Source organism: Falco peregrinus, chromosome 9, assembly GCF_023634155.1.
Source record: "Falco peregrinus isolate bFalPer1 chromosome 9, bFalPer1.pri, whole genome shotgun sequence".
In the NCBI taxonomy this organism is placed as follows: domain Eukaryota; kingdom Metazoa; phylum Chordata; class Aves; order Falconiformes; family Falconidae; genus Falco; species Falco peregrinus.
The window spans coordinates 15,126,853-15,271,031 of record NC_073729.1 but is presented as its reverse complement, the minus strand read 5'-3'; the positions used below and the strand labels follow the sequence as shown (position 1 = coordinate 15,271,031).

At 43.9% G+C, this 144,179-nt stretch overlaps 2 protein-coding genes and 3 long non-coding RNA genes across 7 annotated transcripts; 4 read left to right on the top strand and 1 right to left on the bottom strand.

The window, feature by feature from the left end:
* The first annotated feature begins 62,785 nt into the window (after positions 1-62,785).
* Positions 62,786-64,481, top strand: FIBIN (fin bud initiation factor homolog). Its single transcript, XM_005235662.3, has one exon. The coding sequence runs from the start codon at positions 62,944-62,946 to the stop codon at positions 63,568-63,570; it is 627 nt and encodes a 208-aa protein (XP_005235719.2). The 5' UTR covers positions 62,786-62,943; the 3' UTR covers positions 63,571-64,481.
* An 8,619-nt stretch (positions 64,482-73,100) lies between these two features.
* On the top strand, positions 73,101-115,149 carry BBOX1 (gamma-butyrobetaine hydroxylase 1). Of its 2 annotated transcripts, none has more exons than XM_055814032.1 (9): positions 73,101-73,235; positions 78,461-78,532; positions 79,869-80,281; positions 81,867-81,981; positions 100,522-100,720; positions 108,073-108,178; positions 110,476-110,672; positions 111,346-111,512; positions 114,399-115,149. In XM_055814032.1, exons 3-9 carry the CDS (start codon positions 79,919-79,921, stop codon positions 114,449-114,451), a joined length of 1,200 nt encoding a protein of 399 aa, XP_055670007.1. In that variant the 5' UTR covers positions 73,101-73,235; positions 78,461-78,532; positions 79,869-79,918; the 3' UTR covers positions 114,452-115,149. The 2 variants fall into 2 exon arrangements, with proteins under 2 accessions (XP_055670007.1, XP_055670006.1); XM_055814031.1 differs by having other exon boundaries at positions 73,103-73,235; positions 113,108-115,149.
* Positions 85,113-94,904, top strand: LOC114011638 (uncharacterized). Its single transcript, XR_003553628.2, has 2 exons — positions 85,113-89,293; positions 94,655-94,904. It is a non-coding gene; the product is annotated as an uncharacterized LOC114011638 (long non-coding RNA).
* On the bottom strand, positions 99,413-141,194 carry LOC114011636 (uncharacterized). 2 transcript variants are annotated; one of them, XR_003553626.2, is made up of 4 exons: positions 141,098-141,194; positions 139,173-139,247; positions 136,033-136,163; positions 99,413-100,161 (listed from the first exon to the last, which is right to left on the bottom strand). It is a non-coding gene; the product is annotated as an uncharacterized LOC114011636 (long non-coding RNA). The 2 variants fall into 2 exon arrangements; XR_003553625.2 differs by lacking the exon at positions 99,413-100,161 and adding an exon at positions 100,719-100,797.
* LOC114011637 (uncharacterized) lies at positions 124,776-141,099 on the top strand. The gene is made up of 3 exons (XR_003553627.2): positions 124,776-124,903; positions 130,084-130,267; positions 139,657-141,099. It is a non-coding gene; the product is annotated as an uncharacterized LOC114011637 (long non-coding RNA).
* Positions 141,195-144,179: the final 2,985 nt, after the last annotated feature.

The following is a 144,179-nucleotide window of genomic DNA, read 5'->3' as shown; positions in this document are numbered from 1 at the left end:
CGGAGGCACAGTGTATCCCAGCTAAGTGTTTATTGTAGAAATTACAGTTCGCCTTCTCTGATGCAAACTCCTAGAGCCTTTGACAGAGCTAATGGGAAAACATTTCTCTCGAATGTTGTCAGATGGAGTACTTTCCAGCGTGTCTGAGCTTTGATTTCCCCAAGGTAAACAAAAGCAAAGCCGATTTTGGGCTCTGAAAGAGTTTAGATTGATGGTGGCGTTTGGAAATGAAGTGGTGGGGGGCAGAGGGGGTCCCATGTGCCTTTCCACTTCCCACTGCAGCGACAGCTGCTTTGGCAATGAATAATCTGGGGATCTGGTTTCCAGGCAAATGAGATGTTGATGACTAAAGCAACCTGGAAGTTTATAGAGGGTCTATAATAAGGAACATAGTGAGGAATATATTCATAACATTGAAGAAACTGTCTTAAATTGCGTAATGGTAGAGAATCCATTTCAGTTGGACAGGTTTTTTGGCACTCGTCTGGAGTTCTGCAATCAGTCTTGAGAACACACTTAAAGCATTTTTTGGAAATATGATCATAACTAGTGCAAGCTAGTGAAGGATTTTGTCTGGAGGAGCCTCGTTCACGGAGCAGGTTGCCTTAGTAGTTTCACGCTGTTGATCTACGTGAGAACTGATTCAAAGATTCTTGGTGCTGGAGATAGTATCTAAATGTCTTGCCATCAGGTCAAGTTAAATAAAAGTAATAGAGAGACGCCTGTGACAGCAGCCATGTGTGCTGTATGTGCTGCGCCGGAGCACTGTGTATTTGCCCGCAGGGGCAGGGACGCAGATGGGGTGCTTGAGCAGCATGTGCCATCAGACAGAGACATGTCCACCTCCAAGCAGGATAACCCATGGTGACTGCTGCTGCCCTAAACCTGAAGCCTTCCTGCTTCCCAGGGGGGGAAGGATGCTCTATGTGCTGGTGGAGAGGAGAAGGTGGAAGAGGGGCAGTGAGTGATGATGGAGCAGAAAGCAGCAGCACCCCCCTTTCCTAGGGCTGGTCCTGACCCTCAGCACCCCCCTTTCCTAGGGCTGGTCCTGACCCTCAGCACCCCCCTTTCCTAGGGCTGGTCCTGACCCTCAGCACCCCCCTTTCCTAGGGCTGGTCCTGACCCTCTGCATCCCCCTTACCTAGGGCTGGTCTTGACCCTCAGCGTCCCTCTTTCCTAGGGCTGGCCCAAAACCCCAGCTGCTTGCTTCAGCAGTTACCTCCATGCCCTCCCGTCCAGAGACTGTCTTTCCCATCCCCAGAGTTTTCTTTTAAGTCAGGATTCAGACCCACTTATAAGAAAATACAGAACATGTCTCATCTATTTCCCTACTTGCTGTGCTGGTCCTTGGATAGATCAGGTTTCTAATTACCTGTTCTGTCAAGCTGGTGTATTTATTTATGATACACAGTCGTGGGCTCTCGTGCTGTAACGTGTTCCACTTTCTTGGAAATAATATTTTACAAAACCAAACCCTAATCAACCAGAACACCCCAGCTGCTTCAATGAACTATTTAACAGCTCTCAATGCAGAGCAGCCCGAGGTCTGGCGTGCTTTGCATGTACGGGTGCTCCCTTCAGAAGCGACAAGTAATATGAATATTGAACCTGAACAGCCAGAGGAGCCAGGCAAATGCTCGCAGTGCCCCCTTCCATGTTATTTGACTCACAATAGATATTTTTAGATGCTCATTTGTATGGGGTTGGAGGAGCTTTTGTTTTCTTTAATCTCGTAACTAATGTTCCTGGCTCAATGCACCCTGTTCTTATACCCCTCTCGCAGTCTAGCAAACCAGTAGCCAGCTCCACTATTTTTCATCTGCGAAATGGAATAAACAATTTGATCAGCAGAAATATTTTTCATTTCCAGTTTCAAAGCCACAGATTTTTCCCAAGATGATAAGAAGCTCAGCGGGTTCAGCACATTATTAGGGATTCAAATGCTTATTAGGGTTCAAAAATTGGTTGCATTGCTACATCGGGAAGTAAGGACAGCATGATCTGTGCTTCCTTACTCCATTTCTGCTGTTTAAGGGATTTGATAGAATATGTGCTTTTATTTTAGCTCCTGCCCATAATGCCAACCAATGAGTTAACAGCTGAATTCAACACTTAGCCTTCTGGCTGCGGTCCTCTGAAGGAAGGAACAGAATTCCTCACAGTTCATTGGAGATGATCTTAAAGTAGAATTTCTTCCCGGTGAGGTCAAAGTTAAAAAAAAAAACCAAACAACCAAAACACACACAACAAAAAAACCCAACAAATTATGGTATCGGTTTTTGAGGCTCATTTTACCTAGGCTGTTTTTGTGGCCACTGTTTGCTCTGGCATTTGTTTGCTCCTGTGATAGTATCTTCCAATATACTTTTGCTTGTCTCTGGCCCTTTGGGAAAAGCCCCTGTTGGCGGAGTTGTCGTGCGTAGGTTTCTGTAGATATCTCAGTCCCTGAGCTCAGGGAGCTTCTGAGCACTTATCTAGCAACAGACAAATGGCTTTATTAGTAAGTGTGACACATCACTAAAGATAACAGTCCTTGAGGGTGGTGAAACACCGGATCAGTTTGCCCAGAGAGGCCATAGATGCCCCTGCCCTGGAAGAATTCAAGGTCAGGTTGGACGGGGCTCTGAGCAAGCAGATCCAGTTGCAGAGGGCCCTGCTAATGGCAGAGGGGTTGGACTGGGTGACCTGTCAAGGTCCCTTCCAACCCAACACATTCTATGGTTCTATTCTAAATAAACCCAAGTAAATAATAGCTTAAACAAACAAAAAACCTCACGGACACTGTATGTGTTGGTTTCCAAAGGCAGGCCCCAACATACTGTTCTGTCAGATCTAGCAAGACTGATGACAGTCACTGATCCCTGCTTTTGTGGATGCCACGTTAATCGCTTCGTCACCCTGTGCTACGGCTCTAATTCCTGGTAATGACACTCAGCCTAAGAGAACACCAAATACCTCCCAGTATATGTCTGCAGGTAGGTCGGGAGGAGACTTTATGATCTTGATATGAATGTAAAGTTCATCTTAAATTTTTGTCCAGGTGGTATTAAAGCACTGAACTCGATGGTGATGCTGTTCTTGCAGAAGTGTAAACCTTGCAGAACTGGATCCTGAGTGAAAGCCGAGCCCTGCGTCTGCTCAGATGTACTGCTTCCATGGAGTGGAATTTAAACATTTCTCAATAGATCTCTCTAAATTGTAAGGTGACTTTCCTTTTTCAGATTGATTGGGCCACATACTAATTTTGGTTGATTGCAGATGAGTGGAATATTAGGTCTTAAATAGCTGAGTCATTTGAAATGAAATGTGGTGACTCCTTCCCTGTGGTCACAGAAACCTAAGTGTACATTTAAATTCCACATCTGTGAAAGGCCCTTTTGAAAGCTTTGTTAGGCAGCTTTCAGTAAATAATGGCAGACTTTTCTCCCACAGTCTTCAAACCTCTGTAATTTAGTTGTATGTACGTAACCTCTAAAATGTATTGTGTGTAAACATAAATGCTCATGTACACTTTGCAGTTTCTTGGCAGTATTAGAAAAGCTTTGATCAGTGTAGTCGACTTTATTTCTGATTTCTTGAATATTCTTATTTTCTACTGTTCCATCTGAGAGATCCTATCAGGCTTCTCTTTCCTTGGCTGGTAGGATGCAACATGCGTATCCTCTCACTGTCAGGGCTGCTTGGACACCAGTTCAGAGCAGCCAAGAAACAGCTGGAGGGGGCAAGTGGAAGCATGTGAGTTTCTCATGTTTATCTTGGCATTTTAGAGCAGTCTGAGCTTTTCCAAACTTGAGTATTTATTAATACCAAAAAAAGGAAATAAGTCATTTATGTTAAAATAAAATAGAGTATGAATGCAGAAATATTTTCGGCTAACTGTAAATTTAGCAGAGCCAGGAGACTTGTATGGATTGAACAGAAGACTAGTAACAGAAACGAGATAGTGCTTTTAGTTTAGGGATATAACACTGACGTTAACATAAGGGAAATTTCTACACATTATGCTGTCTACCAAGTCTTTGAAAGTGAAATGTAACTAGAAAAAAACCAAGATGAGCAGTCGCTTCATTTATAAATTCTTACCCTTTTCAGTCTGTTTCTGCCAACTTATTAGAAAAGGTTTCACAAAATAGATCTACAAAAAAAATATTTGCAAAAAAAATTAGATCTGTGAATGTTTTCCCCCTCCTTCCACCACTGGAGGTGGAACAGAACAGACCACCAGGCTGTTTTCTGTTTCTCGTTTATGACGGTTGGCATGAATGTGCCATAGGATTGGGTTCAGAAGGCATGTACAGCCTTGAGTATCTCACGGGAAAAATTTCTTCTGTCATCGTGTTGGCAGGGAAGTGGCTTTGGCCAAGTGCTGCCCTGACAGCTGTTACCAAGTGGTCCCCTCTTGCTTGTGGGGAAGGTTGGGGAGTATGGGACAAGGGAGTTCAACCAGAGGCAGGACTGGCCCCTCCAAGGAGGCAGTGGAGGGGTTTTCTGAACTCTGAATTTCTGAATGGAAAGGTCTGTAATTGCTGGTCTTCAGACAGAAAACACAGCTGAGCTGCCCCGGCTGGTGTGTGACCACTGTGCCTGCCCTGTTCAGACCTAGACCGGCTCGCAGAATAAAAAGAGCAAGTGTCCTTCAGTTTTGCATCTCAGCCCTTTGCTATTCCTGTCTAGTCCATGTCAGCCGCCTTCTTCAGTGATGCCAGAACATGTTCTTGAGGCTATTCGTTCCTGAGGTAGGGGAAAGCTGCCACATGAGGTTAGAATGCTCCCAAACATACCAATGTCTGGCTGGTAGCCGCCTGCTGCAGACCAAGGCATCTGCACCTGTGGAGGGGCAGTGGAGGGCTCCTTCTGGGGACATAAATCCCTTTCTTGGTCAAATTTGGCAGCCTGACTGCAGCCAGTTATGCTGCAGGGCTTTCAGGTGCATTGGGGTGCTTGCTGCAGTAGCGCTGGTGAGTTCAATCCATGTTCAAGCCCGGAGCAGCCTGGCATTCAGAGCTAGCGTGGGGTTTGGCGCAGGTCTGGTAAGATGCCAAATTGTGGCATTGTCGAGTGCAAACTGATTCCCTGTTTAACCCAAAAAGAGACAGACATTTCAGGACTCGGGAGATGGTTACTGGTTTGGAGTGAGAGACACAGCCCAGCTCAGCCCTGCTGGGGCTTGCAGCCTCTGTGGCAGCACGGTACGTTGGGCTGAGTGAGGTTGGGGGATTCCCTGGCCGGCAGCAGTATGGACTCACACAATTGGTTATTGCTGCCTTGGTCCCATTACTTTGTCTGGCTGATTGCTCCATGCAAGCTGTAGCCCCTCTTTTTATCTTAGTTAAATATTTGTGACTCTTGGGGTGGTTTTTTGAGGTTACACTTTAATTCTAGTTTTATCAACACATAAAATTAGAGGGCTTTGTTCCAGCAAACGTACACTGATAGCTGTAAAAGAAGTCTCTGAGAAAGGACCATGTAAAGAAAGAGCAAGGAGCAGTTTCTAAAACCTCACATTTAATATTACTGTTTCTCTTTTGGATTGCCTGTTATTGTAACAGATTGATTCCTGCGGAGTTTTAGTTTACAAGGTGGCTTGAAAAATCATAAGTAGTCCACGCTATCAGAACACACTCAAACAGTATCTCCTAGTTTTGTACGTCTGAAAGACTTGCAATTTCAACAGTCCAAAAATATTTAATTTACTATAATTTAAAAGCAGCTTCAAGTTACAAATAACTACATCCATATGTTTTTGCATGCTAGGGTGGTGAATATATGGGCTAGCAATAACATCTCAGTTGCTGAATACATCAATCCCAAAAAGGTCACCTGGAGATTTTTTTTTAATGAACAACGATTTCTATTGTTTCTCATTTTATGATTCAAGTTATTAGCATTTTAAACATATGAGGTGGAGTTCATGAACCTTAAGATTTTATTTTTAAAAATAAATATTTTAATTGGTTTTAAAATATTTGACATGTAAAAAAATAATTACTCTTTAAGCTGCCATCTCCACAGTCAGAAGGGTAGTTAGACATAAATGGCTCCAGTTTCCAGAGTTTGAGAACGCAACCTGAGTGCCACAGTGCCTGTAGTCAAAATGTGTTGGTACTGACATTGGTTTTGAAATGCCTAGTTTAATTGATTGCTAAATGTCTGAGAAGAATGGAGACAGGGGGTAGATCTTTTCTCTTAGCTGTTCCAGTGATGCCTCAAAAAAATCGGTGCCTAGCTCTGTCTGTCTGTGTCCTTGCCCAGGGCAGGGGTGTCCCTTGCCCAAGGAGGGGCTGGGGGACTTGGGGACCAGTCATAGCCTTTTGCTTGCTAGGAGACCCTGGGGCTGCTATTACAAGGAGGAGTGGGGCATACTTACCTCTAAGTACAGAATGAATATTTCCTGTTTCTAATACTCATTTCTTCAAGGCTTGTATTTAATACAGAGATATGATAGCAGGGCACTACCCTAAAACCTCTTCCAGACAAGACAAACTATTGTGTTGGAATGCTATTAGCATGTTAGGCCACATTTAAATCGCAAATGTCACAATAAATAAAACCAGAGCATGATAAGCTTGATAAAAATCAAAGCTTTCTGTTATGTCCCAAGTTAGTTTCAGTAGCAGAAAGATGCCGGTTCATTTACCACTTTCAGCAAATGCCAATAAACTGGCTAGCCAGCCTATAGCACTGAATATCATAATGCACGAATCAAAATTCACTTAAACGTAATCCTTAATGAGCTCAGTATACCATAAAATTCTGGATTGTTCCTCTGCTAGGTACAGGAGACAACACAAAAAACTTCACATATTTTTCATATTCAGGTGAGGGCTTCTGTCAGGCTGATTAATTTAAAATGGGCAGAAAGCCATGATCTTGCATTTAATATCCCTGAACGTGTTTAAAAGACATGCTGATGTGGCATTTGGGGACACGGTTTAGCAGTGGACTTAGCAATGCTGGGTTAATGGTTGGACTTGATGGTCTTAAAGGTCTTTTCCAACTTAAATGATTCCACCATCTTCGGTCATTTTCTTATCAGCTTGTGCAAAGCTTCCACAGGCTCCCTTAACAAAAGGAACTGCAAGATCTCTGTCGACCTTCCTGAAAAGCATCTGTTGCTTTTTAGATACCCCAAACCACTGAGTTCACAACTTTTGAACCTTTCTGGAGGGACAGCCTAGCCCAGACGCTGTGCTGTTTCTGATATTCAGGTTCATCCCACCACATGACACTGTAGTTATGGGCTTGTTCAGCGAGCTTGGGTTTCTCCATGTGGTAATAATTTGTTGTACTGATTTTTCTAATTCTTCCAAAAGAGTTCAAGCAAGAATCTCTTTTCTCCAGAAGAAAGTCAAAATTAAATTGATGTTCACTTTCTTGCCGCTTTTCCGGTAATTGCCCAGAGCCCAAATGATTGTCGATTTGTTGTTCTCAATGCCAAGTCCAATTGAATCCTGCTGGGAGTTTATATAAACTCTGAAGGACAAAGATGAACATTTGGCATATGTAATTACACTTTTAAAAACACATTATAAGCCTAAATGGAAATCATCAATCTTTTTTTTTCCTTCAGAAGGAGGTAATTATCCACTGAAAATGGAAATATAATCTTGCCAGGGTTTCCAATCCTGAAAAAATTTCAGGATTCTGTTAAAAACTCTTCCATTTTGTATAACACCTTTATTTTTCTACATATTCAGCTTCTGGTAAAGTTCAAATTACTGAGTCTTGAAAGGCCCCTGCTAAACAAGTGATTCCTACCCATAGTATTATCTGACAACAACATCAGTGGTGAAGTTGGCCAAATCAATGTTTACCAGATGTTCGTTGCATTGACGCTTGCCAAAATATGTCCTGTAACTGAGACTTCTCCCTCCGCTTACAGCTTTTCCTGCTGTTCCCAGATTGCTTCCAACAGTCAAAAGGGGGATGCTACGGAAAAGCTAGCAGGACCGTTACTTACGCAGGAGCTTGATAAACTAGAAAGTAGATACCAGAGTAGGTTTCTTAACAGGAATAGAGATGCAAATAATATAAAAACATTTAGCTATTAGGGAAACAAGCAAAAGAAAACTTTAATTTATTTCTCTTTTACTTGTGATCAATTTTTTTGCAATTGCTTTCCTGTATTTGGAAGAAATGAGAATCTTAAAGGGATTTGGAAAGCAATGTGAGCTCATCATATGAAAAATACTGTTTGATTTCCAGTGTGACCTGGAGTGAGATCTGGTATGTTTTCTCTGCAGTTTATTCATCCTTTCTACAGAGTTTTCTTCTCCCTTTAAAGAAGAAAGTGAAGACACAAGCCCATGCAGTAATGCATGTACAATAACAGGTGAAGGCAGCCTGGTAGACCAGAGAAACTTATTTTTTAGACAGGATCTTTGTGAAATTGGCTTGACTGAACAAGGAGACACCAAAACATGGCAGAAATAAGGGGGAGGCGAAAAAAAACTTTGGGGAAAACAAGGCAAACTGTAGCACAAGGAAGCCCTCCTTTTTGTTAAAAAATTACATGACTAGCTAAGTGGGGATTTAGAAACTGAGGCTGGGTCAGTTTTCATTTGACCTGCAAAGGGGAACCTAGAGAACCAGCCCATGGTGCTGGGTGAGGAAGGGGGACCAGCCCCTGGCCTGGGCCCAAGTCCTGGTGTGATGCCCTCTGCAATGAAGTACGGGAGGGCGGTAGCCATGGTCTAGCTTTGATCACTGGTAAAAGGACAGTGCTGGGTGTATTGAAGCATCTCTGGAAAAGACTTGTTTTCCCCTGAAATACTATGTTGATTTTTTGTGGGTTTTATTTTGTTTTTTTTAAAAAAGGGGGAGGGGGGCAAAAAAATACAAAAAAAAAAAAAAAAAAAAGAAAGAGGAAAAAATATAAAGGCCAAAAAAACAACAAAACCCCAGACCTCTTTAGTTATATGGTACTTGCGTAGCTCTAAATATAAAACATTTGTGCTATAAAATTTCCTTGTACTTGTTTTGCAAGGTCATCTGATGCACAATGCCTCTTTCAAGAATATGATGTGTTTTGCTCTCCATCTTTTTGTAAGGAGAGGAGGGAAAAAACTTACAGTTTTATAACTGCAAGAAAACTAGATTTATCCTCATCCTTCTTCACAACATGGGATCAGAATTCACTCAACCAGAGGTTAGCTGAAAAGGCATAAATTAAAGCTAAATTGCTCCGCATAGACTAATAAATAAAATAAATGGCTATCATCCCAGATGAAATAGATAAGTATTTTGAAAAGTGTATCTACTTGGCATTAGCTGGTGTGCTGCAGCTCCAAAGGAGATTCATTAGGTTGGAAACAGTGCTCAGTGTCTCTTTTAACTTCTTATTTTCATGATCATAGATTAATCATGTTCAGAATGCAGAATTTCTTTTTTCTGAGATGTGCTGGTGTTGCCCCTAGCCAGGAAGGAAAGTTGCACCATTATGATTTTTTGTAAAGGGTAACACTGAAAATTTTGGGTTTCCAAAAGCCTGAGTGAGCTCCATAGTGTTTTCTCAGAGCTGCAATTAGCTGTGCTTCTGATGTCCACATCTATAATGATGTTCAAGACTTTCTGAACAAGATATGTTTGTCATGGGTCTTGCAAGAGACAAAACCTATAGAAAAGATTTCCCTCGTGAGGAATATATTCTCATGAGATTCAGTGGGCAAGAGATAATTCCTGCTAAAATTGCCCTGTGAGTAAAAGCAAGTAAAGTAACAGAAAAACAACTATTTCTCTCAGCCATCTGTACAGACGACTATAAATAGCACAGCTACCAATGTGCTACGCATAAAGGCTGTGTGTTCAAATGCACAGGTGTGGGGGTTTGGCTCAGGGAACAAGTGGTTTTGTTGTTGTGCCTACAGTTACTTGTACATGGCTTTTTATCTGGAATCCTCGTAACAGTCATAGGTCCTGTCTGCATTAATTGTTCCAAAAGAAAAGCAAAAGCCCACAAGCTTTTTCCTCGCCTCTGAAAGCTGGCAGCGCCTGACGTGAAGCAGCATCCACCCCCAGGAGGTGAGAACACGCTGGAGGTGTTGAAAAACAGATGAACTGAGTTAAGGTGTGCTCTGAAACTGGGAGCAAAATCTTTTTAAATAAGTGGGGAAGAAGCCTGCAAACAGTAGGATTAAATTTAGTTCAGTACCAGCTTTAATTAATTACCAGTGAGCTGTAGACAGGGTTAATGAAGGCTGTATAGTCTTTCAGAATTAGGATGGAAGTACTCAAGTGAAGATTTATCATCATTATTGTTGTCATTATTATTATTGTTATTATTAATAGTATTATTATTTTGGTAGAAACTGAAATAAGAATTGATATTTTATTTGTCAACTATATGTTTTTCATAGGAAACTAAATAATTTATGAGAGCTAATCATTTTAAGTGCCTAGACTTAACTATCTGATCAGATAAGTGATGAAAAATCTAAATGTATCACATCAGAAGGAATATAAGCCCTGAGCTCTGAGTGATAATAATAAATTTTTTCCTAGCTGTCCCATCTAAGTACATACTGGCCATCACTCTTCTAGGTTATTCTTGTCTCCTTTTTGTTTAGCTGAGTAATATGAAATGTATCCTTCCACTGGAAATTCAACTTGGTTGCCTGAATTCAGTGGGATGTTTGAGCTGGACACATAGGTGCCTCTCATCCAGGGGCATAGATTTCCAGTGGCAAATATCCTACAAGCAAATTTATCTTTAAACAGACTCCAAAGTGCTGCCAGATCTATGCACTAGCTTAAATCTGTGCTGAAGGAATAGAAAATAAAAGCAATAGGGAGACTCACTATGAATATACTACCGAAAAATTCAAGATTAAACTAAATACTGTTTTACCTTGCCCCTCTGAAAATTATTCTTCAGGAAAGGGAAGTGAACCTTCCGTACAGCATGTTCTCTGTGCAATTCTGACAGTGATTTCATGTCACTGATAGAAAACTGGTGTTTCCTCTCCAAATTTATGCCCCACTTTGCCCAGTACGTTGCCCAGACCTCGCAATGGCAAGTCCTGGTGAAGTTCCACAGTGATGGGCAGCGAATGGGTGATGGACTGCTGCTGCCTAACGTTTCTCCTGCTAAAGGTTCTCACTAGGCCAAACCACTTACCTTCAAATCTTTTATTCTAGGGAGGCCTTATGATGAATGTCACAAGAATTCAAAGTTTTCTTTCCTTTATCAATTCTTTAACTATTTCTCCTCCTTCCTCTTTTATACTTTCTGTCTGTAACTTCAGCTTATTCCTTTTCAAATTACAGCAACGCTCTCCTTGGTGAAGTTAGATCATGCCCAAAAGAAGAAATTCCTGACCTTATTTAAAAAAAAAAAAAACAAAACCAAAAACAACCAACACAAAAACCAAAACCAAACAATAAACACCCACACAAACCAAAATAAACAAACAAACAAAAAAGCAAATGAAACACTAATGAAAACTTTCCCCACCCTTTCCTGTTTCTTTGGAGCTCTGTTGTATCCGGTGGCTGAACATTTTTATTTCTGTTGAGTAACTGCTTGATTGCATCACATTGCATCCTCAGAGAAGAAAATTAGGATCTTGGTCAATGTCTCCCTTTGAAGCTGTTCCAAGCCATTTCAGTTACATAAGTTCTTTCTACCACCCCTCAGGCCAAGTGATGATCAAAGCCAAGGCAGAATATCCCAAGAATTAATTTTTACTTTAAAATACAAAAGAACAGGAAAATCCAAAGTATGACAGAACAAAATCAGTCGACAATGCTTGTTTCAGACGGATTCTCTTCGGGAATGCCTATGGAAGGTCAGCTGTGCCTTCAGTATGTTAATGTATCCGTCCCCCAGCAACCTGCAGGGCCAGTTTCGCATATAGACCCATTATAAAGTTGGGCGAGGGAAATTTTATTTTCTTCTAATTAGCCTTTTGTAATAAGAATAACCATTGAGTAAGAATACAAATGAGAAGATAAGAAATACTCATTTATTGCTATATGAGCAAGCCAGTATTTGTCAACTACTTAGAAAAGCTGCAGTGGGGGACACAATGATCAAATTAATTCCCTGTGCGCCCCTCTGCTCTCCGAATGTGAACTCAAGCTTTATCTCCTGTGGAACATTCTGAGTGTTTCAGCATTTCACCGGAGGAACTACTAGCATTTCTCTATGGAGCAGAATTTCTATTCCCTAGAATTCACTGCTGGGAGAGGGTGAGTGTAATTTCTCCGGCCAGGCTGCACGGTCCTGTCTCACCACCGCGGGAGGGGAGGTTTGGTGAGGAGCCTGGGGCTCGCGTGGGTCACGTCTTCTGTTCTCTGTTGGTTTTCTCGGCTGGGGACTGCAGTGGACAGGATGTTCCCTGCGGAACAGTAGGAGCAGGAGGATGAGGATCGCTTGGGTTGGAGATCTCTACATCTGCACGAAATGGAAACATTTCCCGCCCCCCCCCCCCCCCCCAACCCCAACTGGGCTCTAACCATGCTGGTTAACTAGTCAGTGGGGCAGTTTCATAACAGGCTGATCTTGGAAATAGCTCAAGGGTCGGTTAAACATGTAGTAAGCATATTTGCGTGCTCCTGTGTTGTTATGACAGTAATAGTATTTTGTCTTTAATGTTTTAATTTTAACACAGCTACCGTTTTTTTTAATAACCTGTTTTCTGACCTTAACTTCCTAAGTTAAAACTACATTTAAATGAATCCATGCAGACTTGTATTTTATATGCCTCTATTTCCAACTATAAAGTCACAAAAAGTTTTTATGAGTATTTAATCTTTTCAAAGCATCTTTTAAACTTAACAGCTGTTCAAGAAGTCATTATAATTTCCCTTTTTAAAATACTTGGGTGGAAAACTCAGTTTATTAATTTCAGTGATGAATGTGCTTATAAATTTCCAAAAAGACTTTTAATAAATGTAAGAAAAAAATTTGACTTAGCTGCATAAAGCAATATAAAAGTGAAGCATCGAGTATTTTCCCCTATTAATTTCACAATTTACCTAAGAAAGCATCAGGTTATTTCATACAGTTTGTATGTAATACTTGCAAATATACGTCTCCAAGAGAAACCACTGAAGTCAGTGTGACAATAGGAGTTAACAAGAAGCAATATGCTTAGTGTGATGTTTTCTAGTTGTTAGAGCTATTCTTCAGGTTTGAATAGTTTACAGTGCTTATAAAAGAATCTACTTCTGATAAGACAAATTCTGGATTTGAAGTAGCTGCGTTTGGTTGAAAAGGTGACGTGAAAAATGTCTGAAAATAAATGTAGTTTTGTGAGACACAAAGTATCTGATAAAGTATCTCTGCTGCTTTTTTTTTTTTTTGCCGCCATTACTGCGGATACATATGGATAATATAGATGATAGAATATTCTTGTATATCTAAGAAGCGAGGACTCAGCCAGCCTGAAGTTTCATTTCAGTGATGCATATTCCCTCTCCACTTACTTGCATCCTGTTTAAAAGGATCTTATATTTTGAAGATAGGGTTTCAGTGTTGATCAAACCATGATTTTCCCACCTATGGAAGAATACGTGCTACTTGTAAATAGAAGAAGGGGAATTAAAAAAAAAACTGTATACAAGTCAAGGTTCTAATAGCCAGTTTTAGCATATACACTTCCAAAAAAAACAAATAAGAGAACAGCAAGCAAAACTGAAGGAAATAGAAGTAATGAAATCCTGCTTTTCAAAGACGTCACAAACACAGTAGGAGATTACCGACAACAGTGGTTTATATTTTCTCTTTTTTCATTCTTTTGGATGCTTTAGAGTCTTCCTGTGGTGTAAACAAAAAAGGAAAATATTCCTGGAATATTTTCTATTTGTCTGGATATCTAATTTAACTAAAAAACAGCATTAAATATAAAAATTGTAGTTAAGTTCTTCAAAGATCAAAAACACATGCAGTGGTCTATTAGAGCAATAAGTTATATGAATTTCATTATTAAATATGTTGTTACTATAGCTACTGGACTCAGGATCATTTCTGGAACAGAAAACAAGCACGTTGACACTTTCTGAAAATTATATATCTTGCTTTTGAGGTATATTTTTTTTGAATTTTTTTTTAAATTTTAATTGAAATGACATAAAACTATTTATTGCTCTGTCACCATGTTGATCCCTAACAACAGCGTTTTATTTCAGTTGAAAATTGTGATATGCAATATATTCTACTGGATTTAAATCTGACTGCCACACTTTAATGATGGCTAGAGAGCTTTTACTCTTGCTGATGAATCGGAGCAGTTCGCCGAGCAGCGAGACGGCTCGTCTGCGCTCAGGCATTACCTACGGTAACTTAGCATGGAGTTTGGTAATTCTGGCTGAAAGGGAGCCGGAGGTATGCGACGTTTATTTTATGTCACCTTTACATTCCTGTAGGGAGGTAAAGCAGGTAGCGATTTAATGACTTGTGTTGAAAAATGTCTTGGATAAATACTATTCCATGCAACGATAGTCTTTTTGTACATATGTCATCAATAATTTTGTCGTCCAGTCATTCGATAGTAGAACTCTGCCAAGTGGCTCATTTACACTCACCCTGCAGTCTTACACGTTTCTGTATGCATATATATGGATGTACATGTATTATGTCTGTATGTGTACATAGGGATGTACATATTATGTATAGGATGCATCTGTTGTCTCTTCACACAGGTTTTTGTTTTGGCTTGGTTGTTTTTTTTGTCCAGTAACAACTATTTTAAGACTGCAATGTAATCAGATGTAAGTTTTAAAACTCCAATAAATCAGGAACTAAGAAAGGTAGATTTTGCACAGCTTCAGATTTTGGACTGATTTATCCCCTAAACAACCAATTTATGGATAAGCCAGGGAAGGACTTAGCATGTGAAAAAAGGAAGTTTGGAAATAAAAGGTTTCTTTGCTGTGAAATGGACGGTACTGAAGTATACAAATATTACCTGTATCTGCATCATTCTTTTCACATCTTCTGTGGTTTCTGCTCATCAAGGAATCAAAGCCTGTGAGGCAAACAGAGTGATAGCTCTTGGTTATCGGGAGACTCTTGGTAGAAGCAATGACCTTTGTTCCTTCACCTCATGCCATGGGGTGCACTGATGCTGTGAGGAAAGCAAAGCATCTTCCAGCCTCGGGGCACTGACCTGGCTGCCAGATAGTGTATATGCTAACGCAAGGCTGGGGAAAGGTCTTCTAGTTTGTTTCTTTTTCATGTAGGAATAGTGTTTTCTGAAGCACAGCAGGCGCAAGAACCTCTCAGCTTTGCCATGCGGTGCTGTTTGGGGTTGCTATTGCTGCCTTTTCTCCAACAGCCCTGCATCCAGCTCTACAAATATAAATGAGCTAGGTTAGGATATTGCATTTGAGTTCATAAATAAAGATAATGCCATATTAAAGTTGTATAAAACAAAACCTACACGAAGACCTCTGCTTTAGATCTAGTCAGTAGAGAAAAAAAGTAATTCCCTATGGAGTAAATGATGCCAATGCAGGGTGTAAGAGATCAGAAGCAGAAGATGCAGGAGGAGTACCCCAAGCACAAAATATTACTTCAGCTATACAAAATTTGATACCAATAACTAGCTAAAATTAGCTTAACTCATGTCCTAATAAAGCTAGCTACTTGAATAACAATTTATGATTAGCTCAAGCAGACTATATAACAGACATCTTTTCCCCCCCCCATTTGTTACACCTTATTTTTATAACTGTTATATACTACTTGCCTCAGGCTTCTGAAATAGCTTTTCCATTACTGGAATCTGATAAAGCCATTTAAAAATTGCTTTAGTAAACATTAAAGACATGTTCTGTTAAGAGCATTGAAATGAAGGAAAAGTCATGTGCTTACTGGAAGGGCTGGCTGAAGAGGAATCTGTTGCCGATATCCACACAGTCATTTATTGTTTTTTGTTCATGGTGTGGAGATATCACGTGGAATTCAGAGTGCTTGGGGACCTCCTCGTGTAACACCACACCCCTCTGCTATCTTGAGTTTGCATAGCGTTCATCTCTGTCTGAAGGTTTAATCACCTGTCCCATAGGGATGCTACCATATGCATGGGTCTCTGTAGTGGTTCACATAGTTTTCGAGATCTGGAAAATTCATCTTCCACCTCACTGTATGCTTTAGCAGACTGGTGTGACAATGAAAATACCGTGTGTGTGCAGGGAGATGTGAAGTCAGGTTTCAGAATGTGACTCTGTGTCAGGGATTTTGCTGGCTGAGCAGCAACTGAGTTTTATTTTTCTATGTAGAGATTGATTTTTGGGGGTGTCCCATCAGGCAACAGATCAGCACGTGGTACAAGCAACTTAGCATGTTAAGAGGTTTACTGATTCCTCAAAAAGAGATGTTAATATATTTATACAAGGGGCTAGGAGGATCGTAGGAATGGAAAGACGGATGAAACACAACCCCTATGTATCTGGACATTTATTCAGTATTGTTGGTCTAACTATTGTTACTAAGAAAACCCTGCAGGAATGGTCCTAAATAATCTGGTAGATCATTTATTGCAAAGATGTTTTCTCGGTAACACTTTGGTAGATATATAGCTCGCACTGAAGGGTCTTTGAGAGATTTCCTTAGGCACTGGGATAATATGGAAGAAAAGTGAATGCCAGGAAAAATTAATTCTTCTTGAAATGCTATACATTCTAGTGCTGTATCCCAGTGTTGAAACCTGCATTTTTACTTAGCACGCTGGAGCTAACTAACCAGACAGCTGAATAGGTGGCTTGTCTTTGGCTTAGGCGCAGCTCGAGCACCCTGGCTGGGCTGCTGGATAAAGCCAAGTGAAACATCTTTTGCCTTTGACTGTGCCAAGTACTATTTGCGCCCACGGGCACGTGGGACAGTGGCGCACAATTCACCACTGTAGTAATGACCTCTGAGAGCTTGGGTTGCCTCAGATTCTGGTGAAGTAAGCGATAATGAAATGTGATTTGACTGAGGTGTTGCTTGTTTGCTAGTTTGAATCTAAAAACGCTCAGAAAGGCAGTACCAAGAACATGTTTGCCTTGTGGATTCTAACTCCTCTTACAAATGTCTTCAGAAAGATTTAAGCAACATATGAAGAATTCCAAATATTTAAACGTAAACTCTACACAAGATTCTTTTTTTGAGTAATGCAGGGAGGGAATTGCACATGTCCTTTGTGCATCCCTGTAAAGAGACTGTACCAGGAAATCAGCAGCAAGGGGACTGTAGGCTGCTGACTTGCCCCGGCATTGAAAAACACACATGCAACCACCGCAATTCACTGCACATCAAGCATGGGAGGGCTTTCTTTTAAAGTATAGAGATGTGTAAATATTTTTGTAGATTTCAATGGCAAAATGAAAGAAATCGTGGAAGTGGGAGAATTATAGATGCAAGCCATTTCTCAGCATGCCCTCTTTTACTTGGAAACACAGAGGTTAATAACTCACGTTTCTGGTCGCTTTTTTGTTGTTCTAATTGGGATCCTTTCTGTGAGTGTCATGATGTCATTTCTTCTGGAAGGTTTGTTCCGGCTTTGTGAGCCTGCCTACGGGTTTCAGAGGTTCAAATTACTGTGAAAATATGTACTAGTGTATGCCAATGTAACTTTAAAGAAGCCCATAATACAAGTATTAGTCACCAGTGTTGCTCATCGGAGGAAAATAAGCTCTTGTGGACACCTCTCCACAAGGACGCCAAGCCATTTGGGAAGGCAGTTGCATGAACCGACCAGAGTCATCAGTAGTTTTCTCAGTAATTGAATTCATTGGTGCTGAAAGGAAAAAAAAAAAAATCATATAAAAGTTTGAGTTTGTTTACTGGTTCCTAATGTATTTGCTGGAGAGTCCCTTTGGGTGTCTTTCAATATCTCTCTCAGTGCAATACACACAACGCCTTCATTTTGTGGCTCATCTGAGTATCCTGAACCCTTTTCCATCACAAATTTCATTTCCTGTCTAGCTTACAAAGAAAGACCACTGTCTTTTCCCACCACGTCCAGTTGGTAACTATGGTGTCAAGAATCCCTCTACAGCCAGGCGTTCTCCTTCCTCTAGTGAGGCTCTACCACAGCCAGGCATTTTGGAGTTCTTTGTCTGCCAGGCTCGTGTGTCACAGCTCCTTTGCGTTCTCACAATTATATTCTTTCCCCTTTGTGGCACTTGTGTGCTATTCTTTAATATAAGCACTGTTTACATGCTGCAAAAATTTTATCTTCTCTGTGGAAGAGCTCTTCAGCATCTGGCAGTTGTTTTTTAGAACCAAATTGATTTCTTACTCATGTTCTGTGCTGACAGTCCAGTTCCTCTTTGCCTAGGGCAAAGCCAGGTAACGCAGTGAGGCTTCCCATTTGATTTTCAGCTGAACCCTCCTACTTTTTGCGTTTTCTCCTTTGAAAATACACTAAAGGTCTTTACTATTTTTGTGTGTGTGTGTGTTAGTTGGCATCAGGTGTGTAACTTTAAACAATATAGAAAAGGTTTATAGCAGATCTACATCTATTCCTTTTTCCTAGTGATCTACGTTTAGCATTCAAACTCACTTTATTACAGCTCCGTGCATCATAATTCAGAATATTTATCATGACTACAGGCTTTCTTCCACAGCTTCACTAGAAGCTTATCTTACAGTTGAATCCATTACTTGTATGCACTGTTCAAAAACTGCGCGGAGACTTGCATGACAGTCATTTAATTAGTTGTTGGACTGTTACTAACTCATTCTGCTTATGTGCTTGCATAACAGTGTCTGAGTTTCATAAAATACCTCTGAAAATTTAAGAGCTATAAAAATAACTGGTCCCTAGGGCAGCTTTGTGAATGCTTTTTCCTAGCCTGTTATTTTAGATGTATCAAATCCAATTGGGAACCCAAGTTTCACCACCAGCATTTGGAAATGGTGTGTTTAAAACATGGTGACGCCGCTGCTGAGGTAGAAGAGAAGCAGGTTTGTAGAGTGAGAGTAGGCACTGCGGGCACGGTGTCAGAAACAGTATGTACTTGGGCGGGGATTTACTCTAGTCTGCCTCTGAGTTCTGCTGTGGAGCTTGCCATACTGTTAATTTACTCATTTAGATAAGTCCCTCGTTAAGATCCCCAGGGACTAATCAGGCATTCGTGCTGCCGCAGAGCAGCGTTGCACGGTGGGGCTGGGGCGTGGGGGGATGCCCCACACCTGGGGCCAGGGCGGAGGAGAGTGCACGCAGGGCTGCGGGCTCCCCAAATCCTCGTATCCTGGGCAGCTGGAGGGAGGCAGCGAGTCCGGCTGGAGCATTGATGGGTCTCCACGAGTCTGAGAGCTTTGCTGATACTTCAGCTTGTTGCAGAGTGTCTGGGTGTGCATCATCCCATGCAGCAGCCTGCAGCTGCAATTTCTCTGGCTGTTCCCAAACCCACCGAGACAGGCACGTGGCTGCTTGGGCTGCACACAGCTCCTAGGTGGGAGGCAGCTGCACGGCCTCCCAAAAGATTATAGCCTTTCTTGGTTTTCTTTCTTATTATTTTCTAACCAGCAATAACTACATAGTTTCATCTTCTCAGTGCTGTCCTGATAACGAATAGCCCCCCCTGTTCTTGCCATGCACAATGCTGTTCTCCACCCCACCCCCCTACTGCACTGCCTGCACACCCAAGTGTCTTCCTAAGCATAATATTTACTCGAGATTCCCACCAGCCAAAAAGCCTTTACAGCTGCTATTGCGAAGGAGCAATGACCTTGGTGTAGCAGTCAGTTTATCCTGATGGGTTGTACTAATTAAAGCTCATATTTTGTTTTTCACAAGGAAAAAATGAACACATTTTATATTAAAGATACAAATTAAATGACATGCCAAGTGTTACCTCCTGTCATAAAGCGTAAACGTGCACGTTCAGCAGTTTTTCCATGCCTGTGCTGGAATTTCTTCACCTAAGGCAAATTGTTTCCACATACATCCGTGTCAGTTTAACATTCATTCAGCCAGAAAAGTTTAGGTAATGAATTTTACAATATGTAGGTGAAAGGTAACACTGAAAATATCTGGAGCAAATTATTTTTTTAGGACACACTGATGTGAATCTGGAGTTATCTTCGTGTCGTAAACATTCATCTTATATTAAATATTGCAATGAATTAAGTAGATGAAACTTACTCCAGCTTTTCCTACTCTTACTTTAAAACAGCAGTGTTCATAAATAAGTTAAAATTCCACAGACTAGATTTTTATCCCCTGTGCTGCCCCCCACCCCCCCAAAGCATGGATTTCCCTTCTTCATTTTACGCAGAGTTTAGAACCAGATATTTTTCCTTTCAGCTTACCAAGGGATTAATAATATAAAACTTGGCAAGGAAATTGCCGTCTGCAAATTGGAGTGAATATTGCTTGATGTAATCCAGATATAACGGCTCCTTGTGCAAGCTGTACCTTCTGCAGCATAAAGAACACAGGCATGGTTTAGTGCAAATACAGAGGAAGCAACTTGAATTTGTAGGCATGGAGGACGGGTATTTTTTCCCCCTGATTTAGGCAAGGTATATTTAACAGTCAGAAAATAGAATTTAAAAATAGTTGTAGTTCGGGGGAAATCCATTTGAAAGTATATAATATTGGGGGTTCTTTGGGTTTTGGAGTTTCTTGGGGGTGGGTTTTGGTGGGGGTTTTTGGTGGGTTCGGTTTTGTTATTTTTTTGGCTGGTGCCTTCCAAATTTGTTTGCTCTGGACTGAGACGTTTCAGACCTCAGTGGCCTTTTTGAATGAAAATGAAGTTAGCAGTTTCAGGCTGTGCCTGCAGGGAAAGCACAGCAGTAGCAGCTGGAATCTGGAGGCAGACGAGATCTAGAAGGATCCATTGCATCCTTGCTTATAAGTACACTTCAGAGGGGAGCAGGGAGGGAAGCTGTCACCATGCTTTATAGCAAAACGTTGTCGGTGTGAAGTGTGAGGTCAGAGCACAAGTCTGAGCTTCATTGCCCTGTTTCCCTGGAAATGCAGGCCTAGAATGGGAACGTTGCTCTCTGCCACCACACGCTGCTCAAAAGAAATATGTTTCTGCTTGCTCTGTGCTCCGAATGCTTCCTCAGCTGGGGTATGAAGGGGGGGTGCCTGTTACACCATTGTGCATCTACCATAATTTTAATCTAAACCTTGAAGTTGTTTTCCCTATACGTACTAAATCACCTTTCTGAGGTTGTTTTCTTATTCTGCATATACCAAAGTATCCATACTTTCCTGTCTATATAGCAGTGATGTGCACAATCATTTGAATTTGACCCAAGGAGCTCCAGCTCTGGTTTATATATCATTCATTTGTACAATCCAATATCTGCAGAATATCTTTCTTTGCCCTCAAGGGGAAGGAAATGGGTCAGGTACTTAGCTCTGGATAAAGTCTTGGACTGACATTTTTCTGGTGCTTAGGATTCATGAATACGGGTGTATAAATTCACCTCGTCACAGAAAACCGCTTGTCTCAGAATGCTTGAGTTGCGGGTATGAGCTGCTGCATGCTGCAGTTGGGATCTCACGTCCAAAAGCTGGTGTGACATCGCTGCCTCCACACCAAAGGTGAGACTCGTGTCACGATGGTTGGATGCCTTTCTGTGAGCAGGTTGCTCTGACACCTTGGAACAGAAGCTGCCAGCCGGGGTTTTACTAATAGAAACCAATTCTCTGAAACACATTAACTTGCTTGCCCAGCTAAGGACAATCTCCTTCATTCATGTGCACAACATAAATAAAAAAGGAGCAGCATGAGGTAGTAAAATCAGCCAGACGGAAAAAAAAAAAAAAGGAAAAAAAAAAAAAAAGGAAAAAAAAAAAAAAAGAGGCATGTTCCAGTTCTATCACTTCATAAAGCACAGCTATCCCAAAATGAAGAAAAGGGGTGCGCAAGGATTTTTTACAGGCTTTGGAGAATTTTGCTGTAATTTGCCAACAGTTTTTATGTTCACAAACACTCATTTGTTCACCAAAACATGTATGCGCTTTGGCAATGGGTGCAGCACGTGATACGTGCCTTCTGCTGAGGTTTTTGGGTGCTGTCTTTAATAAACACTAACAGCAGCTGCACTGCCTAAAAATTATAAATGTTATGTTATACTGTTATATATTTTAGTTACCTTTTTTTCTACAAATTAAGTCAAATACATGCTTAATATTGTAATAAAACAGAAACAAAAACCAGTCCTTGATAACATTCTTAGAGAAATAAATGGGAGCATATTATTCAAGATCATGCCCATAGATAACATTATGGGGATGTCATTCATTGCTAAATACTTCCAAAATTTCTTTAAAATTTTGAAATTTCTATAATTCTTATCGATTATTATATGTTATACTTTACTGGAACTCACAGTATACATAAATTCTTGATACCTCTACCATTAAATACTACAACAAAAAACATACTTCTTAAATTAGATTTCCTTTCCTTTCACCAATCTGGTAAAAAGTTAACCTGCTTAACAGGATTAAATGTAGTTTTCTGTTTTATATATATACATATATAAACAAAAATACAGTATATCTAGTATATACACTATTATAGTATATATATACTATTATATATAGTATGTATCGTTTTAGCATGCGTAGATATGTGTATTTATATAGTTACTGCAAAAAATTTGAGTTTTGAGAGACAAGGGGATCTTTTCTGTAGCTGTTTTTAACCATTTATACAGGAAAACTTTATAGTCTGGAAATCTCTTGAAGAGGATATCAAGAGGAGACTTTTTATTAAATTTCCTAGGCTTTTTCTGGAACCTATTTGAACTATTGGGATTTTTTTGTTGTTTTCTTAAGGAAAAACAGCAGTGTTGATTTTGGGCTAAACTTCCTTCAAATGCTATGTATAGTCGCAAATTCAACTAAGTATTTTAGCACATGCCTATGCCTATTTCCAAAACCGTTTCAATCAGTGTTTCACTTGGACCCTATATATCCCTTATACAATTAGTATACTCTGGCACCACAGTCGCACGCGTTCTTGCATACATTTTGCCCAGCTATCCCTCTCCAAAAGGGAGTGCTCCACACTGTAGGAAACAGTGAACTGAATACAAATTTTTTATGTCCACAGCATGATGGAGGGGGAAAAAAAGAATGTTTCTACCAGCATGGGGGCCTAACTTTCTGTTGGAGGGAGTGCTGTCCTCTGTAAAATTAAACATGCATCTGGCTTTGTAACACGTTTAAAATGCAGTTGTATTGAAAGTTTTTGCAGAGGGGTTGACCTGAAAGGCTGAGGAGAAGGACTTTACCCAAACGCGTTCTGCAGCCATTCCACCTCACAATTCATTCAAGCAGCTGCTTTTCCTCCTAAAGCCTCTGGATATCACTTACTGTTTTCTTTCTTTGGCACATATGCTTGGTATTTGATTTGTTCATCATCGTTATTTGCAAAAGTACCCACTTAAACTTAGATTGTATTATCATCATAAGCAAAACATATCACATATTTTTCCATAAGTTAAAACCGCTGTGCTTAATGCTTACTTTTCACTCATCGTCTGTTTAGTTTTTGTTGGCATTTTGCATGCTCAAGCTTTTTTTGAACAAGTAGGGTGGTAAAGGTCCTGTGCACTCGGGGCAGTGGCTGCCTGAAAGTAACTTGGCAATAACCGTGGAGTTGTGACTTTGGTTTAAATAACGTACAAGCACTCTTTGTCACCCTTCTGTTACATTTCTTTAAACGCAGCAGCAGTAATACCGGGACTTGCAGTCAGTTCTGGCACGATGGGCAGTTGTCACTGCGCTTTTAACGCTGGCACCGTTAGAGGCACATCAGTGACCGCTGGCCATAGTGTGACTCTGCAAAGCTTTCCATGACAAAGGAACACTCCAGGGTTGAAACCCTTTACGTTACTTTGAATCTGGGTTTTCACTCAGTTATTTTTGCTGTAATAAATAGAGATGCTTTTCAGTGGTGGTTGAACTTTTCGGGACCAACCACACTGAAATCAAAGGTGATGTCTTAAACCACTCGTGCAAAGCTCAGGATCATGTTTTGGCAAGACTGTGAGGCTGTTGGTGTCCTTAGAAAAATTACGGTTGTGTAGCTGAAGGAGGATAACTGCAAATATAAATTTGCTTATACACATGAAAATCGTTTTGTGTTCATGGCTATAACCCTTCCTCTGGCATGAAACACCGCATGCTCTTTCATACAGATATGGCTCTAGAAGCAGAGGGTTTTGCCATGCTGATGCAAAGTTTGTGCTTCATAATTAAAATATATATTAAACCCCATTTCATTTTCCTTTGGTAAATTAACTTTAAGTCCCTTTTCATGAGGTTATGTCACTATTTTTAATGGAATGACAAGTGTAAGACTTCACCATGCCTTACAATGAGTAAGACGAGTATTAGCCTTTCCTGATCATCACTTTTTCGTCCTTCCCTTCAGTCTGTTAAAAATTGACGCCAGTTACATCTCTCTTACTGCTGCATACACCATGTCCCATAGCACTACATATTTTGTCTTTATTAATATACACATTTAAATTCATCGTTTTCCTGTCAGCTTAGTACCACTGGTTTCTGACCTTCCGGACCCTTGGCAGGTTTCTCAGCTGTGCCATTGCAGTAAGCGTGCTGCAAATACCTCCAAACCACCTCTCACGTTCCCGTCTTTGGGACAGCAGCAGTTGCCTTTGGACATAGGTGTTTGCTCGGCACCCAGAAGAGCTTCAGCTCCTGCTTTACAGCAGGTCAGTGCCAAAGGGACAGAGTGGGACTGGGCATCGTCACCTCCTCGTACCACAGCTTGTGCAAAGTGGTACTGAAGTCTCTGGACACAGAACATGCTGTAGTCTTATTATTTTTAATTTAAAGTCCTTTATGTCTTTCATGGCAGAGTAAGGATACCCTTTTGTCTTCTTCTGAAGCCTTCTTTTAAAAGCATTTTTTTGCCCGAGAGCAGCCCCAGGCGAGCCAGAGGAATGCGCTCTGTAAAGCCCAGCAGTTGCCCAACGAGTTGCCACCGCACAGCAATAACAAGACATCAAGCTCAGAAACCCAGAAGTGAGCGTTTCCAGTTGTGAAATATCACAGTCCTGGCACTTGGCCATCAGCCTGTGCTTGGGCTGGTTCCATTCGTGCTGAATGTCAAAAGAATATGAGGATGTTTATTCCAGGGTCATTGTGTTTTTTTATAAGCGAGCAAGTCCTGCCTGTGGGGCTGCACTGAGGTTAAGTACAGCTTTAGGTTTTTATTCTATAATTAGTGGAGTAGGGATCTGGTAATAGAAGAGGGGAAAGAAGAAAGGACTGAGCAGCGCAGTGTTCATATAGATTAAAAGTTTACTTTGGCAAAGTTCATGAGCATGACGTGTACTTGCATCACAGGTGTTTTCCCAAAGCATCCCGGCTGCCTAGACAAGATGTAATGGCAGCAACTCATCCGTGTGCTCCCTCTTGCTGGAGCAGGGCCAACATTTTGCTTCACCAGAAAATAACTCATTCAGGAAAAAAAAAATACCAAAAAATATCCACCATGCCGTACGCTCAATTGTTTTCAATTACGAGAGTGATTCTTGGGGCCAGGATTATTCTGATTTAGGCTGTCAGGGTTCATTCCATCATCACAGAAAACATAATCCTGAAGCTCAAGTCCAAGGCCGAGGGAGAAGATCCAGGGTCTGCTCTGAGCCTTGAGTGAGTGGGTTTTAGCTTTTTGCCTTGAAGAATGACAGCTGAGCTCCTGCTTTTCTCTTCTTTTTTGGCTCAGATCTGCTGGAAGCATGACGTTCTGGACCAGGGGACGCCTGACAGAGACTGCTGTTGGCCAGTTCATGCTGTTTGGGTCTGACTGACCACTGCAATAGCAGTGATAAATAGCAGGATTAACATACAATGCGTAAAACTGAGGACAGTAATGGGAACTGTTGCTGAGGCTCATCATGTTGCTGTAAACACCTCTAAAATCCTTGAATACAAATTTGTGTGGAAACTTGCATTATGTTGGGAATACTATCTCTGATCTGTGGAAGGAGTACGAACATGCTGAGATAGCGCAGTGTAATAAGGTTGCCGTGGTTTAGCTGAAACTAGCACTTTTTGGTTTGCTTGTTGCTCTGGAAGCTGGAAACAGTGTCAAGCACTCTCCTCTGCTGTTGAATAGGAGGATTTGTAAATGCCTGACATGTTCGTTTTCTGAATCTGTTCCAAGGATTACATCAATCAACAGTACATGCTTATGCACAAGAGTTTAATTTGATTAGTGTTGATGACCTGGTTTAGTCATGATGGCACGGTTTATCAATTATTTGCAACTCCTAATCTGATGTTGAAAAAATCTTGCATGACTACCAGGGTGGTTATTTTCTGTGAAATTTTCACAGCTTAATATCTTTAATTAATGCGTGTTTGCTGCCAAGTGAGATGTGGTTTGGGGCATAACCTTTTATGAAACAACGCAGAAAGTCACAACAGCTGTTAATAACCAAGAGTGACAGACAAGGCTTTTGTAAAGTCAATATTAATATTTTCAAGAGTTTGGATTTTTTTTTAATTGTTATTGTTATGCTGTGATCTCGAAGAGGATATTAGACAATGAAATGAAAGGGAATTGCTATCACCATCTTTGCTGTTTAGCATGCATTCATGTATAATAAACCACGCAAATCATATAGAAAGCAAAGGCATGATTTAGCAGGCATTTACTTTAATGCAAGCATTTATGGCACTTTATACAGGGCTGGTAGGAAGTTTCTGATGTTGGATGGAAGGTTTGATTTGCCCCATAGAAGCAATTGTTGCAGGTTGGCTATGCAATGCCAGCTCTGCCACCAGCTACGTGCCTCATCCCATCAAGGGTCGAGGAGACCCTGGTCGGGGGTAGTTCTGCAGAGCTGCTCTACCCAGGGCTCCCACACACAGCAGAGCTGGGATGAATCCAGCCAAGCAGCACCAGCAGATCCTGACCACGGTCTGTGGTCTATAAAGAGTCATTGGGAGTTCCCTTCTTCTGTTTTTAATGAACTTAGAAATCTGTACACTTAGTTAGGCCCTGCAACTGCAAATGTATGCGAAATTTTACCCTGTGAAGTTGCCCTTCTGGCTGCCCGGGGAGGGTTTCATTAGGAAAGATGATAGCAGTGCACATGGTTATGTTATTAGGACCTTTGGCCTTTAATGAATAATGTATGGCAGCCCTGTAGTGATATTAAATTTCATGTCATTACTTGTTCAGTGCATCATGGATAACACACAGTTGCAGTGTCAAGGGGAAACGGTGGTTTGAGATTAGTTTCAGCCATTTGAATTCAGCCTTGCAACCCTAAAAAGGTGAGATTTACATGTAAGCAGAAGAATAAACGACAGACTAAAAACTCTTTTGCTTACACGTTACAATGATGGTTTGTGTGTTCCTGGGGAACTGGCAGTTGGGTCAGTAACGTTCGCATGCCATATCATCCAGAACTGAGATGATGCCGGTCAAAGTGCTGCTTGTGCAAGAGGAGTCCAAAGGAGGGGACATACAGATGGAAGGGATCTGTAGGGGTGATCAGGCAGCACAGCTTTGTCTTGAAGTTGAAAGAGAAAAGAAAAAGGATAGATGGCACGTAAGCATGTGTTTCACTTTAAAGTGACAAAGAGCAGCAACTCTGTACCGGGAGACTGTAATAAATTCTCCTGCAATATTACAGAGTGTCAGTCAAAAGCATCTAGGAGGACAAGGCAGCTATGGAAGCTCTTCTTGCTAGACATGAAACAACTGAAGAGCTGGCAATGTCAGGTCTATGTGCAGTCATCAGCTTAGCTGCTGCTGAGGAAATATCCTCTACGCTTTGGCGTCTGGCCCCCGAGGTTGCTGGCCAAGTGTAAGACGATTTACCACTGGAGTGAGGCTGTTTGCCAGAGGGATAAGCCCCTCCAAACCGAGCTCAGACTTTCTGACGTCTCCTGCTTCTGCCTATGCTTAGCTAAGAGCTGCAGCTGGGACGTTGTTGAAGGGCCTGGTAATGGGAAGTGAAATACGGAGAGCGTAGCTGGTACCCACGGAGATACATGCAATGCCCAAGCATCCTCCCCACCTGACTTCTGCGCAGGATTGCAACACGGTACATGCAGTACCTGCAACGCCTGCTGTACTCCTAGGTACTTAACCCCAAACTAATTGCTGTCTAAATCTGCAAGGGTGTTGAAGCCACAATATAGGCTCTATAATATTGGGAACGACATATTATTCTCATGGAGTGATAATACAGTATCATGCGTGCACATATATGTGTATATACATATACATATACATATAGATATATATAGTTTGGGGAATTACTACATGTTTTCACAATTACTTTTTAGGATCATTTTGTGGAACAATGAGGAAAGGGAAAATGAAAGCAACCACTCTCCCTTTTAAAGAAAATGCTTTGGAATCAGACACATAATCATACTCGTAATTTTTTAAAGTTCTATCTTGTTTGAAGTACATATGCAAAACCAGCTGCATAAAGCTCATTTTCTTTTTCCAGAGTGGAGAGTTGACACTCCCGGGATTTCAGCCTGTGGTAAGGCTATTTTAACCCTGAGGCTTAAATTACAAAGCCACTACTATACTTCAATCTTGCTCTGCAGCTTTACCATCCCCCTGGATGGCTAGCAGTTTGCAACTGAGAATTAACACGATATGGCTTCTTCTGTTACTCCCAACATTTCTGTATGGCTTCCTGTATGTATAGTCCTGTCGCATGTTAAAGCAGCAGGTATTGCTCTTCCTGTCAGGAGCTTGGATTTGGATCTGGGCACGCATTTTAATTCTAAGCACTCCTAGAAGCTTGCAAAGCGTGTTTCTGTAAACCCTTGCTTGCTTTGGACCATACCTCCAGTGGCATCTCTCCTGTGTTACTGTGTACTGCAGGCTTGTAATAGACACATGCCAGTGGTTCTTGCTCCTGGTGTTTTTCTGTCCTGAGAGGAGGAAGGGACAGGTTTCAGGAGCTGAGCTGTTGAAGAGAAGTGGTTCTCCTGCTCCCCTGAAACAGCTGGGGAGGGAACAGCCCTGTCCCAGGGTCCAGGGCTGCCATCGACCGACACTGTTCCTCCTTCTGCCAGGGGCTCCTTTGCTAGCACCGCTCTGACCACGGCAGGGCAACGGGCTGAGACCAGGAATGCAGCCTCCTTTCTTTGCTTCTGGCTGGTTGCTAAACTGGATCACTGGTGCTCTGAGTGCAAGTGAAACAGGTGAACAAGCGTTTCAGTACTCAGCACTCCTGTTCTACCTTGAGCTGCAAGTTTTCACAGTTCATGTGTAATTAACTCGCTTCACAATTCTCAAGTGAAATTGATTTTCATGGGAGGGAAACTTGCAACAGGCACTGAGGTTTCTGTGCATCCAATCTCTGAGATTGTTCCTTTGCCATGAGGAATAAATTATCTCTAAAAGCTAACAGCAAATGCGGGGCTCTGCTGGCATATTTCTTCTCGTATTCAAAACAGAGAAAAGTGCTAGAGCTATTTTTTAAATTGTACTTGTCTTTTGCTGTAAGGAAAAGCAAATACCCATCACCACGACACCAAAAGCTATAGAACCAAGGGGGATTGTCAGGGCTTTCTACCTGAAGCATTCAGTCTGTAACTGCATGAGAAAACAGGACACTTGTGTTTTTAGGATAAAAACCTAATGTTTTGGAACCTTATCTTGACATACCTACAGGTTATTGTTTTGATTATTTTATAAGGAATCACGGAACTAAGTTCAATTAAAATTTGAGCAAAATACTAAGTTGGTCTGTATGCTTAGCCAATTAGATATTTAAAGAAAGCAACACACCTCACACCAGGCATTTGATCTCCAAATACTGTGGAGTTGTGCAACAGAAGGAAACAGTCTCTAAAGACTGAAGCTTGATGGAGAGGAACAAAACAAAATAATTAAAACTTTTCCATCCAGTTCCTTTACAACAAACTGTGAAATGCCATTGCTCTCACTGCCAGTCATGGTTTTCTTCTAAAGCTCCCGTAGGTTGAGATAAGTTATTTTAGGCAAAAATTTAAGTTTGGCAACTAATACTCAACTACAGGTGCATAGAGAAGAGCTTCAAGCATGTTGATATTTCACGCCTACTGCTGCACCTGACTACCACAACCAGCACTGCTTAGAAATGTCAATACAGAGATGTTTAGCTTCCTAACTATTCCACGATAAGGGTTAATAACTTTAAAATGCAGAGCTGTTCTTTGGATTTGGGGTTGGGGTTTTTCACATGAACATAAAGCAAAGACAGTCTGAAATATTACCATGGCTAAAGAGGTACAGCAGAGAGGGAACGTTGCACCAAATTCTGTCTTCTAACTCATGTCAGGAGAGCAGTAATTATGGCAAAGTGAGTGGGATTTGTGAAAACAAATTCAGTCTTCCTCGCAGCCACCATAAAAAGCTCTTGAAGGGTGATGAAATAAATTAAGAATAAAGAGTATCCTTGGCAACTTTAACTGTAGAGCCAAAAGGCTGAAACTCATTACTGTTACTATGAAGTTTTTGCCCATACAGCTACCGTGGGCTTATCTGAGACCCATCAAGTAAGCATCAGCTGAAGTGCCTGTTGCTAAATTTAACCTAAGGTATGCAACCACAAATGAAACCATCCACAGGTCAGACCATGGTGGGACTCCGTGGGGTGCTGGCAGTGCCGTAGGTCTCACTGCAAGAGCAAAGTTCACAGGGACAGCCTTTCCCTCAGAGCCTTTGAAGCAAAGACAGCTGCCATTGCAAAGGAGTGGAGAGAACATAAGTGAGAAATCGGAGAAATGTAGGGCCAAGTGAATACTTATCACGTGCAGCTTTGTATCACAAGCAAACAGTGAAAAGAAGCACAAGCACTGCTGACTGCCTGGAGTTGCTCAAAAGAATACACAAGGGGGTTTTGTGGGGGTTTTTTTGTTGTTTTGTTTTTGGTTTCGTTTTTTTGTAATTTGTGTTTGGGTTTTGTTTTGATTTAAAATAATTAAGAAAGGTCTCCAGGAGAATGTTGAGTTTTAGGCTTTATTTCTGTCTTGTGTGGATAGAGGTTTGGGTTTTAATCGAGTGATCCCAGGGTGGCGGCTGGATGGGAGATGGTGCAGTGCAGTGCAGCGTGAGAGGGCAGGTGGTCCTGAGCACCGCTGACCTCCCCCCTGCCTTCTCTAGACACTCGAGTTTGCATTTCAGCACATAATTTCCGTAGGCATCCTTTGGCATCCCGGTGTAGGTGAGTGAACCTTACTGCTCAGTAGATGCAGGCGATACTTTATCCTGTCTGGATTTTAGATGTCCAATTCTAAATCCACAATTATTACAGAAAACAACATTTTAAAAATACCATTTTTAAGTCATTGCATTTTCTGCAAGGTATTTTTTGTTTGTTTTATGTAGGTGGCTGTATCTGACGTGCTAGAAGAATAAACAGAAACTTTCTCATTCCTGAAACCTGTCTTCAGGCTTGAAGGCATGCCAAGAAACGAAGGAGCTCCAGTTTCTGTGACAGTCAAATATATCTGTAAATCCCTGTTTATAAGCCTGTTAACTCTGGATATGTCTTTTTTATCTTTTCTACCAAAAAGCTGGTAACTCCAGAATGGTCCTAGATAAGAGTCTGTAGAGGGCTTAAAAATAAATGAGGAACTGTGGAAATAAGAAATTTGCTAATAGTGTAGCCCTTGGGTTTAGCTGGAGCTCCGTCGAGAGGGGAGACATCTCCCCTTGTCGCTGTGTGCATTGGGACGAGCTGTGTGCTAGAGGGACGGCAGGGAAACTGCCTCCACCTGGAGCCAAAGGAACAGGTTACCACTGAACCCCAGGAAAATAAAGGACACTCTTGTTCTGACCTACCTTCACTGCCAGAACTACCTCCTTCCCAGAAGAGGAAGGTTTCGTGGCTAGCCTGGAGGGATATTGCTGTGGATCTCTGTAGGGAGGGAGATGCTGGAGGGTGGGTGGCTGCCAGAGAAGGACCCGCACGTGCCTGCATGCTACACATCAGTAGCATGGGGGTTAGCACTTGAAGCGATCTGTAGTATAAGCTTTTTGTCTTGAGATTTTGTCAAGCATTCACACCGATGTAATCGTAGTGAGCTAATCTGAGTTACATTATCTCAGTCTCTGACTGAGCCTGACCCCAGCGTGTTTTGCTTCCAAGTAGGAAAGGCATAGGAATGATTAAGTACCCAAGAGTTCTTGTGAATTATGTTTAAAATTAAAGATACTGCTTCTACATAATGACTTACGTGCCTCGCTTTGCAGACATATGGCTCATTCTCTATGTGTTATATCATGAAAAATGTGGCTTGTAACTGTGCTGTGAAGCAAGATGTTTATGATTATAAACGCAAATTACTTCGTTACATCATCTTTTATTTTTAAAAAAATAGAGTGAATGGGAGCTATCAGAGTATCTTCTCATTAGGGATGGTAACAAGGCTATGTTTTACATTACATACATGAATGCATGTGTGCATGTGTACGTGTATATCTGTGTGTATATACGTACACAGCGTTCTCAGGCAGCAGGATGCAGGTGGTTCTTTCTGAATCCCAAGAGCTGGGTGTATACCCTGAAGGCAAGCAGATTTGAGGAGGAGACGAATGGTACGTGGGCTTTGTAAGGCTGGAAAACAGCAGTGCAATCAGTAAAGAAATATTCATAAGAAACAGGTTGTCTAAACCACGGCAACAGCTCTGTAGCTGTCCTAGTGACAGGTATGATTTCATGGATTTTCCACATGTCACTCGAAAACCCAAAGGAGCCCAGAGGGCTGTTAATGAAACAGATCCCTTTTTCCTGGGAAAGCCTGTTCTGGGAGCACTTGGCACTGCAGACATTGGTGTCAGGAGGTTTGTGAAGGAGGACATATGTATTTGTAAGCATAACTGGGTCTCCTGTGCTGCAGGAGGGCTGCTGTGGGGCTGGGAGGGTGCTAGGGACACGGTCCTCTCTCAGGTCAGCAAAAGTGGGCTAGTGGGACCCAGACCTCCAGAGTTTGCAAAAAGACACCACATCTCACAGGAAAGATATCTGCTGTATGTCATCATCTCGAGCTGCTTGAGAAACCCCAGAGGAGCTTCAGAGATTTGGCAGAAAAGGTAGAGAAGATGCAGCCAGGCATGTTAGGACTGGAATTCTGTGCTTGGCCCTGGAGATGGGGGAAGGGGTCAGAAAGCAGATATATCATTTCTTCAGATATACTTCACCTCTGTCTCTCTGCATGATGCCTCAGCAAGTATTCACGAGGCTGGAAACTGTCAGTGTCTTGAGGGTTAGTGGACTTTCTCCTTTTTTTGCTGGTGAAACATGCAGCCAAGTGAAAGGTTGGTTGGTCGGATCACACGGATAACAAGAAGTGCTACAACTCACACTAATGAACTTCAGTGTGAACCATTGTTTTCCAAAGAGCCCTGCCTACATGAGCTACAGGTGGATCCTAAATAAATATAGGCACCAACAGGACTCACATCCTCTCTTCGAGGTCTGCAACCCCACCATTAGATGTACTATGTCCATCTGAACAAGTGGCTAAGAAACGTGTTAAGACCAAGCCCTAAGACTAAAGTAATTTGCTATCTTTTTCAGCCATATTTTTGATAAAAGCTTTTGTATATTTTGGACATGAAGTGTTGTTCCCGCGCTGTTTAAGTGGGCCCAGGAGCCTGAAATAACCCAGGTGAAATCTGAAGAAACCCAGGTGAAGCATGAAGCTGCAGGCTGAAGCAAATCCAGGGTAGTAGTTCTGTTCAATTCCACAAAGCCAATCAGTTTAATACCGAACAAAACATTTTCATAGGTTTCAATTTCTTTCTCCAAATGAGGGCAAAATCTACAAGTGAGATGACATTAAAGATTAGACTTACATTAACATCAATATTTTATTTTAAGATAATTTTCTTAACTATTTAAAATAACTTTTCTTTTAAGCCTGGTTGATTTGGGCAGTTCATTTAGAACTCTCTGTGCAGAAATACTTGACCCAGAGATTCATCTTATGTTCCTTATATTCAGACATAATTTTATTATGTCTCAACAGCCAGGAATCTCTTTGCAAGAAATGTAAAGAAAGTAAGGAACTACTGAGAAGTGAAATAGGTTTGTTGTAGCACCAAGATATAGCTAGACAACTAAATTGCATTTAATTGTAATTAAACAACAAAAAAAAAAAAAACAACAAAAAAACCCCAGTTCCTTTACAGGAATTAGAACAATAAAAAGAAATATCTGATGATTTTGTTAGACTTCCAATTAACAAAATGAAAAAAATTTGTCTAGCAAATTTGTGCTTCATTCCTATTGTTTGTAGTAATAAGGGAATCGGTGTTAGAAACATGGCTTGACTGATCAAACAAGAACGACTGGAAAAGTTTTTTGGCAGAGATCAGTCTACACAGGAACTTGGCCTGTGTACAGTGAAAATACACTGCAGATGTATAAATTACACAGGTTGGGACAGTGCTGGTCAAATCCTTCTATAATGGAGTCATGTGGGAAAGAAAGTCTAGACATTGTAGATTAACTCACCTTCACCTAAAGTCATGCAATCTAGAAATTGCCTAAAGCCGCATCTGTGCAAATACACACACAGAACCTTCTAAGCAGTTACGTTAAGTAGATGTTCGCACAGAGAACCACCGAAGGATTTAGCCAGATGGCTCTGTTGGTAAAGCTTATGTATAAATTTCATTATAGTTACCACTTATTAAGCAACCAGTGATTTAAGTCAACCAGACAGGCAAAACCAGCCTACATTTTATTACAAAAAGTGGCTTGCAATCAAGTGTCAGTTGTTACACCCCTGCATTTTCATAGCTGCAAAGAAAATTCATCAAACAAGAATCCAAATTCCAAACTATTGGCTCCCAAGGCCACATCACAATAATTTGATTGATTTAATACTTTTAGCCAAAGGCATCGGCTTTTCTGCCAGGGAGACAAAGCCAGAGTGGGAAAGGAGTAATGTAGGATTGTCATTCTTGGGAAAGGCAGGGGACTGTGTGGGAGGCAGGAAAAAGTGGAGAGCTGATAGTGAGATGGGTTTTGAATACTACCTGTTGCATATAAATCCCTGATTTATATATTTTTCTAAGAGATTGGGAATTAGATTTTCTTAGCTGTGCCCCTTTTGGTGGTTGTGGATAGGGAGTCTGCAGGGTTACACAGTGTCCGTGCCCATTGCGGCCAGTGAGGTCATGAGTGCTCTTCTGGACCTACAGGCTCGGTCTCAAGCGGAGATGTCAAGGCATCTAAAGACATCGCCAAGGAATAAAGCTGTTCGAGCAACACAGAGTACAGGGACAACATAATGAGAACTCCCAGATCTGCTGAAAACTCTCCCCCGGGTCTGTCTGTGCTCTGTGTCTGCCCAAGAAAAGGCACCTGGACAGCCAGGCACCAGCTGGGATTTGGACATTGTCAGAGAGCCACGTATGGACAAGGCTGAAATGGCTTGGGCAGCCGCCAGCGCACAAGCCCTATAGATGGGAGCTCGGCCAGCATTACTTGTGTTACAAGGCAGCTATTTAGGAAGATGACAACTTTTCCAGGTGTCATCTCTTTGTTTCCTTCTGGGTCAAGCTGTCTCCCCTTGCCCTCGGCAGGCAAGTTTGCACCCCGGCATGCCCAGCACAGCAGGCGTGTTCAGGCGGCACGCTCAGAGCTTCCTTTGTGGTCTCAGCTCTTGTCACCAGCAGTGATGTAAGCCACTGCTGTGTCCCCTCTTTTCAAAGCTCCCCTGGTCCCTTCCTTCCTTTCCAGGCAGCGTGTCTCAGCCATGCCTTGTGTGCCACCACCCCCACCTGGCACAGGGACCCGGCATCCAGCAAGGGATGCGCAGTTACCTGCCCAGCCACAGCATCTTCTAAACCGGGCATCTGAGATTAATAACAATACTATATTAATAATATTACTAATAATATTGGTTTCTTGTTTGGATAATTATTTAACTAATAATGTTGAAAATTAATAAGTAATAATCTCACTTCTAATAATCATAACTATAGTTACCCTCTGTTTGCCAGGCTAATGTCTTTATCTGGTTTACTCGATGCTCAACTGCTCAGGCCGCAGCATGCAGCTTCTCTTGAGGGGGTCGGGGAGGGGTGTCTGTACTTGCCAGCTTCAGCAGATCCCTCAGGGTAGCTGTTCAGACCAGAAGAGAGCACTGATACCATTCTTCCAAACGTTTCAGCCACTAAATGATTTGGGGCGTTAGGTACCCTATGCTGTAACACCTTTCTAATCATGCTCCTTATGCCTTTCAGCAATGTCCCCCCGGGCGCTGGCAGTGGTCACAGCACACACCAAACCCGAGGCACTGGACGTGGCTTGGATCAAGTCGTTGCAGACTATGCCCAGCCCTGGACCCTGCTCCTGTTGCACTGCAAACACAAGATCTCTCCCAGGTATGCGTTCGACTTTCAAAAAACAACATGGTACCTGATAAATAATTTCTTTCACCTTAAACTATGGTGGGGAAGGTGTTTGCCAGGCTCTGCTTGACCTGTTTCCAGCTAATCTGGCCTCCACAAATACAAATATGAAACTGTTTACATGTCTAGACTAAAGTTACATTTTTAATTGAGAGGTTTTACTAGCAGTTGTAGTGGATGTACCAAACTTTGACCAAACGTCTGGAAAAGAACTATACTGATGTCTGTCCTGGGTGGTAGATGAACTTAGAAAGAAAAAAAGTAGAAAAGGGAAGGAGGTATGTATATCCAAGGGATGGCACAGTCTTTCAGAAGGCAGCAGAAAAACAGAGCCCTCCAGTATCTTTCTATGTTAAAAAATAAATAAACAAACGACAGGATTTTCCTGAAAAGAAGTGACTTATCTCACTATACTGACCATGCAAGAATAACAGGCCATTACTCCCATCAGAGAAATGAGATGGTTTATGTTTGTGGTATAACTACTTCAGCTATCATAAGGGATGCTGAGGCTCAGTATGGTTTCCTGCAAAGTCAGCCTAGGAAAAAAATACACTTAAGGATATAAGGTCTGTTTTATCTGGAAAATAGTTCAAATGTTGTGAAGCTTTAGTGTCGGGATTGTTAATGTACCCTTAAACGAAACGTTCTTTCAACTGCAAACAGTTGTGAGAGGGTTTTCAATAGAAGATGCTGGGGTTTTTTCATCGAAGAAACTGTGGTTACAGTTTGATTTTAATTCAATGGAAGAACCCAACTTACAGAATACCTTGACCTGTCCAGTGTGAGAAAACGTAGTTCTCATTTTTTGAGTGCATGTATTTCTAAGATGAAGTCCAGGTTTTCCAGTCAAGCAGTTGGAAAATAAGAAATGCACATGTGACACACCCCATTTTCCAGCTGGTTTTCTGCCTAACTAGCAACCTCCTCCAGGGTCCTCCCGCCCCCCTCCCCCGTGGGTGCCAGTCAGTGTGCACCATCCTCCCAGCAATATTAGGCATTCAGCAGTGTGAAGGGTTACCGTTCAACCCCCGTGCAGTGCCAGTTTCTCCATGTGCCCTGCTGGCGACCGCTCCTCCAATGAGTGCCCACCATGAGTCATCCAGAGTCACTACGTTGTACTGGTCCATTCCTGAGCTTTTCCTCCACTCATCAAAATGAGCTGGATGGGCTTGGCAAGGACCTGGACCACACTCTCCGTCAGCCCTCTGGCTCTTGGAAACCAGCTCCGTATTAAGAGGGGTAATTGTGGCACATAACCCTTTTCACAAGTTGCTCAGACTTCATTTTGGAATTGTTTCAGTCCTTGGCCCGCAGTGTTTTACTGGGAGGATGTTCAAGAACCTTTCTTCTGTAATGGCTCATTTCCATCCAGTTTATGTCTCGTTACTATGTTTGTGTGTATATGTAGTAATTTAACTTAAATGGGTCTCACGTTCCTAATGTTTAGCTCATAGCGTATTTACAGAAAGTTGCTATATTGCTTCTCAGACTTTATTTTAGAAGGCTTAATACAGCTAGTGTCTTCCAGTTTCTATCATAAAGCAGATTATTCTGTACTTCTGCTTTTTTATTATTATTATTTATTTGGAATAATCTTGCTTCAATAGGAAATTTGTTAACTTACTTCAAGATACAATCCAACTATTACTTTAACGACCACGGTAATATTTCTTTCTGTCCAAAATATCTTGGTTGAAGTACAGTAGGCTTCACTCAGATTCTTCTACAGCTGCATTAGAGTGGTTTAGTTATCCTGTGATCAACTAATATCCAAAGCTTTTTCTCCCCTTCTGCCATTTAATTTGCTGAGTTCCAAGCTCAAGGCAGAAATTCTTGCTTTCAGTTCCAGTGTATGTGTTTTGCCAGATTGCATCCTTTTTCTATTTCCATGTGCAATTTATAGCTTTTCTTTATCCTCCTTATATTAATTATGCCTCCTAGTTTTAGGGCACCATCATATTTTGTTAATATCCTCTAGGTCTTTGTGCCAAAATCACTAATGAAAATATTAAATTATGTTAGTTCCAAGAACACTTCTGGAAGGATTTGATAAGTTCTCTGGTTCAAGTTGGATATTCTGATGTTATTACAATCCAAGCGCTTGTGGACCTGCTACTGGCCCTTAGCAACAGAAGTATTTCTGGAGAGACTTACTGTGAGTTTTATAAGTTTTGTTGATGACTTTAGGGGTAAGATTTTACTCCTGGAATCATAAATAAGCATTTCCTGAAAATAAGAAATTATGAAATCCAAACAGTACAATGGGGAGGGGTGGTGAGATAGCTGAGACAGGATGACTATTTTGGAGGCATAAACAGACCAAGAGAAACGTCATCAACAAAAACGTTGTTTGTAGTTGAAAACAGCCCTCCTCGTAAGTTCATTTAGATCCTGCAGTACTTTATCTTTCCATCCCAAATCTCAACTTTTCCAGTTTTCCAGCTCTGCTTAGTGCATGCAATATTGCAGGATTGTCACGGATCATGAAAACTGGAAATCTTCTGATAATGTCATTGGGTTTGAATTTAGGTTTTCAGATCAATCGAGACTCCTAACAGCTTGAAATTTAAAGAGAATGAATTAATGAGAACTTCAGTTTCTTGTCTGACAATGACAGTGTGCTCTTCTCCTTCCCCTTTTGTTGTGAACCAAAATGCACAGTAAAAGGACAGAGTTTTGACATTTCTTTACACATTTAGTAAGTTAGTGGTCATGCTACCTTCTGCTGAAATGAAGGAGTCACAGCAACAGACTCTGCAAAAACAGCTGCATCACCTTATGGGGGAGGGGGGTGGGGGGCTACCTATTTAGTGCATGAAGCACATCAGTGATATATCTTTTATCTTTACAGGCAACAAATAAACCATGAAAAAATAGGAATTGCTTTAGTTTTTATCAGAAAAGCATTATTGTACTTTAGAGTATTAAAGACATATGTCAGTATAGCTAAATGGGTCAGTAAAGACCCAGCTCATATCTGAATCCTTACGTCTAACTTGAAAGAACACAATAATGTGAGCTTCGTATTCCATCTATTTCTAAAGCTTGAGCTCTCCTTTGCAATCCTTCTCATTCCAATTCACTATTTAAATCCTAGTTATAATTTTTTTTTTTTGCTGGCAAGTTACTATTAGATAAAGATTTGCACAAACTGTGTTGTGTAAATTCAAAGATGTGTACACAAACCAGTGTGTTCTGATTTCTGTACATTGCTTTGATGGCAACTGGCAACCATTACCATAACGTGTTTGGGATTGTGGAATTGTCATTATTGGCACCAAAAGTTGCATTTGTAAACGACAAGACCTTCGTATTATAGTTTCTCTAACTCATTTTTAGTGTTCTAGACGGCTATTAGAACAGCTGTAATTAAAGAGTGAAATTTAGTGTAGCAGTTTTAGATGAGATGTAAAGCTACTCGGTAGTTAAGTAGATGGATCTGGCTGCTGTATTCATCAGTTTGTAGCACACTGGGTTTAATTTTCATTTGTTTATAAGACAATTGGTGGTTTCTTATATATAATATTATATATTTATTTATATATTTATCTATAAATGTATTTATCTATTTATCTATCTATTTATTTATTTATTTTTACCTGCATGGTATAAAGAAAACTAACAAACAAAATGGCCCAGTCAGAAACTGGAATCATCAGAATTTCACAAGCAGAATTTTCCAGGTGTTCTGTGGAATAGCACAAAAACTGTAAGCAAGGCCTAGTTCTCCTCACATTAGAAATACTGGAGATCGAGAATTGTTGTAGTTCCACTCTAATCCTAACTCTCCGTTAACTAATGATATCATTACCTCTAATCCAAAGGCTTTTACATTATGTATGGGTATCATCTGATACTCAAGCAACAACTTTTTTCATATGAATATTGGATTCTTAGGATGAAGCTGGCCCTGTGAAGAGCAGCATCAGCATCAGGCAAGCTTACGTGCCGTTTCGGCCGCTGACGTGGAAATGCAGTTGGTGCCTGGTCCCCAGGTACTCAGGGAGGCATCTGGGCAGTGGGGACAGAGCCAGCATCTGGCAGTCCCTTTAATTCTGGGAACTGAACAAAAACCAGGTTGCCATTGCAGGGTGGTCTTTGAGTAGATCTTGATGATTTCTTACCATAAGAGACGAATTAGATACATTTTGATCTCCTGTAAAGTTGTTCATAAGACATTTTGAGCTGTCAGTCTTTGCAAAAGAAGGTACACAGTCAGGTTATGGAAAGGATTACATGTCCCGACCCCTCCAGAGGCCAAGGGCCAGCCCCAGGGATCTGAAATCCCCTTCTGGAGCTCCCCGAGAAGCCAGTTTCAAGCCTGCAGGGAATTATGTTCTCCTCAAAGTTTAGCTTCAGTTAAATCAAAACAAATCCAGTTCTTTTTTTAGCAGAGCAGCTCTTCCAGCTGCTGACTGGAGCAGTCATTCTTATGCTATTTTGTTGGTAATGAGTAAAGTTTGTTTGTAATGTCTGCATCTCAACTGGAAATTAATTGCCATGGCAGTGGGGAGCTGCTCTTCTGAGGAGCCATGAACCCTTGTCTTGGTTTTAGTGAAAAGATGCTGAAAATGAGACACTCCAACAAAGCATTTTAGGCCCAGGCTTTTATTAGATATTTTATGCCAGATTCTGTTCCTGTGTTCACATTTGTGTTTGAATTCCCATCTGAATTACCTTATGGATAGTATAGCACAATATAGTTTTAACTATTATTCTTTATTTGAATTCTGGTTATATCCAGAAGAATCAACTATGTCCATGAGCTAAGACAGCACTAGAGATGGTCTCTATCCCAGAAACTGGATTCCGTAAGGTGAGACCCCTGTAGTATCTGATCAAGATGTATTTCATCCCATGGTCTCCTCACACCTGGATACTTATAATCAAATTTTTCACATGAGGACATGCGTTCCAAAGGCATGAGATAAGCTGCGTTCCTACAAAGACTTGTCCTATAAGGTGCTAAGAAGAACCTGTGAGCTCTCAAAATATAAACAGTACGCAAAGTTCAGTGGCTTTTACACAGGTGGAGCGCAATTCAATGGCAGAGCCAGGAAAATGTGAAGTTAGGGAGAAGTGAGGGCTGCCTAGCGCAGGCTGTTTCCACCACTTGCCCTAAGCAAGCACAACAGGCGCACAAGCTTTTCCACCTGCGAGGTCAAGCGAGGGAAACAGCCACTCGGTAAATGATGAGTTAATATACATGTAAAGGAAGATAAACAACCGATTGTCCTATGTAATACAGTTTGGCAGTCTGGGAGAGAGCATCGTCTTTCAGCACCAATTCCAGTATGTGTTTGTGGCAGCACACAGACACATAAAGCTATGGGAATGGAAGAATTTAATTCCTGAAATAAGGAAGACAACCATCTCTTTGCAAGGAGGGGGAAAAACTGATGCACATGGCTGGAATCTGGGGAAATATGTCACTGTAATCTAAATTAGGACTGATTTAAAAACAATACCACAAGAGAAAGAAAAAACAAAACCAAGAGAAACTGCATCTGTTATACTAGCACCTTTTTTCTTCTGGTTTGGAGTTTGGGGTTTTTTTGTTGATTTTTTTTTTTTTACTTTGTTTTCCTCTTTTTTGCATTTTATTATTATTTTTTTTAGTACAATTTGGCAGCTGTGTACCAGTCTGTTGCTGTGGCATATGACACAGTGATACATGCCTGTGACTGCTCAGGGTCCTAACAGAGCTGTAAGAGCCCAGGCCATCTTCACCCCCAGGCATCATGGAGGTGCTGCCCCCTCAATCCCAGCCCAGCTGAGGTGGGCTTTCAGCAGCAGCCCCTCTCCCTTGGGCTCTCAGCCAAGACAGTCAGTCTAAGGACACTGGAGGCGATTAATCCCGTTCTTATGTCAGAGAAGGAGGATGAGGAAGTTCAGCAGCACAGCCTTTGTGCACGTGATGCTTGGTGAACCCAGCTGGGAATGTGGTATAGGTAGAAGAGAGAGCACCATGATTTTCCAGTTCTTTTTAACTTGCAGTTAATAAATTTTTAATATTAATAATATTTAATATTGCTAAATACCTGAGCAATAGGTATTTAGGCAGGCCTACACTCCAGCTAAGCACTGCCACAAAATCACTCATCTACATTAAAAGCTGCTGCCATCTTCGAGATAATGTTTTCTTTCTGTCTGATTTTTTCATCAGGCAGAAAGCTTAGCCATGGCACATTAGAAATACAATACATGCACTTTAATTTAGACCCTGTGGTTAAAGTTAATTTGCTTCAGAAGAAGCTGCTTACGCTGGTTAATTGCTCCAATCTGAAAAGAGAATCAATACCTCCTGGCTGAGGCTAGCAAGAGCAAATCTCATGGTGAGTCTGAGGAAGAACAGAAAAAAGGTTATGAACTTCATCACACCTCAGATGTGATTGCACAGGCATGTGTGACTTTTTAACATTTAACATACTTTTTAAATCGTACAGTAATTTTTAATATGCTTTTGTAGAAAATTCAGAAATTCAAAAGGATTTTCTTATTTTGCAAAAGAAATCAATGTATTTGTGCAGCACTCGAAAAAAAGACCCCAAGAAAAATAATAGCAACACAGTTGTTCTTCTTAAATAACATAAAGAAGTTTGTGCCTAACTTAGAGCACTTTCTTGGAGTTAAATCCTCAGGTAACCGACTTCCTGAAGGATGGGCCAACTCCATAAAGAAAGAGATCATTTACAGACTCCTGAAATTCTATTCCATTAGCAACAGCTGGTAAACACAAATGTAAAAAAAAAAAAAAAAAATTTTTTTTGCAAGCATACTCGATCCTGCCTCTTTAACTTTTTACAGAGCTGCTTCACATGTCAGACTTTCCAAAGGAAAGAGCTAGGCTAGATCAGCAAGTTTGCTAGACAGCCGTTCCGTAACTATATATGGCTTCAAAAAGAAACTTCAGCCACAGGAGGCTTGAATAGTAGTATTTTGCAGCCATGAATTAACAAGAACTAATTGAGCTTCTTTCTATGAATTACTGTGACCCAGAGATTCGAGGCAGAGTTGTTTTATTAGAGAGGAAACTGAACTTGAGGTGGGATACTGGGCTGCCCCGCGGTGGGGTGCTAGGGTCCTCCCCGCCTTCCCACCATTCGGCTCGGAGTCCCCAGCCCCACCAAGCTCAGACCTGCTTAGGAACGGTGGGTTTTGCTGATCAGCTCTGCCAAGCACAAAAAATACGTTTTAAAAGAGCTCTGGAAGAGATGGGTTGCTTTCTGCAAATGCGGTGGACTGTTTAGACATGTAATTAATTAGTCTCGCACTTATGGAAACTTGGCCCTTCTGCTCGGGATGGTTTTTGGCTAAGGGTGTATTCTTGGTTTTGGTTTTTTTTTTTTAGGGAAGGAATGGCTTGTTATTTATTGCTGAGCAAAACGGCAAGCGCTATTAATATTGTAGTGCTGACAGAAGACAGCATTTTCCCAGTTTGCTGTGCTCTTTTCTCTTTCCCTTGAAATGCTTGTTCTCTTTCCATAAACAGATGCAAACAGGCCAAACGTTTCCTGCAAAATAAGGCAGTGAGTACAAAGTAGCAACAGTAGAGTTATCTTGTTGATGAAAAGACATATTTTATTGTATGTCTGCACATGTCAAAGCATAAAAATTTCACCAATATGACAAGTATCTATGTAAAGGTGCTCGCCTGCAGCCAATTTTATGCCGTGCTGTACAAAGATATCAGGTATTCAGGCGTGAAGGGATGAAGTAGAAAGGTTTTTGACCGCTGTCTCCCCAGCTATATGATATAATGCAAGTTTTTTGCCTTGAGGCTTGCAGCCACAAAGCCCTTTTGTGATTATCAGTTGCAGTGGTGCTGCCCTGCCCTCAGAGCACCAGAGCTCTGCAGGAGATGGGGATGCTGCTTGGTGGCCTGAGCAAGATCACTGAGCCCGCACGCCCCAAAATGGCTATAATTTGTCAAGCTTAAGAAAGAAATAAGAGTGTGGGGATATATGCCTTTGAAGGTTCTTTTAGCCAAATGGCTGATGTTGGGCAGACTCGCCCTTCCCCCAGCGTACTAAATTTCAGGGCAAGCTGAGTTCAGGCCCCTGGAACAGCTGACCTTTACAGCAAAAATGCTTTGCAATCCCTGACTAGTCGAAGCTGCCACAACTGAGTCAGAGAGACATGCTGGGAAAACCAAACACGAGTGTTTCTCACTGCTATTGAGAAGAATGATATGATCTCAACCTGGTATTTTTTATTCTTTTTCTGTGTGTGTGTTTGTGTGCTGAATGTTTACTGAAGCTCTGTCCTTCCTAGCTGATGCTTTAAACACAGGATTCTGTTACCTAGAGGGGATTTTTTCCCCCGGTATAAAGAGTATGGCAAATAGTCTAGTTGTCCTTCAGTTCACCCTTGCTTCCTATCCCAGGAGCACTAGAACCGTGAAACTGCTGGCAGCTACCTGGAGTTGGACAAATACAGGTGTGACAGTAACTGCAAGAAAGGACGGGGACTGGGCTGTTACACGAAGATACTACCGTTCCAGTAAGCTTGTGAACCCATAGTGATTTACATTGTGCAACCAGAGCTCTACAGTTTTATTTCCTGGTCATATGAGCTTGAAGCCCAGTATGGTAATTCAGAACGTTGATTAGAGGCAAGAAATGTAAGAATCATTGAAATATAGTATTTTAGACTAAACTATTAAACAAGATAAAGTAGCAGTTTCCTAAAACTAACCATCAACCCAAACAACAACAGAAAAACCCCAATCCCCTAAATACTCTAGAAAACCACAAGAAGCAGAGCATTTCTTATTCACTGGAGAAATAAACAAAAGCAGTCTTCATCTTTAGCCTTGAGAAAAAGAATTAAAGCTGTCTGAAGTCTATCTAGAAAAAGCGCTCGTTTAGAGTTTATCATTTAGTGTATAAGTTCTGGTGGAGACTGTAATTTATCTGTTGTTTGTTCAGAACTTATTGTTGCAGGGTATTCCTCTTAAGCAGAGCTTGTTGGTGAAAAGTGCATAAGAAATGGCTTCAGGAGATATAGGAAGACTGGTAACCAGCAGCCCAACTGTACATAAGTCTGTTTTCTCACACGTCACATTCCCAGCACTTCAGCCTACACAGGGTTTAAACTGGTTTGGACTTCGTGCTTTCTTTTGGACTGGGTAAGGCTGTGGTTATGCCAACAAAAAAATCCATGAGGAGAGAGGGTTGCACACCCAGTTAGTAGATGACTGCAATATCAGAAGCTCGGTGAAAAGACAAGCAGCATAGGTAAAGCAGAAACAGCTAGCTCCTAACGGAGCTACATCCTAGCCAGTCGTACGTACAGGTTTCCCAGGCACCATTCCTTCCAAATCCAGCAAATCCACTATGAACGATTCACCTTATTCCAATGCACAGGATCACGCTAAACCAAAGACCTATTGTATTCATAAGACTTAATGATTTTCTTCTCATTTTTCCCTACATACAGACAAATGGAAGGTACCAGAGAGGTTCAGCCTCTGCAGTGCATCAGCAAAAGCACACGTGCCTGTGTTTAGAAATGATCTTGGCCAGTTTGAAGCAGAGAGATGGTTTTTAAGTTCTTACCTGCTAGATCTGCTGTTAACAACTGCCTTGTTCCTCTCAGGTATTTTGTTTTAAAGACTTTAAAAGCCAAAAGCACTAAGGGTTTAACTGAAAATGTTTGCAGGGGGGGAATGTTCAGGTTTTCAGTAGCATGATCCTGGCTCAGTGAGTTATGTGGGGATTTAATTTTCCCCTGGGTTCCTTGGAAACCTTCTATAAATGGTTTAAACTTATCAGGCTGGTTTCTTTAGTCTGCCTGGCTCCTCGGTGTGTGCTCTCCATAAAGGCTGCCTTGGGTTTTTATCACCTCATCATTGCTCCTGGTTCACTGATAACAGCTGGTGATAAAGGAAATCTCCATGTAGGCTAAAATTCCCCTGAAAAAAAGAACAGATGGAAGGCTTAACCTTGCCCTTGTTCTCATCCCCACAGGGTATTTCCAGGGAGGATGCCTTCAGCAATCCCAGGCTCATACTTTTTTGCCCCATGTTAGGACAGAACTTTGTTTTAAGTTTGAAAAGGCATTTCTAGTCACATTAATATAAACTCTGCTGCGGTAGCTGGTGCAGCTGCAGGAGCTAGCTGTGGACCAGCCAGCTCGGTACCTGTTTGCTAGTAGTGTAGCTTTTGCAGTCCAGAACTCACTGCAATCTGCAGTGTCAGGAGTGGAGGTAGGTAAATACCTGGACATTTATCTTGAGCTGAGATCTGGCCACAAAGAGCTGCTATCGGTACTCGAGATAACACAAATCTGGAAGCTGTGCCTGTACATGGCAACCCAATACATTACGGCTGCTGGAAAAAAGTGGTAATCCCACGGATTTCCCTAGCAAGGAGCCTGAACCTCTGATTTATCAGCTAATGGCTTTCAGTATCCAACGTTATCATTCTGGTAACACTCCTGAGGACTAGGATTTATACCTTCAGCAAGCAATAAGGTAGAAGGGCATGTCTAGCTGAACTCTTGATGGCAGTATTATTTTTTTTTCTGTAAACCGATGTGTTTTTTCCCTGACGCCCTTCTGGTTTTCAGAAATCACTGGATTCATGCCACTACGTCCATCGTTTCAAATTTCAATTGTATTTCATTTCAGGCAGCACTTAAGAGAAATTTGCCATATTTACAGCATGTATAAGCAATTTCAAGGCAGCTTCACAATGCTCTAGGAAGAGCAAGTGTCCAAGAAAAATACAGCAAGAATAGTATAGCTTGATCTTCGTTAACTCATATGTTAAAAGAGTCACACGGTTGATGTGCAGCATGCAGCTGCACCTAAATAACAATGAGACCCAACAGACAGTGGTCCTTTCTGCTTCTAGAGGCATATGCTAACTGTCCGGGAACAGATATTGTTAATAAGGAGAATCACAAAATGATCATTTAAGGAAGATCAGCAAGTGGATTTCCACTCTGAGGCAACATCTGTGCCTTGTGTGTTAAATGTAGTTCAGGGAGAAAAGGACCTCGCAATCCTGAGAAAATATTAGATGGCAACAATAGTGAATCATCCCATTCTTGATTAGAAGTTACTGTGTTTTTTGTTTGGATAAACGGAAAGAGGAAAGAACTGTTCAGCTTATTTCTCCATGGCCTGTAGCAGCAAACCTTACCTTTGTGAGTGGTGGCACAGTGCTGAGAAGGGTTGGAGCCCTGAACCCCGCCTGCTGTGGAACAGGCACAAAGCAATGGGCTTTCTGATGCCTGATGCTCAGTTCTGAAACTGCAAACTTTCAGCACCCCTGTTTTCTGCCCGTTGCACAGACACTTTCAGAAAGAGCATTTGTTGGGAACAAAAATATGCTGCTAACTCATTGGGATCTCTTGCACAGGTGACACTGACATGGGGAAACAGATCTCTCAAGCAGGACGGCCTGTTGCTGCCTGGATGTGGTGGGAGTCCCTGCTGCAAGGGTCCTTGCAACAGCATCTCCAGCTGGATCAGGTGAGACCCTCCAGGCTGCTGTCCTGCTGCATGCCTGTATCCTCCTGGGCTGTGGTCCCATGGGGCTGCTGTCAAAAGCATGAGCTGTTCCTATGACCTTAAACTGTGAACTAAGCACCTCCAAACTGTATTAGCGATGTACAAAAGCCTGTCCTACGTGACCACCTGTCAGAGCAGTTCCTACGGAACGCTGGTCATTCTCTGTGCACAGTTTGGTCAGTTCTGCAGGCAGAAGGGCTCGGGGCAGCTTCTTGGACTGCCAGGTTGTCCATCTGGGGTGTTATTCTGCACACCAGAGCGTGCAGCTAGTGCTAGCAGCTGGGCCCCACACAGCAGGCACTGCCTGGGGGGATTTCTGGGCCTTCCTAGATGTCCCTTTGGAGAGGTCCCACAGTAATGAGTGCTGTGCTGTGAGGTGACTCCATGCCCCAGGTCAGCCCCATGGCTCCTCTTTGCAGATGAATGGAGGTCTGGGGGGATCCTGGACTACCCCAGGAGCTGATGGCTGAAGTGTGCTTGGTTTATGCACAGGCACTGCCCTTACACCCAGCTACACCTCGGTTGTAGCTATGGGACAAACCTGAATTTCATCCTTACCATTGTGGTTGTGCTGGTTTTGGCTGGGACAGAGTTAATTCCCTTCGCGGTAGCTGGTTCGGGGCCGTGTTTTGGTTCTGTGCTGCAAACAGCGCTGGTGGCCAGGGATGCTTTAGCTCACGCCGGGCAGCGCTTGCCCAGCGCCGAGGGCTTTCCTGCTCCTCACCCGCCAGCCAGCAGGCTGGGGGGCACCAGGGGCTGGCAGGGGACACAGCCGGGACAGCCGAGCCCCACAGACCAAAGGGACATCCCATCCCATGCGGCGTCACGCTCGGCATGGAAAACTGGGGGAGAAGAAGGACGGGGGGGACGTTGGGAGTGACGGCGTTTGTCCTCCCAAGTCACCGCTATGCGTGGCGGAGCCCTGCTGTCCTGGGGGTGGCTGGGCACCTGCCTGCCCCTGGGGAGGGGGGAAGGGCTTCCTCACTTTGCATTCCTTGCATGCACAGCTGTTGCTTTACCCATTAAACTAAACTGCCTTTCTCTCAACCCACAAGTTTTCCCACTTTTACCCTTTGGATTCTCTCCCCCATCCCACTGTGGGGGAGCAAGCGGCTGCGTGGGGCTGCGCTGCCAGCCAGGATTAAACCGTAACAATTGTATAAGGATGAATATTATAGCTATGGTTCAAATTTCACAGACCTCACCAAGCCTTTCATGGAGTGTTGCTGTGACAGTATTGATACTACCGGTGAGGTTTAGTTTTGTTGGCATTTTTTCTAAAATGGACCCTGAGTATCCCTGGAGCTGACTGGCTAAGATTATCCATAACAGCCTCAATTTCATCAGCAAAGCAATGAACTAAGTGTTATAATTTGCATCAACAGGGGCAAAATGCTCCTCTCTCTGCTGTGTGCCTTTAAGGGCCCTCTGAGCTCCCACCCTGCTGAAGGCCATCTCCTGCAGAGTAACTCAGAATGGTTTGTGACCATTCTCCGTGCTCCTTGTCCTGCTTAAGAGCAGGATGTGGCTGCGAAGGACTTGGCTGCTCTGTCAAGGCATTTGAGGTTTAGGTCAGCACGGTCCAGCCGGCTGCCTTGACTGCGGGCAGATCTGGCCCACTGCCCTTCTCCTGGGGGAGACAAGGAACAGCTGCTCGAGCCGTCCAGCGGGGCTGTCGGAGCCTTCCTGGGGCACCAGCGTGGCCATCGCAGTGGGACCCGGTGGCTTTGGAATGGCACAGGAGCAGCCGGGCAGCACCGCCAGCCCCAGGGCATGTAGGTGGCAGCAGCTGGGCTGGCACAGGGGCACGAGAGTCTGCTGCAGGGGAGGAGGGCTGTGATTAAAATATGAAACTTTGGTGGAACGGAGGCCTGGGGTGGCTGCCTGCTAGAGCTACAAGGCACTCAAGTTGTCAGCCTCTGAACTGGCACTATAAGCCTTGGGGGAGGGGGGATGTGTGGAAATAAATTATATATATACAGAAGAGATTCTGCTACAGAGTCTTTCTAGCTGTGTGCATGGCTAAGAATTAGTGTGAGGAATGGATTAGTAGCAAGCACTGTCTGAACATTTGTTTCTCCTCAGATATTTTAACATAAAAGGGACTGCATTCAAGCAGCAGGGGAAAGTTGATTTTAAAATGAGGAGATGTGTATGGTTTAAATATTCTATAGTGATGTCATGGCAGGAAGTTAAGTCCTGATTTTTTTCTGGTTTAAACTTAGTGGAAAGGGTAAGAAAATACTTCAGCTGTACGATTGCTGTGCCTCTAAGTGGTGTGCTGCACGGAGCAGCTGTGTCTGCATGTGCTGTAATATACAGCATATGTCCCCACGTACCCTTGGTGCAGAAGTCACAGCTCCCCTGTGCTTACAAGGAATGACGCCGCCATCATCCCATTGCTAAATATGGTCCACAAAAGGCAGAGCTGTACATACAAAGCCCCCCGCACTAATCCTGTAAGGTAAAACATGTGTACTGTTATCTGTCTTCTACAAGGGGATAAACCAAAAAAGAGAGAACCTGTCAGTGGCTACTTACAAGACAGTCTTAAAGCCCCCAAATCTATGAATTGCAACTTCCAGTACTTCCCTGGATGTCACAATATTTTCTCAAGGAGGCAACCAGCCTCGTACACACCGAGGTCAAACCAGATTTCTGTGCTAGATAACCCAACCTGCATCCTGGATCAGGTTAGGTATTGATAGCAAAATGCAAGATGATTCCAGAGTATAGTATATTGCAGGAATCACAGTCGGTCTGGTCAAAGAAACTTTCAAAACTTGATTTAAACCCCCAGCAAGTATAATATATTGCAGGAATCGCACTCGGTCTGGTCACAGAAACTTTTAAAACTTGATTTAAACCCACAGCAAGTGCTCAGACGCCCTGCAGTGAGACAGGCTGCCCCGCTCGCCCCATGTGCTGCCCAGAGGCTGCAGCGGAGGGCAGGCGCTGCCTGGGGTCTGACACAGCAGCAACCGTGAGAAGCACAGAGGGAGAGAAAAGAGATATTGCTGTTCCTGCTCACACCTACTCTGTGTTTGTACACGTCTTTAAGCTTTTTCTAGTTGGCCCAAGCATGGTGAGAACAAATCAAGCGAGCAGCTAGACAAAGCCTTGGCATTTCTGACCTATGTCAGTGTGGGAGCATCCGAGCTTGCATCCAAGTGTGCCTTAGGATCCAGCAAAGCTTTCAGGAAAGTTTTGATGCTTTCTTTTTCATGTCTGAGTGGTGCAAGTAGCAGCAACCCTGGATGTTGGGGGTTTTGAGTAGTTTACATTGCAGAAAAGCAATGTTTTGATTATATTAAATAGCTGTCAGCCTTAGATGTTGTTCACAATCTGAACTGTTGATCTTTTACATGGATTTTTTCCTGAAAGAAAATCAGTTAACACTCACCATTAAACCAGTGAAAAAAAGTACACTTTCCTGACATATATTCTCTTTGATGTTAACTAATTTGCAAGCGTCTCTGTCCATACTTGTCTTTATCATCTTCATAGTCACTGTGAGAAAATGCTATTTTCACGTTTTTTTCTGGCTGATGCTGGTTTACATTTTGTTCTGTAGCTTCTAGTATTACATGTGGTTTAAATAGAAAAGACATGGTGGTAAAACAAAATTTCTATTATTATTTTGTGGGTTACCCTTAAATTGACCGGTACAATTTCAGAAGTATAAAGCAATTAGTGGGAAAGGGAGAAAGGGCTGAGATGCCTGGAAGGATGTGTGGTCAGCCCATTTTCCAGACCTCCCCTCAGGAGATCACCCATGATGTGTGAAATGTACTGGCTCACCTGGCTGACCCACTGATGGGGATGACGTCTGCTTCCTCAGACCCTTGTCCTGTTAGGACTCAGCATGTGCTTCACTTTCTGAATATAACCAGCCATGCTGAGTTTGGTTGGACTGTGTACATGAACACAGTTAAGTACAGACAGGAATGTGGCCTTAATTTGTCCAAAAGCACAGATGGAAAAGCAGGTCCATTTTTTTCTTCTTATGAATCTATAGGGATTACCCCATCACAGCGTGCTCCATCACTTCATGGTAAGTAGAGTTCAACACAATTTTAACCAGGCATGTAAAATACATAAACAACAAATAGAAGGTAGTGCAACAGCTTTAGAAGAACCCCCTGTGGCTCGGAATGGGCCCCGAGTCTTGTCCGTGTCCACTCCAGAGCCACCAAGAGGTAACTGAACGGCTCTTCTCACATGGCAACCTGCACACGTGCAATACTGGCCTTTGCAGTGTCAGTTCAGGGGGAGCTTCATTGTCACTGCAGCCAAGATTTAACCTTAAATATATCTTGTATTTAGGATAGACACTGCTTATTCTTTTTTTTTTTTTTTTTTTTTTTGGGGGGGGAGTTGGGAAATCAGAATTCCCACATATTCCTTCAAAAAGGCTATTACCATGGTTCTCACCATGCCCTACATGCTCCTCTCAAAACAGCATGCTGCCCAAAGTGTTGCTTCCTAAGCAGAGAGACTGCAGGCACATTTGCCTGGCTGGGCAAGGTACACCTCCACCCTCAGGTTGCCTGTTGGGATTTTTTCTGCCACTCTCTCTATTTCAGAGATCCAGCCATCTTTTGTTGGGTTTTCACAGGTTTACAGGTGATGAGTGCTGAGGAGCTCCTGGCGGGGGGTTGTTACAGCATCGCAGAAAGGTGCCGGCTGCTCTCTAAAGGTCTGGTGGCTAAGGCTGCTTGCTTTCAAATCCCTCACAAAACCTGGCACAGACCAGCTCTCTCCAAAGAGTCACCTTCAAGATCCAGAGTCTTGGACTTGGCAGTGGAGCCTCCTGTCAACATCTGGTCCAAGAGAGGAGGGGAGGTAGGGCTGAAAGGGGATGCTTCCTGCGCCCATGCTGTCTCTCACAGATCCCACAGCAGCTGATGCTGATGATAGTGCCCAGAAGTGTGAATTTTGGCAGCCCCCTGAAGATTGCTAAGATTTTGGTGCTTCTAGAGGCATTATTTTGAGGTATTAAAGTCCTGTCTGCTTATGGCAGAGCTGGTATCCGCATTCAACAGATCAGTATACTCGGTTTATCTGTTTATTATTAGAGCAGCAGTGGCTGCCCCATCCCTGGCAGTGTTCAGGCCAGGTTGGATGGGGCTTAGATCAACTCAGTCCAGTGGGAAGTGTCCCTGCCTGTGGCAGGGGGGTTGGAACAGGGTGATTTTTAATGTCCCTTCCAACCCAAACCATTCTATGATTCTATGATTGTATGATTAGCTTTGACAAGTGGGGGACAGTTTACTTCCTGCAGTCTTACTTCACCGGCAAACCCTTCTGCTTTTAATAGGTACAGGGATTATGATGAAAGAAGATATTCTGTGCTGTTCCAGGGAGGATTAGACACCTTTCTGTTTGCTAATGTGTTCCACTTCCAGCATATCTACTGCTGTAACATCTGGACAGAAAAAGATGTTTGGTAACCAGTGAAGTAACATGATAAAGTTACGATGTCTGGAGCAGATTGCTGTTGCGTTACTATGTGTTAGTCCCACACGGTGTGACACTATATCCAGTTAGTCACAGTGCCAGGTTTATATATTTGATAAAGAGATGAAAATGGAATTTTTAGTAGGGAAACAACAGAATAGAAAGGTTTCAGAGGAGATAATTTATTCCCTAAATTAGATTTCATTCATTTTTTAATCACAAGAGGCAATTAAGTGTTTTCGTTGAATTACTTAAGAAAATATTTTAATTGCTCAGCTGCTTCTAATCAAATTGTACAGCTAATTCTCTGAAAACGTTTGATAAACAAAACCATTTGTAAATGCCAACACTTCCGTACACCTCAGCAGAAATGAACCTCTGCTGAAAATCTGTACCAGAAGCATTCTCTGCTGTGATGACTTTTCTCATGCAACAACTTTGTCCCAAGGCTAGTCATCACGTATCAATAATTAGTACCAAATAGCTGGTGGTCAGAGAGAACTGCTCAAAAGCATTATGTACGCTGTAATTTCATTAACAATAGAAAACTCTTTTTTGTATCATCTGGAATTAACACAATGAGCAATCTAGGAATTACAACTGATATCTGGAAATGCCTAACATTTCTGGAAACTTATGTTTCCAGAAACAGCTAATGGTTCCTGTATTATTCAGTGTGCTGATTCCCAGATGACTCGCAGCCCAAAAAAAAAGAAAAGAGGCTACTGTCTACAAGTAACTTGCAAGTAAGCCAAGTGCAAGCAAGCCAGTTAGAATATAGAGCACAATATCTCCAAGATTCATCTTTGACTCTGGCCAGTCAAAGGCAAGGGGAAAGTTCCCATCACTTTCAGCAAGAGTTAGAGAAACTTTGTTTAGAAAACACAGTCCTCAATGTCTCTTTCCAAGTATCTTAGCTACTAAGGTAGTGAATTTCTCCATTTATGCTGAAGCAGCTTTGGACTCCTGATCCCTTTTTGTCGCTGCAGCAGAAACAACAGCAGCAGTTATCCAGATACCATTCTCAGAGGTGTGCTTACGTTCTTGACAGTGAATTAAAGACTAAACTGATTCCTTTTAGAAAAAAAAAGGAGGGGAAATAATGCTTCTAAATGGAGTAAAACAATCAAAAGATTTTATAATGTGCAAATTATTTAATTTTTTGCCACAGAATTAGTGGTCCTAGCTATGATTTATAAGGTGAGTCTTCTCAAAAGCTGTAGTATAATGCTTATTGCTCACTTTAACACTTTTGAAAATCCTTTTTTTTTTCTGATTTCAAATCCTACATTTTCAGGAACGTGAGAAACCACCACAAAACAAGCTTGAATTTGCAGCCTGTGGTTATCCGTGATCCCAGCTGGACTTCTTCAAAAGAAAGGTAGGTTAGTTTTAATAGATGCCTGAGTATGTTTTGATTAATGCATCCATCTCGGCAGCAAGACCTCCTTCTTGGTCCAAATTCTTCAGGTTTACAAGTAATAAAAAGATTACAAAACACAAAAGATTACAAACTACTGTCTGTGATTTTTCAGAAAGTCATGTCGGAGAGCTTGGCCCGATACTTTGTAGGCTGGAAGGGTTCAAATGTATGCTGTTTCTTTAAACAACAGCAAGAGCAGAAAATGAGCAAAATGTGGTTCTTTGAAGACAAATACATAAAAATGCATCAGTAAGTTTAAAGGCAGTGCCACTTACTTGCAGCATGTCTGACAAATCCTCAGAACTGTGTCAGGACAGCAGCTGGACCCCGCAGCCCCTCTGGAAGCAGATTCCTGGGGCAGCAAAGGTCAAGCACATCCCAGAATCGTGCTCTGCACAAGGTGCTTTGGGAGGCAAGTGTGAAGAGAAGTGAAAAATGGAAGAAACCATATGATTTCATTACCCAAAGAAATCTTCACTGCCATTTCAAGCATTTTTATTTGTGGTGAACTACTCCTTCACCAGATTTACATTCAAATGACTCCAGTGCAACAAGAGGTTAAGAAAACAGGGGACATGTCACCCCCTGCTATCATCCCATGTGCCAGTGGGATGACTTTCTACAAAAAGAGGGTGATTTTGAAGTCCAGTGCCACAGCACTCAGGAGCATAACCTGCAAAACGTATTGTGAAGATGACAAAGGAGTGATTTAGCAGGTTTGAAACCAAGGGTGAAATCCCACCTCCCACCGAAGCTATGGCACGGCGCCAGGGGCCAGCTTTCACCCGGAGGTTATTGCTGGTATATCTCACTGTACCACAGGGGTGCCAGAAAGGGGAATATTAATTGCCGCCTTTGTCAAAGCAATATTTGTGCCCTTAATGGGGTGAAAGAGGCCACAGGCTCCCACTAATCCTTTCTGTTCAGTCATTATTGCTGCCACCTGCATATTTAATGCTGGCAACTTAATTAGGCAGGGTCTTCCTTGGGAGAAGAGTGGGAGGGGAAGGAGAGGCAACCCCACAGTCGTGGACAGGCTCCTTCTGCTCTGGAGGCTGCTGGCATCAGACAAACAGCACATGTTGCAGGTGTTTGACCCACGGAGGTGTCCTGCCCTGCCTTCCAGATGCGTCTGGAAGGTTTTGAATGTGCCTTCTTAATCCGAGGTTACAACAGTTGTCACAGCATCGCTTTGGTTTGATTGAACCTTCCTCGGGGTCCCGATAGGAAAGTGTTTTAAATGCCTCCAAAGCTGCCTGCTGTGAAAACAGAAGCATTTATTCTGTTACTAGAGGGAAATTGCTCTTCTTTGTGCTTCTGTGGGTGTGGGTGCTGAGGTCCTTCAGCAAATCTATGCTTGGGCATCACCTGTTTAACCCTGGAGGAAACCCAGGAAACTTCCAAGGCACCACAGCGCTGTGGTCTCAGGGTTTCTGGCACCCTGGCATGACAGTCCCTAGGGAAAGGCAGGCTGATCAGCTGGCACAGGCTCTGGGACCAGAAACCCCAGTGGGATTAAAGCACCAGAACAGACCAATCTGTGAGACCAAACATGGTGTTCAGAGGCCCTGAATGCCAGCAGCGAGGCTGGGGCTTTCTTATCCAAGGCATCCAAGCTGGATGAGCCATATTTCCTAAGCCTAAATTAACCTGCAAGCTTTACTCCATCCAGCTTCTTTCCATTAAAGCAGGTTATATGTCTTTGCTTCCTGACTGTAAATGTGGAAACAGGCAGGTAGTGTTCCTGCAGCTCTGCAGGACACCCGCACGCATTGGGTCAAAGCCAGTTGTAGCAAATGACCGCGCTGGGGCTCCAGGTCGAGCGGCCGAGGCAAGTCCCACCAGCACCCATCGCATCCTCTGCAGGAGTGCCCGCAAAGCCACGAGCAATTCAGCTCCAATGCCAGCTCCTAAGTCACCCCCGTTCTGAAAAGAAGTCATAAATCCTAGCAGGAGGTATACATTCCCTATCGATACTCTGCACCAACCTCAAGCAGGGGAGAATAACGCAGTGTTAGGGCTGCTGAAAGAGTGCTCTGTGTGCAGCGAGTCATTAAAAACCTGTGGAACAGTCAACCGTGACTGCACAAAAATAAATATAGGGCTGACTGTAAATAGTGCCCCCTCACCTGCTTCTTCAAGCAGAATTTTATAAGAATGTTTGTTAAAGGGAATTATTTTTATTTTTTTTAACAGGGAAATTTTTGGTATAATTCAATTGAAACCATATGCTTGGTTTTAAGCTGCTCAAACAGAGTCAGCCTAGTTTTAAATTTAATACACCGTTAAAAACACCTAAATAAAAATCCAAGTTGAATGTTTTGGGATACAAAAAGGACATTTTCCAACTCCTAAAAAACAGATCTGGGAATACAAGTGAATTTTACTATAGAAGCATGTTTTGTTTTATTCTTTAATTGCTACATTGGGAAAGGTATGGGTGAGAGGAGTTTAAACCAGCTAAATCCCAGGATATTTTTTTTCCATCTTCTCTCACTTTTATCTGACAAAGGATACTATTATATAAATATTTCACTTTTATCTAAGGCAGAGAATAGAAAGGCTAAACCATTTCAGAGACGTGTTTAACAAAAGTACATGCAGTTGGTTAGCCCCGAACATGTAGGCTCCCACTCTAAATTTACAATCAGGGACTCTAAAGGGTCCAGCGAGCAGAGGAAATTTGATGACTAACCAGAATAAAATGTGTCAGGATCTAGCTTTTATTCACAAATTCATACCTGATTTTAATACATAAGTTTATGTGTGTAAATGAGAAAATGCCATCCTTATAAAGGTGGCAAAGCTGGAAATTATGCGCTGTAAAATCTGCTTAAAATGTTGGGGAACCGGCCTAGAGAATAGGCGTGAAGGTTCAGCTTTCAGAAAATCTAGTTTTTAAGACCCTGCCTCAGATGAATACATTAGATCACAGGACTGCAAATCCTGAGCAACTGTATCAATGGATTCCCATTGGGAATGACATCAGCATTCCTCCACCAGACTCTCCTAGGTTGCTTCCAAGGCTTTTATTCAAATTCTTTTCCAACTCTGCCTGAGCAGAACATGTCAGATCATAAGCTTGCTCTATTTTGCGAGAGGGAGAGAAAGAAAGAGAAGAAAAGTCAGGGTCTTTTAAAAACTCCAAATAAATCTTATTTTACTTCTAACAGGTTAGAGGCAAGGAGAATGCATTATTATGAATAATTAGTGAACTATGTTTCTGTAACATCTGCAAAGTGTATGTTTTCACATACAGCCTTTTCACGTTCACATAGAGCATTAAAAATAACACAGACAGGACTGAAAATCAAATCAACATTTTAGCAGCACGATAGACTGTCTCTGTAACAAGCCACATTTACAGTCATGGGGAAACTTCTCCACGTGCAGGCCAATAATGATGCTTTTTTAAGTGTTTTCATTTCCACTGAGGAAGTGTTATTATTTCCACTTCAGGAACCTTGCTGAAGAAATGCTAGTGATACTCCTTTTGGGGTTCAAGGGTTTTCATCAACAGACAGAAATGGCGCTAGTATTATAATACCAGTAATTATTCACCCTTCTTCATCTCTCTTTTAATCTCTTCCCTTCTTAGGAAGCGTTCAGATGCATCACTTCTCTTTTCAAAAATAACCTGAGCGCATCCTCAGTTTTTTTCTTGAAGAAAATTGTATTTATATAAAGTAAACCAGCACCTGCTACACAGCCAGGCTGCGGTAAAATCTCTTTCTGTATTTTTCTGCCAAGGTTGAGCTCGTTTTGATGTTGGCTGAAGCTGAAGCAGATTCAGTACTAATTGTATATTCTTCTGACACAACCAGCCTGACAGACCCTTTCTATTATTCACATCCAGCCTCATACCCAATACTTCCTACAGCTACTCGTGTTTTTTGGATTTGGCTCTTCGTCTTGCTTATCCAAGAAGGGCCGGCGCTAAAGGACTCAGAGAACTCTATGCCCAGACACAGCTGAGCTTTCAGCCTGAAACCTATGAAGAAGAAAAAGGTTATTGCCATCTGCCAGCCTTCAACGTAAGCTAACAGCAAAGTTGTTTTCTCCACAAATTGGTATCGGAGAAATGTCTTGTCCAGCTGTTCCAATTCTGAATTAAGTGCACCGTTCTGACAAATTCAAAATTTCAGTGTAACAGCAGATAAGCATGGTGGTCCTGGAACATTCAGTATGGTTCATGCTGTGGCGTATTCAGTCCTAATTTCTGTTGCATTCCAAAGTTCTACTGCATGAATATTAAGTGCATTATAAAAGTTTCATTCTACAATTTTTTTTTCTATTCTGCAGAATTGCTGGCATATTCCTATGGCAATTTTCCTACAAAAAAAACCCTGGCATTATTCTTTCATGGGCTATTTCATGCCCACCTCACTTGATGCCATTTGAGTGTTTAGTGCTACACCCTACAATTAGAAATTACACACACATACTTGTTAGTCTCATGTTTAAACAAGGTATCTTTATGTAAAGCTATAGAACAGTTCCCAGCAGGAAAACAGAAGCCAGTAGTCAGAAAACAACATTTATACCCTAAAGCCTGTGGGGCCTTTAGGACCATATAACATATATCTGTTCTCCAAATTAACGGCCATTTATATCTGAAACATTCTGATGCTGCAAGGTTTACCGTGATCTGCGACAGAAATAGCAAGCCTGCGTAAGCCAAGAACCAGAAATGAAGCACTGCTGGCAGGGGAAAATTATGTGAGCATCACCTGAAGCCCAGTGCCAAGCTGCATATTTGCCATCAGTTATAGGCAGTTTCTGGCCCAGTTGGTGCTGTTGCAGGAGAGGTCATGCAGAGTAAATTCTGCAGTTCTTTATAGTACTATAAACCTAAAGCGGTTCAGTGGAAAAACAATGGCTTTACCACAGCAGAGTGTATCATGCCAAGTATTTGGAAAAAAGACAGTATCAGTATGCCGCTTTAATTTTGTTTTCAGTATTTTTCCCTCATTTTATGCAAAAGGAATTTTAAAATGCTTGAGCAGGCACGGAGGGTAAAATACTGTCACGCTGAAATCAATGGGCCTTTTGACAATACCAGGATTTCAATGAGGGCCTTCATGGGAGCATGCCACAAGGCACAGCTGTTTCTTGGATGCATCCCAAAAGCTCCCCAGATATCTGATCTCAGTCAAACTACCCCTATGGGTTCCCAGCAGAAAATGCAACATTCAGCAGAAAACAGCTCGCTCTCCTCCCTGCTTCTCTCCACCCCGCGTTTCTGGTATTCCTGAGAAATCCCTTCTGTCCTCCTTCAGTTTTATTGCCCTCTGTGCCTTCTAGATAATGCCAGAAATTACTTTGTAAAACTCTTTGTTAACACTATTTTTATGTTATTTCAGCCATTGCTGTGGAGTTCCTAATGCCATTAACTGTGTTGAACATGTCTGACCCTTCAGCCCCGGTCTTGATGGATAAAGGTAATCGTTACTTTCAGTGTGTGTCTTTCAAAAGAATAATATATATATATATGATTTTCATTTGTACGCACGTGGTTTTATGGACAGTTGAAGGGTATTCATATTAGATTATCTTGGTGCATTCTCAAGACTTTTGCCTTTTACACGTCATTTTGGACTGAATAACAGCTACTCATGCACAGTATTGTTCTGTCGACGTAAGCCTACATCTTTTCCATTGTTTGGTGCTTTTCAGTTGACACTTAGGATTCTGTTGGGTTGTAATCCTGAACCATAATAGGTATTGCCTCGGATCAGGCTGTTGTGTACCTTTCAGCAAGTTCCAGCTTTTACCAAATCTTTGCCCACTGAGTCACCAAGGCTGCAGATCCCGTACCGCAGACTTCCTTCAGAAGCAGACATTCCAAGTGGGTTACTTGGGGAGAAGCTATTTTGATGTAAAATTTAAATAAAACTCGGATAATGTGTCGTGGATTGAAAACAGCAGTGGCTGGGAGTCGGCAGCTGCAGGAGGGAGCAACAGACACCTCTTAGTCTCTGAATGTTTGAAGAGATGGAGAAAAAGGATTTACTAAGGCTGAGTTCTTTTTACCCACTGTGGCACTGGTGAAAGCATAACCATGCTGACAAAGCTATAGCCGAGTGATTTACAGCGCGGTACTTCCATCAAAAGACCTCAAAAGTGGAGTCCACCACAAACCAAGCATCAGCCAAACCAGTCAGCTGGCAGGAACACCAGCCTGGGTGGAAACTTCTGTAGATAAAGTACTATGGCTGGCAAAGAATTGGGAACCCAATAAAATATTAGGTGAAACAAGAGCATCCTGGGAATAAAATTGTTTGAAAGAGCCCCTGTTGGCAAACACAGGCCAAGGACAAATGCCAAGCGGGCTCAGTTGAATAAGCTTTAAACCTTTTATAGAAAGCTGAAGCACAAAAGCTTAGCCTAATCCAACCTATTTATATGAGTGTTTTCTGAACTTAATTACAAATTTAAAATGTTTCCAAATGTGTGGAGTGTTTCTGTTTGGATAGCCTGTCTGGCCTGGGTTCTCAGCGGCGCAGAAGAAGATGCCTGGACTCTTGCAAACATGGCTCATCTTGAGGTGTACATGCACGTGGCCATCGCTGACTCCAGGGCTCGGAACGACTGCTGTGAAGCAATGGAGTAAGGGAAGGGTCCAGCTGTGACCCTTGCTGCCTCGGGGTTAGGGTTTTGTTGCTTGGCTGACCGGTAGGTTTATTTTTTGCTCATGTTTCTTGGTGTTTGTTAGTCTTATGACCTTCTGTGCTTACGTAAAGCGCTCCGGCAGGCTCTGAAGTCAATGCCGGGGAAGGCTGATAGCACAGGTTATCGTGCAGCGTTAGGGCCACGCTGACAGTGGGAGCTTGCACCGGGTGCGGCTGTGTCATCCCTGAAAGGGCCTGGCCGTGTTGCAAAGCCCACCAGCGAGCTCCCAGGAACCTGCCCACAGGTAACGGGGGCAGAACAGGCAGCCACCATGGGCAGGGATGTGGGGCCAGGGGAAGAGAAGAAAAAGGGAGCAGGCAGTGGAGCTCGACGTGCTGGAGCAGGAGAATAGCAGCTGATCCCTGCAGTGGGCTATCGGCCCCACGTGCGCCCGGAGACGGGACAGCCTGTGGCTACAGAACGAAGCTGCTGCAAGGGAACGGGCTCGAGACTGTGTTTGGAAGCCTAAAGGTGTCTAAAGTCACGTCACCATAAGAAATGGTAAAGCCAAAGTCCCCCGAGTCCCTTCAGGCTCTACATTCTACAGTGCCCAGCGTAACAGTGGAAAAAGCAGAGCTACAAACTAAGCGTCAGGCCTCTTTCCCAATGAAGTTAACTGTAACCATCGTAGCTATTTGCATCACGCAGAAAGTATCAGGATGGCAGCTAAAGTATTTACATTAAAGAGGCGTCATAAATATTTTTGCATGCAAAGCCCTCACGAACAGCAGCAGGAGCCTTCACTCTGGCTGACTGCAGGGTCTGGTACAACCTCTGCTAGCTGATTTTTTTCCGTGGAAGAGGAAAGATGCTGTGAAAAGAGCCGGTAACTTTACAGACCTTTTGTGATCTCACCTTGATTTAAGAACCCAAACAGAGTAAGGACAGATTTACACAGGTTTCGTGCAGGGACCGACCCCGCTGTAACACAGCTACTGGATTCCCGTGGAATAATGTATCAGGAGGGAGAAACGCCGGAGGTTTTACAGAGCGGACTGCACCTGGATTTTCCTCAGCCGCGCCTGACGTTTTGTTTAAGGGCAGATTTTGCATCTCACCTCCCTGTCTGCGCCCTACACCTTGTGCTCGGACCCCCACCTTCCTCCCCCGGGTCTGGCCTGGGCGGGGGGCGGGGGCTGCTGCCCCCACCGCGGCCCTTCGCAAAGGGGGGAACGAGGGGAGGTGCCGGTGTGGGGGTCGATGCCCGGGGGCGGGGGTACGCGCCGCCCCGTGTGTCCCCCCGGGGCGATGCCCGGGGGCGGTGCCCGCGGTCCATGCCCGGGGCGGGGGGCGATGTCCGGGGCGGGGGGCGGCCCGGCCCGGCGCGGGGGCCGCTCCCCGCCCCCCCCCCCCCGGCTTTTAAGGCGGGCGGTGCGGCGTCCCCCGCCCAGAGCGGGCCAGGCCTGCGCCGCGCATCCCGGCCGGCCCGCAGCGCAGCGCAGCGCAGCGGGGCCGGGCAGCCCCATGGGGCGTGGGCGGCGCGGCCGGGGGCAGCGGGGGCCCGGCCGGCTGTAGGCTGCCCGCCGCCCGCCGCAGCATGCCGGCAGCGCTGCGCCTGCTGTGGCTGGGCTGCCTCTGCAGCCTCTGCCGCGGGTACTTCGAGGGGCCGCTGTACCCCGAGATGTCCAACGGGACCCTGCACCACTACTTCGTCCCCGATGGGGACTACGAGGAGAACGACGACCCCGAGCGGTGCCAGCTGCTCTTCAGGGTGAGCGAGCAGCGGCGGTGCGGCGCGGCGGCGGCGGGCGGCGGCGGGCTGAGCCTGCGGGAGGAGCTGACGGTGCTGGGCCGGCAGGTGGAGGACGCGGGCCGGGTGCTGGAGGGCATCGGCAAGAGCATCTCCTACGACCTGGACGGGGAGGAGAGCTACAGCACCTACCTGCGCCGCGAGTCCGCCCAGATCAGCGACGCCTACTCCAGCTCGGACCGCTCGCTGAGCGAGCTGGAGGGCAAGTTCCGCCAGGGCCAGGAGCAGGGCGGCCGGGAGGAGGCCCGCCTGGGCGACAGCTTCGTGGGGCTGCTGCTGCACGCCCGCGCCCTGCTGCGGGAGACCCGCCACATCTCCAGCGGGCTGCGGGACAAGCACGACCTGCTGGCCCTCACCGTCCGCAGCCACGGCGCCCGCCTCAGCCGCCTCAAGAACGACTATCTCCGCGCCTGAGCCGCAGCCGGCCCGGCTGGGGCGGCACCGATGCCCCGGGGAAAAAAAACACCAAAAGACACAAACAAAAACTTATTTATTGCCTTTGACTTCCTAAACAATTAACGCCTTTTTATAAAGCGGGAGGTCAGAGGTATGTTTAAGTTAATATCGCATATTTAAGGAATTACCCTGCGTATAGCGTTCATCCAGCGTTACAAAGCCAAGGTGGCTTTCTGGTCCCCCCGCCCTGCCGGGGGGACGGGGGGGGGGAGGCAGGTGTGGGGGTCCCCGCCGCCCCACATCCCGTGCCGCAGCTGCTGGTGCTGCTCCCGGCCCCCACCGCCAGCCGCTGGCCGCTGTCGCCTCCCTAACCGTGTATAACGCTCTGTACGCCGCGCACCCCCAGCGCTCCGCTGCGCCCCTGAAAGCCGGGATGTCCGCTTGAAAGCCGGGATCTATTCTGGCAGGATTTGTACCCTCCAGGCTTGTCTATCTGTGACTCTATTGTAACCCCGCGAGCCAGCCAGAAGGGCTTATGTCAAATCCTAAGAATGCTGATGTGGATTTGAAGAAGGAGCCCCAGCAGCGATGCTCGTTTCAGATCCCAAACGTGAGAGCCAGGTTTCTAAAAGCACGTTTCCAAAGCAGACGAAAAGGTTTGGCCTGTGCCACCACAGCGACGCTTCTTGTTGGTGCCTTTGTACTTTTGCTAGCTATGCTATTAATAAAACTATCGGTGCGCCTAGACAATAGCAGAAGTGCCTCGTGGGAAGGGGAAGGAGAAGGAGGACTGTTTGGGTTTGTAGACTCGTTGTTATCTAATTGTCTGTTTGGGGTAATACAGCTACTAGGTTACAGATACTGCAGGCAGAATCACTGTTTGGATGACAAAAAGTTCCTATGTTGTTTTAATAAATATCTGAAAATGATGTGGAAGCATACTTCTTTTTTACTGTTCTGCTCGAGATGCTCTTGATTTAGAACATGCTGTTGTAATGTGTGTTTTCAGCAGAAATTGTATGTAGACCCTGCCAAATGAAATAACTCGCTTTTTTAGTAAAAACAAATAAAAACTTACAGACCCCAGAGGTAAGCAAGTTTCATTAAAAGTAATGATACAGGAGGGTACGTAGGGCGGATATTTTATGAGTTCCAAAGCCTTTTCAAGAAACTAGCAAGCCCACGGCACTGGAAGAGCAACTGTTGGCACATTTGAGGTCTGATCTTGTTAACCCTGCTCATGTTCAGTTATACTTTGGTCTGCAGACCGTCCAGTCTGTAAGGTACCCAGCAAGGCAGTGGGTCAACGTAAGTCGCCTGGGGCCAGAGTGCTGAAGGCACCAAGAAATGTCTGATGAAGGTAGGTGCTTACGGAATGTCTGGACCACCCAGGCAGCTCACTTTCCCTAAAGGCAGTGCGGTATAGCTCCCACCAGGATACCTTAGATGTCAGCTGGCACCTTTAGATCCCCAGTATCTTTGAGGACCTGCCTGAAGAAAATGAAACATTTTATTTATAGACTTCAGTGGAACTGCTCAGTGTTGTTTTCGAGTATGTCGTCAAGTTAGAAGGCATGACAGGGGACAGGGTCTAGGTCTTAAAAATTATTTTAATTTGTGATACTTTGCTTGCCGCTAGCATTGGCTAGCACAACACAAGAGCGAAAAGGGCCACCTGAGTCACTGAGTTGTCTGCCCACTACCACAGCAAACCATATAGCATTTGTGGGATGGACCAAACCCTAGAAGTATCTGAGGGTCTCATTCACGTCCAGTCTCTCCTTTCTCTTGGAATCTTACCTGTTTAGAAGTAGATACCAAAGATGTCATGAGGTTCTATTTGTGCGCAGGTGCCTCTTAAAAGGAGTTTTACTCTCTGCTTACCCACTTGCTGAGTTAACAGATATAACGTGAATTGCAAACATCAGAAAAGAAACTCAAATGGCAGGCCATGCTGGGCTGTTAGCCACATGAGAGCGGTATTCGAACCATAATATAGAAAAATAGTAGTAGTAGTAGTAGTAGTAGTAGTAGTAGTAGCAGCGTAAGCCATAGCATCGTGAATAAGCTTGAAGCAGCTTGGCTATTCTGTGGGCAGTAGCAAACTTTTAGTCAAGCTCAAACTATCTCAACGTACACGGCATACCAGGAGAGGCAATGTTTGCAGGGCGCTGCTTTGAAAAGGAGATTATGTGACCTGTGGAGACATAATGTTATCACTTGTTCTGCTCAATACCCTGTCTATAAGTTGTTATCTGATGAAACAAACCCATTTCGTTAAAATCCACACTATGACAAACATGAACATTTTGATAAATGTCTCCATTGACATATGTTTCAGCAAAGTATAAACATTTTTATATTTGAAATAGAAACAAAATCAGAACTCTGCTCTGTAACATTGATTATAAAAGGCTTTAGATGTTCTCTTTCAAAAAGAAAATGCGTACATCTGAGTCTGGCCTACACGTAAGTTCACATGTTTAGTAAAAAAGGCCAACCTTACTGTGAAGGTTGAACTGTGAAGCCAGTACAAAACTCTTTTAGGACTTTTAAATCTAGTAGGATTTGATTTATATAATTTTGTCTGGTCTAAGCAAACATGTATATTAAATGTATCCATTAAATAAATCAATTTTGAGTCAGAGCTGGTACATTAAATGGCTTTTATAAATCTGCAGTGCCTGCAGGAACTGGGTGTTTAGTGATGGCCAGCAGTGTAAAGTTTTAAAGTCAAAATAGCTCTTTAAAAACTATGAAAGCTACATTGCAACTCTCTTTGCAATCTTAAAATTATCTTCCGCTTTAGCTTTTTTATTTGATAAAACTTATTTAAGAAAAACAGATTAAGATCTTCTGGTTTTATGCAGCCTATTGCAAATGGTAAAGGCCTTTTTATATCACTGAAAACTCTAGTAAGGATTTTGAAGCAGAGAGCTTTAAAAGGATGATTGTAGCAGCTATTTTGACCCAATAGCTCCTCCTGTTGTGTTTAAACATTGCATCAGTATTGGGCTCTTTTTTTTTTTTTCCTTTCCTTTTTTTTTAATGCAGAAGTTTGAACCAAGGTTAAGCTGACTCGGTCTTTTTTTTTTTTTTGTGATGTACTGAAGATTTTCAAAACAGGTACTGTTTTCTGAATTTATTAGAGTTGATGGTACTGAAGAGAAGGCATCAGTGTTTTCTGAAGCAAAATAACGATCAGCACTGGATGCTGGAACAGTCACAGAGAGCTTACTTAAGTTTTCTTTGCTGCTCAGCCTGTGATTTAACTCCTCAAGAGTCAAAGCAAGGCATTAGGAGATGCACCTCTGCTCCTCTCCAGGTAACTTTTGAAGACAGTAGTGCTCTGCTGTGGACATTCTCATTCACTGGCACCGACGTGGAGAGGGAGAAGCTCAGAGCGTGAGCACGGAGCACACTGTGCTCTCACATCAGCACCGATGAAAACTTGGGAAAGAAAAGGCTGTGCCTGCCTTGTCTCAAGTCCATGGCTAAGAACTTAGCGGGGGGTGTGTGGGGGTGTTACAAATTGTGGCTTCCAAAGTTTTTCAAAAACACAGTAAGCCTCTCAAAAATCCTGGGCGCGCCAAGCCGGGTGTATGAGCTGTCTGAAGCTCAGCTGATACTTCTGTAGTTGTCACGTGCTGAGACGTGGGTTGCCAACATACGTACCTCAGAAGCAAAAAATAGACTTGCCTTAGTCAATGGAAACAACCTGGGGAGCTACAGAGAAAGCGTCAGCTCTGGCTATAGTCTCACACAGAAAACACGTATTCTGTGGAGAAATTCTGCTGGGTACATCTGTTGCTGTTGGTCAGTTGTCTATTTAGATGGGCTTCGTGTGACTTCACCTAAGTTTTCAGCTAACAGAGAGGTGTTGTTTAGTTAAATGTATTTGACAGCCACTATTCATGAAGTAATCCTGTATGTTCAAAATCTGGCATTTTTTCTATCTTTTAAAATGTATTTTTACTTACAGCCCACTGGGGCATTTCTTCTCTATTACTTTGATTTTTGGCGAGCCATTAGCAAAAATTGAACAATTTGTGGGTCCGTATTTCATTCCTGAAGTATGTGAAACTGGCAAAAATACTGACCCCACTACATGCTTTTAAAAAAAGCCTTTATTAGAATATATACATACAAAAAGACTGTAACTCTCTGCTTATTTTATTTTCTTCATAGAGTTGTCATCCTGCCTACGAGATCAGTTTACGACTGGAAAAGGCAGGATTTAATGACGAATTCTGTAACACGAAAAACATATGGTCTCCATAATCATTACATTTTTAATGATGTGGCTTGGACAGAGTCATTCATGGCTTGTAGAGCCATTCGTCCTTGAAAACTGCCTTACCTTGGGGAGGTATCGCTGACAGTCTCCAACATGCCATTAACATTCCTTCATGGGGAAAGACAATGCCAAGTGTATCGTATTTTCTCAGATGACAACCTTCCTTTGGCCGTATGTATACCCCTTTTAAGTGCTCAGAAACTGCCGATGTAGTAGTAATGGATTGTGTCTGAACTTTTTCGGGGGGGGTGGGAGGGTGTCCTTGGAGAAGGTTGGCTTAGGGAGAGATTCGTTAGCAGTGCTAAATATTGGCAAGTATTTTCCCATACTTTTTCCACGCTGCAAACATTTCACTGTGACAAGAGTTACCAACATAAATTAGTTTTACTGTAAATAATAGGGATTTTACTATAGACAGACTGTCCAAACTGCAAGGTGTTGTTTTTTTTTTCCTATCTACCTATCGTCTCTTTTCAAAAATAACTTGATCAAGATTTTCAGTTTAGTGCTAGGTCCAAGACAATTAATTCAGTGGGCCTTTGGTCTTAGGTTCTTAGCTTTTTTACTTAAATCTAAGAGCTTATTATGCTTTTACCTGGGTAATGATAAAGAATTCTTTCCCATATGCTTTCTGTGTTGACAACTCTTTGGTTAATCAGGAGCGGTCAACTTTCCTTGACAGCAGGCTTTGTCCTTCTTAATGAATATGAATTTGCTTCTGATTTAATGTGATTTAACTGAGATTTGTATTAAAATTCAGAGTAAATTAAGTGCATATGTTAATTGCAAATTATTTTTATGTTTTGATGCTTTCTTACAGAGTAATATACTTACTAACTCTGGACTCTAACAGAGGCACAACAAAACACAAGTTAGTTCATAACTGGGTCAGCACACAGCTCAGGATGCTATCAAGTTTGTAATTTTAAATATATCTTGCATATCCTCTAATTTCAGAAGAATAACCCTGGGAGTGGGGGGGATGGGGGTGGGTGGGCAGGGACAACTGAATGGACAACAGGTAAACCATGCTCAGGTTTTTCATTATATGAGCACAGAGCAATAAATCTGACTGTACATCAAGAATGAACTGAAGTTCACCCTGTGCTCCTTTACCCTGGAAGCTAATTTGCAACCAGGCCCAGTTTTCATTTCTGACATTTATATTTCTGTGGCAATTAGGGTTTTCAGCTAGCCAGGCATTTGACTGTGCTACATATATATTTATTTATAGCTCCTACCCTAATCACCTTTTCACTGTGTCTGGTTCCACAACCATTTGCAGGCTGCATGGTATTAATTTGCTTATACTGTCTTACTGAATTTAGTATTAATTTCTCTGTGTTTCTAAGCTACACTTCAGCCTGCCCTGCCCCACAGACCTGCTCCAAGCTGCTGCTTACATGCCCCCAGCCTGCGCGCAGAGCTGATGCTCACAGGACCAGGAAAACGTCATTATTGTTGGTATGTCTGACACCACTGGGAATACTAGTCTAGTTCATAACCTTATAATGTAATGTCAACGTAACAAATTTATTGGCTGAACACCAGAGTTTGCTTCCTAAGGAAGGTCTGCTTCTTATGCTCTTTGCATGTTAGCCTGTAACTTTAAATTTTGCAATGCCCTTTACCTACTAATTGCTGCCAACCTTCAATGTATTTGGTGGTAACTTACTGCATAGACTTGTAGTCACATGGAAACCTATGGCTTCACCCCCATGATATCATACCTCCCCCTATGAGTGACAGCGACAGAGCAAAGCCCAAAGCGAATCAGTAAATTGATAGTGTGCTACAGGGTTCAGCAAAACCATGTTGGTTGTGACAGTAAAAAGGCACGTAAATGCACAGTAAAATAAACAAGGTCCAGATTTCCACTGTGTAGCACTTCTGACATACCTCTTAAAATTCTTTCTTTTATGGATATGCAGCAAACACAGGCACAACACTAATGATTTATATTTTTCTGAGTTATGTCACCTTGAAGGCAGTTTGTTTTTATTTCCACTCAGGATACTTTTCCACTTGCGTATTATGTAACAGTCCTTATAAAAATAAAGACCCAGTATTGCAAGCACCTCTGAGCTCCAGTTACTGAATGAGACTTATGACCGTTTCCATTCTCACACCCTCCTTATTATGCTTATAGTACTTCAAAATGTTCCCCTTTTGGCTTGGTAAAAAAAAAAATAATAATCTCTATTATTGGTATATGTACAGCTTTTCTTCCTAATGTCTAAACATAATTTCTTCTGGTTCTTTTATTGTCAGCTTGATGGGGATTTATATGTATGCTTATATACTTAGTTCACGTTCATAACAGATTTCACTCATTAAAAACCTTTAAATACATTATTTAGACACAATTTGATTTGGTTCTCCACACAAAATAAATGCACTTGATTCTCCTTTTGATTAGCAAAAATAATAAATTAATTATAAACAAACAATATAAAATGTTTTCTTTTGGCCAGTATGCATTTAATAGGGTGTGCACTAGTTCTAAAATAAAAACAAAGAGGCAAAATTAAAAACTGTGGCTTCTCAAGCAACAAGCTATGTTCAGCACCAGCAAAATGTTCACACAGCTCTTCCTCAGAGCTACCACTTGCAGATTAGCAATTAAGGTATGTATGGTTTTGGTGGGTTTTGGTTTGATTTTTTTTTTTGTAATGAAGGTTACTTTACTTAAAACTCAGGAATAAATAAACAAAGCAATTTGTAAACAGTATAAATTTTGTAAAGAATATATATGAAATGAACCCAGTTATCTGCCAACAGACATCCAATCTATGAAACCTTGAAAATAATTGGAATTTTCAAGCTCTTAGTTTCAAATAATGTATTTCAATGGAGGGAGCAGGGAGGGAAAGTATTACGTGAGTTACTTAGTAAAAACTAAAATAAATAAAGAAACCAAACCAGGAAGACAGCCATGACTACCAAGAGTATGTGTGTTCCATAGAGAAAATGGGGAAAAAAAACATGGCAAGAATGTGAAAGAAAGGTGGAAAATGGATTTGGGACCTAATTTGAAAGCAACTAATTCCTACCACCCTTTCCTTAAAAGAAAGTAATGCACCCAACTCCATGCATTACAGCACTACTTTGGCACGTTAGGGTTGTTTTATATTGAAGATGTTAAATGATAACTACCAACAAAAATATTTCATTTCCTATAAGTCGCAGACTCCGTCTTAGCTGTTCCTAACTGCCAAAATGCTTAGACAGTCTCTAAACAGTCATTGAATATTTTCACTTCTGCATGTACTTGTTTCCATCCGACTAGCCAGCTTTTCGTCTTTATGAATGCTTTACTGTCTGTGAAAAGTGCTGCTTAGGCAAACTTTATGTTGAAGGTTTTCCCTTTCTTGGTTATACTGAGGCACCAGGACTTTTCTGGGTGCTCTGCAGACCACAATACAGCCGCTGGGTGTCCAGTGGAGCAGGTGCCTCTGGGAAAGAGCTTCCCATCAGGAGGAAAATAAAGGTTTTCCTTTTATGTCTTAGTTCAGCTCTTCTTTTTCATGTCAGCCATGCCACCAGCTTATGTGTACTGAAGAAGTTGGGGATTCCAGCCCAGTGCAAGCTGAAAACTTGAAGGTCAACATGGGCCACTCCAGCCAAAACTTGGTAGGTGCTAACGTCCCAATGTTGCCTTCAGTGGCACAACCATATTTCTGTCTCTTAGGACCTCCCTCCCCCCAACCATGAGGAACACACTGTTCAAGTAACTGCAGAGTTAACGCATTTGCTAGTCAGCAGGTATTGGGCACTAAATAATGAGGGCATGTTAATGCTGTTCTTAAATTTATTCCCAGGAAGCTCATCTGCCTGAAGCTTACTGATCACAAGACTTGCCTGACAGTAAAATCATCTCGTAGAATCACAGAATCATTTAGGTTGGAAAAGACCTCTAAGATCATTGAGTCCAACGGTTGATGTAACACTGCCAAGCCCACCACTAACCTATGTCCCCAAGTGCCGCATCCACACGTCTTTTAAACACCTCCAGGGATGGTGATTCCACCACTTCCCTGGGCAGCCTGTGGCAGTGCTTGATCACCCTTTTGGTGAAGACATTGTTCCTAAAATCCCATCTAAACCTCCCCGGCGCAATTTGAGGCTGTTTTTTTTCTTATTCAATCACCTGTTACTTAGAAGTGAGTGCCGTGCCCCTCGCTGCAGCCCCTGCCAGGCAGCTGTAGGGAGCCATCGGGTCCCCCCGAGCCCCCTCCTCTCAGGGCTGGACCCCCCCAGCTCCCCCCGCCGTCCCCCCCCAGCCTTGTGCCCCAGCCCCTTCCCCAGCCCCTGCCCGGCTCTGGACACGCTCCAGCCCCTCTGTGTTCCTCTGCCACGAGGGGCCCAGAGCTGAGCCCAGGGCTCGAGGGGCGGCCGCCCCAGTGCCCAGCGCAGGGGGACCGGCACTGCCCCAGCCCTGCTGGCCACGCCACTCCTGGCACAGCTCAGCATCCTTAACTGGGAGGGTGCGGGCTGCCGGCACAGCTCAGCACCCTTAACTGGGAGGGTGCGGGCAAGGGCTGCTCCGCCTGGGACAGCTGGGCTGGTTTGTGCCACAGCATGGGCTCTGTTAGGCCGCAATCCCACTAAACCTTCCCTGTGAAGGCCATCTTTTATTTTTTATGAAGTTCGCTGTAGGCTACACCTGGCATGTAAAGACCTCAGTTGTTGGGTGGAGGGGAATTTGGGTTTGTTGGGGCTTTGGGATTTTTTTTCTTCTTTTTTCTGTCTCTCTCTACTTCTGTTGTAGGGGCACATGTCTCAGCCCACCCAGCAAGGCCAGCCAGGACACGCTGCGCTGCGGTACGTTTCCTCCTCGCTCCTTGGTCCAAGGAGGTTCCTTGCTCTGACCAGGGAGGAGCTGGTTACACACCGGGAGCAGCAGCCAGGGGAAACGGCCCTTCCCACCCCTGCGCCCTCAAGCCAAGGCCAAAGGCCTTTGCAAAATCCATCCCTGAGCCAAGGGCACGGTCACAAGGAGCCGGCCGAGCCCGGTTCTCTCCGGCGTGTTCAGAGGGCTGAAGATCCCCCTTAGGCTGAAAGAGACCCCGGCACAGGCTCCCCGGGGCACACCGCGGGGGCTGCAGCCAGCGGCCGGGCCGGGCCGTGCCCCGCCGAGGGGGCAGCGGGCAGCCGGTGCGGGGACCCGGGCCGGGGGGCGGGAACGCACCGGCCATAACGTCCCTCCCGGCGGGGGGCGCGGCCGTGGGGGCGCCGGTCTCACCTCCTCGGCGCTGCGGGGCCGCCTCCCGCAGCCCGGGGCGCAGGTGGGGGCGGGGGCGGCTCCCCGCGGGCGGGCCCCGGCCGGGAGGGACGTTACGGGCAGCCCCGCGGCGGTGCGGCGCGCAGGGCGGTGTCCGGTGCGGTACGTACCCGCTGCGGGTCGGGTCCGGGAGCAGCGGCGGGGGCGCGTTTTGCGGCGGGGCGGGGCGCGGGCGCTGCGGGGAGCGGGCGGCGGGCGGTGCCCGGGCAGCGCTTCAAGGCACGGAGCGGCCGTGGGAGCCACGCGGGGCCTGCGCTGCTGGCGGCCGGGACACCCTGCGTGGGGCCGTGACGCTCTTTGTGGGGCCATGATGCCCTCCACGGGGCTGTGATGCCCTGCGTGGGGCTGTGGCACCCTCCACAGTGCCATGACGCTCTCTGCGGGGTTGTAACACCCTCCACGGGGCCATGATGCCTCGTGTGGGGCTGTGACATCCTCCACAGGGCTGTGACACCCACCGTGGGGCCATGACACCCTGTGTGGCTGTGGCACCCTCCACAGGGCCATGACTCCCTATGTGGGGCTGTGACACCCTCTGTGGGGCTGTGACACCGGGCCGTGAGGCAACCAGCACCTGGTGCAGCAAGCTGGCTTGAAGGCATAGCTACAACTTGGTTATGACACAAAATTCCATTGGTTTCTCTGCAGCTTCTTAACCCCCTGTGAGGAGAACGGCCCTTACCCGAAGCAGCTCAGCAGTCTTAAACGTGCCATTCACCAGAATTCAGTAGCTGTGCCGGTAAAGCTGGTGGACATGCTGCTGCTGTCAGCAAACGGGGGGGTCTGGGTGGTGCCTGGTGAGGTGAGGTTTGAAGGAGACTAAAGCAGACAGATCTTTTGAGAAAGAAAATAGTGAGGACTGCCACTTAACTGAGGAGCTGGGAGAGCCCAGGGGCACAGCCACCGGGTGGTGGGGGTTGCCTTCCATCACAATTGCCGGTCCACATCCTGGCCAGCCCTCGTGGTGCTGAGGGTTACAAGCGAATAATGACAATGTGCACAGAAAATCCATGAGCCTGAGCTTGGGACGGTGTTCACGTGGGATGGTGTGACTTGTTGGAGCCATTGGTAGCGTTTGTTTTAAACTACATGAATGTGATCTCTGGTGACTGACAGCAGAGTTACATATGGTGTCTTCTAGGCTCACAGATAACAGTGATTTAGAGACAAGAAATGTGGAGAGCTGTAATGCAAAGAATTTGCTTTGTGTTGTCAGCTACCTTTCCATTCGATTGTGGTTATGAGCATGCTGGCTTTAGGCAAACCGATGAGTTCTGCTCGTAGTTTAGTACAGAATGCAATTTCAAGTATACAATAGCAGCATGGGGGTAAGTGCCTGAAAATGTTGAGGGAGCAAGGGGATAAAAACTCTTGAAACTCTTACTGGCAATTTAACCTCCATTGATTTGAGATCAGCATCTCACATTTATGTAAAAACAAAAGGAAAAAAAAGAAATAACAAGGCAAACCTCTAAATAACTGTCATGAACTGAAAAACTAGGCTGAGCGTGATAAAAAAATCCACGTCGTGATTGATTCCATCAGGCATCTTCAGTAGCCTCCTAAAACAGGAGATGTGTTTTCTGCAGGGGCATGGCACCATCAGCACCAGGTATTTGGATGTGGTTTTCTTTACCAGCAGCTCAACTGTCTTGGACTGCCGGTTTTTTGAGACATAAAGTTGTATTTCTGTAGCATTTAACTTCAAGGTTTTGGGAAGACAGCAGTATAATGTAGTAGTTATAGTTCTGCAAATGATCAGGAATGGAAATGGTCATTTTGCCCAGTTACAGCATTTACAGATATTTACTGTTAAAGGAGAAAGAATGTTTTCTTCGCCATTGAGCGGGAAGGTTGGCTTTTCTGTGGTACTTTTAAGCATGCAATTGCAGGATTTTCTGGAACATTTTGAGTTCTTTGCTGCCATTTGCGGGCTGACCTTAATGTCCTATACATGTTCAACACAAAGAAAAATCACTTAATTAGAAATCAGGAATAACACACAGTTATGCAAAATGGACACCTTTCCTTTCCGTACAGCATGCTGGAAATGGGCAGAGCCACCAGACAGGGGTTTCTTGCCCATGTGGCAGCTAAGGCTTTGCTAGTGCTACTTGAGGAATGTTTCATCCCAGCTCTATGGGTTCTGTCATCCATTGCTCCAGAAAGGAGGAATGCCAGCACCAAGCTTCCTTGCACCTGGAGCTATTGCTTACCCTCTTCCCCCATGCTGCTGGTCCCCAGGATGGTCAGAGTCCCTGGGTGCTGTGTCTACCCTGCAGCTGGATAGCCTGACCGTCCAGGTCTTGCACAGTGCAGGTGAGAAAGAGCAGACTCGATGTGCCTGATGCTCACCTGGCACACAGGCGCCAGCTGGGAAGGCTGGGCACCATAGCAGTGGTGACAAAGCCCCAGCTGGTGTGAAATGCCTTACTGGAGTTATCTAGTGAAGACATGCCGGGTGGGCTCTGTGGAGAGCTTGACTCAGAATTTGTTGCCACTCCACTGATGCAAACCAGAAAAAATCCTGCTGAAGGGAGAAGTCACTTCTGTGGTGCTGTGTGTTGTGTATGAGACAAAACCTAGACTTGCAGATCTAATTTGTGTATCTAAGAAGAAAAACATCTGGAGGGCATGGTGTAGCAGATATTTTTAATCATTGTCATTTGTCATTTTGTTTTAATAATGACACTATGATATGAATAACTCAAGGAAAACAATAAACAGCCTTTTTATTGTTACAAGATTTCTCTGGGTAGGTGGCTAACTGAAACAATTGCGTTACAGCAAAGACAGAAGTTTAATGCAAAAGCTGCAGTGTATGTAAACAGTAAATGCTTAACCTCACCACAAGGGAAATCTTTTTGCTATAATAATTTTCATGCTTCCTCTTCTGTAGCCAGCAAACTGAATAACATTGGAGCTGGAGGGCCCAATTCTCTTCTAATTAACAGCAATGTTATGCAGGTACAAGTTCATTGACTTCAATAAATAGACATAAATGAAAGAGCTGAATATGACTTGGAGCAGAGTAACAGTAGACAAGGTAGAGTTGCATATTTAATGAGCCACATATAATGACTTTTATTAGGATTGGAAAGTGTCGAGCGGAATCGTTTCCTGTCCTACACGTATCAAAGGCTCCTGCTGCAACCTGTGAAGGAGATCCTCCCCTCTCTCTGCAGGATGCAGTGGCTCTTTCAGATTCTGCCTATTAAGAATGGAAGTATTTCAAGAGATTACTTTGTGATCAACAATAGTTTTGACTGATGACACTAAGAGCTACAGTCTTGTGCAACAGGGGTACTGCTGATAGGAGTGTAGGCTTTCTCTATGTGGCAGTGAAGTTTAGGGCTGCCACCATCCACGATTCTCCCAGCAGTATAGGGTTTAATGAGTTGTACATAGCAATAATTGTCTGTGAACAAAAGTATCAGTTAAACATAAAATTCATGAGAAGTAGTCTTGCTGAATGTAAACGGATGGTGTAACATCCACGTTGGAACTAGTCACTGAGGCTCTTTTTGTAGTTATTGGAGAGGAGAAAAAAAAGAGTTCAGTTCATCTCATCCTAAAGCAGGTTTCTGAAAAAGCCAGCTGAATTGTGATCCAGATGGGTCTGTTAGGAGTGTTGGAAGTGGTGCATGTGATGCTCAGGGGCAGGTCACTGTGGTACATGTCTGAAATTAGTGAGGTGAACTCTGCTGTACAAGCTTCTTGCATTCAAGCAGAGCTGAAAATTCCCATCTGGCTTACAGTCTTCCCCATTGTAACATAAATTACGTGTATCTCATGTCAGTAACTTCCAAAAGTTTTCTTTTTCTTTTTTTTTTTTTTTTTTTTTTTTTTATCTAAGATTGTGTCTGGAAGGATTGGTTGCATCTGCTTTTTTTAGGTTGACCTTTTGTTCCAAAGCATTTACAAAACTTGCTGTCATGGACTGAGAGTATTTTGCTTGACATGCAATTGATGTGACTAAGCTCTCCATTTACCAGGTGAACAAATGCCAGTTAAGCAACTTCTGTGATAGGAAGACAATAAACTCCCCTCAGTTTCTTGCCATTAAAAAAAAATAATTAAAAAATCTGATGTGGTTTTCTATTACCCCTGGTGCTATGATGAATCTTGTAGAAACAAGTTCAGATTTCTTAATTGAATGATAAAATAGGAGATGCCTAGAAGCCTTTTGAATCTGGCAAGTTTAGTGATGAATCTTCCCTGAGAGACACTGAGAAAGTAAAGGCTTACATATTTTTTCCAGTACCTTGTTTTGCCATTTGGGAGAAAAAAATATATACAGTAAATTCATATACAACATCCAGGTAGTTATTAGATCCATGCCAAAGTTAAAGTTAAGAGCCTTTGCTTGAACACTAAGCATGTGAAATACACTTTAATTATTTGGCAAACCACTTAAGTAAGATGAGAAAATTGTGTACAAAACCAGTATGTGAACTACTGGATAGGCAGATGTAATGAATCTATGAACTACATTATGACAAACTTTGTAATGAGCTACTTAGGTTGGTGTATTATGTATATCCAGTTCTCAGAATTTCCCCTGGCCCACTCCAGTAAGCCAGAGGAGCTTCCTGGTGGCCTTAAACTTCAGAACCAAATTCTCGTTCTCGTGGTCTTGTTTTAAGCAGATACCTACAGGAATACCTACATATAGTTAGCAGACGGAGAAAAGCTTCCATATCCCCAAAGGTGCTGGGTAGCTGGTTCTGGGAAGAGTGTTTTGTGCTTGAAATCCTTATACACTGAAATACCGGTGGAATAAATTGATCCGACCATTTATGTTGTTTATACGCTTTCTCGCAGCATTCTTAAATTCCAGTGGATGTGAATGCCATGCTTTGTGCTGGACAATTCAGCTTTGTCCACGTGTCAGGCATTTTCTAATCTCGCTTACCCTGTTGTGACTTGCGAGGTTCTCTGGTGTACAGCTATCTGTTCACCCATCTTACGTAAACTGGAGGAGGGGTACTTGCTGAGGGTGCCAGTTCTGTCTGCTTCATGTTGGATATGGGTAGTATTAGCATTTAAAGGGATTCAGATAATTTTGTATGCAGAAGGGCAGGTATCAACAGCCTCTGAGTAGCCTAGGCAATTAGGCAATGGTTTCGTGCCTTGAGCTTCTGCATCTTAATTGTCCTAATTAAATCTAAACTATATTTTGGTTGCTTAAGTGTATCTGTGGATCTCATCTATTACCATCAGGTAATCCGCTGCCTTGAACAGAGAACTATCCTGAAAGCAGTACAGATGTAGCGAGAGTTTACAGAATGTTAAAATGATCATGCTCTTCTTTTTTTTTTAACCAGATATTCTAAAGTTTCAGTCTATTGGAAAGCTTCATTATGTTCCAGTACTTGTCTTGTTTCACAGAGGTTAGAGTAAGTATCCAATTATCACCTGTTAAAAACCCTAAAACGTACCACATCTTTGCAGTCATACATAATAAAACTCTGTTCAAGAAATTTCAGAAGGATGCTGCAGCCAGTCCTGCAGTGTAAATATTTGTACAGTTAGGAGGAATATTGCAGTACTTGAGTAATGCTTTAGAATTAAGGTGGAGATACACATACATATATATTTACATGCATATGTTTGTGCACATATTTTATATATATATATAAAAGGAAAGTTATTCAATCTGGATATGAAGCCATTTTTGGATAAAAGGTGTTTAAATCTGTACGCACAGCAGCATAGCTGTGGCTTGGACTGCATTGCAAGTGAAGGTTGGTAATTACCGGGTTCCAATGAGGCTACTGCAGGCAAACAGGAGAAAGTAGAAATCAGTATTCTGCTTTGCTATACTTAATCAAATGAAATAAAAACGAGACCCAAGGGTCCTGTATAACGTAGTTCTAACTTGTAGCAAAGGAAAAATTTCAAAAACCTTCTAATAACTCAAATAGGTCTTAGTGAGTCAAAATACTGAAGCCAATGAGGTTTCCCTGTGCAAAGGCAACTGGGGAGACCCTGGCCCTGGCAAGGGATCAATATTTGCCCTGTGATCTCAAGAACAAAAACAACAGAAAAAAATACTGAATAAATGTGCAATATTTTAAATGGTTGAGCAGTCTATTAAAATATATGTAATGACTTATTGATTCAGGGGGAGACCAAATATTTTTCTGAGTAAGAAAAACATTAGGCCAGAACTTCTTTTCTAAAATTTGGATGCATCATCTTTCTGCAGTGCAGTACGCAGCTAGCTTTAAATAAAAGAGTGTATCGATAGAAAGCAGTCCAGCTGTGAAAGAAGGAGGCTCTTGCAGAACTCTATTGCTGTAGCTGAAGTCACATTTAAAAAGCTTTTCCTTGCAGGGAGGTGGATTCTGTGCTCTCTTTTCCATAGTTTCCACAGCAGGAATTAAGGTATGTGTACTTCAGCTTTTGAACATGGTTGGTAGTAACCTCTACCTTGGATTTGTGGGATTAATCTCAGGGTGTTTTTTTAAAAGGGGCTATTTGTGCAATACATACTGAACAGACTGCAGAAACAAAAGATACACAAGATGATGAATGAAACTGAAGCCCTGCAAAACTAAGCTGTTTTTTTAATAGATGGGTCTGAGTACACCCTTTGCGCCTCAAAAAATGTGAGCAACAGATAGTGAATATTCCTAAAGGTCTAAAGAAGGAGGGAAGAGAATCATCTTAAAATGGTCTTTTTGCTCTACTGACTCCTTCTGTAATAGAATGCTCTTCTGGGTGTTTTAGGTAGTCCACGAAGGCGTTCTCCCTGCAACGATTTCATTAAAGCACCCAAAATGTGGAGGGTGGTGGCTAACCTCCTGCCGAGGGCCAAAGTCCCCAGGAGCAGGGTGTGCTGCCTGCAGCCGGCACAGAAGGGCAGGAGCCTGCTCGCCGGGACCACGGCACCGCTGGTCCACGCCACCCAGTCGCTCAGCATGAACCTGGGGATACAGAAGGTGGAAGCTTTGGACACGGGTCATTTTATCCGTGTGGAGTGGGAGGACGGGAGCGAGAGCCGCTACCCCTGCGTCTGGCTGAGGGACAACTGCCAGTGTCCCCAGTGCTTCCTGCGCTCGGCAAAGGCACGCAGGCTGCTCATCGAGGACCTGGACGTGAACATCGTGGTGAAGGAAGTTGCTGTGGCAGATAGAAGAAAGGTATTTGAAGCAAACCTTTTTTTTCCTCTCATGAAACCTGTCTAACAATGCTTGTTAGTCTGTAAATTAGAGCCCAGGAAGCTCAGATCTTCCCACTTTTATATGAGACTTCACTTTACAGATGTTATGCAGAGGCTGCAGAAACCCAGGCTTCAGGTTTTAGACTCTAATTGTGCTTTTAAAAATTCTGCTGTGTATTTCTTCATTACTAGACATTGAAAAGAAAATGTAGGCATTCCCCACAGATTTAATTACCCTTGCACTTCCTCCCCCCCCCCCCCCCTTTATTCTCTAAGTAAATGGCTTGAAAATAATAAAAAAAAAAAGTGGCAAAGTGATGGTGGCCTTGGTCCCTAACAAAAATACCACTTTAACTCATTTCCAATGTGCAAAATACTTCATCTTGGAGCAAGCACTCAAAACCAAAGTTGAACCCAATATTCAGAGCTGGCCCGGTGTCTTTATCTGCATCTGACACTTGTTCATGAAAAAGAGAAGGCTGTTGGGCAAGAGAGGACAGGAACTGCCCTCCCTGTGAATTTTAATCTTTCCTGCCACATAAAAACCTTATATATAATTTCAATTTTATGGGTTATATTAAAAGCAATACATTGCTCCTTTGATATGCAAAATCATTTCCTTCATTTTACACTTAAAGATGTTTTAAATGTGTTAAAGATGCAGCAGTCAAGGCTGCAGCAGCTGGGGCAGGCTCGTTGCAGGCTGGGTTTGCAGGGTGTTTGCAGAGGCTGACCCAGACGGGAGCATGGCTCAGCTGCAGGGTGAAGGTCTGTACTGAGGAATTCCGGGCTCCCACATTGATTGATTGTTACTAGAATTAATGCCATATAAATTCATTATTTGAATAGGCAAATGTGTTAAAATAGTAGAGGGAATGCCTGCTTCCACTTATACTCAGAAACTGAGGAGAGCACATCATGTCAATGGGTGGAATTATGTGGCGTGGGAATCAGTATCTGCTGGACAGCCTTGAGAATTCAGCTGAGATCATGTGCTGCACTGAGCTCTTGCAGTTCATGACAAGCAAAGGCATATGCTTTATTTCCATGTTTTTTTCTGGATTAAAAAAAAAAAAAAACAGTGCCTTTTTTAAATTTATTTCAAAGAGGGCAGACTTTTCATAACTAGGGGAGCGATTTCTCTCCTATCATTTCTTTTTTGCCTTTCTGTCTTGTCCTTTTTTGATGAGCTGTCAGTGTTTTGGAAGGCATTTTTTCTCTCTTCTGAGTGGTGGTGAAGCATTCTCCCCAGTGATATGTGCCAACTTCCCTGGTTCTCCTCTTTCTGCTAAGCACAGCTCCCACAGTGAAAGCAGCCCACACAAAACAGGAAATTAGGTCATGAGTTCATGTAGAAATAAGCATTTATAAAAGGTGTCAGAATTTGGATGATGTTCAGGTTGGGTTTTCATTACTTGTTTTACATTATGCTCCAGGAAAAGCTTAACTGTGATATTATTGATCTAAATATTACAATTTCTGCAGTTTCTAAAGGAGTTTCTTGTTCTAGGTGATGTTTTCTGATTTTTTTTTGTTTAAAATTATCTTTTCTTTTATACTGGAAGATCTCTATTACGTGGCCTGATGAACACGCAAGTGAATATGAAGCTGAGTGGTTGAAAAAACGGTGCTTCTCTGAAGAAGCCAGAGCAGAAATGCGGGAAAATTTATTTTTACCAGGTAGGAATTCAAAGCATATCTCTAATGTTTGTTCCAAATACAAATAATCTGACGGTGACAGTCCCAGCTGTAAGCCACTTGTGTGAGGACCAGGTCTACCCAGCTGGAGCAGTGGCAGCTGCTCTTGGTACTCAGTGCCAGGCTGTGCATGCTCAACAGGAGCCTGTGGTTACCCATTCCCTTTTCTAACCTCAGGACCTGTGAAGACTTCAACTGGTTGGGCTGTGTTTACTTTCCTGAGAGCCTTTTCTTTCCAGAAAGGGTCAGTAGGTCTCAAAAATGAGTTTTGTGGACCAGCAGTGGTGTATGTGAAAATGCAAGTGTGCGTGTGCTGTTTAAATTATTTAAATTCTTGGATTTAGAAAGATCATTCAGAATTGGAAGGGAGTTATAACCAAAATAATTTTTCCCTTTCTGTGGCCACCTGTTAAAAAGTAACCGTGTTGCTTAGCAGCGTCTAGTGCTGAAGTTCAGGCTGTGTTTGCGCCGTGTCCCACACTTATTACAGGAGCTGACTGTGGGTCATGAAGCATTTTGTGCAACGGGCAGTGTAATGTTTACCCAGTACAAATGACTCACCCGTCTGAGTCAATAATTATAGGTCCACTAGGTTTGTCATGACGAACATCATCATTCCTTTGGCAGCCTTTCAGATTGCAAGCATGAGATGTGTGAAAACCTGTAAGATTTCTGCTGTTGCTCTTGACAGTGTTCCTGTGAGATTTGCTCTTGCAGACATTTGTGGGTCTGTATTCAGAGTTAAAACAGTATCCGTTAAAACAGGATATTACTTCAGGAAAAAGAAACTAGAGGCAGGCTGATGGCGTGAAACTCAGATCCAGGTATCAGTTTCCTCGGAGTTCAGCAAAAGGCAAATCTGTGATTGGTTTGTGCTCCTTTATTCATGTGGTTTATATTCTAACAAAGAAAAGAAATTTTGTTGGTTTGGGTTTTTTCCCTGAAAGAAGAGAAATGGGAAAATATGTGGCCCTAGGTATCTCCTGCATCTGAGCTTTGGCACATTAGGAACAACTGAAAGGGCCAGTAAGCTTTCCAAATTTCTGTAGGTCAAATATGCCTTAGCTCTTAGCACATGCTCTCCTAAACAAAAGTAAGTTCTTAAGATTCAGCCTTTTATAACTGGCTTAAAACTTAAGTGATGAGTAATATTTCTGTTCATTTCAGTGGATCCTGTAACAGACTCTTCTTTGTTTGGAGTGGAACTTTTTTTCCCCTAGTGATATAAAAGTTCGTGTCTACTTTAACTCTGGCAAGAGTAAACTACACTGTTTACTATTTCAGAGGGTTGGGCATGTTCCCAGAATGAACGTGGTGAAGATGCAAACCTCATTCAGGGAAACTAGACTTGATTTCTCATGTAGTAAGAAATTTATTTGGGAAAATGAAGGTGCTGTGGAAGCTAGCAAGATGTTTTGTAGCCTTTTGAGGGAACAATGTAAATTGAGTGCTGCTTTAATTAATGCCCAGGCAAATTAGTCTACATCTCTGGTTGTTTATTAGCGAAAGGTATCAATAACTGAGATTTCAGATGTAATGCTACTTTTCTCTCCCTATTATGAGGTCTAAGTGGCTGTGATTTGGCTACACACACACACATTTACACAGTGCTTGCTCTCAGCATCTAAATACAATGCTTGTTTTGGGGGCCAGTTCTCCCACTGGCTACCGCTCTTCTGCACTGGAGTGGTCCAGGTAAAATATACCCCAAAGACATGTTTTATTCTTTGGGCAATGCTTTTGTAAATTCTGTTTTCCATGCCATATCTGAAGAAATATGTTTATAGAAGTTGTACTAAGTAAGGGCCCGCGTTAACTCTGGCTTTGCTCAGTAGTGTCGTTCTGCTCTTTCTCACTTCTCAGAGCAGAGCTGGCTCCTTGTGGCGGACAGCTTCTCCCAGCTTTTCTCAGGTTTCTGTTGCAAAAAAAGGCTACAGTTACAAAGTGTGTGAGTTTGCTGGCTGGCTGTTTAAGACCTGTTTCTCATTGTGTATCAGGGTAGGTTTAGAATTTGCTTCCTTCTGGTCAGTGGAGTCACACACTGGAAATTACAGGCCCTTAAGTAGCTAATCATATCCCAGCAGGATAGTATTACGGACAATGAGATGGAATGCCAGCCCTGCATGCTGGTTCAACAAATACAAGAGCAAGCACACTAGACTGCTGTAGTTTGAGGTTAACCTTCACTGCTGACTTTGGGGTAGCTGTGGCTACCTCTTTTTTTCTGTCTTTTTGAAAGTAAGTTACTTGCTTTGGGTGTTGCTTTTATGTTTTTTCATCATTTCTGATTCAAAAAGAAAGATGTTAGTCATATGTCAAATCCAAAAAGAAGACATAGTGGGTTGTATGTCAAGGTTTTGGCAGCAGGGGGCAACAGGGGTGGCTTCTGTGAGAAGATGCCAGAAGCTTCCCCCATGTCCAACAGAGCCGGTGCCAGATGGCTCTGAGACGGACCCACCACTGGCCGAGGCTGAGCCCATCAGCGATGGTGGTAGTGCCTCTGGGATAGCGTGTTTAAGAAGTGGTGGGGGGGAAATCTGCACAAAAAAAAACAGTTGAAGAGAGGAGTGAGACTGTGAGAGCAACAGCTGACACTGAGGCCGGTGCAGCAGGAGCAGGAGGGCTCCAGGCGCCGCAGCAGAGGTTCCCGGCAGCCCATGGGAAGCCCCCGGCGGGGCAGGCTGTGCCCCCAGCCCACGGAGGGTATCGGGGGGCAGAGCCCCACGCCGGGGCAGGGGGTGCCCGACGGGGCTGTGACCCCCTGGGCAGCCCAGGCTGGGGCAGGGTCGCTGGCAGGACGCGTGACCCGGGGGGGCCCACGCCGGAGCAGGCTGGGCCTGAAGGATGGCACCCACCGGGGGGGACCCACGCCGGGGCAGGGGGTGAGGGGCTGCGGCCGGGGGAAGGGCTCACGCCGGAGGAGTGTGTAGAGGATTGTCTCCCGTGGGAGGGACCCCAGGCTGGAGCAGGGGCAGGGCGTGAGGAGGAAGGAGCGGCGGAGACACCGTGGGGTGGGATGGACTGACCGCAGCCCCCATTCCCATCCCCCTGCGCCGCTCGGGGGAGGCGGGAGGGAAATCGGGAGTGAAGCTGAGCCTGGGAGGAAGGGAAGGGTGGGGAGAAGGTGTTCTGAGATTTGTTCGTATTTCTCATTACCCTGCTCTGATCTGAATGGTATCACAGTAGTTTTCCCCCAGTTGAGTCTGTTTCGCCCGTGACAGCGATGGTAGGAGCGATCTCCCTGTCCTGTCCCGACCCACCAGCCTGGTGCTGTGCTCCCTCTCCCCTGCCCGGCTGAGGAGGGCACTGACAGAGCTTGGGTGGGCACCAGGCCCCCAGCCAGGGTCAGCTCCCCACAGAAGAGTAGGTCAGATTTGCACTGCATGATGGAAGTGACTATAAATAGCTCTTATAGCTCTGTGGCAATACATCAAGATTCTGCTTTTAAAAACACTGCCAGATCCTGTCTCTGTAGTATGCAAAGTCTGATATTTGTTTATAAGAGCAACAAAAGAGCCATCTTCTACTTCTCCAGCTATGGTGTTTCAAAGATAACTTTTTTTCCCCTCCTGTTTACTTGTGTCCTCCCCAACGAACTTTACAGGAGTGATTTACTACCTCGTGCAGTCTCTCTGTAACTCAGATTGTGTGTGTGGTGGAGGAAGCTTGTGGAAGACATTGAGTATACAGGTGCTTTCCAGTACCCAGCCTCTCATGACATTGCTTTTGCTGAGGATTATTTTCCAGCACACTGGCATCCCATCAATAGGATGTGGGAGAAAAAAAAGTTCAATAACATCACAGTTATATTTTCCTTTTGGGTAGAGAAGAAGATTCAGCAGAGGTAGTACCTGGTGCTACTTAATATTTTTGACCTTAGGTTAGGTTAAGGTTTTAACTTGAGGTTAAAGATTTCAGATTATGATTGTCCTTTAAAATGTGATAAAATGATGCTGGGTGTGTATCCAGCTCCACCAAAGTTTGAGTCAGAATGTTAACAGCATCAGTAGTGCTTTCCATTTCTCTGTTAGGTCCTGAGAGATTATAATTTCAAGAGGAAGAAGTTAAAAGTTATATTTTACTAAAAGAGTTCGGTCATTTGAAAATTTATCCTGTAGTAATTAATAAGAGCTGCACCACAATTTAGGGTGCCATAGACATAATTCACAATACAGCAAAAATACACTTGGCCTTCAGCAAACATTAAAGCACACATTGTAGACAAATTAATTTTAGATTAAGGAAATTAATCTATGCTGTCTAGACTTCCTTTCCCACATGACTCCAGTACAGAAAGCTTTAACCAGCACTGACCCAGCTTGCACAGTAAATGCTGAATAATTCCGAGTGTTCATTGATGCCTGTATGCCATCTGCAGGAACTGAGCAAAGGCCATCTTCTCATTTTGTGCAAAGTCCAGTATAGGTGACTTTTTATGACTAACCCAGTCTGATCAAGAAATGGGATTCTTTTTTTCTCCCCTGCACCCCCATTTTATTTTTCTGAAATTGAAAGAGACGGTGACTCATTAATTCTTTCAAACACATTTAATTCTTACCATTTTGCAAAGCTTGTAGATCTGTAGCTTTATTAGTCATAATGTGAATGATCAATGAAGACACAAAATAATTCTACAAAGCCTTTGGTTTTGTCCCTTACGAATTGTTCAGCTACCTTTGTAAACATCAAGATTTTTAACCTGGCTACTGCAGCTGTGCTGTGCAAGTGAGACCTAAGGCTACCCAGGCACTAATGGCTCATTCCTATCTTTCTTACCCCTTCAGCTTTCAGCCCGTATGTTCTTAGATTTCTACTGTAGTACAATGGAAACTATATGAACTGTGGTTACGCAGCGGGAGAAAACATGCTATGCTGACATGATAAAATAATGAAGAACATGAGTGGGATCAATTACCACCAGGAAAGACTGGCAAGAAATACAGTCTCTGTTCAGTGCAGCTTCTTGATAGATTTTCAGGCTGAAGGGTCTTTGTGGATAAAAATGGGAATAAAGTTCCTTTTGTTCAGTATATGAGAGAATAACATGCCCTGTGGGATGCAGAATTTTCAAAGACTTTTATATAGACTTCTTAAAAATATTGTTAAATGGAAGAACTTAAATATCTTCACATCACAGGATCTTTTCTTTTTTGGTTTTATGATGTATGCTTTCCTGTCCCTTTTCCAAAGAATTATGGACCTGATAATTTGTCAAGTTGTAAATATTGGGCAGCATACTAACATTTTTGTCTGGGACTGTGGAGAAGGAGATCTTTATAAATGCTGCCTATTTTAGTGTAGCCCTATTACTTGTCTCTGTCCTACTACTGTTGGACTTACCTGGCTGTAATGGTCTCTGGGACCAGTCAGGAGAATTCCTTCCCTGCTTTTCATGCAAATAAATAGGAGTTGTTTAAAAATAGTTCATGTGTATGTCAGACATCAGTGTTAGAAATCAGACCTCCGATCTGTTGCAGCTACTAGAAGGATTAAAACTGGTGCCCATATGTTTGAATCAAGCTCAAAGATCTCCCTCAAAAAACCCCTAAAATTACTAATATGTAAAGCATAAAGATTAAAAAGGCTGTAGGAAATTCTGTGCTAAAATGATGAGGAAGTCCCCATATAATCTACTCTGCAATTTACTGTATGCACCTGGTATAAGTAATCATCCGATAGTCAGCTGCAGGAAGGCAGTATGATTCTCAGCCAATTTCCACTTTGCTAATAATAAAAACATTTATTACACTTTCAGCCTTGAGCTGGTATGTAAATGCTGCAAGTTTCACCCCATTTTCTGTGGCTTTATTCCTGCAAACGAACCACTTTATTTTAGTTATGGCTCTGAAATTTTATCTGCTTCTTCTGTTCAGGGTGATTATGCCTTTCTAATATTTTGAAAGTTTTATGCTGTGTAGTGAAGACAGTGGTTTGGCTTGTGCTCTGAGTATGCAACTTTGTCTTTTGATTGTTTTTCATTGTTTTCTTTGGCATATTTAGTATTAAAAAAAGTGGTCAGATTCATATTCTTAGCATAAAGCGTTTGTCACTGTTGCATATGAAATTTTCATGAATGCGCTAAGGAAACGTGTCATCTTTAAAAAACAGTCAAAGAGTAGCTGTAAAGGTTTACCGTCAAGGCAGAACGATATATCAAGATGGGCTTTGCGAAGGTCTGTGCTTTCTGAAATACTGTTCCTTATTTTCATCTATGACTATGATAGAAAGAAATAACCGCATTAAACTTGCAGATGACACCAACCAGAGATTGACTGGAAATGTGTTGAAGGATCAGGGTTGCAGTTCTAAATGACCTTGGCAAATAGGAGAAATGGTAAAAATGTAAAAAATTCTTTAATGCTTTAATGAGTCTGGTGACCTGTTCATCTAGCCTAATGCTCAGGCTCCAGCAGCAATGTAGTAAAAGCATCTAAGCCAAACCACTCTCTGCAGTTTGACTCCATCATATTTCTTTAGCAACCACAGTCATGGCACCAGGGTTTCCTGTGGGATGCTGCAGCTCGGCAGCTGTTTGAGTGCAAGATAGAGAAAGGACCGCCCGCGTGGGGTGGGCTTGGTGCTGATCACAGGCTGAATCTGAGCCTGTGCTGGCAGACTTTTGGGCTCAGGGCTGACATTGCTTTCAGCTGAGCCCAAAGAGAAGCCTAACCTGCAGAAAAGATCAAATAGTCCTTCTGCTCCTGTTGATGGAGTAAGGCTTCCAGAGCATGTGTCAATTTTGGGCACTATACATGAAGAAAGACTACAAAGTGCCCATTGGAAAGCACTGTGCATGATCACTAGTCTAGAAACAGTGAATGATTCAAGTGCAGGGAGCAGGGGGAGCGAGAGGAGGAACCGTTTGTTTCCACGTTCATGGTGGATACATCACTATACAAAAGCATGTGAACCTATGTGAACAGGTTTTCTTAATGCTGTTCAGAATAGGTAAAAATTGGAGCTCAGATAAACTATAAAATGTTTCAAATTAAAAGGAAGATTTTAAGACCTGAGGTGAGCCATGTTTTAATATCAACAACTTTACAAGCTGCACTGGATTTTTTTCCTCCCAGATACCAACTGCTGCTGCGTTTCAAACATTTCCCAAGATTAGTAATACTTAGAGCTGTACAAAAGCCATTTTCAGCTTTTGGCATGTGTCATTACAGAGTACATTGGCAAATGTCAAGGGGGAAAGGTTACTCCTGCAGTAGCTGAAAGACTAAGCTCTTGGCTGCATCAAGATGCCACTGAAGGGCTGGGAACTTGGAGCCTTTCTTCTCTGAAACATGAGGTAGGATTTATAAGAATTTGTGTACCAGCCTACACTTTTAAAAAGAAAAACAAACACAAACTACTAAGGACGCTGGCTGCACTTCTCACTGGAAGTGAATTCCTGTGGGAAAACTGGAACTTTGAGAACAGAGTTTATAGCCTGGCTAGGCAGGATTTAACTGTATTTACCACTTTCTATCTTTGTTTTGTTTTGGTGTTTGTTGGTTTTTTGGGGTTTTTTTTTGTTGTTTTTTTTTTAATACAGAATAGCTAAACATTGAAAAATGCCTAAGAAGCTGCTTTATTTGAACCGTTTGACAGTTTTAATAGCTGCCTGGAGAGTATCAGTGAACAGTTCTGTTTCCTTGAAATTTTGCAATTTCCATGTTGTAGTGGTACTGTAAAGCTTAAACATCTCAGCCAGTAGGCAGTGTTGACTCCTGGATACACTGCAGGGTCTGGGAAAGGATAAATTCCCAGTACGTGGCGGGATTCACATCACCGATTGTTTTTACACAGAGAAAAGACTGCTTTTGCATGTTACTTACAGAAACAGTCTGAATCGGCTCCGTAGGGCTGGAGATGTGAGGCCAAGTGAGAGCCTCCCCCGCAGGGGGTCTGGTGGGGACGAAGGCCAGCTGGGTGGCTGTTGCTGGAACGTTCTCCCCAGATCTGCTCTAGGGGTTGGCAGTCCCAGGCGGGTATGCTGAGTGTGCACCGTTTTGCAGTGCTGTTGCAAAGCGGGTGTTTGCAACGAAAGCCAAAACCACCCCAAAACCCAACACCATTGGCTGCAGAAGGGGCATCCCGGTGTTAGGTGGAACCTTTAGCAAGCACGGTGGGAACTGGGAATTTGAACAAGAGGAGTCTACAGTCCGTGTACTCGGGGATGCCTGGGGCTCCTGGAGCTGTAGTTAAATTCCAGGTACATACATTTATATCCCAAAGTGGGGGAAGACCTGTTGGTGCATTCCTTGAAATACTAAAATTCCTCTACCCCTTGTTTTATGTAAGGAAGATTGGGAAAATATTTATTAGCAAGACAGCAAGAAAGATTAGGAAGGAAAAGATGAAACTTAACTATTCCATTAGTTTTCACGTGGTTATTTACCTGCACCAACACTGAAGCTTGAATTTGCCTTTCAAGGGATATTCTTGGCAGTTCACACAGCATACCTAAAGCTATTTAAATTTCATAACTTTTAACAGAGAAGGAGGAGAACATTCATATTTTATTTTTCACCCATACATCAGGTGTGTGAAAGGATGTATATTGAGTTAAACACACTGGAGCAGTGAGTAGCAGGCCATGGAGTGGTCTCCAAAAGGAATTTAATGAGGTGAGATTACATCTCTCCTCAAGGATTGCACCTTTTTTCCTTTTGAGAACATGTTGTGAAATTCAACAGCTTGTCAATCATACAACAGCTTTGAAACACGAGGTAGAGTATAAAAGATGGTCTGTGTGGATAGCTTCTATTTGGGTATGAGCGTTGTGTTTCTTGGACAGTCTTTAACCAGCCTTAGCCAAAGGGGAGAGGAGCACCACTGGCTGGAAATTTGCAGACTTTGCAACTGTTGAAAAATGTTGTAACTATGTAGTGTCTGGGTTTGCTTTTTTCATGAGCACGTTGCATTTTGTACTTGGTACCTATATCTAGAAAGAATAAAAAGAACCCCCCAAACCTGGCTCTTTACATCTTTTTGAAGTACAGCATGTCCCTCAGTCACCAGGTGGAATCCCCGGAGCTCTCATTCTGAAACCTGCTTGGAATAGTTTTTATTACTCCTGTCCGCTGAAAGGATTTTGGAATAGAGAGACATATAGATGTTTTATAAATTATTCCATCTGAATTTTGCAATGTTTATGATCTCGTTTCTAGTGCGTAATCTCTGTGATCAATGATTGGGCAAGTTAACTGAAAATTAGATAAAATACCAAGTAAACTCTGATGCAGGTGTGATTTAAACAAAACAGTTATTCTATGAAATAGATAAAATCCTTTCACACTTTATTGTGCACTCTCTTAAGAATAAGCAGCTTCAAATTAAATACATAAAAGCGAGGGAAAACCAAATTACATCTTTACTGTAAGAATAAGAGCTCTGATTCAACATTCAAGAGAATGCTTGACTTAAAACACTATTTTTTTAAGTTTTCCAAAATACTAAAATCAATGCAAAATTTATGAAGAAAAAAAAGAAAGATAGCATCTTTGTTCTGTTTACCCATTGCTGTGTGACATCTTCAGTTTGAATGTGTGTATGTGTTTATTCGTGCATACAAACCACTAAACTGGCAAACTTGTGAGACATTACAAGTGGAAATTAATGAGAAGAGAGCAAGGGAGTGTTGTATTCGGGGAACAGAAATCTGAAATAGCTCTTTCATACAGGGGAGAAGGTAAATACCTCACACCTCTTTCTGTGCATTACAGTAACGTCGAAGGGCAGGTGTATCTGTCCCAGTGGTCTTTGGTACCTGCCAGCAGCGCCGCTTTTCAGGTCAAGCGGGCAGATCACGCCTCATTTCCTCATCCTGCAAGTTAACACACAGTTATTAATACCCTACAAAAAGTCTCAAATATGTCAGCCCCAGCGTTGTTACCGAAGGGGCTGTAGTATCGCCATCACCAGGGCTCTTCGGCTTCTGAAATCGGCTGAGCTGCGGCACTTGGCAGCTCTGTGAGCGGTGGCTGCCGCAGCCAGCCCGGCTGAAATCTGTGGAGGGGACAGAGTGCTGTCATGGTGCGGGGTTATAAAGGCTTGCATGCTCTCTGTTCAGTGATAAAGTATTTTTTCCTGTGAATTAGAACTAAATGCACCGTGTGAACGTTTCAGGGGGTAGCAGCAGTGTGTGAGGTAGGAGCAGGGCAGAGGTCTGTGCGGAACCTGGGAGCTCGGCAGCAGTGGCGCTCTGGGCCGGGGCCATCCCTCCTCTCAGCACCTTCTGCTCTGTACACCCCTCAGGAAATAAATTACGCTGCTCCCTGGGCAGTGTTTTAACTCCAGACCTTACCTGTGAGGTGTCGCTGGTTGTGTCTCAGTGCCAGGCATCTGCTGCCGTTTTCTGGCTATTTATGCAAAAGGGGAGGAAAAGGGTCTGTGCTCTGGTCATTCCGTTAGGACAGCCTCAGTGTCTTCTGGAGGTCTCTCACTTTGTTTTCAGCTCCCAGCACCAGGCTGCTGTCACTAAACTATTAACTGTCGTTGCCAAGCAGGTAGCCTAGCTCCTCTTCCTTGGCTCCAGTTTCCCCTGCAGCCAGCAGCAGTTTTTACTCAGTCTCCAGAGTCACCTTCTTCCTACCAGTCAGTGTCCCCACTTCAGCTTCCCTGAGTTTTTCCCCAGGTAATGCACCTCCTCCTCCCTAGACAGCTTCTCGCACTGTTCAGTTCACCTCTTCCCCTCTCAGGGGCCTGGGACAGAGGCTTTAACGGAGAGCAGGGGAATGGCTCAGCTCATCCTCATCTTTCCTTCTCGTCTCTCCCCAGATGGCCGCATCCACAGGCAGCCTCCGGCAGCGGCTAGGCAGGTGCCTGGGCAGCACAGCGGTGGGGACACTTGCAGCTGGGAAGCTGTAGGAAGGTCTGCTACCAAGTCTCCTCGTGGACTTGGACCTCAGCAAGCTTGGGGTAGGGGGGGATTCACCAAAATGTATTTCTCACATTGCCTCAGTCACTAAAATCAGAGGAATTAGAGCCTTTGCTGGATTTTTTTTTTCAAACATGAGCAAAAAGTGTACTGCCGTGCTCAGTTCTGTTCTAAGATACAGCCAAGCCTTTTGACTTGACTGTTCTCTCCATAAATTCAAAGAAAGAAATCTTTGGCATGAAAAAATAGTCAGCCCAAAAGATTATCTTTTGCTACGGTTATAAGCATTAAAAACAGCTTTACAACAGAAACACCAGTTTCTGAGGAAATAGTACCACTTGTTAATAACAACTTTTTCCATATTAGAGCTACTGGTATGTGTGGGGTGTGTATCTGGTATCATAAATATACGTAGACAATAGTAGTGCAAATGCAAGGGAAAAAACAATTACTGCTGATGCCTTCTAGCAAGGCAGCTTAATAAAAGCTGTATCTTGACCTAAGATTCATTTACACTGGTAAACCTGTAGTTGTTTCATTTTTAATTTACTAACAATGCTTACAAATGCAGCTTGTTAACAATAACATCACTACAGAGTCCCTGTAGCAGCTTTCTTTCAGGTGCACGGGCAGCCATTTCACTTGGCTTTAAACCCGGTTCTATGTTAAACTCCCTGTACCATTTTAAATGCTCCATGAATAAACAGAAGACCAGGATGGGCTCAGTGATCCAGGGACACCACGTGGTATTTTAGGACTTTCTCTGGAGATCTTTCAGCTGTGGAGGAAAGTCACCTTTCGTGGTAAAGTATCCAATGTGACCCACAACTGTGGCTTCCAGTGTCCTCTGCCAGTAGCACAGACAAATTAAATTAAAATTAATTGCATTAAGAACTGGCAAAGTCCAGAAAGTGTCCTGGTGAGAAGCTGTGCTTTGGGTTCCATGATTAATTTCCTGCCTTTTTGCTTTCTGTCTTACATTACCGATCCCTTGAGTTCCTGGCTGAATGCACTGGAGCCATTAAAACTTAGGTGATACCTGTTTTAGGGTTGTCTGGCAGGGTTAGTCTGGAAGGGGGGGGGGTGGAAATGGGCTGGGGGGAACAATCTTTATTATTTTAACAAACTGATCTTGGCCTATGAATACTGAGGCCAAAATAAAGAAATGTGGTGTTTAGTTATTATGTGGCTTTGCCTGTACTAATGAGTGGCTATAGCACTGCCTTTTATTGAAAGAAATTAATTTGATTTCAAATGTGTCTGAAAATGTTAAAATGTACCTGACTGGAGTAGTTTTAAATAGATGGCTAACAAAGAGGTTCTTCCTGCAGCATCCCGATTTGTCGTAGCTTCTCCACATGGACAAATGAGTCAATCAGTATTTTTTTCTAAATCTCTTGTATGCTAATGGTATGAGATGAATGTAATTTGAATTTGTGGAAAATTATTTGTGAAATAATGGAAAGTATGAATATTGGGCTGATTCTCGGTTATACATCACTCTGGGAAAGTCAGTGACACGTCCCATCACTTGGGGAAGAGCAATCATATTATTAGTATTAGTATTATTTACCATTATGATTTCTCAGTATTATTTATCATTATTATATCTCTTTTCATACTTCAGAATATTCTGAAGGTGACAGGTGAGATGAGTCCCAGGGGAATGGAAGTTTGAAGTTAGAATTACACAATTTTTGAAACACACAGATGGTCTGTATTTGGCCTTGTTTCATGTGAGTGTGCTAATTTTACACAGATATTACTTTCCTCATCTGTGTTTTGCAGTGGTGCTGCTATATCCTTCACCCCAGCTGTGGAGCCTGCTCAGGGTGAAAGGAATATTGGGACAATTTTGCTGCCAAACTGAAAAAAATGTCTGTGGAGCATCTGCAAGGTGATATTTTCCAAAGCTGTAAGCACTGGCCAAACTTGACAAGTTTCACAGGAATAGCCAGTGTACGTTCCTAAGATGTGACCAACTTACATGCCAAAATTGACACTTGAAAGAATAAAAGCACTGAAGCTACTCCACTAAGCCAGTGTGAAAATTTTGACTTGGCTGATGTAGATTTATCTTCACAGCTGTAGGCTCTGGATCCACTTCGGCTGTTGCTGAAACACTTTTTGGTGGATGCTGCCATAGAAAACCCCATCCCACATGGTTAAGGTTTACCAACGTTACAAACAAACAAGCAAAATACACCTAGAGGGAAGTGGGAGGCAGCGCCAGTGGTAGGAAGCTCCTCCAGCTCTGCTCTGCGTTGCAAAATGGTTCATGCACATCAGCAGGGACACATAAATAACGGGCCAGAGGTTGTACTTCATCTGGGAGGGCATTAGAGGGCAAGTTTAACCTCATGTAACCCCCAGGGCCTCGATTTGACCTCTAGTAACCTCAAGTTGACCTCAAATAACCCCGGGGGCCTCAGTTTGACCTCGAGTAACCCCGGTTTGCCCTCTAGTAACCCCCCGGGGGCTAAGTGGTTGTCCTCAGATGACCCCTGAGTCCAAGATTTTGGGTAAAGTTGACCTCTAGTAACCCCATATGCTAATTGGTGTCCTCAGATGACCCCGGCGTGTTCCTAAAAAAGGCAGTTTGACCTCAAGTAACCCCGGGGGCCTCAGTTTGACCTCTGGTAACCTCGGGGGCCTCGATTTGATCTCTGGTAACCTCAAGTTGACCTCAAATAACCCCGGGGGCCTCAGTTTGACCTCGAGTAACCCCGGTTTGCCCTCTAGTAACCCCCCGGGGGCTAAGTGGCTGTCCTCGGATGACCCCTGAGTCCAAGATTTTGGGTAAAGTTGACCTCTAGTAACCCCATATGCTAATTGGTGTCCTCAGATGACCCCGGCGTGTTCCTAAAAAAGGCAGTTTGACCTCAAGTAACCCCGGGGGCCTCAGTTTGACCTCTGGTAACCTCGGGGGCCTCGATTTGATCTCTGGTAACCTCAAGTTGACCTCAAATAACCCCGGGGGCCTCAGTTTGACCTCGAGTAACCCCGGTTTGCCCCCTAGTAACCCCCCGGGGGCTAAGTGGTTGTCCTCAGATGACCCCTGAGTCCAAGATTTTGGGTAAAGTTGACCTCTAGTAACCCCATATGCTAATTGGTGTCCTCAGATGACCCCGGCGTGTTCCTAAAAAAGGCAGTTTGACCTCAAGTAACCCCGGGGGCCTCAGTTTGACCTCTGGTAACCTCGGGGGCCTCGATTTGATCTCTGGTAACCTCAAGTTGACCTCAAATAACCCCGGGGGCCTCAGTTTGACCTCGAGTAACCCCGGTTTGCCCCCTAGTAACCCCCCGGGGGCTAAGTGGTTGTCCTCAGATGACCCCTGAGTCCAAGATTTTGGGTAAAGTTGACCTCTAGTAACCCCATATGCTAATTGGTGTCCTCAGATGACCCCGGCGTGTTCCTAAAAAAGGCAGTTTGACCTCAAGTAACCCCGGGGGCCTCAGTTTGACCTCTGGTAACCTCGGGGGCCTCGATTTGATCTCTAGTAACCTCAGGTTGACCTCAAATAACCCCGGGGGCCTCAGTTTGACCTCGAGTAACCCCGGTTTGCCCCCTAGTAACCCCCCGGGGGCTAAGTGGTTGTCCTCAGATGACCCCTGAGTCCAAGATTTTGGGTAAAGTTGACCTCTAGTAACCCCATATGCTAATTGGTGTCCTCAGATGACCCCGGCGTGTTCCTAAAAAAGGCAGTTTGACCTCAAGTAACCCCGGGGGCCTCAGTTTGACCTCTGGTAACCTCGGGGGCCTCGATTTGATCTCTGGTAACCTCAAGTTGACCTCAAATAACCCCGGGGGCCTCAGTTTGACCTCGAGTAACCCCGGTTTGCCCCCTAGTAACCCCCCGGGGGCTAAGCGGTTGTCCTCGGATGACCCCTGAGTCCAAGATTTTGGGTAAAGTTGACCTCTAGTAACCCCATATGCTAATTGGTGTCCTCAGATGACCCCGGCGTGTTCCTAAAAAAGGCAGTTTGACCTCAAGTAACCCCGGGGGCCTCAGTTTGACCTCTGGTAACCTCGGGGGCCTCGATTTGATCTCTGGTAACCTCAAGTTGACCTCAAATAACCCCGGGGGCCTCAGTTTGACCTCGAGTAACCCCGGTTTGCCCCCTAGTAACCCCCCGGGGGCTAAGCGGTTGTCCTCGGATGACCCCTGAGTCCAAGATTTTGGGTAAAGTTGACCTCTAGTAACCCCATATGCTAATTGGTGTCCTCAGATGACCCCGGCGTGTTCCTAAAAAAGGCAGTTTGACCTCAAGTAACCCCGGGGGCCTCAGTTTGACCTCTGGTAACCTCGGGGGCCTCGATTTGATCTCTGGTAACCTCAAGTTGACCTCAAATAACCCCGGGGGCCTCAGTTTGACCTCGAGTAACCCCGGTTTGCCCCCTAGTAACCCCCCGGGGGCTAAGTGGTTGTCCTCAGATGACCCCTGAGTCCAAGATTTTGGGTAAAGTTGACCTCTAGTAACCCCATATGCTAATTGGTGTCCTCAGATGACCCCGGCGTGTTCCTAAAAAAGGCAGTTTGACCTCAAGTAACCCCGGGGGCCTCAGTTTGACCTCTGGTAACCTCGGGGGCCTCGATTTGATCTCTGGTAACCTCAAGTTGACCTCAAATAACCCCGGGGGCCTCAGTTTGACCTCGAGTAACCCCGGTTTGCCCTCTAGTAACCCCCCGGGGGCTAAGTGGCTGTCCTCGGATGACCCCTGAGTCCAAGATTTTGGGTAAAGTTGACCTCTAGTAACCCCATATGCTAATTGGTGTCCTCAGATGACCCCGGCGTGTTCCTAAAAAGGCAGTTTGACCTCAAGTAACCCCGGGGCCTCAGTTTGACCTCTGGTAACCTCGGGGGCCTCGATTTGATCTCTGGTAACCTCAAGTTGACCTCAAATAACCCCGGGGGCCTCAGTTTGACCTCGAGTAACCCCGGTTTGCCCCCTAGTAACCCCCCGGGGGCTAAGTGGTTGTCCTCAGATGACCCCTGAGTCCAAGATTTTGGGTAAAGTTGACCTCTAGTAACCCCATATGCTAATTGGTGTCCTCAGATGACCCCGGCGTGTTCCTAAAAAAGGCAGTTTGACCTCAAGTAACCCCGGGGGCCTCAGTTTGACCTCTGGTAACCTCGGGGGCCTCGATTTGATCTCTGGTAACCTCAAGTTGACCTCAAATAACCCCGGGGGCCTCAGTTTGACCTCGAGTAACCCCGGTTTGCCCTCTAGTAACCCCCCGGGGGCTAAGTGGCTGTCCTCGGATGACCCCTGAGTCCAAGATTTTGGGTAAAGTTGACCTCTAGTAACCCCATATGCTAATTGGTGTCCTCAGATGACCCCGGCGTGTTCCTAAAAAGGCAGTTTGACCTCAAGTAACCCCGGGGCCTCAGTTTGACCTCTGGTAACCTCGGGGGCCTCGATTTGATCTCTGGTAACCTCAAGTTGACCTCAAATAACCCCGGGGGCCTCAGTTTGACCTCGAGTAACCCCGGTTTGCCCCCTAGTAACCCCCCGGGGGCTAAGTGGTTGTCCTCAGATGACCCCTGAGTCCAAGATTTTGGGTAAAGTTGACCTCTAGTAACCCCATATGCTAATTGGTGTCCTCAGATGACCCCGGCGTGTTCCTAAAAAAGGCAGTTTGACCTCAAGTAACCCCGGGGGCCTCAGTTTGACCTCTGGTAACCTCGGGGGCCTCGATTTGATCTCTGGTAACCTCAAGTTGACCTCAAATAACCCCGGGGGCCTCAGTTTGACCTCGAGTAACCCCGGTTTGCCCTCTAGTAACCCCCCGGGGGCTAAGTGGCTGTCCTCGGATGACCCCTGAGTCCAAGATTTTGGGTAAAGTTGACCTCTAGTAACCCCATATGCTAATTGGTGTCCTCAGATGACCCCGGCGTGTTCCTAAAAAGGCAGTTTGACCTCAAGTAACCCCGGGGCCTCAGTTTGACCTCTGGTAACCTCGGGGGCCTCGATTTGATCTCTGGTAACCTCAAGTTGACCTCAAATAACCCCGGGGGCCTCAGTTTGACCTCGAGTAACCCCGGTTTGCCCCCTAGTAACCCCCCGGGGGCTAAGTGGTTGTCCTCAGATGACCCCTGAGTCCAAGATTTTGGGTAAAGTTGACCTCTAGTAACCCCATATGCTAATTGGTGTCCTCAGATGACCCCGGCGTGTTCCTAAAAAGGCAGTTTGACCTCAAGTAACCCCGGGGCCTCAGTTTGACCTCTGGTAACCCTGGTTTCACCTCGAGTAACCCCAGGGGCCTCTAGTTTGACCTTGCACAACTCCGGTTTGACCTCGAGTACCCCCCAGGGCTGACTGATTGTCCTCGGGTGACCCTGGCACGGTCTCAGGGCACGGCTGTGCCCGCAGGAGCGCCCGGGCGCTCGGGCTGCCCCCGGCTGCGTCTGAAGGTGCAGGTACAGCTGTGGGCAGGGACCCACTCAGGGCAGGGACCCACTCAGGGCAGGGACCCACTCTCGGCGGGGACCCACTCTCGGCGGGGACCCACTCTCGGCAGGGACCCACTCTCGGCGGGGACCCACTCGTGGCAGGGACCCACTCACAGGCCGGCCCAGCTGCCCCCAGCTGGGGCGGGGGGACACCCCTGCAGGACGAGGCTGCGCGGCCTCTCCCTTGCCGCTGCCCCCATTTCCCCGCCCCGCCAGCCCTGGGGGCTGCGCTGGCCGCCTGCGCTGCTCGGGGGGGAGAAGGGAAGAGCTGGGGGGCAGTTTCCTTCTGCAGGTCGGTGCCTGCTCCCAGCAGCGGCCCTGGGGCTCCTCCTGCACAGGGGCTGTTTAGGGGCTGGTTATGGTGTGGCTGCTTTACCGCTATTCCACAGTCGTACGCTCCTATAATTAATTTTGTCCGAGATTGGGCATGACATAATTTCTTGCTCATCACACAATCACTCTATCATTTTCTTTACCTTCTGGCAGCGCTCGGGTTTTATTAACGTCTTTGCATCTTCCAGAAATAAGTCAAAAGCTCACAAAAAAAATAATAATCTGCAGACAGACAAGGATTAACACCGTCCTGCAAAGTTTAATATAACAGAATATGATCTGATGAAGACAAATCTACAACAGAAAATTTTTGCAGTTTTCTTTTTTCAAATTTTAAAAATTGCAAAACATACATTTTTGCAATTCATGTAGTTACTCTGCTTCTAAGCCGTTATACCGATGCGTCTTCTCCTGTTCCTTCATCAGGAATATAATCTGCTAGTTGTTATATGTCCATACAGCGACACGTCTGGGGGAGATGTTGCGGTGCTCCATGGTATTTTATCCTAGACAAGAAACATTCAAAAACAGTCTTAGTTTCAAAATTTCACTCTTGTGGTTCACTGCTACAGACAGAAAAATGAATATGCACGTTTCTAATGTAGTTAACAAAAATCTCCCTTTCAAATGGTCTTTCCTTCAGCTTCCAGGTTAAGATTTGACTACAACGCTTTGCTGAACTTCACGATACCGACTGCTGGTTCTCGGCGCAGCCTCAGGACCCAGTCCCAGGTGCCTCTGACTGCGGGGTTGGGGGTGGATTCACAACTGTGTGTAAATCCCACCCCCTCCACCCTCCACCTGTGCCCTGAGCTTCGGTGCTAAACCAGCTTCAGCACGTGCTTCCCTGTGCTTTTCCCTTTCAGAATGCCAGCACTGGGGCTCAGACCTGCAGCTTCCCAAACTGCCTTTTGAAGAAGTCATGTACAACGACGAAAGCACATACAAGTGGCTGTGCACCCTGAAAAGAGTCGGGATCGTGCTGCTCACGGGAGCTGCTGCCAGGCAGGGAGAGCTGGTTAAACTTGGCCACAGGATCGGGTTCCTGCGTCTTACCTTCTATGGGTGAGTTTGGGTTTTAATATCTGTGCTTTGCTGGCTATGGAATCACCGCTAATGTACTTCAATTCAGCTTGCTGGACCTGTTTTGTGGATTAATTTCATAAAGCAAGGTGATTTTTTTTCTTTGTGTGTTACAAAATATGGCCATCAATTAATATTTTGTGTGAGAGAACTGCTTTGCTGTCACAGGTAGGGTATGTGAAGAAAAGCAGCAATAATACTAACTGCCGAGAGAAGGAAAAATGCCTGAAAACAGATTACATCAAATAAAAGATAATCACAAAAAAGCTACTTACATATACCACAGAACAAAATCAAAAATCCCTAATCCAGTCCCCTTCTGAACATTGGAATCTATCTGTACTGAAACTTTCTCTTAGCCTGAGTTTGAGTCATGGAAATAGGTAATACTTAGGTGATGACGTTGTGTCTCACATCACCAAGAAGATGGTCAGAGTACCTGTTTCACTGCTTTCAACTGCTTTTCTTTTTGCAAAAGGAAGAGCTCAGCCTGCAGGAGTGCAAGCAGGAACCTGTAAATCATCATTTTGATGCCCAGAGGTGATAAATGAACGCCTGCCTCCTCAAGCACCTACTAGGCGAGTAAGCAAATGATGATGGTAGCTCACATCTTGCTAAGCTGAGGCAGTGACCTCCATCTAGCTAAGCGAAGGAGCAGTGTCATAGCTAACGTATTGCACTGTCCCTCACTCTCTGTAAAGGTCCCTTCTCCCCTGTAACAGAAAAAGATAATAAAAATTATGGCAAGAGTTCTTCTTCACTTGGATTTTACCTCCAGTTCAGAGAATAAGCTAACAAACCACGTGTGCAATAACCAGGGGCTTCTCCCTTGCCTTAAAAAAAAAAAAAAAAAAAAAAAAAAAAATCTTAAATAAATGGAAGTGGGAAAAAAAATTCAACCTTCGCCAGAAATACCACAGTCCCTCGAGACTGCAAGTCAGGAGGAAAGATCTGCCCCTGCACACTCCTGCGTGGAGGCACATACGATCCCTGCTGGCACACGTAATGCAGGTGAGGTACAAAGCAGCACCGTGACACCACGAAAAATACATTAACTCAGAATGTTAATTATGAGGCGAAGGGAAGGTGAACGAAAGGTCCCTTTTTCAACCTATGATGCTTATTAAGTCTTACTGTTACATATTCATTTTGCAAGTATTTCTCCATCATCAGCTATGGGAAAAGACGTCAGTGATGCTGCCGGTTTTTAGATTTAGTAAACAATTTCCAAGAGGCAGAGAAATTGCTATTCTGATATACTAGCAATGTCTAGCAGTGTATAAGTTGCTTCTGAACAGTCCTTCATTTTTGTTTCATTTATGTTGAAAGTCAACCGGTTTGTGCAGAATTTCAGTCCCCCCGCTTCAAATCAGGAAAGCTGCCTCAAGAAATTTTTCAGAAATTGGCAGAAACTGAAGTGAACTCATAGGACGTAGAACAGCCTGTGAGAATGGCATTTTTAATTAATTTTTTTTTATTGTCTTCCAAGAGGACAGGATGGAATTTTTTATAATGTTAATATTATGAAGCTTTTTTTGCCATTTCCAGCAGCCATAATAAATATTTGCAAAGCTTTAAAGGGAGTAACATATAAATGTACTAGGGTAGTTAAGATAATACACTTTCACTAAGGTGTGGTTTCCTCTTTCTGTTTACTGTGCCAGAAGGAAAAGTGGTTTTCAACATTAATTGGGATGCAGTCAGGTTAATCCTACTGAAATAAGTGGGAACAGAACCCCCTGCTTGACTCAAAAACCTCATCCAGTGCTAGGGTATTTTTTCTAATGTTAAAAAAAGCATTCTTAATGTCAAGCACTTCTACATTTGGCAGCCTATTTTAAACTTTCATCGTTATGAAAATACTACTGCTTTCTATTTCTGTTTTGACATGATCCTAATAACAGATACAAGGAGATTCTTAGGGATATCCGATTCACAGATTTCCTCTGTATCTAGAGGATGAAACATTTGTTCTGTTTGTATCCAGACAGCTGCACAAGCATTTTGAGTTAGGAAAGCCAAACCAACCAACTAACTAAACAACCCAAAACCCCTTAAAAATCAATACCAATAACCCCACCACCACCAGACAGGACCTTTGACATGCACCATGAATTTGTGCTTAGGTTACAACAGAACCTTTAGTGGCTTTCCTAAGTTCCAGGGACTGAGAGCTGGATCTAGAAGTAGTTCCTAGATTCTAAAACTGGAAATGATCTCTAAATCTTCTATCTATAACATTATCTAGACTAATGTTCTTGACATGGCAGCCCACTGTGTTTCACCTGTTGTCCATCTGCTGTGCCCTGTACCATGCCTGTCACTAAGGCAATTCGAAAACGTCTTATATTGAACTCGGCACCATTGTAAGATTAAAGAAACATCTACCACCCTGCCTGGCCCCCTGCCTCAGCTCCTAACCATCCTTGCTGTTTGAAATGCCAGCCACCGGTCTGAAACTGTCTGCAGCACCCAGTTTGTGATAACTCTGCTGTTTGAGAGACTGAAAAGTCCCTTACTTTATAAATGTGCATTAACAGTGAGGATATACTGTCCTTGCCCGAGTTCAGCTAATGAGGTTTAGGCTGCCCTAGGGAGACTTGCCAGTTTATCAGGTGTGTCATCAGATTGTTGTTCTTTTTTTCTAATTAAAAAAACCTTAGTCTTACCACTCACTGACTTTTCCCTAATACAGTTATAATCAGTAAAGATTATTAAATGCTTCACCTTATTTAAAGTCAGCTTGAATTAATGTTTACTCTCTTTAAAGATGGTTTCAATAGAAGTAATTTGTCAGGATAAATTCTGAGTGTTTGAGATAGAGATAGATATATATTTAAATGTGTTTTAATACATCCTACAAAGAAACTCCCACCCATTAGTGTTCCGTACAAGATCAAGGTTGAAACGTGACCTTGGTCCACACCATTTGAGCAAGTAATGGTTAGAGCTTCTTTCACTGTTTAAACCAACTTCACTATTGGCGTTGATTAAACCTTATTTTTTATTTTCCTTAACTGTTAGGGTTCACAATAAAGGAATGATAAAATGTTATCATTTTCTTTGCTTTTCCAAAACATATTTGCTAATTCCTGGACTTACTAGGCTGCAGAAAGAGAGTTTCAATGTTAGGGAAATCTTCCAATTCATTACAAGTTCTGCATTTAAAGGAAAACATAGTTGGAATATCCAGTTCAGTTTTGGGTTTTTTTCTATTTGCTTTTAAACAAATAATCTTTGAATTAATAATTTCAGTAATTGAAAGCCTTGAAGTCTTACACCATCCCAATTGAGCCACCATGGGTAGATCTACTCTTGGTCATTTGACAGTTGCTAATTACATTTCTGTGTCTGATTAGATTGATTTTGCAATATTAAAATCTGAATAAATTAAGGTCCAAGATAGCCTGACATCCAAAGACCAGTTTTGCAGACTAGTCTGGATTTCAAGAAACAAAATGCAGCTGCCACCAGGTGAAGCCAACATGCGGCGTATGGTCCGGCTCTGGGAGCAGAGTGGATGCTCCAGCGCTAAAGGAAAGGCACGGTGGTAAAGGGGGTAGGGTGTGTGAGAGACAATGTGCCTATTAGCAGAGCCAAGATTTTTAGGGGGAGAACATAAAGTGTTGAACGCACTTTCTTTTTCAGAATGTTGCCAACTTGCAAGGAGAGAAAGTAACTGTACGCACACAGGCAGCCTGCTCCAGAGTTCAGAGCCGAGCTGAGGGATGATGGGGGGTGGGTGTGCTATTCCCTACATCCCAGCTTTCACCTCACCCGTTCAGAGGTCACAAAGGGTGTAGCTGTCTCCAGGATGCACTGTGAGGATGCCTCTGCTAAGGCTACACCAAAAGCATACCAACTCACACGGCAGCACAGGGGCAAGCTGCCAGCACCATACAGCACAGCTGGCCTGCCGAGGAGCTGTGCAAGATGAGTTTGTTACCGAAATAGATAAACCTTGACCCAAAGCTCATACGAGTCATTAGAAGGATACTGCCTGCCCCTGTCACTGAGTTCTTCAGATTGGATGAAGTCTATGGGAAACACTTTACAAAAGCAAGTGTCACTTGCTGCGTGTGGGCACTTTGCTGGCAAAACGCTGCTTCCAAGCGTCGAGCTCTCTGTGCATTGTGAGGAGTTGTTGGTTTATTTTTTTATCTCTCTTTAAGAGGAGTTTCTTTAATGGCAAGGGCTGTGCACAGAAAGTTGGGTTGCAAAATACTACACCATCTCCACTTTGCTGCATGGCTATCGAGTCTCCTTCCTCCCTGGGCCCATGCACATGTGCAGAGGCACACGTTTGCAGCCTGACCTCTTCAGCAACGTGTAGCTAATCTAACCACCATACTGGTGATGTTAATGATTACTGCTTTGAAATATATTATAAATGACCCTTTAGACCTTGTGTTTTTTTCCCTAAGTGCTCTGCTCAGGGTGGGGGGAAAAAGGGAGCCAATCCTAAAACATTGGAAAATACAAGCAGATTCGTGTGTAAACTTTGAGTTGTTACGTGCAGTGGTTTAAGAAATCATTCATAAAGTATTTTTAAAAGATAAAGTGCCAAAACTAGTTTCAAATGGTGCAGTACAGATGTGTGTGAAGTGGTAACATGCTAAACGTTTCAGAAAATGGTTAGAGAACTGTATTCAAACAGCCTAATAAACAGTGTTTGTTAAATGTGTAATTCATCACATGAAGTCTCAAAAAAAGACTTCAATGCTTTTGGCTTCATTTTGGGTATTTGGTAGGGCTGTTTTATAAGGAACAAAGTTTGTTGGTTTCTTTTTTTTTTTTTTTTTTTTACTATGTATAGCTGGAACTCAGCCTAAAAACATTACAGAGAAGAAAAAAACTCTTTCCCTGTAGCATCTTTTCTTCTAATTTAACCTGTTTGATTTTTAGCTGTAGTTATTGTAGTGCCTGGTCGTGTTGCTCTTAAATATTTCTTGCAGTAGCAGAAACTCCACTGAGTTTTCAGTCTTAATAACAGACTTAGAGCGGCATTTTACAGTCCATGTCTTCAGCTCTAAAACAGAAGTTCATTTCTTACTAGCATCAATTCTGAGGTGGGTTTTACAACTGTAACAAAATAACTTTGGGTAATTCCCTTGCTATTTCACTAGCAGCCAGATACAATGCCTACCGAATATTAGAAATAAAAGGATAAATTTGGAATTGGCAAGCTTGCCAAATAAAACATTACCTCAACAGGGCCATGAATTTTAAACTGAAATGTACCTGCAACGAATGTAACCCTGACACATGGAAACAACAAAAGCCTTTTTTCTTGTCTAGGTGTCTGTTTGCTACATGCTACCTAAAATGTCATTACTTTAAAAAGCAGACACACTCACTGTATCAGCCATATAAGAATGTCAAGAGGTTCCACACTTTTAAATTAACCTTTTCTTTTACATTATGGAGGCACAACTCCATGAACGAAGTCTCCTGTCATACCACAACTCATTGCTCGACTTCTCTCACCCTAGACTTGTGCTCCTTCCCGGTCCTGAAGCCTTGTCCAGGGCTTGGGGTGGCACAAAGGGCTTCCCCAGTGCTCCCACAACTCCCACAATTGCCAAACCATCTGCACCTCCCAGGCAAGGACACGGGTCCCAAATCTCTTATGAACGAGGCTTAGGTTTTTAATGAAGCGCAAGACATGATTCGAGCATGGCTTCAGTTCCTAGCGTGGTGGGTTTGCAAGACAGTGGATCTAACAGATGGGCCAGTTTTCTGCTCAGGGAGGCTGAGCCCACATTGTCACTTCATGCAAAAAATTACTACGCCTGCCTGGTGCCAAATTTCCTCCTCTGTCAACCGGCCTGAGAAACTGATGTTGAAACCTGCCTCTAATTACTGAACCATAAACCATTCCGCCCCACTCTGCTCCCCCTAAGGCCAGGAGTCCTCTGACATCACCCACATTTTCTTCCTTCTCGTGCTCCCTCCCTGTGTCTGACTTGATACTCCAGCTCAGCTGAGACTTTGCCAAGGCAAGGCTGGTTTTTTCCAGGTTCGGTGCTGAGTTCTCTGTTAGCATCGCTGCCCCCAGGCCAGTAACTGGAGCTCCGAGCGAAGCTCCTTGCCTGGCAGGAAGGTTCCCGGGTGCAGCGCCCCTCTCAAAGCCTAACAGCACAAAAACACCGACTGCTTTGGCAAAACCTTACAATGGTTTTATAAAATACTACCATTCCAGAAACTGTATTACATATAATGTGGCCATTAAAATGGGTTAAATTCTTCTAGAACCATCAAGTGACAGCCGAGCCTTTTAAATTAAAGATATAGTGAACCTACCTACCTTCAGTACTAATGATGAGGATGATATAATGGGCTATTTTTCGGCTGTAAAACTGGGAACTGTGGAAGTGTGGCTGAAATTATCATACTTGAGTACTGAAGTCATGTACTGAGGAATATGTGCTGTACCAAGTCATAAAAATTATTTCTCTCAGGCAGTTAAACACATTTGCAAATCATATGCGAGGGGGCTTCCCCCCAGCATTTTCAGAAATTTCATTTTAGCATTTTACGTTGTTTCTATTCTAAATACCGCTCCTAGAACAAAAGTGTTTATATAATATATATAAATAATTTTTGTCTGCGTGTTCTTTAGCCTATTTTTTAAAAAAACTATTCATAAGAAGTAATGCGAGAGACACACCATCCGAAACATAATATATTTGGTCTGTAGTATTTGACAAGGGAAAATGAGTTTTGTATTTTTTTTTAAACCACTTGTGCTCCTGTGATTACACGGGCTGTGTATGGTGACTTAAGACTTTTCCAGACAAATGTCTGGGTCGGTAACACGGACATAACACAGCATCTGCTGCGGACCGTCCTCAGCCGCGTGAACTCTGTGCAAACAAAACGTGCGGTTCTTGGTCTGAAATTCCCCTGCACAGTGTGTCACTCGGAACAGATTTTGATTCTGCTGCAACATGAGGTATTCACATCTTTGTCATAGAAATAAGACCTTTTTTTTTTTTTTTTTGTCAGTGTACTTTCTTACTGAATTTTGTCAAATTTCAAGACAGACGCTATGTACCAAAACAAATGGCCACTGGAAATCCATCGTTTTAGATGTTACATTGGGGCCAGACGTCCCTTGGCACACTTCAGTTTCTAGCTTGAATCTAGGACTGCCAAAACAAGCCTTCTGTGCTGGGGTGGGGAGACACTGTTAAATCATTATTTCCTTATAATTTTACAATATTTTCATGTTCAAAGATGGAATGACCACGATCTCATGGATTCAGTGTGCACTGTCTGGCATGCTGGCTGGCTGTTCTAACAAGTTTTCTCTTTTCCCTTTCATTGCAAAGACCAACTTGGCAAGTGCAGGACAAAGCAGATGCTAACAACGTCGCTTACACCACCGGGAAACTGTGTTTTCACACTGATTACCCTGTTCTGCAGCATCCACCTGGGGTAAGGCGAATCCACTGACAACACAAAAGGGAGAAGGAAATGTTCTTATAGCGCGGAATACGGTTAGCATGCAGTGACGGGATTGGGTCTTAAAAGAGCAATGCGAAAATAACAAAATACTAATCTGCCTGTAACGACCTACATACACATGGGTATGCAAGATACACATTACGATGCAAGTTCTGCATAACAAGTCCATTATGTAGCCCATAATTTTTAAATGACAGTCACAAAATATCAAGAATTTTACCACACGAGAGAACATCAGGGTCCTGTAGGTGCTCTTGGTACTGCTTTCATTATATTAAAAAAGCTAGGTGTCTAAATGCTATAGTCAAGTGGTGACATTTTAGGACTCATCTGTTCACCTTAAAAGGGGACCTTACTAGAGGAAATATGAATAAGATGCTATATTCTGTTTTCTGTGAATTGATTCAAGTTAGACACTTATTTACCCTTTCATACTAGACAAAAAAAAAGCGGCGCATTCCGTAAAGCTTGGCAACCACCGGAGAAAAAAAGTTTTCACCTTGTCCCTGTCATATCAGAGTCTAAGCCACATAACTCAGCAGAGAACTGGAAAGTAGTAGGGACACGTACAAAGGAACAAAGATAACCCTGGAAAAGTTTGCTCCCATAAACCTTCCCTTTCTAATGTTGTGGAGTACTTTGTATCAGTTGTTTCTATCATCAAACCAAAAGCCACCGTGAGTTATCCGCGAGTACCAAATACTTCACACTAGCATCCTGTTCATTAGCGCGGAGTAAGAATGGAAAAGGGCTTTTAGCTCACTGTCTTGTCCATGCCAAACCTCACACTGCTATGGAACGATAGAAAAAGAGCGTAACCTTTCTCATTCAAGAAATGTTTGTAAGAAATAAAAGTATTAAAGCACATTGAATTATTTTTTAACATTGTCCTGAACGTGTAGTTTTCTTTCTTTATCTAGTTATTACACAATAGTTGAATTCTTAAGACATATTTATGACAAGTATGTGAAGAAATGGTTTGGAACAGACGATGATTAGTTTCAGAACTGTTCCGTAGAAGTATTTTTTAGATTTCCTAGGTTTTCATCTGGCAACTATTTTTCTAGGAGGTGTCCTGTTGAAAACAAAAACCCCAAGGAAACCACAACTGACGGTTAGATCTAGCAGAAACATGAGCTCTCTAGAATGTAAAACTAAATTCTCATTTGCACTAAATTCTCCCTTTCAACTTTTCCAACGTCGCTGACCATGATGTAGGGCACGGCTGCCTTGCTTGGCAGTGCCAGGCTGTGCCCACCCTGCGCGAGGCACCCGCAAAAGCAAAGAGCTTGTTGCCTCCTGCTCCCTTCAGCGGGAGGCCCCAGTCCTCCCCACAGCTTGTTGGCCAAAAGGACTACAGGGGAGGGCGGGAAGCTGCTTCATCACACGAATAAAGTAGCTGATGTCCTTTCCAAACAAGCTGCCCTTCTACACTCTCGGTTCAATCAGTTTCCCCCCTCGTCATCATCTTCAGGGTCTGCAGATCCAGCGGGTGGGGGGCTCTGGGACGAGCCCTGTTCTCTGCTCCTTTCTCTTCCAGTGTTTTTTTTTTATTGGGGTTTGTCTTTTCCCTCCTCCTGGTGGTCTCCGAAATAATTCACCATCACAGAAGGGAGAGGTGAACGCTCAGTGTTTTGTGTGGTGTGGCTAAGATGAACGGTCGCGCTTTGCGTGATGCTGGACTGATGCCGCAGGCAGCTTTACCGCCGTGTCAGTGTCTCAGATTGACACCGGTGCCACCAAGAGCCCAATTCAGGCCTTCTGCCCCGTCTTACACCTGGGCAAGTTTGCTGTGAAGTGGAATGAAACTTTCTTAACCCTACCTGGGCACAGAGACGCCGGGCCCGTTGCCTCCTGTGACAGCCACCTATTCCCCTCTGTGAGCAGATAATTCACAGCAGGTTTTGTTTCCTCAAGACAATCCTCCTTGGTGAGATGAGACTGAAATGCGTTTAAAATGCTGTTACTGGCACAAAGAGGGACTCGAAGGAAAGAAGCGAGCCCCAGGCCCAGCAGCTGACCTGCAGGCTGCAAGCATTTGAAGGCGTCCCAGCCGGGATGCAGTTTATGAACATTAATTTTCTGCCTTTGGGACAGCGGTGGCAGGGTGCTGTGAAGCAGCAGTAACGGGAACTCAGTCTTTCCCTGAAAAAAAATGGGAAAACAACCCCAAAAGCCCAGAACCACAGATAGGAGGGAACCGATACTAATGAACTGTTAAATATGCAAGCTAATTCGTTTCGTAACAAGATGTTAACTCCTTCCAGGTTCAGTTTCTCCATTGTATAAAGCAAACGGCTGCAGGAGGTGAAAGCCAAGTCGTCGATGGATTTCACGTATCCAGGATGCTGAAGAAACAAAACCCTCAGGCATATCAGATCCTGACCTCTACTGCTGTAGACTATACAGATATAGGGGTGGACTTCTGTGATTTTGCTGTGCAATGTAAACAAAGGATTATAGAGTGAGTAGTTTCAACACCATGGGAAAATAAATCCCCTGTTGTGTGGTGGCTCGCATGTTGGTAGGAGAAGGTCTGTTCCTGCCACCTTGTGGGGAAAGGCTGGTTCAGCTTGGTCTGCGGGTATTTGGAGGGGTCTGGGGGGCTGGGTTGGTTGGGTTCGGGGTTTTTTTGCCAGTGTATGACTTCTGTGCTGTGTACCACGGCTTGCCTGATTCGGTTTTGCCACACACTAGCAAGAAGTGCTGGTAATCAGAGCAGCTTCTAGGTGCTGCCACAGGTTAACAGCAGCTGGGGCTGTTCCTAAATTCCAGCAGATGCACATTTGCATCACGCAAAGAGAGGTCATCATTTGAAGCGTTCCGATTAAGAACTATATACTATGAAAAGATCAAACACAAATTTTCATAATCTGCTGAACTGAAAAAATTGATGATTCTACAGCTGAGGAGTATAGAAAATAGATTAATTTTTTTAGCACGTTAAGCACCTACACTTTCTCCGCATTCTCCCTTTTCCTAGTTAGGTTTAGTTATCAAAACCCAACCCAATACCAATCTGAATTTCACTATAAAAACATACTGAAATCCCAGCAGGAGAGTTCATTTGTTGTTTAACCATCTTAACATGTTTTAGTAACGACATAATACATTCCCTTTCCTTCTGTGTTTCATAGCGTGGATTCCAGGGGCGAAGCAGTTCGCATCAATTATAATAATGCAACAAGAGACACGGTGTTTGACATACCGGCTGAAAAAGTGAGGCCGTTTTATGCAGCTCTAAAGGAATTTGATGATTTATTAAACAGCGCAGAACACAAGTTTACTTACAAGCTGAAACCAGGTCAGTAAATTGCCTCTCCTCGCAATGATTTTCCCATGTTTTTCCTAACAGCCAAAACACTTGAGCATTGTTAGCACTGGTACCGAGAGGAAATCTCAGTCCTTCCATCACCTGTTTTATTTCATAGTGCATCCTTATGTTCACGTTACAGATTTCTTTTGCCATTCTTACAGTATAAAGGAGAAAGAACAAAAAAAGGTGGGGGAGAATAGCGCTTACCCATACCACATAGGAAATTGTAACTTGTCATAGCGATAGCACCACAGATGGGAAATCATGTGTAAGACTGCTGGGCCATCCCAGCTCAGTGTCTGTTTGTTACATGATACACAATTACATACTTTTCCTTCTGCTTCATTTGATGCAGAGTACAGCCATTAAGCCAAACAATTCCTTCATGACACTTCAGTTGGTTAGTGAGGCCCCTTCCCGATGGCTGCAGGAGTTGCACAGCATCTCCAGGATGATACTGATGCGTAACGTGCATAACGCTGAAGGCAGCTGAACAGTGCCGGGGGGAATTCAGTTATCGTCTTTGCTTAGACACCAAATGCCAGCATCGTGCTGGATGAATTGCCGAAGGGCACTGCTGCTCTGCTGCTTTTTCTGGGTGGCCTATACAAGGTGTCTGGAGGCAGATCTGCAGAAGAAGAGAGTGCTCTAAACTTCAGCTGGAGTTGTACAGGGCTGTGTTTTTGAACGTAAAACATGCCCCAGAAATGTCCTTTACTCTTTAAAAGTCAGTCTATGCATATATTTAACTACTTCGGCCTTAATCTCTGTTCTTTCCTTCCTTAGCTGTAAAATTAAGATATGAACGGTCCCTCATCTCTCAAGAGATGTTAAAAAAGTAAATTCATTAGCAGATCTGACTGCCGCGTGTACGGTGATGGTAGTTTCTTTAAAATGTCTATCAGGAAATTAATATCTCTCTATTGGGAACACGCAATGAAATAATTTATAAGGTCACATAATAAATGGTAAACCAAAGTACCTCACATTACATTAGCACTATCCATGCCATCAATTAACACACCGAAAGGGTGGTAGAGGGGAGGGGGAGAAGGAAAGAAAGACTATAAGGTTATTTAATTAGAGATTTATCATAATGGTGGCACATCAGGGAGAAGAATTAAAATGGCATGCTAGCCTTCATGAGGTGATTTCCCAATTTTCAGTGGCTTGACTTTGTTCTCATAAAATTCTCTTAACAGGGACAGTAATGCGGGATGTGTATAGCACAAAGAGTAGCCAGCTGATCAAATAAAAACCATCCTACTGGCTTTTACTGTTTTTAACCTTCCCGTGGATTTGCTGTAGTCGCCTTTCCCCCCATGCTCTGCTTTTCTCAGTATGGGCTCCCCTACCGCTCTGCTTTTTAACTCCTGGTTGTACAGGAAAAGCAGCACAGATTGAAAGGGGCCTGCCCTCTCTGGTTGAGCATGAGCAGCTGAATTAAAATTACTGTGTCATTTCCGTACATCTCCAGCCAAGCTACTTGAAATTATTGCTCCATCAGCATTGATACAAATCCACCTCCACATTATCTGTCTGCAACAGACCAAATATCAAACCTTGATGCAATCTCTTTATAGGAGACATAGTGACATTTGATAACTGGCGTGTGCTTCATGGTCGCCAAAGCTTCCCGTCGGACTCAGAAGTGACTCGTCACCTGGAAGGTGCCTATGCAGACTGGGATGTGGTCATGTCAAGGCTCCGGCTCCTCAGGAAGAGGGTCCTGCATAGGGACTGAGCTCTCTTCTAACTAGAATGAGCAAAACATAGATTGACTAACCTCAACAACAACAAAAAAGTTTTAAAATCGTGTTTCCAGAAGCTAACATCACATATATATATATATCTCTGTCTGAGTTCCATAAGCTAAGAAAACTGTTGTTTATAACAATTTAACATTTACCTGTACCCTGGTCTTTCAGTCTGTAAAAGGCATTGCTACCTCTGTGGGTTCATTTGTTTTTTAAAATCAGGGTGCAAAACGTCTTGAAAGTCTTCGCCAGGGTGGCTGGGTATCACAATGCCTTCCTTCGCCTCTACAAGCACACCTGCCCTCCCTAGAAAGCTTGGAGGGCAGCAACTAGAAAAAGCTTCAAGTATTACTTACTAAAGACTTGTTATGAACAGCACCTTCCTCTGTTTTCTGAGCGGCATTCTTTATTGCATAAATCATAACTAAAATTCACTATCAAAATAAACAACCACTGCTGTGGAGTTATTTTTATATACACGCTTCTCCAGGTAGAACTCCACTTTAATGCAAGATCTTATTCAACAGATGCTGCATTGTGCCTCTCCCGTGGTACATGTGATGACTTTCACAGCCACAAATAATTTTTCCAACGTTTCTAAATCCATAAGCTCAGAAACAATAGAGCTACCAGAGAATGCATCATATTAATTTTCCGCTGCATTAGGAATAGAAATAAATCTCAGTGTAGAGGCCACAGATAGGGTCAGAAATCCCATCAGATGCTGTGCACAGAAGTAATTAATATCTGCAGAACAGACAGACTTTTGAGTAAGGTCAGGAGGAGGAATGCTGGTGCTGCTCGGTGGCTGGAAACCACCAAGCACAAGAGGTGGTTATTGGCTCCGCACCTGACAGAGAAGTGGCAACTGACCTCAGATCCATTTTTGTTCTACCAAATAAAAGAGCACACACCTCTGATAGACTTGGTCTGCAGGGTCTTTCCTTCTAGGTTGCATTCTGAATAGAGATTACGCTATTAAAAAAATTACTGCAGCCAAAGTAGTGGGGTTTTTTTCCCCTATATTCATATGCCAATTTGAAAGAAAAAGAATTTTGAAAGTCTTATTCTTATACCCAACAGTATGTCCACAGTTTCTTTTTTACTGTCCTTATAGGTGCCGAGCTAATGGGATGCCCTCTCCCCTGTGCTGCAAGCCTAACAAAATAACCACACTTCCACCCCCAGATTGCTCTGTCCCACTCTTCATTTTCAAACTATTCCCTGAAAGTCAAAGAATTCCTAGTCTTTTCATAGCAGGCTAAAACAACAGAACTGTTACCCCAGAATTAAATAACTGCAGAATTAAATGTGTCGACACAAAACCCTTCAACATGAGCGAGGAGCTAACACCAGCTTGCAAACACTTCCACTCATCATTTACAGTCAACAGGTATCTCAGCTGAATAATCAAATAAAATAATTAATAATAAAACAAAACTAAACTAGCACAGTGTGGTTGAAATCCATTCCTCTCTAGTAAATAGTGAAATGTTCTTATCAAAGTTATGACATTAAGATATAGTGTAACAAAATTGGATTTTAGTGGTAATTTGATTTCTCGGTGCCTCCTTTAATAATTAATTTTGGGAACATGGAAAGTATTTTTTGCCTTTGCTATAAAAGGGGGAAAAGATGAGGAAAAGTTAATGCGTGTATTCTCTAAGACACCAGCAGTGCTGTGCTTTAACTGTGATATTTTCCATATAACTATTGAGTGAAGATTGCCATTTATAATGTTAAAACCAGACATCTTGGGATTTATACCAATGGTTAATAGGGGAGAGATATTTTCTGCTTTTATTCTGTACTTTTCTAAAAACTCTTTTATTGGCATTTCTGTTTATTAAAAACTTTTACGGAACTGATTACTGTCTTGAGATTGTACCTCATCTCACACATAACGTCTTGCACACAGATACGAAGTCATTTTTGTTATTTACAAATATTTGTAAATATGATTAGACCTGGATCCATTCAGGTTTGTCCCATATACTTACATCGTTAAAATACAACTAAACTCATAGCTTTGAACAGTTGTGGGGAAAACAAAAAACAACCAAAAAAAAAAGCCCCAGAATTAATCAAGGCTTTTAACGGACCTAATTTTGCATTGCTGGAATTTTTTCTCAGTGACATACACCCTATTAAAAACTCCCACAAGAGATCCCTGAAGTTCCTAACTTTATGCCTGAGATATGTTGTGTGTTATATACTCGTACCTCCTTGAACTGAACCGCATTTCCCAAAAATACGTAGTATCAACATTAAATAAAAGAACATAGTATTTTTTTTTTAAAAAAAAAGGCATTGCAGACCACAGGCATATGCCACATACACAGGCAAGATGGGCAGGCGTAGGAGTGCTGTGCCTCCAGGTTCCCAACAGCACAATCACCCTACTTGCCTGCAATTTGCAGTATGTAATTCCTTTTATATTGTATATAAATATAATCGTAGCTACTATATATTCAGCAAAGTATTTCCTGCAGAATGGAGTACAAATAATGGTCGCAACTGTTTGTCAGTTTGCGCGAAGTCCTGCGCAAACAAAACCTAATCCCTGTGAGCTGTGGCATGATGTCCAGTTTAACAGGAAAAGGGCTGGACAACCCACACAAGCCTGAGCACGATCAAAACTTACATTTCTGGCTGCAAACTCTCTACTCAGCTTCCGGGATCCAGCTACTATCTACATCACAAATTTTAATTCTAAACACCTTTGTGTCTGCTGTAGCCACACTAGGAAAAGAGAGTGTTTCTGTCACTATCCGTGTAGTAGATCTGATGATTGCACCGATGCCTGGTCAGGCTAAATAATAGAAGCAGCCCCAAATGGGTTTATTTCCCTTTTGTCTCCAAATCCACACTGAAGAATGAGATGGCAAAGCTTTCAGATGGCTCTAGCTTTTGGTCGGCTGCCACAGTGACATGTGCAGGTCACCCAGCACGGCCGACCCAACTGCCCCTACCGTACTAGAGAAAAATCAGCTGGTAAGAGGTGTTTGCAAGACAACTCTGAGGAACCTTTGGGCTGTGTCCAGAGGGTGCTAACAGCCACGATTTCACTTAGCTGGCTGTACTCCAGAAGCTATAGCACCATGTTATCTTTGTGCTGTTTGTGATACACCAACCAGCCAGCCAGCTGCGTCTGGTGGGCTCTGAGCACAGGTGGAGAAATAGGAAAGATACATATTCCTTTTATTATTTGCAAATTCCTTTTCTCTTTTGCCCTATCTTTCTTCACCTGGCACTGGATTTTGTAGCAATGGGTACTGGCTCCAGTCCCATGGCATTGTTCTCACGTGCAAATTTTAAAATATTTTTTTATATACCATATTTCCAGCTAGTGTTTAAAGCTTGCTGAAAACAAGTAGCATCTTGGGCACATCAGTACACTCCCATCTGTGTCGATCACCACAGCCCAGCTCTGCTTTAGCCACTGCTGTGCATGCCAGCTTTGGGCTGGGTAGGCAGTAAACCCGAGTCTGGAGAGATTTCCAAATGGCTGTTGGGGGAAGAAAGATGGATTAACTGCCTAGCTTTGCAAGTTGAAATATATTGCTATATAGGTGTCCAGATATAGCTGTACATACACAAATAGTATTTGTGTGTCTATGTACACGCAGGCAGACACAGGTGTAAAGGCAGATGCAGTCCTGCATCCCACAGGGGCTGTACGGGCTGTGATGAGGACGTGAAGGCTGGTCCCCACTGCTTTCCCAGCACACAGCTCTGCCTAACGCACCGCAGGGCGCACGGCTCCGCCGGCAGCCCTCCAACGTGCAGCTGCTGTCATGGGGTTGCATCATACCAGCACCTTTTAAACAGGGTTCCCATTGATCTGATGGCAGGGTAAAAGGCGACGGGTTAGGGCAAATAGACGCCGTTCCAAAGCCATGGGAAATGCAGGCACTAGCTGCTCCCTAACGCTTGTCAGGTATTTCTATGCAAAAAGACATTCAGCCATCAGGCTCAAATTCCATTGGTAGATTGAAGTTTATTTGCTGTATTCACTTTTACTCTAAGTTGGAGAAGTAGCTATGCTCATTAAACTAATGATCGCTTTGTGACTGATTCTTCCTTACTCTAAAAGACTTTCAGCTTCTAAGTTATTTGTACAAGTTGACAGAGTACAGAGCACATACCACTGCTTAAAAGCCACCCTTCTGTAAATGCACAGCAAATTAAATGCAGCCTTTCATCGCATATACAACGAATTTCTCCTAGAAAATACATATTTATTCTGTACTGTGCTTGACACAAATCAGAGAAAGTACTTAGGGATATCATCTCAAATTCTTCCTAAGGCAAATGTGTTTTTATCCTAATCTACACATTCATAAAGCTGTTGCTTTAGGGCAAGTCCATATTAGAAAATTTCATGCTGGAAATCTGAAATCACTTTTGGTAAAAGCTAATATAAGAAATCTATTTAGTACACACATTTTAAATTTACAACAAAAGATGCCTCCACTCTGTTATGCCAGTCCAGTAGCACAAAAAACCATGGTAAAGACTGAGAAGCAGAAAAAGCACAAAAATCCCCTTTTAAAAGTAAACAAAAAAAAACCCCAACCAAACAAAAAATCCATCCCACACCAACACAAAAAGAAAACAAATCGCCACCCCTCCTACGAAACCTTTCTATGCAACGTCTGATTGAAGACTAGAAAAGGAAATCGTCAAAGCCGGGGAACTGGCTACATCATCCCTAGAAAATAGCCATAGCATCAGACTTTAACTGGAGCACAGCCATGGCAGCTGTACGGGGTGTTTCTGCCTGGAACCAACCTCCTTATCAGACGCGGGATGAGATCTGAAGAGCAAGGAGCGAGGGCATCTTGCAGCCGCTCCTCCCAGGGGCACGAGGGAGGGGAAAGGCACAACTCCTGGCCTCCTGCAACATCTCCAGCAGGACGGTGCTGGGGAACAAGAAAAGCAGCAGCAGCAATCAACGAGCTACTGTTTCCCCGCACTAATTAAAAGGATCTTCAGCAGAGTCACAGTGATTCGGCATGGTCCCAAGGCTGCTCACATCGCCTCAAGGGCATCTGGTCAACCAAAGGACTGGGAGCTCCTTTGGGGCGTTTTGTAGGATACGAGCCAGTTTAGTTAGCAAAACATATCTCAAGTCCAATGTTTTATGTCTTTTTGATGATTTTTTTTTTCTTTTAATATGTAAAAGTGCCCAGTAACTTTAAAGCAGACAGAGTGTTTTCTTTGTTGCCGTGCCACGATACATGTCTTTCCCCATTAGCTCAAGCAAAATAAGGCAGGAGGTCTAAACATGTGGATAGCAGAGCATGGTTTCTCTATCATCCTTTCTTTCCAGGCAGTCATTTAGATCAATAACTACTTGTGTTGGCAATAATCGAGCTATGCGTCTCTTTCAAGTTATTTTTAGAAGCATTCAAAGCAGCAAAGATCACAGAGCAACAGACACGGAAAAGATACAGCAATTTTCAGAGTATGCCATACTCAATTTCTGAAATCTTGCCCTGCTTTTTCTCTTTAATCAAAGAGGAATGTTGTTATGAAAATGTGCTAAGGGCCGTACGATGCCCTTGAAAGGAAGCAGGCGAGGAGCAGGCGGCTGCTGCAGCGCTGCACAGCGTACCTCAGCTCCTGCCCTTCCAAGCACCTGAGGCCGGAGCTGACTGCGGTCCTTTGCCACCTCCACTCCTGCGTTCACAACTCAGCCTTGCCATGCTGCTCCCTTGCAGCTTTGGCTTCACTTTGACAAGCCCACTGGCAGGGGGTCGGTAGGAGGAAAGCCTGACCCATTCGTTTTCTTGGCTCCTCTACAAGATTGCCAAGAAAAACATGCGCTACGCAGCCAGATCACTAGATTATTTTTTGGCAACTGCAAAGAGTTAGGAAGAGCCTTTCCTCATCCTTTCACGTTTCCCCAGCACCATGTGGCGGCGGCTCCCTTACAGGCACGCGGAGGCAGTTCTGTGCGTGGTGGTTGCAACTTCTCCTTGACTCCATCACTCCCCTGCCCTCACAACGTCGTCCCTTTGCCCAAAGGCATGCAATCCACTAGGTTCTTTAACTCTGGATATTTTATTTATAAGTTATATGCTTTCCATACTATTTACCTTTTACCCGTTGCCATTATTTCCATCGTTAATAATTTTAAAAGCATAATTTAATTGTTTTTTTCATAATGAGTAGCTATCGGCTAAAGGAACCATTGGTGGCAGAGGGCAAACATTGCCTCCTCTAGTGCACCTCACTTCTCTCCAGAGCTAAGGATTTGCTTCTGAGTGTTTTTGGTTTTGTTTTGGGGGGTTTTCCCCAATAAGATTAATTCTTTTTCAGTAAGAAGATACAACAGAGGGGTTACGTCACGTATTTCAGAGCCTGCTTACGGCTACACCTTCAGTGTGAAGAGCTCCTTTCCCAGCCTGGGATTTAACCAGCCTAGAAGATTTCCACTTGGTGGTTTGAATTTCTTTCCCCAATTTGTGACCTCATCGCAGCAGTGACACAAACAGGAGCTAAAGCACAAAGCCATCTTCTTTGCATGGGAACCAAGCGAGGGCCAGAAGCTGACGGGCAGGGCTACGCCTGCGGTCCAACTGGGGCCTTGGGTATTGGGTCTTCAGTTGCTTTTATGGGAATTCAGATGAAGTTTGTGGAAACGTAATGAGATCCAACATCTTGTGAGAGATCCACTAAGGTCCGGCAAGACAAAGCATGGCTGGTGAGATTACAGCCTTGCCCTAGCCGGAGGAAGACAGTAAATCCTGTTCCATTTTTGGATGCAACCCGCAACCCAATTCAAATTGAGCCAAGTTAAATTCTCATAACTGAAGTTTAATCTTCAAATCCCCCCGGGGCTAGAAGCCTCGCGCCAGCCCTGCCCCCCCCCCCCCCCCCCCCCCCCCCCCGCCCCGGCTGGTGGCTGCAGCAGCCCTCGGTCTGCTCCCCATCCCTGCCCTGGTGCCGGGACAGAGGTTGCTCAGCCGAGAAGAACCACAGCCAAGGGGAAGCCAAGGTTCAGGGGAATTTCATCTCCATCAGATGAGTAAGGTAAACCAACATGATCGGAAAAACAGACCACATTTTTGCTGCAGCCTGGACAGATGTTTGCTGTCAGATGCACCGCACATTGTACAGCCACATCTGCTGGAAAAGCACTTTGTGGATGATTTATCACATTCCTGTGCCGAGGAGCTGAAAAGCCCCCTGAAAGTTTTCCACTTAATACTTACCGTTCCCAGCTTGGTGATCATCCCTGACATTTTCTACGTTCCTGTTCAAAGCAGCTCACAGGGGCGGGGAACCCTTCACCATCCCATGGCTTCTGGTGGTACCCTCACGGACAGACTCAGGGCATCTCAGGGAGCCAGGACACCAACATTTTTCCTTTTATGGCTGATGCATTGGGGAAGGGATGTTTTATCCTAAGGTATGGATCCTCTGCAGAGCTGCGCACCACGTAGGGTAAAGGGCTGTCCAGGGGTGCAGGCAGCAGCACTGCGAGCCAGTCTCCCGGCATCGGCTGCCATTGCAAGGGCAGGCTGAAGACAGTGAAACTGCAAAATTACTTTGGGGTAATTAATGATGCCAGAGCACCCACGGGGAGCTGCACTTTAGGAGTGGGCTGTCCTGCACATGTCTCTGCAGCCAGCTGCGTTTCTGGTATAGGGTCCTCCCAATGGCTGCTCTCCCTCGCATTAGAATTGCTGCAAACTCTGACAGTGGAAGGAGCCCCGAAACAGCAGAAACCCCAGTTAGGAAGGGTTACAGATTGATTTAATCATAACACTGTGACTTTAAAGACAAGTAGCACCAACAGTCCTTCACGGGATCACTTGCTGACAGGGATGCCTGGTGAGAAGCCGCTCCCAGCAGCTTCTTGTGCATCAGGAGCTCTCCCTGACCCCTGGGGAAACCAGGGCTGCCCACCCCAGGACAAGCCACAGGTACCTACTGCACACATCACAAATAAGAAGTGCTGTTGATGACTCACGGAAAAATGCTAAAGAATGAAAAGACTATAGAAAGGCTGTAGCCTCTTAGAAATATACATACTTCCAGTAGCTTTGATTTTTTTTAGGTTTTTTTTCCCCCCTGAAAGTGGCCTATTTTGGCTGATAGGAGGACTACCCACAGCACTGAAGATGTTTTGTTTCACCAGCACAGGCACTTAAAGACCTCCTGGGACCAGCACATTAGGGGCAAAAAAGGAGCGATCAGTGCCCTCAGACTTCCCCTGCCAAGGGCCAAGCCCAAAGCCACCCGTACCAGTGGAGAAGACTCCTATTAATACTAAGTACTGCTTGGACCACGTACCAAGATCTGAATACCTGTTCTGTTTGTTTTCCCTGTAGTAAATTGGCCTCAGGTTTACCTGCAGGTGATGAGATGGGACACCCTTCTAGCAGCCCCAGGGGATGCTCACAGACTTAGCCACCCAGATGCATCTGGGTTGAGAAACTCCATCACCACACTGCAGGCAACCTCAGCCATTAGTATTTTACAAAACCTCTAACTGGAAGGAGTCAACCAAATGACAGTGTGATGAAGGATGCAGGGTTTTTTGTGAAGCCAAGCTCTTCAGGTCAGTTTTGGTCACATCTGCTCTGTTAGTAGCAAATTTATCCTAGTCTGGCAGTCATTTCGGGTGTGCACCAAGCTTGCCCAATACCCCTCTTAGCCCAAATGTGGCTAGGAATATGGATTTCCCCTTGAGATAATTATTGAGCATGAATTATAGAGAAGTTGGGCGCCCATGCATGGCGGCACCATGCTCCCAACCTGATGCTTCATTTTCCAGTCCTTCATTTCCTGGAGCTCCTACATGCAGAGTTCCCCCAGCCATTTACTATCTGCTCTGGAGAGGAAGGTCACAGCTGGGCATGGTGCTGCTCACTCCCCAGGGGAACCAGTCACACTGCTAGTGACAGCAAACCGTGCAGCTTTCCTTCAGATTTGACACAGGAGGCATTCAGAAACAGCACAGCAAGGATGAGATGTTTCCAGCTTGTGCATGTGTCCAGGAATCCTGTGTTCCTATTGGGCTCTTTATTCTGGCTATGTCCTGGTTTCAGCATCACTGCAAATGCCCACTTGGAGCATTCCTCCTTCCACACGTGGCACAGGTCATAGCAGAGGAGCTGTAAGCGTGTTCCACTTCTCCCATGTTATCCCGCTGTCCGTACAGCAAGTGGTTCATTTGCAACCAGATTTTTGTGAGCTGCATGAAGAAGAGACACTTCAGCAAGACTCATCTCCATTTCGGTGAGGGTGCTTTCAGTGCCCACACATTTACTCGCAGAGCTTTGGTCTCACCCACTTGCTTGTGGCAGAGCACCATGCTGAGCTGGCACTAGCGCCCAGACACATGACGTCCTCACGCCATGCTCTGGTCAAACCTCACCTGGCCATCAGCAGTCCCAGCCCGCCCTACAGCTCCAAACTGAACGGTCACAAGAGCAGCAAAGGAACCAATCTTTCCTTTCTACATGTCCAATTGATTCCCACGAGGAAGCACAACAACATGTCTGTCTTTGCACTGAACTATTCCCTTTGAAACCCAATGGTAGGTACCTCGGGAATACTCTCCTACATTACGGATGCACATGCCCCTCATCAAACCATCCACTTTAAACATTAATTGGGAAAGCCACACAGCCCAGGACCTACCGCAGCAAACCTGGTTCAGTGGTTAAAAAACCCTTCACCTGTGCACTGCCCAGAGGGCTGCAGCCCAGCACCCGGAGCAGCACATCCATGTGCGGATGGGGTCACAGGACACACGCACCAGGGGACAGACTGGGAGGTGTCATCCAGAGCAGGACCCACCACAGACCTTCAGCATCTCGCTCCAGAGCTTTGGTTAACAGCCTCCCCACCTCTGCCTGTACAGGAGGGTGCCCAGACTTATGACGTGCCCATCCCACTGTTTGATTTCAAAGCTTCCAAGGCACCTGCTCCCAAGTCCAGCTGCCCTGGGGGCCCAGGACCACTTTTGCCTGCACCCCTGGCACCATGCCCGACCTGACCCACCAGCATCCCAGAGCTGAGCAGAGTGGTACCAGCATCATCCCAGGGACCAAAGCCAGCAGATAGCTCCCCAGCAGCTCGGTGCACACCCACAGGCTTGGATGCTACACCAGACACTCATGCAGATGTTCAAAGCACCAGCCACACCTGCTACGGCTTCCCCAGCGGGGAGAAGCAACCCATGTCAGGCACAACCTGTGTCTTATGAAAAGCGGGGGGAGCTCTGGCATCCATCTCAGCCTTGCTCTGCTCTTGGTGCCTTTCAGCCGCACACAGCTCGGTCCCCGCTGCAGGGCACACAGAAGCCCAAAGCTGCTGAAAGCACTGGTGGCCTGGTGCGTATTAGCATTGGCTTACATAGGTTAGAAATGGGGTTTCCCAGTCATGGACCCAACTTGAAAAAGTCACCATAGCACAGCCAAGGATTAGTAAGCATCACCACAGTCTTCTCGGACATTTTTTACCTTCTACAGGAGGCTTCAGCGGGGTTAGGGTCTGACTAATGGGTCTGACCTGCAGCACAGATCTCCTGGAGATTAGACAGCATGCAGGGCACATTTGGCTCTGCAGCTGCCTCTCCCTATCAGATCAAATGTCTCCGAGTAAACACATTTCTGTTCTTTTTTTACCCGTAGGTTTATTTGTCCGTAATAAGGTGAAGAGTCAATAATCCCTCAAAGCCTCCTTTTCCCCTCCAAGTATTTTTATCTAGTCCACACAGCCTATAAATCTGAAAGCATTTTGAGCAGAGGCATAGCTCCAGTCAGCTTTTACGTGGCCAAGGAGCCAAATTCTATGTTTTGCAGTGAGCGGTTTTGGCAGTATTTTCAGGCTCTTGTTTAGGAAAGAGAGATGGGATGAGCTCAGATTTTCTGCTGCCATGCATGACCATCCTTGCTCATAAACACATCCCTCACCACTCCTTCTGCAGCGGGCAAAGTGCTCTATCAAAAAGGGTTGTTAAACATAGAAACAGCATAAGCTCAGGGATTCCTTTCCTGCACAGGACATTGTTTCAGAACATTAAACCCCTCCCCCCCAAAAAAAAGAAAAGAAATTAAATTAAATGAAGGACAAAGAAGATCTGAAACAGCAAGGCTTCCTTTCACCACTCGAGGTCTTGCTCATGCTCTTGCCTGTGGACACTGACCCAAGGATTTGTGCGAGGGACACAACACTGCTCAGTAAAAGGCAAGGGTAACATCCTAAACCACAAAACCGCACGAGAGATGTCTATCGCAGTGTTATGCACAGACATTAAACCGGGAATGAAAAACCCCGAGTTCAAAACTCAGCGCTGCTGCAGCTGCCCTATTAATTAGAATACATCAGTGAGCTGAGCGTGAAGCAGTTTGGATGTACTCCAGTTCCTTTCTGGGTCAACATAACCTTTGGTGTCAGGGTACCGGTGTGACCCTGAAGCTGGCTGGACATGCAGATAAGCACTCATTAAAACTTGCTTGGACTTTACTAATCCCAGTGATGACCACTGCAGGGAACAGGAGCGCACGGTCTATCTGAGGACATGGGCAGCTGCAGCAACTTGGCATTGCTGCCTGAGTGATCGGTATATCTGTGAGAGGACACCCCTGCTACCAGGAGGTCAGTGCTAGAGGAGGAATCCTTAGCTCTCGGAGCCAGGGCTCAGCAGAGTTAAAGCCAAAGGCTGGTCAACTTTTGGTCCAGCCGATGCTCAGAGCCTGCATCCTCAGCCTACATCCTCCCCCTGGGGCTGCAGCGAGCAGAGGCAGCCTGAAACCTGAAAGCTTTGTCCCACGTCCCCATTGAGGCCAGGCCCTGGGCAGCGTTATCGGGACCAAACAGGGCAAAAGTCCCTGGTTTTGCTGCTTTCACTGCGTGCCCCAGCCTGGCCAGGTCAGGGCCGATGGTGCAGCAGGGCGTCCCAGGAGGCTGCGATCTGCTGTTTGAGCAAATTAACCGCGGTGCTTGATTGCAAATGAGTAATGGTGTGGAGTGCTACTCCTCTTACTAAACATGACTCTTGCAGCAGATACGTACCTTTTCCTCCAAGTAACACTGTGTCAACACGAGCTCATGTTTTCCTCGTAGCCCAACACCCTGTCGATACACACGAGCACACACAAGGCAATATTGACTGATGACCTTTGAGAACATAAGTTTTCAACAGAAAAGTCAACAGAACTCACTTTTTGGCCGCTTGTATTATTTGAGTTGTGCAGTATGAACATGCTGTTACACTTTGTGTTTGAAACACAAAACTTTAACACTCAGCTGCAATCTATAAGCATGAAATTGGCTCCGTCAGAGCATCTTGTGAAGAACATTTTGGCTTATGACTTGCAATGTGACTGCCTTCAACAGCAGACAAATATCATTTGGATCGAGGTGGAAATTGCCTTTGGAAACCAATCTGGAGAAAGCAGAAATATGTTTTTCCTTAACTGAGGATCTTTTCTGCTCTTGAATTGCTAATAATACTATTTGTCTTCATATACTTCTATGTGTTACAAGTGTTCATAATACTAGCCTCAAAGACCAAAAAAATGAAAAAGTAATACTAAATTATTTAAAAGAAAAAAGAAAAAAGATTTTGTTTTCTCTGATTAACTCTATACAACTCAGTTTCTTTATCAACTTTGCAAAGTCCTTTAAATCAAAAGAAAGATAACCAGTGTTTTTAATTAAATATACTTGGTAATTCTTTCATTTAATCCAATAGATTTTTGCATTTCCTAGAATAAAATAGAAAAGTCTTTATATTTGCTTGCTGAACCGAGCAAAACATTTGAAGGGTAAAATCAACAATCTGCCAAAATCAGGAAGGAAAGCACAGCTCTTAGAGCACTTGAGAACTAACACAAATACTATGAAGATTCTTTGTCTCTTTCCAATAGATATTTTAGTGAAACCCTCATGAGCGATGCACGGTTAAATAGCAAACCCCTGCGTAGCTGGTTACACAGAGGCACTCAAGGAGGCGGGGGAAATGCTAAATAACTTGTACTAAGCTTACATAGCAAACCAGCCACAGTTTACAAGAGACTTGTGTGTCTTGCACTAACCTTTGCATCAGTTCCTGATCTCACTCTTTCCTGGGCCATCACCAAATGATGATGAACCCAGAAAATTCTTCCTGGAAAAGCAATATTTCCAGAGAAAACATCCAGGGTCATTTAAAGTACAAATTACTTCTTTTACCTGTACTGATATTCACATAGCACACGCAGCACAGCTTGATCTCTTCTCCAAAAGGGCAGCCTCTGTATCACCCAAAAATATTACTTTAGAGCTCGGGGTATCATCCTTTTGTTTGGAAGGAAGACTCTAAGTGTTGCAAATAACAAGGTAACTTTATTTAAGACGACTGAAAAGTCTTAATCAAGACAACTGTCTTCCCGCCACAGAGCAATCTAGCATGGAGCCAGACCGGGCATGGCAGAGAGTGACCAGAGAGAAAAGACACATCAGCATCAGCCCTTTCTGAGGTCACTGTTGTCAGAATATTTATAAGGGCTGTGCTTCACAAGGTGGCGGGGGGAGGGGGGGGGGGGGTGTGCAGGGAGAAAGGGAAAAAAAAGCCGCACTGCTCAATTTTGTTTTTAAAGATGCTCATGATATTTTGATTTCCAGATGTCTGGACTCTGGCCAACTCAGAGTGGAAAATATGTTGGGCTGGACTCCGTCCTTGATGCCAGTTTTCAACTTCCAGGCCACTGGCCTATACAGAGCGCAGGCTGGGCACTGGATGCCTGGCTATCCAAACAAGCTAAAACATGGAACAAGACAAAGCCCCCAGCCACAGAGACCATGATCAGATGGATGCATTCCCATACATGAACCTGGGATGTAGGAACAGTGGAGCTAATGGCTTACGGGTCCACTTTCTCTAATGAACACTTAGATAATTGTTCCTCCTAAGACAACACTCAAGCACAACGGACTTTTTGACATAAACATCGGTGGCTGGCCCTGCTGCACGTGCCTTGCAGTTCCCCCAGGCTTGGGACACCAAGACGCAGGCTGGGGAAACAACTTCACTGAACAGGCACATTGGGGTCAGCACTGTGGGGGTATTCAAGCCCTTCTTGGGGTTTTGACTTATGGTTAGAAAAGCTTCTTATTTGTTTATAAACCTGTGCTGAGTTTGACATGCAGGGTGGATCAAGTACATTTCCACCCCATGTGGTCTCTGTATTACCAGAGGATTATTCCATGACAAAGATGGAAATAGGCTGCAGCGTGTTCAGTGCCCTCTAAAGGATGTTTCCACATTGTAAACTAGCAAGAAAAATCTTAATTGCTCTGACCCACAAACATGCCTGGACACATTATGGCAGCACTATTTAAAAAGCAAAAACACAATCAAAACCAACACAAAACCTCCACACTTGCGTAAAACCTCTCTGTGGAAGAGATTCACGCCTTCAGACCCCACATTTCCCATTCTCCCCATCTCTGCCTGCTGGCTGCAGCACGCTGGATGCCCCCCTTCCCGGTGTATGCTCCGGCAAACACGACTGTATCAACAGGCAGCTCCTGAAGCTGCACAGTCTGATTACATGACCTTCAGCAACACAAGGTTGTTAGTAAGAGCATCCTCTCACTGACCTCAGGCCCACTGCCTTATATAAAAGTAACTATTTCATTCATCCTTATGTAAAAGTAAAGATCTCAGCTGAGCTTAAGCTTTTTGCTGCGCCCTGTTGTGAACTGCAAGACCAGAGACAGGGACACTCACTAATACTGCACTGCTACCCTGTAAGGGGACACAGCTATAAACTGGAATTGGACTATATACACCAATTAGTTATCAGTTATGGAAAACAAACGGAATCAACCTATTTACCTATTTTCTGCCACTGGAGGGCATTCACTGCCCTCACAAAGCTTCCCTCGCAAGCAGCAGAGATGCTGCAGAAAGGCCCATGGTGGGTCCGCGTTGTTCTACCTTATCCCACTCAATGCTCACAAACACACGTCTTGCAGCATCTTCCCCGCGGGAGCTCCCGAGGAAGCCGGGACTCCTCTGCATCAAGGCACCGGAGCAGGCGTTGCACCTGCAAGCTCAGAACAGCCCCGCTGAAGCCAGGAGCCTTACCCCACAGCTGAACCCCAGGCACTGGCTCAAGAGGCACGGTGCCAGCAGCCGCACGACTCCACCACGTCCTTGTTCCTTCGGATGCATTTAGATGCAATCCAAGCCGACGGTGCTGGCAAACGCCTGACACCACACATTTCACTAAGCAGGAGCTAAGCAGTGCATTTTTGCCCCTGGGGAAAGTCCAGGTATGCCTCTGTGCAGCTCACATCACGAAGCTGGCCAAGCACTAACACTCCCACATTTAGGGGAGCAGCAGAAACTGGATTTCTCTCTAGTTCACTCAGGCCAGTGCCACCTCTCTGAGGAGTTATTTATGACAAGAAAATCTCTTCAGACTCAAAGCATAGAAGCTGGTCCTTTAACATACCAGAATTACATTTCGCATGACAGAAGCACTAGGCTTTGGCACCACCAAAAATTGAGACTGTCTCTGCTCCAAGGATCTCACCAGGACCAGAGCAAGCTTACCAGTAACACCATGAGTTTCAGGGCAAAGCTTATGCTCTCCAAGGTTCACTGAAGGCTCCTTGTCTCCACGATGAAAGTTTGGTAAGGATAAAAAAATTGGGGGGTCAGTGGGGAAAGGAAACCAACTGTAAATAAACCCAGCTGTTTTCACCCAGCATACACTGGGTATAGAAAGAAGACACTTGCATGTCATTTAAAAATTTAAAACTGGTGTGTTGACACCTCAGGCGGGCCTGGCATTTCTACAGCATCACTGCACCAGGTTTCATGTGTTTATTAACCGCCTACCCCTCTCATTACATCGACCACGTGCCCCACAGCTGTACATCATTCTGCCATCGCTCTGCCCACCCTAAGCGGCCAGCAAACAAAGCAGCTTGCTCCCAGCCCTGCTGCATTCTGCCCACAACTGCCTTGGAAACATCCATGGATGAGAAACGCACAGGGAGCTAAATAACTTTTCAAATAATTGCCCCAAAGGTGTGTGAATAACACGAGCTTTTGACTGGGCAGGGGAAGAAAAAACATGTTTCACACGTGCACTTGTTGAGACAGCCTACTGTTCAGCGTTCCCTCACTCTTTGTTTTCAAGATCACTGGAAAATCACGTTGGCACCAAATGACAGCCCTGTATAACAGTCTTCATCACTCTGGGAAGGTTTTTTTATTATTGTGGGGTTTTTAAATCAACTTTTCTACTTGGCATATTGCATAATGTGTTTTTTTTAAAAAAAAAACCAAACACTACAACTAGTTGAGGCTTCAATATGTTCACAAACTATAACCATTAATTCTTTCAGCTGATGAATAAATTAAAAAACCTATACTTGGACTCAAGCACAAACTCTTTTTCCCTTCACTGCAGGCTAACACATGAAAGTAGAAGACAGCTTTTCATCAGCAGTCAGGCTGAGAGAGAACAAATGATCTATATTCTCCTTAGATTCTGGGTGTAGATGAGGAGGCTTGGGAACATCGAACTCCAAACGTTCCATCAGTTCACTCCTAGTCTCCCAACAGCCCAGTGCTGCAGCTTGCCTGACACTGGGCTGGCCGGGAAGGCGAGCAGCACAACCGCCCCATGGAGCCAGCGGCTCATGCCTGCTTTTGTCCATATGTCCCATTCCCCATCTTTGATCCCTCTGCAGACTGACCGTGAATTGTACACCAGTTAATCACATTACCTATTTACTAGAAAGATTTTCTTCAGCTCCTACCATCTTGTTTGCAGGCAGAAAGTGTGAGGAGGCAGAGCTATGCCGTTTGCTTGATTCCCATCACAGACTTGCAGCTAAATCGCCCATCCAGAAACGTGCCTCAGAGCCTGAACCTGCGGTGCCACCTGGATCTCTGCAACCGGCTGGTACCTTCAGGTAACTTCATCATCAGAAAAGGAGACGGCAGGATGGGCACAGGTATGTACTGCACAGCTATGTGTTATTTGTACGATACCTAGCTGTCATCCGAGTACAAAACCATACCTGGGGGATTATTACAACACAGAATGACCTGTCCAGTACCTTTCAGAAACATTTATTATGTTTTTACTTGGGAGGTAGTAATTATATATTGCAACTTTCATGTGTTAATTACTTATTAGTAATTCCATAAATTGTGTGTGCAGATATATCTGTATATCTATATATAGATACAGCATACGTACACATTTTTATATTTATCTATATATCTTATCTGTTGGAAAATTAAATGCACAAAGAAGCAACAAACCTAATTGAATTTAATTAAACTTTATTAAAACTTAAGATGGTTCCCAGTTGCCTAAACAGTTTCGAACAACTGTTACAATAAAGCAGAATTCCAGTGAAGGTAGTTGTAATAACCTTGTTCTTCACAGTCCTTCAAAACTTTCTCGGGACTTAGCATGCAAAATAGAGACAATAGAACCATATATTTTCAGCAATAAGATCATTAAAACAGCCTCAGTGTTTTTTACTTAAAGTTCCCTGAAGCAGTAACAATTAACTGGCTCTCCCACAAAGTACTTTCGGGTGAGTATTTGGGAAAGAAGTACTTAATCTTTCAAAGTTAAAAAAAAAAAAAAAAAAAAATCAGTCTGTAAATTCAAGGATGTGGGACATGTTCTTGTTGGTTTTCAAGAAGATTAAGTATTTCTTTGGCTCATTTAAAGATTCAGTTTAAGTTGTATTTTCTGAGGGTTTTTTTTTTCTCTAAATGGCTTATTCTAACAGGTGAGAACCATGGCATAATAAATAAAAAAAAACCAACAACATAACAGAACACCTGTAATTGGGGCTTTGCTTTCAAAAGGAGATCATATATATATATACACACACACACACACACACACACTGAAGTTCTTCGCTGGCAGAGATGTTCATTTTCACATGCTTGGCACGATGCTAGTGTGAACTGCTACATCTTAGTATTCAGAGATATGAGTAACAGTGTCAAAGAAGGTCCTCAGAAGTTTTCACCTGCAGTTACCATGCAGGTTTCTGTCTGAAACGTCCTGCATTACTTGCTTTCACTTGATGTGAAAATACGTCTGTCTTAAAAAAACTCACTGAAATGCATTTTCAGACAACTGAACTCCGTTATCAATCTCCTTGCCTTGTTTCACGACACAGTACAAAGGGAAGTTCAGCCATACGGTGCTTTTCAATGTCCATTTCCAAACAAGAAAACAGCAGGAAAAACTGTGGCACGTTTGATTACACCGTGCCCAGAAGGAAGATAACCCCTACAGGTATCGCTGAGAAACTGGTTTTTCAAATCATCTTTTGAAATTAAATATATCTTGCTGGCCTCCCATCTAGCCTGTATCATCCCAAACCACGACTGTTCCCCATCTCACCATGCCATAGCATGAACGCTTCTTCATTTCAACAGTTAGGTGTGACAATGGGGAGGCCTGGGCACGTGCGAATACAGTAAATACTTTCTGACCTTGATTAAAAGGGAAATATTTAAGAGACTGTCCATTATGAATACTCTGCTTTTTATTTGGCCTCATATTTTTATTTGGGCTCATATTTTTTGCTCACAGAGGTGGCACACAGTGAGGAATGTTTCTCTAGCAGTTGCCTAGAACATTTTAACTCTAAATGCTTCAGTGCATCCAGGGAAGAGGAAAGGCTTCCATTTTGTCTATTCCCTGATAAGAGCACAGCAAGCTCATGGTGCTCAGGACCTCCTTGACACAATGCACACTGCTAATGGCATCGTAACTCCTGTGGAAATTTCTAGAAGATCAATTCACAGCAAAATAACGTTTTAAAAATTCATCCAGCTTTTTCAAAGCCATTATTTTAATACTTGATGTTATTCTAAATGTGCCTTCTAAATGCACATCAGTTGCTGTACATAGCACCATACAAAAACATTTCAAACGTTTTATAGCCCTGAAAGACAACCGTCAATGCTACGATACCCTCAACAGATCTGAATGTTGTATGCCTCAAAACAGTTAGAACTGTTTCTTTCAAACACTGTCCTAGAAGCTGACATGCTGAATGCAACACGGTTCACTTAAACACAGGAACCTGACCAAATACAAGGATGTGGCTAAGCAATCCAGAACAAAATACTGAAAATCTTCATCTAGGATGTACTGGTTAGTAAACGAAGAATGAGCAGCTGTTAAACAATTTATTCCTTCTGACTTGGAGGAGAACATGCTACCTCAGATGTGCAGATTTGGTTACTCTTGAAAGGCAATGTTAAACACCTCTAAATCAAGAGAGCTATCAATCCCCACGCAGACAAATAAAAATCCAGAAATTAATTCAGGGCTAAAGACAAAGAGAACACATGTTCATCAACACATTCTCATTAAATCTTTCTTACAGGTTTCTTGGGCAGTTTTGTCGAAGAGCTAAGGCTTAACATGTATTTTTATTCATTTTCATATAGCATAAAAAGAATTTTTGAGTGAGAAAAAAAAAAAACCAAACTCATTTCAACACCTCAGATTCAGTCCCTAAGTTTTTCCTTCTGTTTCAGATCCCAAGTATGCAAAAACTCTACCAAAAGCATCATTTTGCAGACACGTCAACTAAACAGTCAAAGGTCGAGAGGCCATCTAAAACATGAGCCAGACTAGCAGCGCTGGCAATTGACAGGGTGACAAGCAAGGGACAAACACATAAGATAAGGGACAAGCTACTTGGGCTCTCATTCCTGCATGCGGAGGAGGCTAAATGCATTGTCAAGACCACATACTATTCATTCCTGGCATAGGGCATGCACCTTCCTGCAAACTCCAAACTCCCATGTATGCTGGGGCAGATGCAGAGATTAATGGGTCACCAGAAGCCCTGCCCTTTGCTTCAATGAGCTTTAACGGCAGCTCCTGGGGTTTAATCTGATCTCTCAAATCTCACTGCTTTTGTGATTGTTGTAAACTCCTTACAGAGCTCGACATAACTGCAAGAACACCTTCACCCAAAAATCAGAGCTGCTCTGTCAAACACAATATAAATTAAAAGAGTTTTAGCAGCACTGTGCTTCATTCCAGGGTGAAATGCAACATCATTTAAAAAGACATAAGAAAATTAGGTCAATGGCAAGTTAATCTGAATGGTAGGTTAATGAGAAGTTTTGATGAAAGAGTAGTAACATGAAAGAAGTTCTCAAGATTTCTACTTGACATCCTCTCCCCAACAGCCACTACAGAGTACTGATGCTTTCTGGAGAGTATTACTTCAGTTCTGACTACTTAAGAAAAATCCTGGAAAACAGATTACCCAAATCCATGTTGTCACCTCACTCAGGTTGGAGGGATGTGAATCATAAAAATCAGAAGACAGTATCTCCCAAAGACCTTGGGAGATTTCGACTATTGGATTTCAACTGTGATTCCCAGTCTTGGCTGCTTTCAGCACTGATCCAGCATGGAAAAGGGCAGTCCTGAGATTAATCTACTCCACATCACATGTCATAGGGCCTAAGGGGACTCTGTAACTACCCAAAACCAAGTGGAGTACTGGACACTTCCTCATTACCCAAAACAGGCGACCAGGAGTCACGTAACGTGGAGCTGCCCGGTTTGCTCCAGCCTGCCAGGGGGTTCCCTGAGCGGAGGCAGCTGACAGAGGTGAGGGGTAACCACATCCCCAGATGTGAAGGGGAAAGGGGGAAGAGAGAAAGCTACAAAGATACCACTATCAAAGAACTGATTTTTCTGATGGAGATACAGCTACTTCTGGCTTACTCTAACAGCAATTTTTGTGTGTGTACTTTAACATTGCATTTGCTAGCAACAACAAGAAAAAGACTGAATTTACCCACAAACCCACATCTTACCAGAAATATAGGTCAGAGAAGAGTAAATCTTTTATTTCCTCAGATAACTAGATAGCCAAAGTCTCACTTCCAACTTCCATCCTCTCTAACCCACTGCTAAGATATGCAAAGCAAAACTCATCTTCAGCCACATCCCCCCTATTCTCATGCTTAGCTTTTCCTCAGAAAAAAATCCTTCTAATGTTTGTCAACGCCTGTCCCCTGACCATCATCACACGCCTTAGGTAAACAAGGCGGTGACAACCAAGAGTGCAGTTTTAACTACCCCTGTGCTTTCTTCTGTTATCAAACAACATTGCCGTGTCTCAACCCAGGTATTTGGAGGTCAAAGGTTAATGAAGGAAACCAGACTCCGATAACTATATTACAGACCATCTCAGGGCTCACACCTCAGTCAGCCCCTGCTGTGATTGCATCCGCAGGAGCCTGCTGCAGGGAAGTTACGGGGGCCTCTCTTTTGGTCTTAGGCTATTCTGAAACCATACCGAGGAAAAAACGTGGTGAACCTCTTGGTGAATACACTCACTCTGATACCTTTTCTACCCCAAAGTCTGCTTTTTGCATTGCAAGCATTCAAAATTAAATGCTTCGTTCTTTGAGCGTATGAATTTTTATGACAAAGTTTGGTGCAAATCATGTGGAGATCTGTTTTTACCACTAAGTGCTGTCCTAACAGGTGGAGATCATATTTTGGGGTGCTATACCTCCCAGCTGAAAACAAAAAAAAACGCAGTAGAAAGGCAAGATGACAAATACGGTGCTTTACAGAGCCTCGACCCAAGTTTCCCTGATCATTTACACTACAAGTCCACTTGAAAGAGGGAAGAAATTCAGCTTTGTATCGCAGATATGCAGTTTGTTAGCCCAGCTAAAGATTATCCACTTTCTTTACCCATCCTACAGTTTCCTCTCCCCTAGCCTTGCCATCTGCATTCTCAGAAGTTACAAAACAACATTGCCTATAGGTCACATTCAGCCCTGTGCGCAACAACCACCCAACCCTGCCATTTCAACTCGGCTTCCTACCAGTCCTTGAAGCACTAGGGAACACCAAACCTCGAGCAGGATAGCACAGGTATAACACTTCTGTGGTTAAGCCATAGACGCTCAGAGTATTACCAGTCTCTCATGGCTCCATTAACTTGCATCCAAAATCAAAGAAAAGCATTTGCTAGTTTGAGCAGAGGTTCTCAGTAGCTCTTGGATTAGTTAATACCACTTTAATAAATCACGGTTTAAGAAGCAGTGAACATGAATATGGTGACAGTAGCCTACAAAAACTCAGAAAAAGGAGAAAGGTACCTAAGAGCCTGGTTTTGTAATAAAGGTCACTGAAGGGTTCATTGCTGTTCCATACATCACTAGGTGCAGCACTGCACTGGAAGATAGCAAACTGTTTTCTAGTCCTACTGCAGAGACCCTGTGTGATCCCAGGTCAGTCAGATAACCTCTTCACACTTCACATCCAAACCACAAATTGCTATTTTGAGTCCTTTCTGGGAGAACAAGTAAACCGCCTTTCACACATTGCTCAATCTCCTCCTCCATCTCACAGCAGCCTACATTAAAAGCTGACTGTTACATGCTAACTAAAAACACTTCTGGAGGCTCTGAACAGCCTGGAAAACAAACAACCTGGAAAATCCTTTAATGCACAAACTTTCTTGATTTATCGAAGCCAACAACGCTGACTTTAAGTAGGCAGGATCTGTCTCCATGAACTCTAACAGGAATAGCCAAGCTCTCCGAGTGCCTGGAGACCAAAAACCAAACGCAGTCAGCAAATTTCCATTCAGATGCACAGTACAGCACAAATCTGATCGATTAAAAAACACGTGGAGCAACTACTTAAAATTCTCAGATGTATAGATATGGATAAGGCAAACACACTTACCCACTGATGGGAGGAAGGCTGCAGTTTCCCCGGCCACAGAGCTACGAGTCAGCAAACTGCAGGGAGAAGCCAGCACACACCAGGGATGTTAGCACCCAGGTGCCCCAGGGTACCGTGATTGGAAATCGCAGCTGTGTGAAGAAAAACAGGTTTAATCAGAAGCAAATATGCCTGGGTACACCGAAGAAATGAGAAACCAGGCTTTTGTGCTGAACTTTATTTTGCTCTCAGTTAGAGCACCTGCCATTAACAGATGCTCCTTGTTTCTCATCAAGTGGCATGACTCATGGCTGTGACTCCAGCTGCCCACAACAATGTCCTTCGTGTGCTCTCCAGGAGCACGTCCAAAGCTCCAATTTAGCAAACACTTATTAATCTAATTTAACCTCACACGTAATCCTACTGACATCAATGTGTGAGTAAAGTTTAGCAACCATGAGAGTCTGAGATCAAAGGTAGGCTTGCCTGAAACCATCCAGCCCAAGCTGGGGCAGCAGAGGACTGCACCTCCAGCAGTCAACCTGCCTTCACTCTGCCTGGGGTTGGGGTTTTTTCCTGCTTTTTCCTGGTAGTCCAGCCTGCACTTTAACCCAGACTCTTTCTCTTAAATCCAATATGTCAATCTTGCCAAGTTTAATCATGGCAAAAACCATAAAGGCTGCCTCTGTCTATGCAGCAATGGATGTTTGTTAACACGCCTGGAAAGCCTGGAAGAGAATATGGGGAGAGCTTCTGGGAGCCAAGGCACCTTGGGAACACAAAGGATGACCACCAATGTCTTTCCCTCATTAAAAGAGGATCTGGATGGCAGAAAGAGGAAAGTACATTAATATGATGTTCCAGAACTGCTCAGAATGTATTGCTTTCTGGCTGAAATTGTAATTGCCAAATATCTTCACTTTTGCAAATGTAAGGGAAGGTCTGTACAGAATTCAGAATAATATTTTGTTGTAGAAACAGACTAGAAACACATAGATCAATGCCTCTCGTTAAGTGTTCCAAGTAAAACCACATGCAGATTTTAGTTTGTGTGCATTTCCTTCAGCTATTCCAAGGGGAAAAAAAATTACTGGGTAAAGGGAAACTTAAAAACCAGAGTCCAGCTGTATAACTCCCAGAAAATATCAACTCAAATGAACTGACCATGTCATAGACTAAGCCTCAAGAGGTGCTTAGTCACACTGCTGAAGGAGATGAAATGGAAAATACAGTAGAGCTGGAGGACACCCAAAGAAAAACGAGAAAGGAGCTATATTCTGAAAGGCTGTGGGTCAAGCAGCAGATGAAGACATACTGTGCTTCACAAAGACAGATGCTTTCCTTGAATTGCTTACAGCTTGATTTAGCAAACATCTGCAGAAGTCAGGACACCAGAATCCACCCAGACTTAAAGCTTGACCTTGTCTAGTTTCTCTGCCCAGCAGTACAGAGGGAGAAGTGTTTAGAAAGAAGGATCTTTAACAGCAAGCTTTGAGCGAGCAAAATCCTTCACGAATACACCATTTTGGAGAACTAATTTCACCACAGAAGTCACAATATTTTGTCCTGAAAAGTCAGGACATTTCATTTTGAAAATACTGTATTGCATGAACTTAAATTTAAAAAATGGACTTTAAGAGATAAAATAATACCGACAAGATAATGAAATATCTAGTAGCAAGTTAAATAAACATTTTGTTCATGAGAATTGAGGCTATGGGATGAGATCAGGGTCTCTAGGACTTGTCTGTAAGTGCAGCAGTCCAGTACTGCTGCCGGATCAAACAGCGACCTGGACTTCAAGGCTTGGAGACACTGTCTTGTGGAGCTGTCACAGTCCCCTTTCCAGGGTGTCCTCATCTTGCCACCAGCTGCCAAGAGGCTGTCCTGGGGAGAGACAATGACCTTACACAGAGCCTCGTGGTCCCTTGATTGGGGTCCGGAGGCCACACGGGTGGGAGCACTGGCAGCATGGTAGCTGCTGCTGGGGTGCTGGCCGAGGCTGCACCCCCGCAGGGGAGCAGCAGGGCTGGCTGTGCCAATGCCACGGTGCTGCCAGTGTAACGGAAAGCAGGCCAAAGCCACTTGATTTGGAAAGACAGACCAAGAATTTTCATGCCAACCTCAGCATAGGTCATGTGCCAATGTCACAGCGAGCGCTGCGAGGGTGATGACAGCCACGGCTCCTGGAGGAGCACACAGCAGTGTGTTTTCTGGCACATAACGGTTCACCCTTTAAACCATCTCCCTGCTGAACATCAGGAGAGCTTAACCATGCTGCAGGTCGTCGGCTGCCATCCGTGTACAGAACCTGTGTTAAGGTTAGATAGGGCTGGAGGGAGGGCAGGAGCCTGATGGAGGGCAGGAGCGCTGTTTGCAGCCAGGGATGCTGTGCTATAGGCACAGGACAAGCAGGAGCAAGAACCATCAAGGAAGCAGGACCCGGGCAGTCCTCCGTGGTTGGGGTTCAAAGCAGCACCCAGTAGCCCCAAGCAGCTGGTGGGGTTCTGGTTGCACCGCTGGGCAGCCAGGCAGGCTCACGGGCCAGCCTCGTGTTTGGGCAGACGGGCTGTGGTCAGGCAGCTAGTTAGACCTGCCTGCCTCACCGCAACCCAACGGGGCTGACACTTAGTCACAGATGCCGCCAACGCCGGGGCACGGAGGCTTAAGAAAAAAACAAGCGGGCACGTGCAAGGCTGGCCGCTCTGAAGGGAGCGGTGGGCCAGGCGTGCAGGGACACCTTGTCCCAAGCCCTGAAAGAGCAAGAGAGGCACTGCCCTGTGCTTCTGGGGCGCGAGAGCTGGGGGAGATGCAGCATGCCTGGCACACCGCATGGGCGCTGATCAGCGCAGCTCTGAGCTTCAAAGTGTGTGTTGCCAGAAGAGCCCACAGGGGAATATGTAGGCAACCACTAACAGCAAAAAGAGGAGTTAAACTGGATTAAGAACCAATAAGGAAGCGGGAAGCTGATGCAAGCAAGGACTATACAGCATGATAAGAAGAGGAAAGGGAAGCATATATAGCACAGGAAGGTCTGCAAAGCACAGGAGAAAAGCAAGCAAAGCAGCCTTACAGAACAGTGGAGAGTGCTGAAAGTGACAGTCTGGGCACCAATTTGCAGGGGGACTTCTGCAGGCTGGGGCTTGGCAAAGTGCACCTACCTCCAGCGGTCTTCAGGCATTCCCCACATCTCCCTTATGCAGCGAATCCAGAGAGATGCCTGCAGTGAAGTTCTCCTGAAAGAGGGCAAGGGAGGCATGGGGAAGGCACCCAACCGACAAGCAGGGAATGCACAAGAGGGAAACTTCCCTGAAATAATCTTTCCCAGACTGAGAGCCATAAGTCATCTAGGTGTGAGATCCAGATCATCGTGAGCTCAGAACAGCTTTCTGCTCTGAAGTGCCTACGATCTGTAGTTGACAGATTAATATTTTTTTTCTTTTATAACGTGGTTCGTATGATGAGCTGATGGTTCTCATATTCCTTCAGGCTGTGGAAAACCCAATTTACAGGTCCTCTGTGGTTCAACCCTGCGCCCTGGCAAGTACTTCAATGGCTCAGTTGCAAGCAGACTCTCTCCTTTTAACATCCCTTCCTCACAGGGCAACCAACTCATGCTTGTGCCTCTTTCTTCTCCTGCCCTAGGCGTGCCCTCTCCAAAGTGAGACCCAGCTTGAGAAGAAGGGCTGAGGAACAATTCTACTCCCTCTTTTTCTTGTGTAGAAAGTACACTTGTGAGTAATATGAACTCAAGTCCCTTCGCCTAAGCAGCAGCACACCAGGCTCCCGGGTTAATAACCTGCTCCTCGGCTGTTATGCAGAGGACAGGCACATTTCAGTTGTGGAGCTTTTAGGCTCGCACTTAAGTGTAGTCACTTGACTTCCTAACCCCAATGTAACTTGCTCCTCATTCTTGATGTAAAACATGAAGAAAGATGGAAAAGACTCTTTGGAGAAATCCATGGAGCAACACTGCACAAGACAAGTACTGATGGGACATCAAAGAGCACCAGAAAAACAGTTGCAGCAGCCAACAGGAGGTCCAAATGTGTAGACAACAGAGAGCATGGATGAGGCAAAAAGCACAGACGCTATGCACAGCTCATAAGAAAGTATCAACAGAATTTCACAATGTTGTTTACTTTATTCATTTAAAATCTGTTCTGTTTTCATGCTAGATTAGTAAGCCTTTGCCAAACCTCTGCTTCCCATGGGGCTGTCTGCTGGTTGGGTCAGTTTATTGTTCACTCAGATATTTGGGTTACCCAGAGCCAGTGGAGAGATCTGGAAATGGTCCTTTTTGCACGTAAAGAAGAAATACAAGAGCTGCTGTTGATTAGTTCACATTCTGACTGCACATTTTTACACCCAGCTTGATATGTTGAATGTTCTCAGCATGATTCATCCAGAAAAATAGCAATTTAATGCACAAGGGCATGTTGGAGCGGGCAGAAACATTTCATGGAAACAAAGATTTAGCCAGAGGACTTAAATATCAACATACAGAAAATTATCTGGCTTTGGCTGGAAGAATACTTTCACAGGCTAGGATTCTCAAAAGGATAAAAAGGGAAGCAGGCACCCACATCACACTGAAGTTTTTCAAAGCCCTTTCTAAAATCCTGTCCTGGAATGTGACTCAGACAAGAGTAATGGATCTGATCCAAACACACGTAAAGTCAGCATAACCTCAATGTGGAATCACAGAAAATCAGGGAAAGAAAATACCTCATATGAAGTAGTCTGATTTATCCTATCCCCCTGCCCTGGGCAAGATCATCTATACCTAAATCATTCATGACAGATTTGTCTACTGTGTTTTTAAAGACCTCCAAAGACAGAAACTCCAGTATTTCCATTTAGAACTCTACTGTTAGAAAGCTTTTCGCTATTCTTTAACCTATATCTTTCTTCCTGTAGTGCGAGATCAAAAGATCCTATGAAATAAACCATGGGCTTTTAGGAAAGACTATTTCTGTCCTTTTTACAGCTTGATCCTGCCCTCCTGCATACTTGAGGATCACCCCTATGTGGCCCAAAGTCTTCTCCTCTAAAAGCTGAAACATGTAACACAATTAGCTCTTACCTCCTCGGTCACATCCGAGACCTCTAATTGTGCTTCTCTTTGGGCTCTTTCCAACTGGTCCACATCCTCTGGAACTGCAACGCCAGAGAAGTCCAGCTGAGGTTTTTCCAATGATGAGAATAGCAGAAAGATTACTGTAAATATCCAGAAGGCGACATTATTGCTCGTGCATTTTAGTATTCAGCATTGCACTCCATCTTTTCCACCCGAGTATGACTTTCTTGACTCATTCAACTCCCAGAAGAAAGCACTTCCCAACTTCCCGAGTTCCTGCCTTCCTTTTTACGTCCCACTTATCCCAGCTGTCCACCTCACAAAGCACTTTTTCTTTGATAGGATTTCTAACTTCAGATCCTAATTAGCAACTTCCCGTTGAACGATTATTTAAAGCAGATTTAGCTCCTATAGAGCTTGCTCATCTGTCAGTGCGATGCTGTTGAACAGAACAGGTAGCAAGTATAGAAAGGAACCCCTATGTTTCTTTTCCAGCCTGTGCTATTTGTTTTAAAAAGCAAAACAAAACATTAAAGCATAACAATGACCTTAAATAGACTATATAAAACATCAGGCAAACTCTGCTGTTCATTATAAGCATGACTGGCTTCTAAGGTTTCAGAGAAGATCACGTCAACTATTTAGGAAATTATCATGATGCTAACCTGGTTATCAGCTGTAAACACAGAAACTGATTTTTACCTGGAAAAAAAAAAATTGCAATGAAATTCTCCTGCTAAATAGTCTGCAAAGAGATATGTTTTCAGCATATGCTATTTTAAGATCGCCATTCACATTACCACTAATTGTGCTGGCAGCGGATGGTACAGTGTATGCAAATCCTGCATTTACAGTGAGCTGTGGATGCACAGTGCAAGGAGAGCAGCCCTTCCTCAGGCTGTGAACCTGGGGCACCTGTTGGCATCAAATCCTGGCCGAATTAAAACCAGCTAGCTTATGACTGCAATGGGTGCTATTTGGTCAACAGTTACGGTTACCAGAACATAACACGAAATTTCTGTACATATTTCCTAGTGCATACAGCTATATAGACCTGTACATGTTGTCTACTTTCTAAATGCCATGCGTTCCCAAAACCTGCTCTAAAAGAATATAAATGTTATAATATCAGGCACATAGAAACTATAAAGTGTGAGAAGTTTGTTTGGGAAGACTGGAGAAAGGTGTCCTTGTGCTCATGCATAACAAAAGCAATCACTCTTTTTCCGGAGAAACTCTGTTTCCTGGTGGGTATTTCTGGAGCTGTTGAACACAAAAAAATTTCCATCAATTTTTATACTGCACAAAATACAAATCATGCACGAAAAACATTATTCATTTCCAGCGTGCGCTCACCACAAGATCACAGACTGACATTTCAAAGGTGTTCTGACACCTAGGTCACCAGGAAGCCGAGAGAAGCTGGGCTGAAGCAGCCCTGAGACCCAGGGCACACAGCCCTGCTGCCTATGAGGAAGAGCCCAAATACACCAGGTACCGCAGATCCCAGCTGCCGGCTGCCGCTGGCACTGCTGCTGCCACTGGGCAGCGGTGGCCCTGCGCACACCAAGCAGCGAGCAAAGGACCAAGGAGACTCCAGACCCTTGCTGCACGTCGTCTTATTTTACATTTGGAGTTTGCCAGTATGAAAGTCACGAGCTGTGCTGGCTGGGAAGGAGCTGGGTTAGGCAGCCTTCCCACACAGCACTGAGTGCCGCCTGCCAGTACCTGTGACGCTCAGTATGGATACGACCCCAGGGACGGTGGCATTGCAGTTTGTGGCTAGGGCCAACCGCACTGGGGGCGGAGGACCAGGCAGCAAGGCTCTGAACACAGCTTGCTAGACATTCTCCCTTCTTCCCACACACCAGGCACCCCTGCGAGGAGGGTGCCACCCAGCACCCTGCGACAGACTCAGCGACTATAGACGAGTGGGCGTTTGTACTGCCAAACATCGCGTTGCTGGAACCGATTCTAGCAAGTGATCTCACTGTCCCACCTCTTGCAATTGACTCCAGCAATGGAGTGGAGGCTCGTGAGCCTTTTTTTTTTTTTTTTCCTAAAGCATGCACATTCTCTCCCTATGAGAATATCCTCTGAGCATCCATATTTGCAGCTGCAGAAACTGTAGTCAACTTCCACAAACCAAAGCTTGTTACCAAGCTTAAAACACACCATACGCTCTTCAGTTCCGAGCCACCTGGTGCATTCGTTCACCTACTGCTTTCCAGTGAATTCCAACTGACCTGGCGCTAAACTGGCACTTCAGCTCAGCCATCCCTCCAGCGCCCAAAAGTCAAGGAGGCTTTTACCAAGCGCTCACAGACACTCCCAGGCCCCTGCCCAGCCTCATGTGTGTGGCACCACCGCAGTCCTTAGCAACACTCTCCAGGCAGGATTAGATAAGATGCAAGGTTTTGCCTGCATTAGTCAACCACCTCACCCTGTTTCTTTGTTAGTGACTTGGAGACCTTGTCTCTACTTGAAAGGTATACCTATAAAACAATACTGTACATGAGATGGCACTTAGACCAGTGCCCAAAATAAAGTTATAATAGGAAAACCGTTTTTCTTCCCATTGTAACCCCCTGTTTACAAGCATACTTACGGCATCCCAAGAATCGTATCCCATGACCAGCATAAATCAGCTGGCTTTTCAGTGGTGATCGGGTCAGTTGTGAGCCCAAGCTGTGAAACCCAGAGAGAAATCTACACAATCATTTGTCTCATTTACATTAAAAAACATCAACAAAGGCTTGCATCCTGTAAGCGAGCTTCTTACTGAGCTTGCAAGGTCACTACTGAGTTGACTGATGAGTTATGACCCGACTGAAAAGCTCACGTCTATACCTTTCCACTCTGCCCTAACTTTACACAATTGGGATTGAACATCGAATATTTTTCAAGTCACGCTTCCAAATTACAGTTACCAGCCCCTCCTAACTTCTTGGAGACCCATAAAAGTTTAAGAAGATCAAAACAATGGGGGCGCGGAGGATTATTTTTTTTAAAAAAAAAAAAAACCAAACCATTTTTCAATACAACTGTCATCAGGGGGATTTTCAAAAGTCCAGCTACTACAATGATT

Coding starts and splice junctions, on each gene's coding strand:
- BBOX1 (XM_055814031.1), top strand. CDS start 79,919: ATGTGGAGGGTGGTGGCTAACCTCCTGCCGAGGGCCAAAGTCCCCAGG. Junction 100,721..108,072: donor CTGCGTCTTACCTTCTATGG/GTGAGTTTGGGT, acceptor TTCATTGCAAAG/ACCAACTTGGCAAGTGCAGG. Junction 108,179..110,475: donor TTCTGCAGCATCCACCTGGG/GTAAGGCGAATC, acceptor AACTCCTTCCAG/GTTCAGTTTCTCCATTGTAT.
- FIBIN (XM_005235662.3), top strand. CDS start 62,944: ATGCCGGCAGCGCTGCGCCTGCTGTGGCTGGGCTGCCTCTGCAGCCTC.